At 38.5% G+C, this 107,400-nt stretch overlaps 4 protein-coding genes across 5 annotated transcripts; 2 read left to right on the forward strand and 2 right to left on the reverse strand.

Moving 5' to 3' along the window:
* The first annotated feature begins 8,968 nt into the window (after positions 1-8,968).
* Positions 8,969-22,935, forward strand: fhl2b (four and a half LIM domains 2b). Its single transcript, XM_079841501.1, has 7 exons — positions 8,969-9,094; positions 11,015-11,106; positions 14,350-14,523; positions 17,336-17,510; positions 21,033-21,202; positions 21,286-21,472; positions 22,236-22,935. The coding sequence occupies exons 3-7, from the start codon at positions 14,368-14,370 to the stop codon at positions 22,385-22,387; spliced, it is 840 nt and encodes a 279-aa protein (XP_079697627.1). The 5' UTR covers positions 8,969-9,094; positions 11,015-11,106; positions 14,350-14,367; the 3' UTR covers positions 22,388-22,935.
* A 609-nt stretch (positions 22,936-23,544) lies between these two features.
* Positions 23,545-51,243, forward strand: tgfbrap1 (transforming growth factor, beta receptor associated protein 1). The gene is made up of 12 exons (XM_079841500.1): positions 23,545-23,695; positions 24,565-25,266; positions 34,053-34,247; positions 37,564-37,718; positions 37,809-37,891; positions 40,010-40,351; positions 40,674-40,731; positions 42,504-42,647; positions 42,770-42,916; positions 44,798-44,957; positions 46,143-46,579; positions 49,256-51,243. The coding sequence occupies exons 2-12, from the start codon at positions 24,579-24,581 to the stop codon at positions 49,448-49,450; spliced, it is 2,604 nt and encodes an 867-aa protein (XP_079697626.1). The 5' UTR covers positions 23,545-23,695; positions 24,565-24,578; the 3' UTR covers positions 49,451-51,243.
* A 2,338-nt stretch (positions 51,244-53,581) lies between these two features.
* Positions 53,582-78,222, reverse strand: mrps9 (mitochondrial ribosomal protein S9). The gene is made up of 11 exons (XM_079840192.1): positions 78,104-78,222; positions 75,813-75,995; positions 66,188-66,250; positions 66,070-66,100; positions 65,891-65,970; positions 58,610-58,695; positions 58,357-58,432; positions 58,083-58,251; positions 55,013-55,121; positions 54,282-54,451; positions 53,582-53,957 (listed from the first exon to the last, which is right to left on the reverse strand). The coding sequence occupies exons 1-11, from the start codon at positions 78,200-78,202 to the stop codon at positions 53,866-53,868; spliced, it is 1,158 nt and encodes a 385-aa protein (XP_079696318.1). The 5' UTR covers positions 78,203-78,222; the 3' UTR covers positions 53,582-53,865.
* A 16,873-nt stretch (positions 78,223-95,095) lies between these two features.
* Positions 95,096-98,285, reverse strand: pou3f3b (POU class 3 homeobox 3b). Of its 2 annotated transcripts, none has more exons than XM_079840656.1 (2): positions 96,433-98,285; positions 95,096-96,128 (listed from the first exon to the last, which is right to left on the reverse strand). In XM_079840656.1, the coding sequence occupies exons 1-2, from the start codon at positions 97,651-97,653 to the stop codon at positions 96,015-96,017; spliced, it is 1,335 nt and encodes a 444-aa protein (XP_079696782.1). In that variant the 5' UTR covers positions 97,654-98,285; the 3' UTR covers positions 95,096-96,014. The 2 variants fall into 2 exon arrangements, with proteins under 2 accessions (XP_079696782.1, XP_079696783.1); XM_079840657.1 differs by having other exon boundaries at positions 96,442-98,283.
* Between the last annotated feature and the right edge of the window lie 9,115 nt (positions 98,286-107,400).

Consider the following 107,400-nt stretch of genomic DNA (forward strand, 5'->3'; position numbering starts at 1 on the left):
TTTTTTTTAGAGTGATACAGCTCCTGTACAGATGGATTGGTTGTGTTTAAATGTGCTCTACAAGTAAACATTGATTGATTGATTTTTTCATTCACAGTATCATAATTTGTTCCAGTTTTCTTTAGCATTTTCTATTCTAAAATTAAATACAAAACACGCTGGATCATCTTTTCTGTGGCAACAAGGAGAGACACATTTCCTCGAAAGACTTTTATTTACGCGAAAGCTTAATAAGTCACAGAGCTTGTGTGCACTGAACACAGAGGAGGTCTGTTTAAGGTGAAAAGAGTGAGAAGACCTTCTGCAAGGAGTAATTGTATAATAGGTGTCAGCAGGGATTTATTTGGGGATTAAGATCTGAGTGATCTTCAAAAGCTTGGTTAAAGATGCATTTAAATGTTATTAACAAAAGCAATGCTTGAGTATCTTAAAAAACCTAACAACACTTAAGGATAATATGCACAAGTAACAAACACAAGATGTCTTTGTATATCAACTTAGCAAACGACCTAGCAAGTCATGGGCACAAGATGGATCATTTAGGATCACTTAATTTGAATTCTGAATTTGTTGGTTAATTCTTCTCTGCCTTATACCCTGTGACCTTTAACACAACAACAAATTAGTTAAATCAGTTAAAATGAAAGTCTTTCGCCATTGACCTTGCATTCAAGGAAACCTATTTTTACATGTGCCTCATGTTGTTTTGACCTTTTTACTTTTTAGTAAAGAAGTCAGTTAAACTAATTTTCTGCCCTCTGTCATGTGCCCTTTTTAATAATTAAGCCTCAGGCTTAAGTTAACACAGTTGTTTAAGTAATCCATGATGTCTCATGTTTGTCAGTATGGAAGTCTGGTCCACCCCCCAAATAATTCAATATGAACACACAAGAACAGCAAGGAACTGTTTAATGTAATTAATGTAATTCATTAATGTAATTTTCTTAAGTTAACATCTTTGTGGTAAACACCCATATGGTATTTTAAATGAATGGGGACAGAACGTGCACTTTCAAATTACATCATGGGTAAGAAGATCTCAGGTCAGTGAATATTAAGCACACGCAGCTTAGCTGGAAGTTGCATGTACTGGTAGTCATTTATCTGAGCTCATATGTCAAACCAAGAGGTTAAAGATACAGTTGTGGTCATAATTATTGGCCCCCTTGGTAAATCTGATCAAAAATGGCTGTAAAAATATATCTGAATTGTTTATCCTTTTGATCTTTCATTAAAAAAATTTGCAAAAATCTAACATTTCATTGAAGTAAAACAATTGACAAAAGAAATCACATTATTTTATATTTTATTTTATATTTTAGGTTGAAAACTCCAGCATATTCAGTTGGCAGACGACTGGAACTTCAAAAGGGACCTGGTTCTATGGTCAGATGAAAAAAAAAAAAGAGGTATTTTTTGGCTGCAACCCCACCAGATGGGTTTGATGCAAACAGGGATAAAAAGTACCCCATATATGTTTAAATGGATCTTTAATCTGGTGGGCCAATTTTTTTTTCCGGAGGTCCTGGACTTCTTGTTCAGATACATGGCATTATGGATTCTAGCAAGTATCAAAAGATAAAAAATCTAAACCTGATGGCCTCTGCTAGAAATCTAATAATGGTCCGTGGTTGGATCTTCCATCAGGACAATGTTCCCAAACAAACATCTAAATCAACATAAAAATGTGTCACTGAGCACAACATGAAGCTTCTGCCATGACGTCCCAGTCCCCCTGACCTAAACCCTATAGAAAATGAGTGGGGGGAACTGAAGAGAAGAAGCACCAACATGGAGCTGGGAATCTGAAGGATCTGGAGAGATTCTGTAAGAAGGAATGGTCTCTGTTTAAGTCCTCATGAAATCAAAATTGATCTTATTTACTTTGTTAGCACACATTACAGGTCTTAGGGTGAACAATTAATGCAAGTTTATACACAGAAAAAAATTGTTTGTCGTGGTGGTAATCTTTAATCAAAATCTGAAAAGTAACTTCCGGCTTGGGTTTGAATATCCTTAACCACTCCCCTCCAACCGTTAGTCTGCTATGAGTGAGAGATGGAGAGGAGAAGCGCTCAAGTAAAACCCTGCAATATTCCGTTTCACTTGGAAATACGTCACAGCACTGAAATAAAATCAGTTGCAACTTCCGGTTCACTGGGATAATCTTGGGAAAAGCATGTTGAAAAACAGTATCGAAAAAAAAGGGGTGCTAATAATTATGTCCAACGTGTTTTTGGAGAAAAACATTTATTTCATAAAGAGATTTTCCCCACATTTAAATTTTTTTTACTTCAATGAAAGTGTGAAATTAAATGTGATTTTTAAAAAAAATAAAAGATCAATTAACAATGCAGATTTATTTTGTAGGCTTCTTTGTTCATATTTATCAAGGAAGCCAATAATTCTGACCACAACTGTATAGAATGCTGTATGAGAATATTTAGGCCTACACTCATGTTGTTCGGATTTATTTCACAAGGGTCTTCTTATGAGAGAGTCTTATTACAAACATTTTGATGCCAAGGACCCACAAACATCATGATCCTTGTGTGAGGGACCCCCTTCCTAAAATATACAGATAGATATTTTCATATATAAAGACTGAGAAAAACACAGCTGTTCTAAAATTAAATAATCGTCTTTTACATTGTCTGGAGCCAAAACCAAAAGAATAACGGTATCTAAAAAACCAAAGGCTTTAATATTTTACTTTGACAGCACTAAAAATATAATATTTTGTTCTCTTAAATTTCTGCAGACCTCCAAGCACTCTCCTCCCACAGGGCCCCCGTTTTAAAACTCTTCATGTAGATTTATACTCTATGACAATGAAATTACATAAATTAAGTAAAATTCATTAAACACATAATTTCATAAGAATGCGTCTGCCAGGAAAATAAATCGAAATATGAGATCATGGGGATTGAAAAGAGAAAAACTAGGGCTTGCATGGAAAAACACAGAGTTCCATTGATCTTTTTAATGAGTAACCATTGGTTGTTGGGTTGATATTAATTGGGTTGGTTCCAAAATAAATCCTACATCTCATAAAAATCATTATAATGAAGTTACATGGTAAATAGTCTACTCTGATATCTTTGCTATTTTAACTCCAAGAAACGGACGCAAAAAACAGCACTGAGCATGGAAAAATATGCATAAGCCTAAATTTGTTTCTTTCGAAAGTCTCATGATGCTATAAAGTTTCAGTAAAAAAAGGGAATGTCATGAGCAACTAAACCTCTCCTAACTTAATTTGCATTGACTCCAGACAGTGTTTGTGGTACTTTTCAGGACCCAGAGATCAATGGGGAAAAACTAGACTCTAATAATGTTATGCTGTGTACGTCAAATGTATCAAGGTCTTCTGTTAAGGAGTTGTAAGCTGGAATTTTGTACAGACACTGAGAGATTTAGATATTGTTGCTGGACACCAGTGGTCTCTATGGGGGTTCATTTCATGTGTCAGCGACCTTTTGCATGTACTGCCTCTGATGAACAGCATCGTTTTATGCTCCAAAATAAAAGATATTACAGTTGCCAAAGATCCAAACCTGAGTTGCCCCAACAACAGATGGTTCAGAACACATATTGCATGAGTTAAAAACATCAGCTATCATACATTTATCCATTAAAAGAGAATTTTCACAAAAACAGACATCAGCAAAATTGGATAAAATGATTTTCATGCCATAAAGGATTCAAATGGAAATGGACAAAGTTTGCACTGTTGGTACGCATTGGTGTTTGGCCATCTGAGTTGATTGCTTTCAGGTGGTTTTAGATGGCATTTTAGATGTTATTTCATTGTATGTTCCATAGTGACCTTCAAAAGCCTTAAAAAGGAACATCCTGTAAGATACATGTGATATTACTTAGCATAGAAGAGTGTAGTAAAGTACATACAGGTCAAAAAAAGGACAAAATATTTGGTGTGATCGCACTTTATGTGAATGTGTCTTTTTTACAGTGTAATTACACAATACTGAGTGATAATAATGTAGTGGTTTAAGGTTAGGGATTGGTTTAGTAATAGTCTACTATTATTACTATAGTAAATATATGTAATATGTAAAAATAACGTTATTGGTAACACCTTATTTTTATCGTGTCCTTGTTACACATGTCACATGTAGTTACTATATTAATAACTATAAAGCAAAAGTATATGCATAAATACATGTAACTAACCCCAAACCAAACTTAATCCTAACCCTATAGTAAGTACATTAATTAATATTACTCAGTACATAAATGTAATTACAGTGTAACGAGGACACTTTAAAATGTATTGTAAGGTGTCCTTGTTACAGTGTAATTATATATTATTAATAAAATTAATCACTGTAAACCCTAACGCTCAAAATATTTAATTGGTTAGAGTAGGAAAAACTTAAATTAAACAAATTAGTGAGTATTTGAAACTTTCTTTTTCTTTTGAGTTCACAGCACTGACATACACAATATTGCCAAAAGTATTGGGACACCCATACATTATATTGCCAAAAGTGTTGGAAAACCCCTCCAAATAAATGAATTCCGGTGTTCCAATCACTTCCATGGCCACATGTGTAAAAAATCAATACCTAGGCATGCAGACTGCTTCTACAAACATTTGTGAAAGAATGGGTCACTCTCATGAGCTCAGTGAATTCAAGCGTGGTACCGTGATAGGTTGCCACCTGTCCATTCGTGAAATTCCCTCACTGCTAAATATTCCCCTGTCAACTGTTAGTGGTAGGCTACTATAAGTGTAAGCAATTGGGAACAACAGCAACTCAGCCATGAAGTGATAGGCCAACCTTTCTACAGAGTCAATAGCTACAGACCTCCCAACTTCGTGTGGCCTTCAGATTAGCTCAAGAACAGTGTGTAGAGAGCTTCATGGAATGGATTTCCATGGCCGAGCAGCTGCATCCAAGCCTTTCATCAACAAGTGCAATGCAAAGCATCGGATGCAGTGGTGTGAAGCACGCCGCCACTGGACTCTAGAGCAGTGGAGACGTTTTCTCTGGAGTGACGTATCATGCTTCTCTGCCTGGCAATCCGATGGACGAGTCTGGGTTTGAAGATTGCCAGGAGAATGGTACTTGCCTAACTGCATTGTGCTAAGTGTAAAGTTTGGTGTTTTGGGGGGGGGGGAACTACGAGAACTACGCCGAGACCTAAAGCACGATCAATGTAGAATCCAACAGCTTAGACACGCGCGTCTTCCTCTGCTTGTAAACAAATCGCTTCTGGGTCAAGTGTCCGAACGCCGGATCTGCGTCATATTCTTGCGCATGCGTCGTGGAGGCACACACGGAAGACAAGAACAAGTTGGATAAAGGTGTTATTTTGATTTTTTTTTGTGCACAAAAACTATTGTCGTCGCATCGTAAAATTATTGTAGAATCACTGTGGTGAGATGGACTTTGTAACGACGTTTTAAGTGCCTTTTATGCGTCTTGGGAGTGTAAATGTACTGAATGCCAATGGAGGCCTATCTGAAGCCTTTCTCAGCCATCAGCTTTCAACAAAAATATCTTCATTTGTGTTCCGAATATGAACGGAGGTCTTACGGGTGTCGAACGACATGAGGGTGAGTAATTAATGACAGAATTTTCATTTTTGGGTGAACTAACCCTTTAATGCTTCAGCATACCAAGACATTTTGGACAATTTCATGCTCTCAACTTTGTGGGAACAGTTTAAGGAGTGTAACAGTTTACACTCTCCATTGACAAGCGTAAACTTCCTTGAAGGCGGGTACTCTGTTGAAGTTTAAAACTATTGGATCTGACCAGAGCCACTCTGGATCTGCCATAACCAATCACTAATGTTTGGTCGTGAAGTATGTCATCTCAAACTAGCACAACATCAACGTCATCATTCTCAGCCACTCCCTCTGTTTGCTGATTGGACCGGTTAAAATTTGACTGGAGAAAACCAGAGAATAAAAGTAGAAAGTAATCAGAAGTAGAACATTTTGGTAAAAAAAACTTACATTTACACACAAACTGACCAGCAAACGCAACTTTCGGACGCCATCTTTTTTTTCAGCTCAACTGTCACAGAATGGAAAGCATAGGATTGTGGGATATCAAAGTCAGCGAAGGATATAAATATGCTGCCTTCAAAAATCGATCAGATGAAGGTATCTAAGCTAACATTAGATTCGGACGTGCCTTGGTGCCTTCCTGCCTTGAAATGTGTCATCCGAAGGCAGCAAATATATATATATATATATGCTGCCTTCGATAAAGATACAAAAGCAGTGTTTACATTTAAGTCTACGTGGTAACGTTTGTACATGTAAACAGTAATTATGCTCTGTAATCTACTGCTATTCCTGCAGTTCCCGGATGTGAACTGTTGAATTTTCTGTCGAATTTGAACTACTGAATTTGTGGAAGCGAATATGTAAAGTGAAATAAAATGGACCGGAAATTGCCTGTCGAATATTAAGTGAAATCTGAGAGGTAGGGATTATTGAATTTTTAATCATGAAAATGTGTGTGAAATGTTGTATTGATGGTATTAACTATCAACACCATGATGTTCAAGAAGTTGGGTCTCCCTCTGGTCCGCAGTTGGAACAAGAAATGCTCGAACGGTTAGTGTATCACTGAAACTAATATCTCTCTGATTGCTGATATTAAGGCTATATTTGGCCTGTGTATCGTAAAGGCTTGTATTAACATTGTCTTGAGTTCAAGTTTAATAATGTAGGCTACTTTGGAGGACTTTAATTTTCTACTGCAAAACCACTTCTGTAGCCTATACAGATTGTTATGGAAAGGTATTTGCTTTTCTCTTCAGAATAACTCTCAGCTGCTTGTAATGTCAGTGGTGCTTTTTTTTTAAATGCAAGCATGGTTAATGCAATGTATATTTTCAAAAACATTTGGCATTATTTTACTTCCATAAGTGTGCATAATTTACAGTTATTAATAGGACACTGTGTTTGTCAGGGTTGTTGAAGGGAAAGGAGCGAGGACTCAATGATGCAGAGGAATGGTCTTTTTAATGATAATAATAAAACAAAAACTACCCCGAGGGGGGATGACTTGACTTGACTTGACTTGACTTGACTTGACTTGACTTGACTTGACTTGACTTGACTTGACTTGAGCAGGGAAACATGAGGTAAAGACGACGATTCCGCACTGGACTGCAAACACAAGGAGATTAAATAGGGAACAAACAAAAGAGGGTAACGAGGGAAGACAGGTGGGGCAAATTAACCAATAATCAGGAAACAAGGTGGGCGGGGTTAGACAATGGACACGAGCACATGGCACAAAGAAACACTTAACAAGACATGTGCTCACACAAAACATGACAACATGACGTAGCACGTAGCCAGTGAAAAACACCAACCACGTGCTACACAACATAAGACAAAACATAACATGAAAGCACACGGCCGATGAAAACATGAACTGTGTGCTACACAGACAGAAGAGCACACGCTCACGTGACAAGACAGAGCGCACGAGAACGAGCGAATGCTCATTCCGTGCGCTCGTGACAGAAAACAAACACGCGGAGCATGAATGTCCGAATCCCAACACAAAACTGAAACCCAAACTAGACCGAAGTGCTGGGATCCGAACACCACGCCCCGCACACAAAACACAAGGACAGAAGAGCACGCAGCTTGAGCATGCTCAAAGCTGCGCGCTCACACAAGACAAGACAAACAATACAGGAGTGTCAGGGCTCTGTCACAAACCAAGAGTAAACTAGACCGAAGTGACAGAACCCTGACAGTGTTACCCTTGTGTGCTGTAGGTTCGCTGCAAAAATGTTTGTACCATATAAGATTAATGTTCTCAGAAGAGCTCGTCTGGTTTTGGGAATCGGAAATAAACAATGAGCAAATACACACAGAGCATAGAGATGTGTTATGGACCAAACACTGCACTATAAAAGTACATCACATCCTGACATTAACACATCTTTTTTAGCTATGTACACTGTTGTTTGACCGGTCAGATCTGGCAGAGCTGGGTGATTTACAGCCAGTGTGATGGTCCAGGAGGATCACTGCTGACCTTATAGAGCATGAGCTGTACCTCTCATACTGTAATCTAGACAGTTGCTGGATTTATCCAAGGCCTTATCACTGGGCAGAGAGGCTGAGGTGTGTGGCACTGCCAGCCCTGCGTATGTGTGCTAATCAGCCTGGCCTGTGCACTTATGGTGGCATCAATAGTTCTGTCTTCACATTCTCGTGTTGTATTGATGGCATGAACTATCAACACCATGACGTTTAAGAAGTTGGGTTTCCCTCTGGTCCGCAGTTGGAACAATCAGCTAGAAATGCTTTAACGGTTAGTGTATCACTGAAACTAATATCTCTCTGATTGCTTTATGACATTAGGGCTATATTTGGCCAGTGTATCGTAAAGGCTTGTATTAACATTGTCTTGAGTTCAAGTTTAATAATGTCCTTTGGATGACTTTAATTTTCTACTGAAAAACCACTTCTGTATACAGATCTTTATCGAAAGGTATTTGGGATTCTCTTCAGAATAACTCTCAGCTACTTGTTCTATCAGTGGTGCTTTTTATTAGATAGAGATGGTATAACATCATTTTAGATTGTGTAATAATCATTAATCATGTCAGTTTTGTTGCACAGAAAGTGTACATGAAGGAAATGTGCCACATAAACAAATCATTATCATTAGCAATATAGAATGGTAATGGCTTTTGTGCAGCCTAATTATATCCCCTAGAAATAATAGTCACAGCCAGAAATAAATAATGCCTCCATTTGCAATCTGAGCATGAGAATTCAAGTGTTAATTGATGACCGGCAGAAGATTTAGGCTCTAGCCATAAGGAAATCTTAGTACCCATGGGAGTGACAGATGAGAGAGGGCAAAGTTTGGAGCAAACAGGTGTTGGGCCTCACCAACTCATTGTGAACCATCAGCCACAGTGACGAAAGCCCAGAGTTCCCTTCTATTCCTCCACTCTGTCACTAAGCAACTTTACAATATCGCACACAGGCCCCTGCTCTTGCTGTGGCCAGCGGGATGGAGACGAGCCAGGGTGGGGCAAGGAAAAGAACATGATGGAAAGCCAAAACCTACAAAAGGTAATCCAATATAGCATTCTGTGTGAATATTCTATAAGAAAAAATAGTATTCTTCTGCTCAAACAGTTTAGCAAAGTCAAGGTCATGGATTTGATTCCAGTATGCTTGACCTGAATGTAATAAAAATTGCTTTGGATAAAAGCATCTACCAAATGGATAGATTTAAAACAAATGACCTTTGTGGGTTGGATGGACTCATCTAGAAGCATGGGTAAAACTTTTTCTCAATTGTTTCTCATACTTTTAAGACTACCTAATCATCACCTTACGATAACCATAGAACATCTTTACGACCAATGACGGCACTTAAATTTGAGGGTTTTTACTTTTATATTTACATGTTTCACATGATTTCTGTCTCAGTGATGTAATAACCAGTCTGTGTAATGGTACTAGGTGCTAGGACAATTCAAATGCATCTGTGGTACATTTGCCATAGCTTAGAAATCTAGACGCACCCTAGTGGCAGCAAATGTAATTTGCAGCCAGGGCATCTAGCAACTCTCCGTTGGCTTGCGAGCTGGAAAAACCAAACTTTAGTCAGGCCAATCACGTCGTGTATAGAGTCGGTGGGCGGGCTTAACATAATGACGGCAGAGTTGCTGCGGTTCCGCGTGCTACTTGAAAACAAAGCTTTTCTTTGAGAAAAGAACAAAGAACGGCACTGAAGTCATTCTTAAAAAAGGAAGATGTGTTCAGAGTTTTGCCGACCAGATACGGCGAAAGTTTAATCTATCAACTAACTCCGCTTCACCTTCTTCGTTGCTCTGGTTGGTTGTAGCGCTATCCTATTGCGTGCAGAAGGATTTCGAAAGACAACCGTTTATCCCGCCCCCCGGATTGAGCCCTGCCAGTGTTCCCAGACCCAACATCTTGATGTGGGTCTGGCTTGTCAGGCTACCTTTGCCAGACAAATCTCCCTAAAGACTTAATAAAGGAGGTTGAAATTTTGGGCTGCAAAAATTGGCCTGTGCTTTCAAATGTCACTGCTGCACATTCATGTGACACTGCACAAGGTCTTTGTTCCTTCAAAATACTGTATGTGACGTCAAAGGTAAAACACACACACATATTTGAGTAGCACTAAATACTTACAACCCAAACTCAGACAGTAGAGAATAGAGAATAGCATTATTTCATTACTTGTGTGCAAATGTAATGCATTGCATGTGATGTAAAAGTGCAATTTGAAATGATGATTAATACAAATGTAAAATTCTACAAAATTGGTTCAATATTAGGTGAAAAAACATGTTTGTTTCATGTATGTTCACGTTGACCTTTGCAGTGTAAACACTACTGAAAAGACCAGCAATGCTGGTTATCAGCAGTTGTTGTATTCTGGATGGGAAACCAATGTGTTGGCATTTCCACAGGCTTTAGAACTTGCATCTTAACCAGCAAGACTTTCTTTATCATCCAGTATGGTATTTCGGGTGAAGCAGTTTGACAAAGGAAGTTTTGTTGAATATGAAGAAGCTAGTTGGTTGAAATAGTCTAATCTAGATGGTCTTTTTTTGCTTGAAAGACTACTTTTGTGATATATACACATCGCTCTTAAAGTCCACCCAAAAAGGAAAATTCTGCCATTAATTACTCACCGTCATGTCGTTCAAAACCTGCAAGACTTTCGTTCCTCTTTGGAACACAAAAAAAGGATATTACATAATTTGGACTAAACCGCTGTGTTAGTGGAGTAGCTGTCAATGGAGGGACAGAAAGTTCTCAGATTTCATCAAAAAGATCTTCATTTGTGTTCCGAAGATGAATGAAAGTCTTACAGGTTTGGAATGACATGAGTGTGAGTATGGTCAAGGACTCTGTGCATGCAGTTGATTTCATGGCTTAGTGGTGTCTATGTATTTATAGGTCCTGATAAAGTGTCCAACCCATTTCAATCACCCCATTGCCCTTCCACAGGGGGAGTAATCCAATAAAGAGGAGCACAGGAGTCGCTCCTCCATCTCTCTTTCAAGAAGCAAAGACGAACAGCACATCACGGCACAGGACAGGCAAGTTGGGCATCAAGTCTCTTCTCTTCTCTTCTCTTCTCTTCTCTTCTCTTCTGTTCTCTTCTCTTCTCTTATTAGCATCTAATAAACTGCAACTTTTCGATCCTCACTGAAACTTTAGATTTTTTTCCAGAAAACATCTGATGTTATCGTTATCAATCGATTTACTGTATTTCATAAATTCTTCAAATGCATAAATAGCTGTTTCGCATTCTCCCTTTTCTTTCTATTGTCTATCCTGTCTATTCTGAGCCATTTGAATTGTAATGTAAATTAATTTCTGACTATCCCCATACAGATGGTTTAGTTTCAGGCATGATAGTTTCAATGCTTCTGAGCCAAATACTTTTCACTAAACCATATTTTAAAAGCTCAAGGTGGTTTATTTATTCAATTAAAACACAGTACAGATGGAATATGTGCTTCAGACTAAGGATTTACAGTGGTAAAACTGACATGTATGTAATGAAATGTAAGAGCATTTGTGGACATGCCAAGATGAGTCGGTCTGTATTTTTAAATGGATTTGGTTTCAATAAATCTTCTGGGTTTGAGATTTATACCTGGAATAGAGCTGTAGTACTGGTATTAAATGTTTTGCTCTGTTTTTTTGGGTTTATTGTTGGTATGGGGATAAATAAATGTGTCAGGCATCTCCACAGACACCTGTCAGTCGTTCATCTTATGGCTGAAAGGTTCCACAAACATAGGCCCTCTTGTCTTTAATTAGCTGCACGTTTCACTGCATCCCTCATGGGTTAATCGTAAATGTGTGGGTTGGTTTGGGGCTTCATTGAGGTAATTCACATGACTCAAAAGATTCTCCAGCAAAGCTCCTCCTGTCTTGTTTAATCCCTGGGTACTGTATGTCCTTTTGAGACTGAGAGGACTGAGGGAGATATGTCTCTTTACTGATAAGGGACACACTGGGGACAGCTGGAACCACTGAGACTTCTCTTGATCTGATGCCCAGTGTTGGTACCAGCCTGCCAGGCTGAGGACAGATCAAAGAATCCATTCAGAAACAACAGTGTGATCTGACAAGTGTTCACAGTGCAGATTTAGCTGACTCCACTACCTCTCTATAGCAGACATACAGAACATAAAGGAATCTATGAAGTTATAATGAAGGTCACAAACACACAATGAGATAATGACCTCACTTTCGTGTGGCATAGTGGCTACAGCTCAGGGTTTATTTTGATGGTCCCCTTTAGACATTCTGTTGATATAAATAACGTTGCACCTACTTGTCATCTAACTCTAATTAGAGCATTAGGACCAGATTTACCAAACAAGGCAAATTAGCGTGGGAGCGCAATTCCAAAAAAACGCAAATGGGAGTGGAAAGTTCTGCGCGTGATCTATGAAGGCACGCAAATTAAATAACACAGACACAGCCGTTTCCATAATGACTAATGCAATTACATAATGACCCATTTCCATAATGACTAACGTAATCTACCATGAGCAGTGCAATGTAGCATCTTGCTTAAGACATGTTTTTTGGGGGCGTTAAATAATGCCGCAAATATCTGTAAATTGACTAGCGCAAATCTTAGTAAATCCCAGTGCATGATTCCATTTAAATACTCTCCTCCCATACATTTTGTGTCTGAAAGGGAAACTCCTACAAATGCGTATGCAATAAGGACAGTCGCAAAAATAACCTTGTCCACGCCTTTTCATTGCTAATTTTTCACTGCGTGTCTTTAGTGAACCCTTACAGTAGTTTTTTAATGCCAAAAGAGGGTTTGTGCTGGTGCAAGCTGTTAGTAAATCTGGCCCTTAGTTGAATATTAGTAGACTGTTAGGGACAGGGTTGGGGTTAGTAGAATAAGTGGTTAGGGTTTGTAGAATAAGTTGACAGTTGAATGTCTGTTGCAGGACCATCAAAGTAAAGTGTTAGCAGATATTAATCAGACAGTCTAATAATACACTACAAATACTTTTAACAAAAGTTAGTTGACATGTAGGTGCAACTACTTATAGTCAATAGAATGTCTAAAGGGGACTATCACAATGACATGTTACCCAGAAAGCTGCTGGCTTTGCAACAAATAAGACCAGAGCTACCACCCTTGCTTCTGAGCAAGACGATCTTAGGTTACTTTGGAAATATTTTCCATATAAAAGGTGTATTTTGCAACAATAACTCAACAACTCCATCAACCTCTACCTGCATTTTTGCAAAACCCATACAATTCACGGCAGATTCCAGCTGAGATAAACACTAGTTTCATTAATAACCTCAAAACACTTTTACTAGGACATGATTTGTAAACTAATACAATGTCATGTTTGCATTGCATAACCACATCTATTTATATGGCTTTCTGATGGTGCTCTGTAGCTCACCTGGTACAGTATTGCACTTGTAAAGCAGAGTGCTCAGGTACGAGTCCCATGAAATACGACTAGGATACTCGATTTAAGAGCTCAAAGACTTGTAGATGCAAGCTAAAATGACATGGTTGCTTCAGCAAATGCGTTTTGAACAAATGAACAAATCCTATAGGCTTGTATTGAAGGAGGGGTTGAGCCACATTTAGAGACCAGAATGTCAGAATGTGTGAGCTCTTTACACTAAAGCCACCTAAAATACCTTAGCAACCGCACAACAACACCCGAAATTATGAGCTGGTTCCAGATTTTCATTGTGTGGATTCTTTCAAGCTCTCATATCCGAGGATCCATTTGACCTATTCTATTCGTAGGTGATATTTTAAGGAAAATATGAACTTGGCAAACTAATCCTTTTTCTAACTTTTGTAAAAATGTAACCCAAATGCAAAGGTAATAACGGTTGAATACTGCATAGTTAAGCAACTTGTTGTGCACTTTACAAAGTTTACTGACTCAGACGAGCTTTACAGAGACTTTTGTTGTGTTAGAATGAGACTCTGAGAAAAGCCACAGGATTGGTGTGGAGCTCAGAACGGGTAAGCTTTGAGTGCACAGATGCTAGTCTGGACACAGTTCTGAGGGATAACGCAGGAATATTTGCAGGGCTTTTCTGAGGAAGACACAACAGCTGGGACTAATACATTGGCACGCCTTCCACTCTTGCTTTAGAAAGTTTGCGTCATATAGTTAGCCTTTATCTAGAAGAGGTTAAGCGCTGGTATTATATGCCTACTAGTTAAGTTTTAAGCCTAACATGTCTCCAAGCTATTATCTGAACAGCGTTTTCAGTGACCCCGTCAACCTGTCTGCTCCATTTGAAACATGTTTATCTTTTAGGAACTGTTTAAACCCAAGATGGCGGAGCGCTATGACTGCCACTACTGCAAGGAGTCTCTGTTTGGGAAGAAGTATGTTCTGCGTGATGACAATCCATACTGTGTGAAGTGCTACGAGAGCCTGTACTCCAACACCTGTGAGGAGTGCAAGAAACCCATTGGCTGCAACAGCAGAGTATGTTAATCTTCACAGTCTCTACTTTACTAAATGTTTTTACTAAAAGACACATTCCAAATCCCTGGTAAAGAAGTACACTTTAGCATTCTTTACTTATTGCGAAAATAATTATGCTTTGAAAGAATATATATTTAAGTGCGAACTGAATGTAATGTTTTCAGACACTTAATTTGCCTGTTAATTACAATTAAATGAAAATGTATTAGCTATAGTTTAAATTTATATTCAATGCAATTAGCTGAGTGTTTTTCACCCACCTAAGTAGAACTTAAACATCTTTAAATGTAATTTCATAATTACTTATATTGTCTAAAGTGTAAAGTGTACCATCAAAAGTATATTGCCAAGCATTTATGGTAAAATAAAAAAATATATATTTAATGTAGTTTCTATTGAAACTTGTATGTCATGTATTTAAATTTGTAATATGTTAAAGATAGCGCTAATATTGTACACACTGCAGGTAAATTTATTATCAAGTACTTTAAATGTGCTTTAGTTTTAGTTAATGATTTATTCATTTAAACTGTACTTTAAAGTAAAAACCTTTAATTTTACATTATTACAAAGTTCACTTTTTAAAAGTATACTTAAGTGTGTTAAGAAATAGTGAAAAAAGGGCTTTTATTTCATTAATATTTTATCATCTGCAAGTACAGTTTTTTTTAAAAGTAGGTACACGATTTTAAGTGCACTTCTTTTTTTAAGTGTGCTCCAACTTAAATAGCAGGAATTATTCAGAAATATGCAATTTTCTTACCATTAGAATGACAATTGTAGCGGATTGTGCACCATAGAGCTCAGTATCCAGATCGACATGGTCTTAGCGCTGACTATTTGAGCATTTTTATTTAGTGACACTGTACACAATGATTTTGAGCTCTGTGTGACCCTCTGTGTGATCACCAGGAGAGCGGTTAGGAATAGTATGAATGCCAGCTCATGCTTTGGACTAAACCCAGCAGGATATCAGTGCTGGGGAGTGAGTCCAAAACCGAACAAAGAGACCAGATGAGCTTTTGTGGAATTACCAGCTCTCATTCACCTTGGAGACAAAAACACAGACCTCTATTGCCATTTCAAAGATATTTTAAAACTTTTTATAACCTTTACAATCTAGAATATAAATACTGAAGATAAAGTACATGCCATTTCAATATAATTTATGTTTATGTAATCATTATCTAATAATAGTTACTTATAATATTAATTAATTGGTTAACATTAGTTAATTAGGATTATTATCATTTATTAGTACAGCTTCAAATATATATATTAATATATGTAGAAATTAACATTAATGAAGAATAAAGGGTGTAAAAGTAATATGGCAAGCATCACTTTTACCCTTGAACTCTGGGAACATATTAAGGGAACAGTTCACCAGTAAAAAAAAAGATAATTCTGTCATTTATACTCACCATCATGTTTATTCAAAGCCATATGACTTCAGATCATCTCCGGGACACAAATGGACGTATTTTTAATATCTCTTATTATTTTTGTCCATCATTTGAAAGTCCACACAACCCAAATTGTCACACTATAAAAAGTACAATGGACATTGTATATGTATTTATCAGTATTTATATGTGAATAAAAGCCTAAATGAAATCTGTTCATCTCAAAGCGACCGTGTCTCTTCATAAAACTTTGATTAAACCGCTCGATTCAAATGGATTACATGTCTTCACAGACAAGGCTTTTAACTGAAAGCAACTTGCACTGACGTGTCTTAAAATATGTCAGTGCCCTTGTTTTTCTCAAGATACACCAGTAATGTTTTTTATGGCACATTTATAAAAGCTACTTAAATGTAAATTGAACTAAGGCCTAATTATGGCTTAATCTAAGCCCTGTCTGTGAAACCAGGCCTATGTGGAAGCCTTATTGGTTTGGAACAACATGAGTATGACAAAAAATGTTTGGGTGGACTATTTCTTTAAACTCTATGCTACGGACTTATATAGATGAATCGTACATCAAGTCGTGCAGCTTGTTGAGAATAAGTTTGCGCTTGCATTTCAAAGCGATTGAACTGAATATACATCACAGATGATAAAACTGGTGAAAAGTCCCATCCACTTGCATTAAATTAGGGAGCTGAGCTTAAACGGGGTACTGCAACAGCATGGCACAGTGCTAAAAGCCACAGAACACTTTAACTACAGCATAGCAATGCCCGACAAACATGTTTCTTGTAAGAAAAGAAGAAAGAAAAATAAATAGGAATATATATATAGACGTGTGGTGCTCTTCTCTCTACAGGCTCCTGTGAGTTTCTGTCGTTAGTGTCACATTACATGGTCATTAGTCCTGATGAGGAGGTTGTCATCGCTTTTTAGGACAGGCCTGGGGTGGGGCCACATCTGTGTGGCATGTCCTTGGCCCATTTAGCCACCGCTCCCCCCTCTAGTAGCAGCCAATCAGCATGACCTCATAGCACCTTGGGCCAGCGATTTAACGAGCGCACACACTCTCTCTCTCCAAATTGGTGGATAATTAAAGCAGTGGTGTCATACACGCATCCTGAGGCGATGTGTGCTCACAGCCCAGGACAGACTCTCACACCAATTGGCAGATCACACTGCGATTGGTCGCAGACACCAGCACCTGCGGCTCTCATTGGAGAGTGACCCGCTGTGAAGCTGACATTGAGGAACCCTTTACCCTCCCTCTCTCGCTAATTAGCTGTTCAAAGGCTGAAAAAGACCACTGAGGCCAAGTACATTCTGCCTTAACCCCAAATTTAATGCATCTGAGACAATGGAGGTTCAAATCGTCCTTACCTGCATGCGTTTGTCCTCAGGATCTGTCTTATAAGGACCGTCACTGGCATGATGACTGCTTCCACTGCTTCAAATGTCACCGTTCTCTGGTGGACAAGCCATTCTCCACCAAGGACGAGGAATTACTGTGTACTGAGTGTTATTCAAATGAGTATTCCTCTAAATGTTATGAGTGCAAGAAGACAATCATGCCAGGTAAGTGAAACATTTGCTTGTCATGCTCCTCACACATGTTCTTAGTCCTTTAGAAACCTGGGGCCGTATTCACAAAACATTTTATCTTAGTACTAAGAGCTCGCCTAAATAGAAGCAAAAGTTCTTAGCTAAGAGTTTTCTCTTAAAACCTATTCACAAAGCTGCTGAGAGCAACTTTTACTAAGGAACAGAAAGAAGTCTTAAGCTAAGAGTAAGGGCGGGGTTGACCTTGTTGCTATGGATGATGTCATCACGCTTACTAACTATGCCCACAGTGATTGACTGATGGGCGAGGAGTCTCAGTCAGTGATATAAATATTGTAGAACGTATCATGTTGCCTTATTCGAATAAAGATTTTAAAATGAAAATGTTGCCATATTCAAATAGAGATTTATTTATTTTTTTTAAAGAATGTTGCCATATTCGAATAAAGATTTAAAAAAATGTTGCCATATTCAAATAAAGATTTTAAAAAGTAGGCTAAGTGTCACTTATATACACTCACCTAAAGGATTATTAGGAACACCTGTTCAATTTCTCATTAATTCAATTATCTAATCAACCAATCACATGGCAGTTGCTTCAATGCATTTAGGGGTGTGGTCCTGGTCAAGACAATCTCCTGAACTCCAAACTGAATGTCAGAATGGGAAAGAAAGGTGATTTAAGCAATTTTGAGCGTGGCATGGTTGTTGGTGCCAGACGGGCCAGTCTGAGTATTTCACAATCTGCTCAGTTACTGGGATTTTCACGCACAACCATTTCTAGGGTTTACAAAGAATGGTGTGAAAAGGGAAAAACATCCCGTATGCAGCAGTCCTCTGGGCGAAAATGGCTTGTTGATGCTAGAGGTCAGAGGAGAATGGTCCGACTGATTCAAGCTGATAGAAGGGCAACTTTGACTGAAATAACCACTTGTTACAACCGAGGTATGCAGCAAAGCATTTGTGAAGCCACAACAAGCACAACCTTGAGGCGGATGGGCTACAACAGCAGAAGACCCCACCGGATACCACTCATCTCCACTACAAATAGGAAAAAGAGGCTACAATTTGCACAAGTTCACCAAAATTGGACAGTTGAAGACTGGAAAAATGTTGCCTGGTCTGATGAGTCTCGATTTCTGTTGAGACATTCAGATGGTAGAGTCAGAATTTGGCGTAAACAGAATGAGAACATGGATCCATCATGCCTTGTTGCCACTGTGCAGGCTGGTGGTGGTGGTGTAATGGTGTGGGGGATGTTTTCTTGGCACACTTTAGGCTCCTTAGTGCCAATTGGGCATTGTTTAATGCTGACCATGTCCATCCCTTTATGACCACCATGTACCCATCCTCTGATGGCTACTTCCAGCAGGATAATGCACCATGTCACAAAGCTCGAATCATTTCAAATTGGTTTCTTGAACATGACAATGAGTTCACTGTACTAAAATGGCCCCCACAGTCACAAGATCTCAACCCAATAGAGCATTTTTGGGATGTGGTGGAACGGGAGCTTTGTGCCCTGGATGTGCATCACTCAAATCTCCATCAACTGCAAGATGCTGCTATCCTATCAATATGGGCCAACATTTCTAAAGAATGCTTTCAGCACCTTGTTGAATCAATGCCACGTAGAATTAAGGCCGTTCTGAAGGCAAAAGGGGGTCAAACACAGTATTAGTATTGTGTTCCTAATAATCCTTTAGGTGAGTGTATATCTTCAGCTAATTATCAGCCTTTCAAGTAACAAATGATGTTTTATAAACAAAGTTCAGGAGGAACTTAATCAGCTTGAGAGGATACAGTATACACAACCGAATCACCTACAGTAGTTACCTCGACAGTTTTCTGCATCCCTCCACCACCTCGACTCCCCAATCTCTTCCCAGCCGGGGATTCAGGATTGTAGGCCTACTCTTGGCTTGGGCTTGGAGACCCCGGGCAAATTTTACTCTTTTACTCTATCCGATCATTTGTAAGTGAACTCGTGAAACAAATGCCACAGGTAATCAGACATTATTATATTTTTATTTTTTATTAAATAAATAATATTTATTAATTTAGTAGACAGGAAGCGAAGTGGAAGAGAAAGGGGAGAAAGGTCCACAACAGTCATTTGGATTGTTTGTGATTTGGTCTTAGTGACTTGCGAGTCCTCTTGACTACTCCTAACATTTCACAGATTTAGGAGCTAGTTTTTTTTAATGTTATTTTTACGAGTTTCTCCTAAATCGGCAAGTTAGGAGCTACTTTAAGCCTTAAGATGTTTTGTGAATATGGCCCCTGATTAATATGTTAACAGTATCTTATGACATTATTAACCATAATTAACTATGAGACATATGAATAAAGGATAGTTGACCCAGAAATGAAAATGCTGTTGTTATCAATTACTCACTCTCATGTTTCGAAACACAAATGGAGATATTTTTAATGAAACATGAGGGATTTCTGTGCCTCCTTTGAAAGTCCATTCCACAAGATTTCAAAAAGTTTATAAAGATGTTGTAAAAGTAATCCAGGACATGATTGCTTTAGATTGCTTTTTATTCACATATAAACATTGATCATACACTGAGCACATCAAATATGGTGAACGGAAGCTCAACCATTGTGCTTGATGCTCGGAAACAATCCTCACTGGTTCTTGCGGAAGGTCAGATGTGTTTGCATGACACACACGAGCAAAACTTGTTGGACTTCTTTTACAATGTCTTTATCAACTTTTTTAATCCTTAAATGCATTAATGTTTCGCCAATCATTATCACACATTCGGGTCTTTGGCGACCCGGATCTATATCTAACACGGATGGATATTTACCTGTCGAGATAATATAAAACTCTTCTGATGTCAATTGTGTTTGAATGGCACACAAGAACAAAACTCGTTGGAATTGTTTTACAATCTCTCTATACATTTTTTTAAGTGTCACATTTTTGGTAGAATGGACTTTCAATGAATGGACAGACATCTCTTTATCATGTCTTCACTGTGTTTCGAAGATGAACGAAAGTCTTATGGGTTTGGAATGACATAAGGGAGATGGTGCGTTGCGTTCCAGTAAAGTCGGAAAGATTGTACTGTATTTACGATTTGAATGCACATGAACATCAACACAAAGTAGTATTTACGAGTGGGAAACTGGATTTTCTTTAAACCCTTGGTATCTGAATCGGGGGCCTGTCAGTGAGAAAACATTTTGAATGGATGCAGTGTCTGTATTAATTGTAAATTAGTTACAATTAATGATTTTCGTTGTTGTTTCATTTACAAGTTGCATGTACAAAATACCATAGTACTGCTCAATTTACAGCACCTTCATAAATGGAATAAAAACATAAAAAAGCAAAAACACACAGATGCACATTCTTTATCTATCATTTTGTAGATGTAGAGTTCCCAACTCAAATATGAACTTCTTCAACAGTACTTTTTGATGATTTTCAATTTTGGGTGAACTAACCGTTAATCCAATCAATCCAGCCAAGTCATGGATATTTGTTTGTCTGTCTGTATTTTTCTCAATGTCTCTCAGGCTCCAGGAAGATGGAGCATAAGGGGAACAGCTGGCATGAGACTTGCTTTACCTGCCAGCGCTGTCAGCAGCCCATTGGAACCAAGAGCTTCATTCCTAAAGACAACAGTAACTACTGTGTGCCCTGCTACGAGAAGCAATTTGCACTGCAGTGTGTGCACTGCAAGAAGGTAAGAACAGCTGGAATGCAACATTTGGCTTTGAATATATGAAAAGTATTAAATGATATCACACCTTTTTTGTTTCCTCTCAGCCAATCACCACTGGGGGCGTGACCTATCATGACCAGCCATGGCATAAGGACTGCTTCCTGTGTACTGGCTGTAAGCAGCAGCTGTCTGGCCAACGCTTCACCTCTCGTGATGACTTTCCCTATTGCCTCAACTGCTTTTGCAATCTGTATGCCAAGAAGTGTGCTGCCTGCACCACCCCTATTAGCGGTATGAGCAACTTTTAACTTTTGTCATGTACTGTATATCTGAATGAAACGGGAAATAAATAAAATTGTTGAAAGGGGCGGGGCTTAAGTGGGCTAAGGTCCAGCATGTCACCAGAGAGAACTTCCATTTCACTGGAATATTGAATCATGATTTGATTAAAACACACAAAAAACAAAACATGGATGAATATAGATAAGGTAATTCCATGCTGACTTTCATGTGCACAGAAAAAATAGCATATTAAAGGAATAGTTTACTCAAAAATGAAAATTCATTATTTTCCAGTTGTTTGAAATCCATAAGACTTTGTTTATTACACAAAACTAGAATTTTTTGAAGAATATCTTTGCTAGTTTTTCCCCCCCAGTAAAAGTGAATCAGTATTGAGACTATAAAGCTCAAATTGATTATTCTTAAAGAAGTTCATATGAAAAAATTGCCATATTACTGGTTTCTAAAGTCATACAATGGTAATTATGTGAGAAACAGACCAAAATTGATGCCTTATATTACTATTACAATACTTTTGGTGTAATTTTTGTAATTTTGGAGCATTTGACAATCCCTTTTAGTTGATTATATTATAAAAAACATCACCTTTAAACATCATACAGGTTTGAAACAACCTTTCTGACCTCAGGACCAATATGAGTCTCCCAGCAATCTTCTTGTTCACATTTAGGCAAATAATAGCCATATTTCCCATGACAATATTGCTAGTGATCAGGAGCTTTGTTATTGGTTACTAATGTATCCTTTGCAGGTCTTGGAGGAAGCAAATACATCTCCTTCGAAGAGAGACAGTGGCACAACGACTGCTTCAACTGCAAGAAGTGCTTGGTGTCTCTGGTGGGCCGTGGCTTCCTGACGGAGAGAGATGACATCCTGTGTCCTGAATGTGGCAAAGACATCTGATCACACAGCATAGCACTGCAATTCCTAACATTTTATTCTTTTATCAAAGTTAAATATCAATAAAAGCTTTTATCATAGCTAATATATTTGTCTAATAACAAATGTCTTTAGATAATTAACTTTAAGCCTGTGTGTGCCAAGGCCGGTTATATAGTATTGTGTCATGTTCTTGTGGTCAGGGTTTAAAATTTTGCCAACCAAAAGAAACAAATGCAGAGTGAAAATTGTTGAATGTTGAAAGACATAAAGCACACAAGTGTTATTGCCTATTTACCTTGTTTGTGACTAACATTTGATTTCATCAGTATTTGTAATTTTAGACTGTGTGACGAATTTGCTGTAGATCATAATAAACTTCTTTAAAAGGCATTCATGCAAGCCTCAGTACTGCTTACAAGAGATCACTATAATAAAAAATGACTGACTTTCAACACATTTACTCTAAATATGCCTCAGCTGTTCTTTCCTGTCTTTCAGTGAAACCTAAAACAGAACCCAAAGGTCTTATTCATCATGCATCTGTCTCTATAGCTTTTATTAAAAGCAATGTAAGTTTATTCAAATCTATTCTTACCAAGGGTTATATGGAAAAGATTTCATAGATCTCCAGTCTGGACACATAGCCTATGCCTACATGTGTAAAAGTGTAAAAAAAACATGGGCATGGTGTCACAATAAAGATAATGTTTTTAAATGACTGACTGACTTAATTAATTAATAAATAGCAGTAGCCTAATGCAAGAATCAAGAATATTGATGTCGTCAGATGTTGGACTAAACCTGTGGCTCCACCTTGTGGTATATCTATTCTATTTTCATCAGCTATGCAGAAACACACACCACTTAAAATATTGATATACTGTTAAGTTTGTAGTCCTAAAACCAGAAAAAGGACATATACATAATTTTGTTTTTCTTCTGAAAACCCATTAGAATTTCCAGAGGGAGCGTTTAATTCGAAAATGATGTCCTTTTTCTGGTTTTAAGACCACAAACCTAATCTATTGTAAACATCCAACATTCTAACCAGGTGACACAAATCAAGAATATTTTCTTATTTAACGACATTAGTGCAAAAGATAAATTGTAACCAGTTTCACTTTGATATTTAATTTTCGTAAACGCTTTCGAATAAAAAAAAAAAACACCCTCATCACGTGGCCGGATGTATTTCGGCGGTGAAACAGGAAGCGCTACAGCAGGGAGAGAGAGCGAGAGAAGGAGGTGGAGTGGGGCTCTTGAATGAAACTGGCAGGCCGTGAAAACGCTGCCATCCCTCAAATCAGGACCGCACTGGCCAAGGCTGGGGTACGATATGCGCTCGGCTTTCTTTCACATCACCTGTCGCGTCACCTGCGCTGACTGCATGCCGCAACACACAGACATACACCCGACCAAACACGTAGGCTGTTTTAAAACCTAGCGAGCTGTCTTCCAACACAGCTTTCATGCATAATAGGTGATAGGCACCTCACTAGGTTTTGAAACACACTCCCATGAGCACCAGTAATGAAAGCACTGTCTGTCGTTCATATAAATGCTCATTCTGGGCTGTTTGCGTGGATGTGAAGCAGGTGCTGGTGCTTGAAAGAGGAATCGAGTACGTTAACGTTAAGTGTTTGTGTTGATGCATCTTGTTATGATGGTTTTGCTAGCGTGGCCTTTGGCTGGTTGGACAGAAAGTTATCTTGTAAATAACTCTGATATTGAAAATTGTTTTAAAGGAAGCTAATAGGACAGGTCTGTAAGTACTAATGCTCCTGTGTGTGATAAACCACAGGTTAAAAGGCACCTGTTTTGTGCATGACTGTCAGGGCTGTGATTTATTGCTTTAGAATATTCTATTATGATGAATTATACCAATAAGTGGCATTAAGAAACCATTTTTGCATTTCGGTTTACATGGATGCACCCAAAGATGTATAAAGGAAACATTCTTTATATTGTTTGTCTACTTTTAAAATTCTTTGTATTATCATTATTCTAATGTCTTTATAATATGCTTCATAATAATATTGCTCTTATTTGTTGTCAGTGTAAGTTTAAACTATAATATTGTCTTTTTAATGTTCATGGTATTCTTTATATTATTATTTTAATATAATTTTCTTTATAATATTGCTCAAACTTGTTGCCAGTGTAAGCCTAAATTCTTTTTTTCTTTTCTCTCACCATAGATGTGGGTGGCACCATGAGCGTGAAAGCTTTTGAGCTGGTTCCCGCCGTGGAGCGGGAGCAGGTGATGGGCGAAAAAGTGCGGATAAACATCGAATGCATAGAGTGCTGTGGCAAACACCTGTACCTGGGCACCAATGACTGCTTCATCCATCACTTCATACTAGAGGAGCACACGACAGCCAAAGGTAAGCTGGCCTACAATGCCCAGAAGCTCCTCCACAAATACCTGGGCCTGAAGAAGCCAGTGGCCGAACTGAAGGCCGCCTCTGCTTTGGAGCGTCTAATCGTCCTCTGTGATTCAACCATCACTGTTGTGGACATGGTTACCCTGGAGCCTGTGCCCTTCGGGGGCACTAAGCTCAAAGGTGTGACTGCGTTTTGTATCAACGAGAATCCGGTGACAGGGGACGCGTTCTGTGTGGAAATGGCGGTGGTTTTGGCACGCAGGCGGGCTGTCCAGATCTGTACGGTCCATGAGGACAGAGTGCAAATGTTAAAGGAAGTCACCACACCAGAGCAGCCCTGTGCCCTGAGCCTGGACGGGTACAATATCTGTCTTGCCCTGTCCACACAGTATATGATTCTGAACTACAGCACAGGAGCCTCTCAGGACCTGTTCCCTTATGACTGTGAAGAAAGGAAACCCATTGTTAAGAGGATCGGCCGGGAGGAGTTTCTTCTGGCTGGCCCAGGCGGGCTTGGTGAGTTAAATGGCCAAACACAACACTGACCAGTGCATATGTTCCTTTTTTCCACCAATTTTATTCCGATTTTATTATAAGCTAGCATCAGCAAAAGCTTTTTTTTTTGGAGGATTTAAATAAGATCTCTGGCTGAATATATTTGAATTTATTTAATTTAGCTTTTACTGTATTTCTTTTGTTTACTGATTTTCTTTCTTTGCCGTCATCAGTTTAATGGTTCAGGAGATATTAATATAAATTATAAATGTATGTCTATTTAAATATAGATATTACTCTCATTCTATAATTTGTTTTTAGTGAAAATTGTATTAATTTTGCTACAGTGCAGTGATGGCGTATTTTGTAGAACAACCCAGAAGAACAAAACCCAGAAACATTTTTCCATTGGCTTTTGGATTTATGGCTGAAAATAAGCTCAGTGAAAAACAACAGTTTTTGATTCTTACACGTTTTGTTCATGATAATCTTCACAAATCAAGTAAAAAGCTAAATGTAGGTTATAAACAAAATTCACCATGTCACCGTAATTAATCTTCCCACAACTTTCTCAGTCTTTATTCCAAAAACATTCACCCTATTAGAGTAGTTTCCAAGAGTGCAATTACATTCTCATTGAGGCTGTAAAGGTGGACTAGTAATGATTGATAGTGTTAGGGAATGTGACTTTTTAAAGTAACGCGTTAATAGTATGTTACTTCCTAAAAAAGTAACAAATTGTTACTTTTTTCAGGGATGTGATTGTTTTTTTCTGCCCTGAAAAGTATGACCCACTTGTGTGTCGGGGGTGGGGTGGTTACTGGATGATGAATGAAAACGCGAAATGGCCTTAAAGGGTTAGTTCACCCAAAAATGAAAATTCTGTCATTAATTACTCACCCTCATGTCGTTGGACACCCGTAAGACCTCCGTTCATATTCGGAACACAAATGAAGATATTTTAGTTGAAAGCTGATGGCTGAGAAAGGCTTCACACAGGCCTCCATTGGCATTCAGTACATTGACACTTCCAAGATCCATGAAAGGCACTTAAAACGTCGTTACAAAGTCTATCTCACCACAGTGGCTCTACAATAATCATACAATGCGACGACAATAGTTTTTGTGCGCAAAAAAAAATCAAAAGAACACCTTTATCCAGCTTGTTATTGCCTTCCGCGTGTGTCTCCACGACGCATGCGCGAGAATATGACGTAGCGCCGGGGCTCGGGATTCCATGAAATGCACACTCTAACCCCATTTTGAGCACTACGCCGAGACCTAAAGCACGATCAATGTAGAATCCAACAGCTTAGACACGCGCGTCTTCCTCTGCTCGTAAACAAATCGCTTCTGAGTCATATGTCCGAACGCCGGATCTGCGTCATATTCTCGCGCATGCGTCGTGGAGGCATACACGGAAGTCGAGAACAAGTTGGATAAAGGTGTTATTTTGATTTTTTTTTGCGCACAAAAACTATTGTCGTCGCATTGTATGATTATTGTAGAGCCACTGTGGTGAGATAGACTTTGTAACGACGTTTTAAGTGCCTTTCATGGATCTTGGAAGTGTCAATGTACTGAATGCCAATGGAGGCCTGTGTGAAGCCTTTCTCAGCCATCAGCTTTCAACTAAAATATCTTCATTTGTGTTCCGAATATGAACGGAGGTCTTACGGGTGTCCAACGACATGAGGGTGAGTAATTAATGACAGAATTTTCATTTTTGGGTGAACTAACCCTTTAAACCATTACTAAATAAACTGCAAAATGTTTAGTTTTCTAATGCATTTATTTCATGCACGGATTGCTTCTTGACAGCGCTGCACAAGCTTGCGGCGCCATGGTTCGAGGTGCCAAATGTGAGTAAAAATCGGTGCACCGATGAAACGGTGTTACTCGCCAGTTGCCCGGTAACTTTTTTTTTTTTTAATGAATTTTGACAATACATGGTTGTGACATTGTGACATGGCTTAGTGCAATCCTCAGATGGCAACTGTTGTGATGTAATTATACAAATATATAGGCTGACGTGCCGTACGTTTCAGTGTAAAGAACACTGTGTTCATTTTCAGTTTAGATTCACAGTAAATGCTACTCTGCAAGTGCTGTGTGTTGGGAGTGCAACATGTGCCAACCATCTTCCCAAATTCGTAATGAGAATCGTTTGTAAATCAACAAAGAGAAGCGTTAAGGTTTCCCTGTGGTTTTCCGTTAAAATAAAGGCTCAATGGTTTAACTTTTGAAAGCAAAGAAATTAAGCAGGTCTCCAGACTAACTTTTTTCACTAGGAGCACAGTGGCCCCCAACTGAAATTTTTAGGGGCACAACCAGAAATCAACATGCTAACCAAATCTACTAATTTCCACTGTATTACTAATAGGGATCTGTATCGTTAAGGTTTTAATGGTATTACTACTCTTACCGATACTGCTTATCGATCCGGTACTTTAACAGTATTCTTACCGGTTCTTTTTATTATACTTTATTTATTTTTTTTATATATATAAAAAAAACATAATTAAGAACATAATTAACATGGCTTTATAATTTGAAAAGTTAAATATCTATAGCAAAAGAAACCGCAAAGTTTGAACAAAAATATAAAACATCTATGTGTAAATGGACCAGTGTGCAGGCATTCGGAAGGTCTGCTAACATTAATATTACAGTAAAGAACAAACCTTCAAAGAAATCTAATAAAGTAATGAAATGTAAAATAACACTGCATAGTTTTCACTGTATAAATTGATAGATTAATGCTTATAAAAGCTAAAGTTATTAATTCAAGAGATGTGAATATTTTCTATTTGCCTTTTGTTCGATTCGAATTAATGGCTCAATCGTCAGCAGGTTTATTAGACGCTGCCCCTTTAAGACCGATTGAATGTAGAACTAATAATATCATATTCTCCTATTTCTCCAAACTATTTACGCCCATTTAAGATATAAACTGTTAAAATAACTACTCTCCAATCCGGTCATTTTGACACCGGCTATTTGTTGTTTATTTGATGGTTTAGACGCGCCAGGGCCGGCCCAAGCCCTTATGGGGCCCTAAGCAGAATTTTATTTGGGGGCCCCTCTGTGCCTCCAATACGATTGACTATTGTCAATTCTTGATCATTCGCACACCCAGTATCAATGTTAGTATTTGTAGCTGTGTTGCTTACATCATGTCTGCATGTCATGTTTTTACCCTTACACAGTTTTCTTAATTGTAACAGTAGCAAACCCACAAGAGTGGTCAGGTGTTAATATTTAAAGCCTTATAGTTCACACTGGGATATGTGGCGACTTTTTTTTTTTTTTTAAGTAGCCTCTTATGCTGAATATGCTCACTTTTCCCCAGGATTCTTTTATGAATAGAAGGTTCAAAAGGACAGCATTTCTCTAAAATAGAAAGCTTTCTAAGAATCCTAAAAATATTGTAATCTAAAAACTGATAATCTTAAATGTGTCTTGAGCATCAAATCCTCATAAGAAAATTATTTGTGAAGGATCATGTGACACTGAAGACTGGAGTAATGATGATAAATTCAGCTTTGATCACAGGAATACATTACACTTTACTATATATTCACGAAGAAAACAGCTGTTTTACATTATAATAATATTTCACAATATTACTGTTTTTTGATCAAATAAATGCAGCCTTGATGAGCAGAAGAGACTTCTTTTAAAAACAAGAAATGTTGATTTATTTCAAACATTAAACAGAGCTTTTATTTTGGTGAAAATACAATTGTATTTTTTGCATTCCATTCGACTGTGTAGAAAGATCCTTTTTATTTTCTAAATAAAAACTTCCGAAATGTAGGCTACACAACTTATAATTCCAAGAGGACGATATAGCAGAAAAACATTTACTGAGAAACTGGAATCTATGCTTTAGCCTACTCCAAGAACTTCAGCACGTCAGACAAGATATTCGCACTAGGGTTGTAACGATTCGATATGCATCTCGAATTCTCGATACTGAACTCATGATACGATATGTATCCCAATATGTAGCCAAAATAAAGAGTGTTTTTTTTTTAAATGTTGTACATTTTTATTACTATTAAAATATTATTATTAGTGTATTGTTATCAGGACCCAACAAATATTTCCCCATTGCTTTATTATACATTATATTCCACATTATATATAGTTGTTTAATGTAATAATGTCACAGAAAACTTTTAATTTTTTCCCTCACGCATTAGGCTCTCCCCATGCTAGCTATGTCCCACCCATAGACCGCAAAAAAATATGGACGACGCGACTTCAGTGACTTCCGCTGACCAAAGTTGAAGCTTTCATAGGCCCGCTCACGGCGCTGACATCTTGGGACCGAGTCTGCGCAGTAGCGATCTCGGGACCGGAGTTGCGCAGTAGAGAACAGGAAGTAGAGGCGCGATTATCAAAAGCCCGCCCACACTCTCGCAGATGCAGAACAATTCATTATGTTGGTGTGAAATAAACAGTTATGGAAATGTAGAAATTAAAGCTAAAGCTCCAATCTCCTCCCAAAAATCCAGAAAAAAGTCCGTTAGTGCCTCAGTGACAAGTTCATTCAGAGAAGCCGTCAATCTCAGCTGTCAATCATGACGTCACACACCCCTCGTTTTTATAGCATCAAATAACTCACTAAAACTAAACTTATTTAAAAAACGAACACTTGAAATGAAATTATTGTAATAAAAACTGCCTAAAATGACAGAAACCATCTTTAGGAAACAATTATTTGAAGTGTAATTAAATTGTTTAGTGTGTCTCGCGCCCATTCTAATACATGGAGAGGCGGGGTTTAGGAGCTATACTGGGACCGGCCACCGGGGGGCGATCGAGGCGCGAAAGCTTCAATTTCTGACTGAAGCACTACAGGCTTGGTCCCACCTCTCCCGCTACTAATGCACTATACATATAGAATAACCCTTCTAAAATGCTTTGAATAATCATGCTAGTGAAACTAAATGTGATCTGGTGATTTAAACGCTTTCACTAAGGAGTGCCGCTTTAAATGGCGTTTCCGCTTTAGTAATGTTTGCACTCTCACGTTGAAGAGTGCCGTTCCGGCAGCGCGTGCACTTCAGATGATCAATGCAATCAGTCACAGTTCTCATCACAAGAAAGCGTGTCAAAATGACCACTCAAACTGTAAATGTTTAGCTCATCCAAGAATTTTAATTCTGCATTTACTCCCTCTCATGTTGTTTTCGCGCGATAAGCAATCATTTGAACGTCCCTGCTTACAGTGTTTAGGCCTACTACAGTCCGTGTTTACTAAATCCATCCATTCCATTCATAAAAAGGTTAACGGGTAAGTTAACTGACGAGTAGTATGTTTTAGCGCTGATTTTCTCGCACTTTGGACTTTCAACCCTGGCTAACAAGCGAATAGTGTCCGGCCGATGGCGCCGCGAGCTCGTGCAGTGCTGTCAGAATCAATCCGTGCATATATTAGAAGACTTAACATTTAGCAGTTTATTTAGTAATTGTTTAAGGCCATTTAGTGATTTCAATAATCATAAAAATAACATACAGCAAAAAGTCATTTAATGTGCTCTTGGGGGGCCCCTGGTGGCCAAGGGGGCCCTAAGCAGCTGCTTAGTTCGCTTATGCCTTGGGCCGGCTCTGAGACGCGCACACGAAGCCTAAAATATTAAGTGCAAGTCGGTCCATTTAGTTTAGGTTTAGGGAGAAATGACAGCGCAAGGCTGTGAAGGGAAGGATGTCGCGCTCGACGGAACACGGTTATAGGAATAGTTTTACCTCATACCATCTTTTTATAATTCTTGGAAGCCAAAATCGAAAATAAAATTAGATTAATATCACAGCACATCCCTAAAGTTTAAGCAGACTAAATTTTTGTTTAGTTCTTGGCCATCGTCACTCATTAAAGCTGACTGTGGTGTTGCGTTCGCTGTAGCTCCACGTGAGAGAGCTCACTCGCTTTCTCTCTCTTCTAGATTGCGAATAGCAAAAATGGATCACGGACAAATGGTTTAATATTATCTCATATAGAAACGGCTGGCAAAGATAGAATTTGCCAGACATAACGTCTATCAATTATAATTAGTAAGTGTATTTTCTTAATTTCTCCAGTACCGACAGCAGGCAAATTTACTGGTCGCACACTCTCAAATTTTAGTCGCAAAATGCGACCATTTAGTCGCACTCTGGAGCCCTGTTAAGACAACAATAAATGTTAGTATTGGATTGTCTCAGTCAGGTTTTACCTTCTTTTTTGTCTTTAGCTGATCACATGCCTGTTTTATGGAAAGCAATGCATTATGGTTTTTCACCTGGGGCCTATACTATGAAGCCGGTTTAGCTGGCTAGCCAGATATGTTTAAGCTTAGTTTGTGCCAATCCTGGGTTTAAGGTACCATTAAAGTGGTTTGGCTTTTAGCAGTGTTCATCTCCATAGTAACTTACGCTCCACGGCTAACCTGCTCCAGGGCAGGTTATGTTCTGGATAAGAGATCTCCAACTGAAATTGGACCAATCAGCTGTGAGCAAAGTGACACATATCTGATGCAATAAAGTCACTCCCCCTTTTTCTACTCCAAATTAAAGGTCACTACATGTGACCTTTAATTTTACTACACTACAAGCCAGAGGTTTAAGTCTTTAATAGCCATTTGCTATGCATAGCAAATGGCTATTAAAGACTTAAACCTCTGGCTTTTAACAATGCTTATTTATAATAATAATTTTGAATTATTTAAAAATAATTTATGTAGTTATTATACCCTTAATCAATTACACATGTATAATTTTAGTAAATCAATCATTAATATGCATTTTGTTAATATTAAAATAAATAGCCTATATAAAGGTCATACAAATAAGCTTTAAATTCAATAACTAAATCTATAAAAAAATACATGTGAGCATAAATGTTCAATTCTCTCTATGTCAACTAAACTAACTTCATAACTTTTACTTGCATTGACGTATAAGATTTTTCTTAAAGTTGTCCTCGACAGCTCTTTTCTTCTGTGTAAATTTGTTTAAATTCTTAATATTTTTCAATCATGTATATTCTGCAGAAGAGTGAAGTGAATCACACTGCTTCTCTCGTGAGAAGTGAATCTCAGTTTCACTGATCCACAGCATGTGATTGGCTGTTCACTGCTGATGTCACAGCTAAACTCCTAAACTCAGGATCAAAGCCTGAGTTGACAGAGAAAGTTGATGATCAGCATCATGGGACCAACAAAGCCTAAATAGATTGGTTTGGTTTTGTCAACTCGAAACTAATCCTGTAACCCTGAGTTTGTTAAACTACCATCATGGTACAGGCCCCTGGACTGGGCTTGCTTGTTTGTTTATTAATAACAAAAAAGTTGTATTTTTGGCAAATATAAAGGCCCTTTCACACCAAAAGTGAAGCTAGAAGCTAAGGGTAGGGTTAACCCTAACTGCAATTTTTTTTTAAAAAGATTAGTTATTGATTTTGTGTATTTTTATTGTTTTTTTTTGTTTTTTTGCGACCCATGCTATTTTTCTATTCTAATAAATAAGCTTATTATCACAGCTAAATTATACTTACAAGTTAAAGTTCACAATAAGCAACACAAGCAATAGCCCAAATAAATCAGGTTTCAGGTTTGTAGGTGTTCAGGCAAACATTAAATAATCAAATGTCAAGGGTCTGCCTCAAGTGGACAGTAGGCTACTGCTGCTCTAGAGGGGGCATTTTTGCTCAGCCAATGTAAGTCTATGGGAATTTCAATGCGAAAACTGTAACTGCTCAGTTTGAAAAAAAAAAATATGGCAACACACTTCAGAACAGGCCCAAGGTCTGTGGTGAGTTTGATGCTTGTAGCATCAAAGCTCTAGGAGGAGTAGCAGTCAGAACATTTAGTCTCAGAAGAATAATATTAAGTTTAAATAGCATTTCAGTATGTTGGCTTTCTCAAGCCATCATAATAATAAGCCTCAGGCTGAAGGAAATGCAAACTCATCCCTATACAGTAGAGGGCACAGCTCAAACAAACCTTTCAGCTCTGCTGCCGTTCTGAATTGCTGCATAATAGGATGCAGGAGAAGATAGTTTAACACTCTTTCTTCAGCAAAAAAAGTGATGTTCATTTAAAGTCATTTTTGCTCATTAGTATGGTTGAATTGGATGATCCAAGGTCAGCAGCGAAGACATTGGTCAATAAAGTGGGATTAAATACAATAAAGTATATATGTATTATTTAACATATTTAATTATTGCAGATTTAATTTCACTGTTTTTATTCATTTTGAGGAATACTGAATCTGTTTTTTTTTTTGTGCAAGTGAGAAGAGTAAATGCATGCATGCATTTAGTCTAGAACTACAGTAACCACAACCATTACACAGCGCACACAACACCTCTGCTCCTTACGATTACTCTCAACATGGGGACAGGAGTGGTGTCGATCAATAAATGGGAAATTAAAGTAACTTGGTTTGTAGGTGTTTGAAAAAGTAACTCAGATACTCAGATTTTTTTGTAAATTTTAAAGTAATGCATTACATTTACTCATTACTTGGGGGAAAAAGTCGTTTGATTACATAACTTGCGTTACTTGTAATGCGTTTAGAATTGATGGAACTCGTTTCCTGGTTTTGGTCTAAAAAAATGTCATCGCTGCAGCACTCTATAAGAAAAGAGATGCAAAGCAAAATGTTTTGGAGGAAATTTCTCCTTATATGACTTGTGCTTTTTATTATAAGTTTAGCCACACACCACCTGAGATATGAACCTGTCTTCTCTGCTATGACTGTAGTGATGGTGATCATTTGTGATGAGTCATGTATCTTTCTGTATCTTTATCTCTCAGGGATGTTTGCTAATGCAGAAGGCATATCTCAGCGTGCTCCGGTGAGCTGGTCAGAGAGCGTGATTGCGGCGGCTGTGTGTTTCCCGTATGTGGTCGCGCTGGATGAAAGCTTTGTGACTGTTCACAGCATGTTGGACCAGCAGCTCAAACAGACACTGTCATTCAGAGATGGACACCTTCTGCAGGATTTTGAAGGTAAGAGTGATATCCCATACATTTAGCATTATTTCACCCTTAGGGCCGGTTCACACAGACCATAAGGGCTAACAGTACAGTCCATTTAATATGTTGTACTGGTGGCGTTTAGATACAGTGTGTCTAAATGGCATTTATTCAGTCAACAAAACGTTGAAAATGTGTCTTTCCACTAATTTCCTGCATTCTAGAGTTAGAAAGATTTATTGACTATTAGATGGGACTTAAGCCCTATTCGCACTGGATAAGTATTATCTGGGGACCTCCTGTGATTTAGAAATGACTCCCCCACATCTGAATTTTGCGTGGCGCATTCGCACGGGATAAGCAAACCTGTGATTTTACTCGAATTTACTGACTTATCTCCCGGATATGATGTCAAGACTTGTAAATGTTTTTTCGTTATAGATATAGCTGTATGAAATTATACACAGTCGTATCGATATCATTTTGATTGTTTTATAGTAATAAAAATAATTTAGTTCAGTTAGAGAGCAGACGCTACAATTAAAAACTGAACTGAGCAATATAATAACAATATACGGCGGAAGATTCAGTTTCAAAGCTAAATATAAAAGCGCCCATTTAAGCGAGTTTGTCATTGTACTGTTCTGTTTTTGTGTTTTTCATTAAGAATAATATTAAACACACCATTCAAGCAATTTCCTCCCAAATTGGTGCTCATTCTAAAGTGAAAGTATAATCCGCGCGGCCGCACGGGAATTCATAACGGTGCACATTATAGGCTATGCAGCCTAGCTCCATTCTTCGTGAAAGATAAAGATAGAAATGCTCACAGGAAACAAAAACCTTGCAAAAATTAAATACGATCCGCCTAATCCTGGCCAAATCACAGAGATGCGGATTCGCACGGGACTAATATTATCACAGGACCTTGGTGTTTTTGCCGAAATATGGTAGGTAATTTGCGGGGGAATTTTTACTTTATAAATTACAGACATGGCCGATTCGCACGGGATGAAGATCACAGACATTCTCTGCAATTATTACAAATCACCAGAGGTCCCCACATAATACTAATCCCGTGCGAATAGGGCTTTAGGATCTTAAGACAGTACAGCATATTAATGGACTGTACTTCTTTTTCTCATAACCACATTTTCAGTTATGTAAAGTTAAATGTGGTGTATGTTCTATTTATAGCATCTATAGGCTGCATGATATATCGTTTTAGCATTGTGATTGCAATGTGTGCATCTGCGATAGTCACATCGCAGGATGTGCGATTGCAAGTATAGGGATTGTAGTTGGTCCTTGATCCGTACAGGCCAGCTGCACCCCGGTTTAGAAAAAACATGTTATTCACGGATTAATTGAAAAATTTAACCATCATAGAGTGAACGTTTATAATTTAAATCGAGTCAGACATCAAGTGCAAGAGGACTCCCATTTTCAATTCTGTCTTTCTTCTATTGTATTTATCTATGCTTGTAATTTGCTTATTATTTTCTATGCAGTTGCACTCCCCAACAATAGCAGCCCAATTATTCTAGAATGATTAATTCTTTTCAAATAGAGCTATTCAAATCATCTGGTAAAATTGGTTTTATATTGCAATATTAAGTATTTTATTTTAAAAACCTTCAATAAATTAAGTTTTTTTCCAAGCAGCCCTACTGTAGTCACATTTATAATTGAGAAAGTCATGCTCTGCAGTCTCTAAGGTGAAAACTACTCTTGTTTTCTTACATATAAAAAAAACAACCCCAAAAATTATGTTTTTGGAACGTGTTCCACTGCTGTTTTTACTCATTGAAAGCGATTCTTTTAAAATATTGTTACAAAAGTAACAAAACACTGACATTCAATATAACTATGGCTATAGATATTTTGTGTCGAGCAAGAAAAAGGACATTTGTGTAATTTTTAAATCCTTTGAAGTTTCTGATTTGTCGCCATCTCTGAAAGCCCAGTGCAGCGTTGATACGAGCTCTTTCACTTTCCTTTTTTGCTTGTAAACTCTTCTCTGAACGAGCTTTATTTGTTTTAGCAGTGGATGATTCCTCAGATAGTTGCCTTTTTGAATGGTCCATTGTGTTAATAATGTTGCTCATTAGTTATTGCCACAAGCTGTCAGAACTAACACACCTCTGACTTTGACCTTCTGTACTGAATCTTTAAGTATATTCTACAAAGCAAAATAATAATTCACACAAATTATACTGTTAAATTAATAAATGTAAATGTTAGCTTCAATAATAAAGCTACATTTATGATCCCTCATAATAATAATAATAATCGCTCATAATAATAATAATAATATATATTTTTTTGTATAGACATGTAAACTGAGCAGAACTATATATCTGTGCCGTGGCCTATTCTTCATTGAAATAAACATTCACCGAATATTGATTAGCTGATAAGCAAATCAGACTGTCATTCTCAATCTAAGTTGTCATCGGACTGAATCAGTCAGACCACTTGTTTCTACATGAATCAGCTCGCAAACTCACATGGGTGGATAACTTATTTTTGAAAGCAATAAATATGCAAATTTGTAAGGTTAGTAAAACTTAAATCAGTCCGACTGAATTGTTTATATGAGAACATATAAATCCACAACATAGTTTTCAAACTAAATCTTGTAAGAAACACGGTAAATAAGCAGATGAAAAATCACTGATTTAAGCGGTTATAAATGAAGATCTCCAGTGTCTTAGTTGGTATTCCTTTAGATTGCTAGTGCTGCAGTCTAGTGTTTACAAGTATTGATTTCTCAGAAGTGCTGAGGTAAATTTCCTTACAAAGAGGCAGGGAAATTTTCTCCTGTCAAGTCTTGCTAAAGCTTGATAGTGCTTGAATTGGGATGGCGAAAACCAGACACATTCACATTTAATAAAGCAAGCAGTGCAGAGAATGTAGTGAAGGCAATTTACTCAGGAGCACCTGATGTAATGTGTTATGACAAGCTCAGATCAGGTCAGTCACCAATACGTCCCGCGTCAAAAACTCATTATTGTGCAGATCACAAGCTTGATTTATTTTTCAGCTGTTTAATCATGTACAACCTTCAGTCTTCACACATTCTCATGTCTTATGAATGTGCTGTAGTTTATGCTATAACATTTATTTCCATGAAAGTGGCTTTATTTCCATGGATGTGAAATTGGTGTTTTATGTGAGCACGTTATCCATTTTACATCCATCAACATTACCCATTGCATTGCAACTCAATGGAGTTAAGCCTCAGCTACAGCGTTCAAGTAATGTGGTGCTCAAAGAACAGAACCGCCAATTCATGTTAACTTTATAAAAAGTCTCTAATTTCTTTATTTCTGCTGCCCTCTCTCAGGTAAGGTGGTGTTGGCCTCATCAAAAGCGGTGTATATTCTGGTGCCTCTCCCTCTGGAGTGTCAGATCCAAGACCTGTTGGCGAGCCATCGAGTCGAGGAGGCCCTGACCCTCACTGAAGCGGCACAGAGAAACATTCCCAAAGAAAAATATCAGGTACACCGAACTGCTATGACGGATATACAAGAGTATTTCTCTCAATTGGAGTAATGATTTTAATTGATTGATTCTCTTTTTTTGTTGTAGATATTGCACAAAAGAATTCTCCAACAAGCAGGATTCATCCAATTTGGCCAGCTTCAGTTTTTAGAAGCAAAAGAGCATTTTAGGTGAAGTGCATCCTTTTGTCATGTAATTAATACTGTTAATTGCTGCTCAGGCCCAGATGTTTCGGAGGATGACTGAATGGAGTTAATTAACTTCTTTGCTAATTGCTTCTTATCCCTCTGCGCACCTGACCCTAATCGCCATATGCTAATGGATGGAGAACAGAAACTTCTAATAGCTGACATAAATATCAGTGGATATGTACCCTATTGAATTCGGCATGTATTTTAAGCTGAAACATCTGTCTTACAGCAAAAACTATTAACCCCTTTGAATCAAAGATTGCTAGTACACCCATAATATTTCAGATGGCAAGGAGCATCTGGAATGATTTACTATGTAAAAACATGGCCTTTTATCTTTAAAACATGGAATGGAATTGAGCAAATGGACTGTTTCAACCAGTGTTATTTTATTGTTATTTATACTACGGGGCCGTTGAATGCTTGAATCTGATTGGCTGATGAACGTTCTGAGGTGTGCAATTATTTTCTGGGAAACGCACAGCGAACATAGTTCCAGGCAGCTCTCTTGACCACGTTACAGTTCCATATCACTTCGCATAGTTAACTGTAACAACGGAAATTACAGGACAAAAAACAACAACATGACAGACGATTAGAACGTTCATCAGCCAATCAGATTCAAGCTTTCAACGGTCCCGTAGTATAAAGTGTAGCAACTTAAAGGCTACACATGACATTATTTCACTAGCGAGGTAATAACAGCGCTGTTTAGAGACGCATAGAGGTAGCCTTATTAACACAAGCTCTCTCTCTCTCTCTCTCTCTCTCTCTCTCTCTCTCTCTCTCTCTCTCTCTGTCTCTGTCTCTGTCTCTGTCTCTGTCTCTGTCTCTGTCTCTCTCTGTCTCTGTCTCTCTCTCTCTCTGTCTGTGTTACTCTCTCTCTGTGTGTCTCTGTCGCTCTCGCTCTCTTTCTAATAACTTCATTAATAACTATTTATTAATATTTTGAACTAGTTATTTGTATTTTGGTCTTTTTTTCTTTTTTTTTCCTGTAGTCATTGTTATGGAAGCTTGTTTCCGCCACAGAAAAAAACTAATTTATAAGATAATTGTGACTTTTTAATCTTTAGATAATTAAAGGGATAGTTCACCCAAAAACAAAAATTGGATGTTTTTCTGCTTACCCCTAAGGCAACCAAGATGTAGGTGTCTTCGTTTCTTCAGTATAACACAAATGAAGATTTTTAACTCCAACCGTTGCTGTGTGTCACTCATATAATGCTTGTCAATGGAGACGAATTCTATTAGAGTAAAAAAAACATGGACAGACAACTTCAAATTAAACCCCGCGGCTCGTGACGACACATTGATGTCTTAAGACACGAAACGATCGGTTTCTGAGGGAAATCGAACGGTATTTATGCAAATATATCACCTCATATCAGACGAACGCTTTAGCTCTCCAGACTGCCATCACTTCCCGTAGGTGAGGTCAAAATAGCGGCCGGGTCATAGATATGTATATGTAGATTCCTCATTCGAGCGATCCACGCCATGATCCACGCAGGCACTAATGAGGTATCTATGTATATATCTATGACCCGGCCGCTATTTTGACCTCACCAACGGGAAGTGATGGCAGTCTGGAGAGCTAAAGCATTCATCTGATATGAGGTGATATATTTGCATAAATACCGTTCGGTTTCTCTCAGAACCCCCCCCCCCCCCCCCCCCATGCAATTTAGTTTATATCACCACTCGGAATTTTTTTTGCAGTTGCGCTTTTGTTTTTTTTCTTCTCTCGCAATTACGAGTTTATATCCCGCAATTGATTTCTTTTCTCAGAATTGTGAGTTATAAACTCCTTTGTATCTCACAATTATAAAGTTATAAATTCTGAGAAAAAAGTCACAATTATGACATTTTCTTCCAATTGCGAGTTTCTTAGAATCATGATTCTGAGAATTCTTATAACTCGTTATTGCACATTTATATTACGCAATTCTGACTTTTTTTTGTAAACTCGCAATTGCGAGGAAAAAGTCACGCTTACCTGTTTTATTCTGCAGCAAAATAAACTTTAATAAAATAAAAACCTTGTAATAATAATGATTATAATAATACAAATGTTGCTTTATCTGATACCCATCTCAGGAAGGGACAGCTGGACGTACGGGAGCTGATTTCTCTTTATCCGCTGCTCCTGCCTGCTTCTTCCTCTTTCACACGGTGCCATCCACCACTTCATGAATTTGCTGACCTGAATCACCTGACGCAGGGGGACCAGGAGAAGGTACACCGCTTCAAACGTTTTCTCATTAGCTACCTACACGAGGTGCGCAGCAGCGACAGCGCTAATGGTTTCCGTGAAGATGTAGATACGGCATTGCTGAAGCTGTACGCGGAGACCGGCCACGAGAGTCTTCTGGACATGCTAGCCTCCGATAATGCCTGTCTCCTGGCAGACAGCGCCCCCTGGCTGGAGAAGCATCACAAGTGGGTACTCGCTTTTGTATTTCTTTGAGTATACATTGCAGAAAATGTTTGACAGTTTATTTTTGTAAGAAAGAGCAATGATTTCGATGCCTTTGCTGAGCTTCACGTTTTGTAGTATTGTTGTTGTTGTCGTCTTGTAAACCGATGCATTAATCATTGATGCCCTCTGTCTTTTCATTCACTGCAGTTCTCATGGCATGATGAACATGAATTAAAGCACATGAATTAAAACTTTAATGAATGACAGTCAGTGTTTGAATAACTTGCTTCATTCGTTAAAGTGTGTGTAATTTGACTGTTTATGGTGTGTCTCTCTGTTCAGGTATTACGCTCTTGGGCTATTATATCACTACAATGGTCAGGATTCTGCTGCTTTACAGGTGGGTTCTGTTTGAACATTCTGATTGTGGCTAGGAAAAGTTTGCTGCCAATTTTAAAAGCAAATTCTGGATTAAAATAAATTTTAAGGTCTGCTGACATCATCTTTAGCATTCTGTTGGTTACTACAGAAAAATATTTTGATTCATCTCTGTTTTGGAGGCAGGGAAGAGGGGAATTGAGCCTCATTACATACTATTTATAATAATATTAACAATGACAAAGCCGATTTGGTGCTCAAGTAAGCACTTTTATCTTATGTATTTTAATTTCTTTTAATATCTATTATTATCAATGAAAATTGGTTGTGCTGCTAAATATTTTTGCGAAGACCATAGCTGCTTTTCCACCGTCGGGATGAATGGTTCTGAGAACGGGGAGTAACTGTTTTGGTTATATCTCCACTTGAGCCTGGTATGTCACGGCACGATTACAACCCGTTCTCGGCCCGGAATTCTCAGCAGAGTTGGCTAACTGTACTGATAGAATGCGTGTAGTGACGTCGCCACTCAGGATTGGTCACTTGTCTGTTGCCTTGCTACCAGTTTCTATTAACACAAGTTAATAGAAATATCTGATCTTCCTCCATGACGTGGTTGCTGTTTGCATCTCATACCTTCTGTAAACCTTTTTCATTACCAAGGCAATGACTGAAGCATTTGTATTACATTCTAAAAAGCTCCGTTATCAGCCCCAAAGTGGGAAATGAAACCGTACTGTCTGGGCTGGATCGGCACGGAATGGAACAGTTAAGCAATGAGAACGGTTTGGCCTGAAGGTGGAAAAGTGGCTGCATGATAAATTTCTTTCCAGTATTCTTTGATGAATAGGAAATTCAAGGATAGTTCACCCAACAATGAAAATTGTCGTCATTTACCGACCCTCAAGTTGTTCCAAACCTGTATGAATTTCTTTCTTCTACTGAACACAAAAGAAGATATTTTGAAGAATGTCAAACAGTTGATGGACCCCATTGACTTTCATAGTATTTTTTCCCATACTGTAGAAGTCAATGGGGGCCATCAACTGTACAGGTTTAGAACAACTTGAGGGTGATTAAATTAAGTTTAATTTTCGGTGAACTATCACTTTTAAAAGAACAGCATTTATTTGAAGTAGAAATCTATTGGAGCATTTCTTTTAATAAATAATTCATGCTTGCTGAATATATATATATATTTTATCTTACTGACCCAAAACCTTTGAATGGTAGTCTCCTTTATTTATGGTAGTGAATGTGTATGTAAATACAATTTAATAGTGGCAAATAAAATGAACACAGATTTGCAGAGTTAATGATCACTTCCATGATATATTTACTATATTTAATGTTGAAAATGCACTATGCATTTGATAAGGCTTTTGGAACTGACATTGTGCAGAATAAATTCTTCTGTTAATCAGCAAATCTGATGTAGATGTTGTCTGAGACTGAGCCACATATTGGCCAGTTAATCAGTTAGTCTACCTGGATTTTGTATCAGTCTATCCAAGTTAGACTGGTACATTGCTTCCCAGTAACAAATAACATTGCTTCCCAATCTTGTCTGTCTAAAATGTACAGTATATACAGTGTTTCAGTTTGTGTCATGACCAGTCAAAAAGTAGTTCAGTAGTAAATAGTTCCAAAGGAACATGGAAGGGTTGTGATGTGTGTGTATTTAACCTGGAATATTCATGTTAAGCAAGATGCAGTTCTTTTTAAGAACCTTACAATTGCATGTCCTCAGGTATTAAATGATTAAGAGCATTTTTTGGTCCTGTCCTGTTGTAGATGTGGGTTAAGATTGTCAATGGAGATCTCCAAGACTCAACACGACCAGATCTGTTTGAATATGTTGTGGATTTTCTTAGTTTCTGCTCCAACCTTGACCTTGTGTGGCGGCATGCAGACTGGGCACTACAGAAAGATCAAAAGGTGTGTACTTCATCCTCATTGTAATGAACTATTTTAGATGAGAGGGAGCACTATTGTTTACCTACAGAATATTCTAGAGGGTGTAGTTGACTAGCTGTCTCTATCTTTTGGATTACATACAGATTGGTGTCCAGATCTTCACCAAAAGGCCTACCTCAGAGGAGAAGATGGGGCAGTTAAACCCAAATGATGTGATTTCGTATTTGGAGAAGCACAGTCAGGCCCTTCTCCTCTACCTGGAACACCTGGTGCTAGAGAAGAGATTGCAGGTAAGAGCACCACTGCCAAAGTGTTATTGATCCTTTAGTCAAGTACTTTACCTATGCTAAAAGGTTGCCCAACTCTTTAAGGCTTTTCACACTTAGGTAGTTAACCCTGGGTCATTCTAAAGCTCAAAGTATACTTCACTTTTTACACATACGCAAGGGTCAGCGTACAGTGCGCATGACGTTAAATTTGTCATCAGAAGAGTATTCGCATACTGTACACGCACCACAAGAGTTTTGTAACCGTGTGTACTTTGTACGGCCAGGTCGCTCATGCGCATGCGTTGAACGCCTTTGTACGCATACGAGTCAAAAGTAGTATACTTTGCAAGGCTGTGCGTTCAACTGTGCGTACACGTAAAAAAACAAAGTATACTTTGGGCTTAAGCCCTGGGTAAACAGAGTCCTGGGTTATCTTCCTTTACGTTTCACATTGCTCATAATTTACCTGCGATTAACAATTAATCCCGGGTATTTATAAACTGATCTTTCACACTCTACATCCTAAAGCCTGAGTTAACGTCATCAGGGTTCCCACTCGTCCTGGAAAACCTGGAAAATTGATGACATATTTTCCAGTCCTGGAAAACACATGGAAAATTAGAGAAAATGTTAAATGTCCTGGAAAATCTTGTTGTCGTCTGGGAAAATTCTTTAAAAAAAAGTTATTTCTTTAGCCTAGTATAAAGAGTTTATCGCTGGCCCAAACAATTAGCACTAGTTACAGAAAGCACATTTTCAGGAATGCTGAGTTTGATACGTGTGAGTAGTATTTTGAATAATGATGTTTAGTCTTGTGTTGCCACTTGCAGCCGTTAGCTAATGCTATTAACTGCTCAAATGTATGCAGTGAATGTTAACTCGTAAGCTGCTACCTAATCACATCATTTTGAGATAGTCACATTTGTGTGTTATAAAGTCAGAATTGCAAGATATAGTCAGAATTGCGTGATATAAACTCAAAAGTCTTTTCTTCACAATTGACTTTTTTGCACAGTTGCGAGTTTATATCTTGCAAGTCTGACTTCTTTTCTCAGAATTGTGAGATCTAAACTGCAATTGCAAGTTATAAAGTCAAATTCTGAGGAAAAAAGAATTGCGACAATTTTCGCGTTTATATAACATATGTAAACTCGCAATTGCGAGAGTCAGAAAAACGAGATAAAGTCACAATTACCTTTTCTTTCTAGTCTGTGGTGTAAACAAGCTTCCATAGTCATAATGTATGATTAAGAGCTCATATTGAAAAATGCTGGATTGTTAAGTAATGGCAATAAACTGTACGGCTTTTAAAGACTTAGAAAGCAATATTTGGCATGATCCTTGTCTTTTATTCCCACCCGTAGTAAAATTGAAAATGTCCTGGAAAAGTGCTGGAAAATGGTTGCTGAAAAAGAGTGGGAACCCTGGTCATATTTATTTGCATTTTTGCGTCACTGATTGGATGAATGCTGCATACGTAATGTTTGCATAAACGCGTTGCGCATCCTCATATATTATATATCGCCGATTACAGTATCAAGTTTATCCTGAATGCACTTTTCAGACTATAAAGCTAAGAATGAGATGGTCTCTTCTTCACTTCAATCGATGCGTTTTCTGTCGTCATTTTACATTTTTCCTTTCAAATGCTGAAACTGCCATGTTTCTGTGACTGTCCAAAGCACATGAATATGTGGCACACACGATTGGTTGTCTGTTGCTAAGCATCTAGCGTACCATTCCAACACCAAATCCTTTTACACTGTACTTGTTTGGCACTGCAATGCATGGTAAACCCTACAAAAGCAGTTCTATCCGTGCTCCGGTGTTTAGAACGAAGATATCCTGGGGCTAAGCGCAGTATAAAAAGCCTTTTTGTGTGTTGTCTCTCTGTTATTATAGAAAGAGAAGTATCACACACATTTGGCCGTGCTGTATGCAGACAAAGTCCTGGGCCTGATATCACGACCATCAGCCAATGAGGAACAACTGTCTGCTGCCCGCAAGAAACTACAACGGTTACTAAAAGAGTCCAATCTCTTCAGAGTCCAGTTACTACTAGGTTTGTACCCAGTACCTGAATGCCTGTGCCTCTTCTCCAATAGACTCAAGACTATTGATCCTTTGATTGCAGTATGATTAATTGTCCACCTTGGGAAAAGGGCACAGACAGCAGAGGTAAGAGTTGAGCGGATGGGTGTTGATAAAACACCTATGCATAAAACACTAGTGGTCTTTGTTGGGTTTACAGATATGTCTAACAGCATTTGACTGTTAATAATAATAATGTCTTACTGTTCAGGTTTTGTGTTATGATGAAATTACCAATACATGCTTTGCAGTAAATGCTGCTAAACACAAACTCTCGCTTATTCTGTGCATTGAGAAAGCACTTTGTTTTTACATTTGTTTAATTTCAGACATTGTTATGGACAGAGGGTTACAGCATTTCACTAGATTTGTTATGAGAAGCATATTAAATCCATTGTCAATTATACACAGGAACTCTATTTTTACTGCAAGATAATGCATGAAAGTAAAGGATATTAAGACAAATATATTACTACTGTACTACTCTACTGTACTACTCTAACTTGCTGTGTACTTTATAGACAATACGGGGTAAAATAAGGTAACTAAATGGGTTGATGTAAGGTTTATGGGTAGGTTTAGTACCAGTTATTACCCAGTTATTGTAATTACTGTAATAAGTGCATTGTATATGTACATGGGGAACAGGACTGTAAAATAAAGTGCTACCATAATGTTCCTTGCCTTAATGTTTTATAATTAGGGCTATAATAATACTAATAATAAATCCACACTTATTGGGTTCCAAAAAATGGTGAATGTAAAATGGACACAATATTAACTGAATTGAACATGGAAAAAAAGATGTCCACTTATAAAACAAGTGCAATGTGAATGCAAAGCGAACTCATTATATACTGAAATATTTTTTTTGGTTACAAGTGTGAACACGCATATAGATTAACTATGTTTACTGGCAGCAGAGTGTGGACAGAAGGCATTGATAATTTTGTTTTTGCCCATCCTTTTTCAATGTGATTTAGTTTTTTTTATTCAGATTTTGTCTTTTACACACATTTTTGTCGTAGGCAGCCATAGGAGATTTATGAGATAACAGTATTTATCATTTCACAGTTCAAAATGAAATTGCAATATACAGTATATGTATGCATAGTGTTAAGTGCTAAAATATGGTTTCATCTGCTTGTTCTTGTAGGTAAAATTCAAGACTCTGAGCTGCTGCTACTAGAGCGATCTACACTACATGGGAAGTTAGAAGAACATGACAAGGCCTTGCACATTCTAGTGCACCAGCTCAAAGACTCGCCTGCGGCTGAAGAATACTGCTCTTGGGCCTCTGCATCTCAGGACCAGTCCTACCGTCAGAACCTTTTCCACCAACTCTTGAGCGTTTACTTGGACCCGGATTTACCGGGAGGGGCACAAACAATAGCTGCAGTTGACCTTCTTAACCGACATGCTGAAGATTTCGATGCAGTGCGTGTGTTAAAGCTCCTTCCAGAGGAGTGGTCTCTACCGTTACTCCGTCCTTTCCTGTGTGGGGCGTTGAGGGCTAGTGTGCATGCACGTTGCACTTCCCAGATTGCAGTGGGGCTGGCCCGGGCACAAAACCTCCAGCTTCAGCATGACAGGGTGAGTTCTCCTGAATGATGTTTTTATGTCAGAGCTGACTGTCTTGTGGACAGCGCTTCCACACGCTTCGGGCGACCCGAGTTCGAGTCCTGGCTCGGGGACCTTTCCTGATCCTGTCCCCCTCTCTCTACCACTTCAATTCTTATCAGTTAACCCATATGTGGGTTAAAAGGCCTACCTTGTCACCTCATAAATTTGTAAGATTTTTAACAAAACAAATCACTTTTATGATTTATTTCCATACAAAATGTGTTGTTCCATCAATGATGAGTAAAAACATGTATAGTTTTTCTGCAATCATACACTGAGTCATACATCTGTCTGTCTGGGCATAAAGTAAAACTAGATACAACTGAACTGTATAGATCAGAGGGAAAAAAAAGAAAGAATGAAATTCCTTGAAAAGAGAACCTAAATAGTAGTTTGACAATATTTTATTCTTATTTGTTATGGGAAAAAATAATAAAACTGCTTGACTGCTTATTAACATTTGGGAAAATATTTGTCTGAAAAATCAGTCATATGGTAAAGTCTAAAGCTAGGTTTGTAGGTATAAAATGACGTCATTGCGGTGTGGGTGGTCGTGCGCGTTGGGTGCGCAAGGACCCATTTCGCCTGGCGGTGTGCACGGCAGATTTTGTAACTCAGCATCCGAAGATGAACGACTTCGAGCTGAATCTGGTCGAGCACGAACTTCTCATCATACCAGCACCCAGTTTGCACGTCTAAATTAGTTGCTTACATTTAAAAAATGAGCATACAATAGCATGAAAAGCCTTTTTGAAGAACAAAGGTCCATGTTTAATACAAATGTACATGAAACTTGATGAAATGTTCAGTGAATTTAGAAAATATTTAAGATATCGTTAATTTAGTTGTATACATACATGTTCCCATATAGGCTAGCCTACATATATTTTGTTCTAATGTCACAAGAATAATGTCACGTGTTTATCTTTCTTCTTCTCGCCGATTCCTGATAGTTTAAATGACAATTACTTGAGTCGCCCCCTGTCGTTTCAAAGAATAGTACAACGGCGAGCGCGTCAAGTATAAACGCCTCGTCCAGTCAGCGGAGGCTCGCGCTGCGGAGCCAGGCGAAAGTATAAACGATGCAGGCCCACATGACTGGGTCAAAGTCAATAAGTTGCTTAATGTCAGATAATTTGACCTTTTTGTGACGAGGCAAAGTCCTCAAATGAATTAAATAATTCATGATATTTGTATAAAGTAATTATGTAATATATTTTTAAAACCTTTGCTCTGTGTACTCTATACTCTACCGTTCAAAAGTTTGGTGCCTTCAGTGTCACATGATCTTTATTAAATAATTCTAATATGCTGATTTGGTGGAAAAGAAACATTTCTTGCTATTATCAATGTTAAAAAACAGCTGCTTAATATTTTTGTGTTAACGGATTGTATTTGACTTAGTAAGACCACTCAATTCGTTCCAATGAATGCAAACGATCTGCGTTTGAAGGTCGCTGCGCGTTCAGTGTTTTCAGCTGGGTAGAAGGGATTATTTTCCAATTCATCTTTTATGACTCCATTTTATCATAATCTCAAATTTAGGTTAAAATGCCAATTGGTTGTTTGGTCATTTATATTTAATAATTAGTCACACATTTAATCATTCTGTTTAACCCTTTGTTGCAATTATACCGTTCTGTAATCTACTAGCGATAGTTAATAATTAAGTCAGAATAGATCAAAAATGTAACACTTTATTAACATTCAGGTAAATGTATAATGCCAATTGCATAATCAATTCAAAGATAATCCATACATAACATCAAATACTCTGTAGAAAAGAATAAGATATTGATACTTGACTTCTGAATGTTACATAATGCAGAGTGTCTAATAGACATTCTGCATTACAGCATCGAGCCCCAAACCTTTTGTCACACTTTCTTATATTGCTCAGACCAAGACAGAAATCTCTTTCAAATGGAAACGCATGATAACAATGGGAATTTACATTTAATCACTGTCCCATATGACCTGTATTGACGAGACCAAATGGCTCCAAAAGCCACACCCACCATTATGAGTAAAATATCTCTAAGCTCTAAAAACTCTTATCTTCTTGTATACTTCTCTGGTGATGAGATTTTTGTACCAGTCACACCGAGACATTTCAAATGATATCAAACGCATATAAAACTGTATAGTTAGAACTGATATTTAAATCAAATAGATTTTGGGTGTATTTAAGGTGATCTCAGCAAGAGAGGGAACTAGGATGAGGGGGAAATTCAGGTGAAAGGAAATTCATGTAAATTAGAGCCATTCTCAATTGATTCACTCAGTATGACGTTGTCTGCAAAAAGTGTCCTCTCCGTGTGTAATTGTCCTCCACCAGACATCTTGGCATTATGCAAGTTTTCCGGTCTTTCAACTCTTGAATGAATAGAAAGTTCAAAAGAACAGCATTTATTTTTAACAGTGTACACTGTACAGTAAATGTCTTTTAATGTCACTTTTGGTCAATTAAATGCCGACCCCAAACTTTTGAACACTAGATTTATTGTTTCATTTTGGTGTATAAATTTTTTGTTTTTCAAAACCAAATGAAACCAACATGAATGATCATGTTGTTGTTTTTTATATATACACTTGAACACTCTGCATGTCATTGACCCACTAACCGCTGCATTTTGTGTTGCACAGCTGAAGTATCGAGGCGGCCCAATATTAGTGTCTGAAAAGAAGGGATGCCAGCTGTGCCACAATACCTTCAGCGAGCCAGACTGCGCCTGCCTGCCTGGTGGAACGCCGGTCCACGTTCACTGTGTCGCCAAGAAAGCTCTGGACTTCCCAATAGAGCGCCAACATGAAAATGCCCACCGCAGCAACCACACATGAAGCTGATCAGTACTGTGGGGCAGGCGACAGATGCTGGCGTTGCACTTGTACCGCACACATGAGAAGGCTAAGTGCATAGGGCAACTGTTCAGAGCCCACGCGAGAGCACTTGGTGTGACCAGGACCTGCTTTCTCTGTGTGAGAGAGTCAGTCAACAAAGAAGTGTTTGGGCGTTTGAGATACTATTTATTCCATACACACAACACTGACAATGAATATGAACTTTTTATCAAACTAAAATCCCCCCCCCCAAAAAAAGACATTGTCTACTGGTTGATCTTTTTAGCATTGCCTTATGATTGGTCCAGTGGCTGTTTTTGAAATGTTTAGCTTTTAAATGGGTGGTATCCATGCTAACTATTATTTGCAAACTGTTTGAGGTCAAAATATTAGTGTCTTGATCAGACTTATCAAAAATGAGTTTATGCGATTGCGCCAGTCAATAGTTTTCAGTAAACAAACACCAAAGTTGCTTGCTCTGTTCTCAGAGAGTGACGGGTTATAGCCTTACGTGATTGCATCATGATTATCTTAATATAAGGGAGAAATGCTTAAAAGGAAAACAAATTATTTTCATAACATCATGAATATGGTTTGTGATCATCATAGCTCTTTTAAACCATTTAATAGTAATTTTCTGAGACAAAAAGGGAAGATTTTCCAGAATTTCCATGTCCATCCTTTGGCTTCAGTCTGATCTGAGTTACATGAGTGTTATGTACAATTATGGAATGATTAATTAGAAAAAGATTATTGCGTGTCTCTTTTTCACTCTTTCCCAAGGTTGGTTTGGCTTGATATTTCTCTTTGAAGTCAAGTTTAAGATACAAAGTGATATTTAGTCAAAAAATGGTAGCCATATCAAACAAACCAATGGACTCAGGCTTGTGCTCTGTTCGTGTACATGTTATAACTAAATGCTAAAGTTGCTTATTACATCCCAAATGTTTGTTTCTCATATGCATGTGGTGATGTGGATATGAGTCATCATGTCTTAATGCGAAGCTGTGATTTTAAAGATCAAAAAATATTTTAACGTCTGTTTTTTAGGGAAGCATGGTAGCAGGAATGGCTGCAGAGGGTTTTGCCTGAGAATAATCTGTAACCTTATATTTGAATAGTGTTTAAGTATTTAAAAAAAAATCTCTGAAAGTGAAAATGGTGGGATTTTAAAGTGAATGGGGGGGAAAAAAGCACAGAATAAACACTGCCTACTTAATAAATACTAAAAATGACCTCCGCTATAACCAGGGAACTGTAGGATGACTGGATGCCTTGAGATGCTTTTACAGAAATGGTTTAACATGTGAAACTGTTACATTTATTATAGTGGTCATTAGGATAATGGTAAATTATATCGAAAACAAAGTTGTCCCACATGTTAAATTATTAAACCATTACTATTGTACACAATATCCAGCACAAGTTCCACACTTGAAATGCCGGTGTTATTTGCGCTATTTGGCCTTTGCTTTGATTTGCTGATGCGTTTCTCCCAGAAAAGTTCCATTCATCATAAGTGCAGTCAAATCGTTCCTCACCATCAACTGTCTGAAGTGAGACTAAACTTTTTAGCTTGAGCAACTAAATGGAAATCCTCTACATTGCAACATCTCTTTATATCCACTTAAAGTATTTTATACATATAAATATACATGGATACTGGTGTGTACATACTGTATTAATAACTGTTTGTTGCTTTGTAAATCAATGCCAGTGTGGGTGGAATGTACAGAATGTAAAGACGTCCATTTTAATAAACAACTATGCCTACATGAATAGAGCACACTGTTTATGATGATGCACTTCATAAAGATTCTAATAGAAAGACAGAAGAGCCAAATGGCTGCCCTGCTCCATTTGAGTTCTTGTGCAGAAGCATAATATGACTGATTGATACTCTGATATATATATATATATATATATATATATATCAATATACTTCAGCCTGAATGCACACAGACTCGTGTCACTGTGGGGACCTAATTTGGGGTCCACATGAGGAACTAAACTTATATATCATACAGAAAGAATTAGTTTTTTTGAAAATGTAAAAATGCAGAAAGTTTTCTGTGATGGGTAGGGTTGGTGTAAGCTGATATAATCAGTTTGTACAGTTTAAAAACCTTTATGTCTATGGGGAGTCCCCACAAAAAAAAAAATTGTGAACCAGATGTGTGTGTGTGTGTGCGTGTATATATAAAGTCTACCTATATACACAGAGCAGGCATAACATTATGACCACTGACAGGTGAAGTCATCATCATGGCACCTGTTAGTGGGTGGGATATATTAGGCAGCAAGTCAACATTTTGTCCTCAAAGTTGATGTGTTAGAAGCAGACATTTGTCCTGCTTCTGACACGTCAGCTTTGAGAACAAAAGCATATGGATTTGAGAGAGTTTGACAAGGGCCAAATTGTGATGGCTAGACGACTGGGTCAGAGCATCTCCAAAGCTGCCGCTCTTGTGGGGTGTTCCTGGTCTGCAGTGGTCCAAGGAAGGAACAGTAGTGAACCAATGACAGGGTCATGGGCGGCCAAGGCTCATTGATGCACTTGGGGAGCGAAGGCTGGCCCCATGTGGTCCAATCAAACAGACGAGCTACTGCAGCTCAAATTGCTCAAGAGGTTCTAATAGAAAGGTTTCAGAATACACAGTGCATTGCAGTTTGTTGCTTATGGGGCTGCATAGCTGCAGATCAGTCAGGTTGCCAATTCTGATCCCTGTCCACTGCCGAAAGCTCCAAGAGTGGGCATGTGAGCATCAGAACTGGACCATGGAGCAATAGAAGAAGGTGGTCTGGTCTGATGAATCACGCTTTCTTTTACATCACGTGGATGGCCGGGTGCGTGTGCGTCCCTTACCTGGAGAACACATGGCACCAGGATGCACTATGGGAAGAACTCAAGCCGGCGGAGGCAGTGTGATGCTTTGGGCAATGTTCTGCTGGGGCATCTTGGGTCCTGCCATCCATGTGATGTTACTTTGACACGTACCACCCTACCTCAGCATTGTTGCAGACCATGTACAGCCTTTTGGCAGCAAAATGGGGACCAACGCAATATTTGGTCATAATGTTATGCCTGATCGGTGTATATAAACTCTCAGGGTCTTCTGCAGACTTATGGCGTGTAGTATTTATACATATACATATATTTCTATAATTATGTACATAATTATAGAAATATTGTACAAAATATTTTAGGCTGTATTGCAATAAACCAATAAAACAGTAGTTTATTTGAAATTATGCCTATGAGGGTTTTATATAATGACCAGCAATATTTAATTAATGTGCATATAGTTCAAATCCCTTTTCGTACTTCTATCATATACATGCTACCATTGAATTATTAGACAGTATGTCTTCAGCGGTGAGAGAGATTTATTACGTTTTAGACTACTCTACTGCTCCTAAATCCGATAGTGTAATGCAAGCGCACATTGTGATCATGGGACAGAAGAGAAAGTTGCCACTGTGTTCTCAGCTCGAAGTTGTTCTCGCAGCTAAAAAGCTGATAATTATTGCGATCTTGTCTGATGAGCAATTTTGATCTGAGTGCTCCTCCAACATCTAGCACTAATGTGGCGCGGAACCGGCTTCAGCTCGTTGGTGTTGGTGAGGAAACGAGAGGGAGCTAGGCGAGAAAGAGGATGAGTATGAAGTAGTAATTTCTCTGACCCGAGAGATCAGGGTTCTGCGCCGGTGGGGCAGAGAAGTAGCCAACTGAAGGGGAATCTAACGTGGTGTGAATTCCAATGTGGTTTACAGGAGCTCTTTAGGCCTATATCAAAAAGCCTCGTCTTCATAATCAGCTAAAGGGAAGTTCCTTTAAAGGGAAGTTAATTCGATAATTACTTAGGGGAACGTTATTGTCTCTCTTTCCCATGTGCAAAAACATACCAAAATACTAATATATATCGTTTAATTTTAAAAATAAATCTGAAAATAGCAACACGCAAAACTTCAACGACCCTGTCATGATTAATTTACCAAGGTGAATTCATTCCAAAAGCAGATTTTTGCTGCCCTCTTGTGGTAATTATAAACATTACAATCTAACTAATATCACTATGTAATGGCAACTGGGATATTTTTTTTAATAAATGACCTGGGAATATTCGCATATGAAGAAAAAAAATCTTTATTGAAATGTGTTCATATTAACACTTTCAATATAACATTAATATACACAATAAACAGAAAAGGACAATTCAATGTCGGCCACAGAAAGGTTTCCTTTCGGCTCACGGAAGACCAACAGCGATACATTTAGTCAATTTTAACAGATGAAAGCAGTAGGGCTGGTTTACGTCTGTGATCAGCAGGGTGTAGTTGTCCACGGAAAAACCCAATAATCCAGTGAAAGCGAGAAGGTGTTCTCTCTCAGGTTTCCAGTGCACCTTTCCTGTTCAGCGCTTTTTCCACGTGAACTTTCTCCGTGCTCCTTCCTGCCCAGGTTTCTTCCTCTCCTTGATCCTGGGATCAGCGGTTAGCAGGCCAGCTGTTTTGGGTAATGAGAGAAAACAGATGATGACAGTTTCCATCTACTTCAAGGCTACTAAAAGCATCTGTGACATGACTACCATAGAAAAGACTCCATCTTTACATCTATTGGAAATATGTAAAAAAAAAAAAAGAGAAAAAGGCCTTGCAGAGCAAGTGCAGTTTAATATACCTGTCAATGTCGTTAATATTAAACAAAATATTAACAAGAATAAACTGGAAAAAGCAATGTGGGTGTATTACTCATTACTAAAATTATTAAAATATATGTTTTGCCCATTTCTATGGTTCACTGTAATGTTATGGGTTTCTTGTCACACACCTTGCCTCATTTTTTCCACTTCTACCTCAGACACAAAGCTGAGCAGCGCCCGTGAGACGGCCAATCGTAGAGCGCCAGCCTGAGCAGAGTGACCACTGCCCTCCACACTGCCTTCGATGTCAAACCGACCCAGCATGCCCACAAAGTGCAGAGGAAACAACAGCTGCTCCCTGAGAGGAAGAAACACGTAAAAGAGATGTGTGAAATATGGGTCAAGTCGGAAATAAGAACATGTTTCTCTCCACTGGACTACTCAAGCTTTCAACATCTGTATGAATGACACTCCTGCAAATCCCCCATTGAGGACTGTATCATGATATTTAGACAAAGTGATAATCCTGCCACTGTAAGAACTATTGAGAGGACGCGATGCAAGCGTGTGCGCTCGCTCGCAGGACGGCCCACAGTGCTGACAGAGAGCAACACTCCCCTTCTGCTCCAATTAGGCCTGTGTGAAGCGGACGGAGTGATAAGGGCGGGCAGCCGGCCGCACGCTGACAGCGCCAAGTCTCCGGCTCACTCATCTGTGTAATTAACTTTTCGAACACATTAAAAAAACTGAACACACTCACCACGCACCCTGGACCACAAATGCTGGATTTGAACATTTTTGGTGCGAGTCTCATTTATGGCATACTAACTAGAGTAAAAACAAATACTCAAGCTCTTGATATGCTAAAAGGATCTTTCCATAAAGATGCGATGCAGAACTGAGGCATCCACGCACACACCTGTCTTGTAGTATGGGAAAGTAGCGGAGGCAGCTCTTGCCGTTGATTGTGACATTCCCAGAGCCGCTGTCTCTGAGGGTGATACTGGCTTTGGCAGACTTCCTTCTGCCTGTGGGAAGGAGAGAGAGAAAGGGAGAGAGACTAAGCTAGAGTGATGTGGGAATTAAGTAAGTGTGTACGGAAGAAACGGTGAGCGTTTTAGGCGAAAATTAATTGACAAGTGGAAACCTTGCAGAATAAAAATGCTTTACCTCTCAGATCTTACATGCAGGAACACGAGACTTAAAGGAATAGCTTACCCAAAAATGTAAATTCTGTCCTCATTTACTGTTAGCCTAGAAACCTAGCGGCAGAAAATGTATTTTGCCGCGAGTGTAGTCTAGCAACTCTCGGTAGACCTGAGAGCTGGAAAAACCAAACTCTGGTCAGGCCAATCACAGTGTGTGTAGAGTCGGTGGGCGGGCTTAACATAATGACGGCACGTCACGGAAGAGTTGCGGAGGTTCTGCGTGCTACTCGTAAACAAAGAAGCTGACGAAGAGCGGCCTTTTGAATCGGCTTTGGCGTGACTCTGGAAGACTTGGAGTTAAGCTTTTCTTTGAGAAAAGAACGGCACTGAAGTCATTCTTAAGAAAAGAAGATATGTTCCAAGTTTTGCCTACCGGATATGGCGAAAGCCTATCAACTAAACGTTAGCTCGGCTTCACCTTTTTCTTTGCTCTGGTTGGTTGTGGCGCTCATGGCGCTATCCAATTGGGTGCAGAGGGAATTTGAAAGGCAACGGTTTATCCCGCCCCTCGGATTGAGCCCTGTCAATAGTGAGTTTCCAGACCCAACATCTTGATGTGGGTCTGGCTTGTCAGGCTAATTTACTGCCCCTCAACAGATCAGAATTGGCCAGAAAACCAAATCTCATTTGAACCCCCAGGGTTATTATTATAACAATTTTATTATATATATATAAATAAAATAGTTATAATGTAATAGTTAAAATAAATAAAAAAATGTGTTGCTTGAAATAAAATAAATGTTAACTTTAATTAATTAAATAAAAGGTTTTCATATTGTATTTAACTTATTTCAGCTAGTTTCTTTTTTAATTTAGTTTAACTTGATTTACTAAAATAACAAACTGAAATTAAAAATTAATAAAACTATTTAAACATTAAAAAACTACTAAAATGACAAAAATGACCTAAAACTACTTTTTTTTTACTGTAGACATTGCGTAATTAATTAAATTGACTTTTAACTAATATTAAAAAAGAACAATAACAATATAACAAGTGGACAATATAAAAACAAAAACTAATTCAAAATAACCATATCGGTCTAGAAGATCGCAACTTTTCATTTTCCGTCGGTCTTACTACACGATGTAACTATACACATCACAGCCTGTAAATAGGAAAATGTTGGCACTGTTGTCACTTATTGAGCAGTAAGCTAGCTGGATCCATTTACCTCCAGTCTTTGTGCTAAGCTAGGCTAGCGGTGGGTCAGACAGAGTTATGGCACGCACGGAGATGAGAATGGTATGTATCGACTTATCTAACTCTGGGGGATACGGTGAATAAGCTTAAAGGGTTAGTTCACCCAAAAATGAAAATTCTGTCATTAATTACTTACCCTCATGTCGTTTGACACCCGTCAGACCTCCGTTCATTTTCGGAACACAAATGAAGATATTTTAGTTGAAATCCGATGGCTCAGAAAGGCCTCCATTGGCACAATGCACTTTACACTCTCAAGACCCATAAAAAGGTACTAAAGACGTCGTTACAAAGTCCATCTCACTACAGTGGTTCTACAATAACTTTATGAAGCGACGAGAATAGTTTTTGTGCGCGAAAAAAACCTAAATAATGACTTATATAGTGATGACCAATTTCAAAACACTGCATCATGAAGCTTCGAAGCGTTATGAATCAGTGAGTCGATTCAGCGGTTTGGATCGACAAAGTCACGTGATTTCAGCAGTTTGACACGCGATCTGAATCATGATTCGACTCGCTGATTCATAACGCTTCGAAGCTTCATGATGGCGTGTTTTGAAATCGGTCATCACTATATTCATCACTCTTGAGAGTGTACAGTGCATTGTGCCAATGGAGGCCTTTCTGAGCCATCGGATTTCAACTAAAATATCTTCATTTGTGTTCCAAAGATGAACGGAGGTCTTACGGGTGTCGAACGACATGAGGGTAAGTAATTAATGACAGAATTTTCATTTTTGGGTGAACTAACCCTTTAAGTCCCAAAAAGTCGTTGTGTTCCTTTAAAGGTGCATTGTGTAAATTTAAGCGGTATCTAGTGGTGAGGTTGTGAATTGCAACAGTCTAACGCTCACCCCTCCCTTTCGAAGCACATAGAAAAGCTACGGTGGCCGACATGACAAATGTCGTCGTCTGAGACAGCAGGGAGTAGCTAGCGCTCTGTAGAGAAGTTTGTCCGTTTAGGGCTACTGTAGAAACATGGCGGTGCAAAACAGCGATTTCACTGTAAGGGGACCCGTGGTGTATGTAGATAGAAATGGCTCATTCTAAGGTAATAAAAACATAATTTATACACCCCTGAAAACATAGTTATGTATATTATATTGCATTTCTGTCAATAGATCCACATAAATACTACACACTGCACCTTTAAATATTACTCTTGGACCCACTTTCAATCCACAATGTATTTTGGAACCCAGCCCACCACAATATTATAGCAACTGATTAATGTTTGTCTTGTGAGTAATATTATGCAATAGTAATATATTTTTGTCCTAAACTCTTTATGTTCACACATTTTTCGTGTGCCTCAATTTATTTGGAGAACTTGTATAATGCACTATTGCATCAGAGAGATAAAAAGGGCATTTTGATATTCTTATACTCTTATTTGAATGGCTATCATTGCTATTAAAAGTGCACAATATTACAAATACATCAGATTCGGAATTATTATCAGGCCTATACAGTTGATTACAGTAGACATCAGTAGAGTTGGAAAAAGGCTTTTATGGTTTTACTAATATCTGAACCATAACACTTAATCATCCTGTGTATTTGAGATGTCATACCATCAGCAGTGGTGAAAGCGACTCCCTGTGGGTCGTACTGTATTACAGGAATCTCCTGTTTACTGGACTGAACCTCCAGGTGCCTGCGGAACTTCAGCACGAACTCCTCCTCCAGAGAGCAGTAGGGCATAGACAACAACCTCTCCATCAGCTGGATCAACCGCATGTACTACACCAAATAAGAGAATTCACTTAGTTTGCCAACAGCACCCTCATGTGTTTTCATCCTGAATTACACACTTTATAGGATTCGGACAAATGTAACGGTTCTTACGTCTTGATCTGAAATGTTCTCTACCAGATGCTCCTCCATTTCCTCTTTTAACAGCCACCTGCTACCAGTCAGCAAACTGAGAGGAAACAAACACAGTTTAGCCATTAAAATCATAGTTTTGAGGAAAGTAAAAAAAAATATTCTAATCTAGTTGTACTGGCATTGTGTTACAAATACTGTTGGCTCATATGTTGACTCAAAAAACATCTGCTAAATGCAGAAATATAAATGTTTCTCTCGCAAAAGTTCTCACATTTGTTTGGTATCTGACGTAAATAGACCTTTATTTCTCATCTTGTCCTGATGTCTCTCTATGGCCAGAATCTTCTCATACAGATCCTAGAATGGCAAGAGAAATGGAAAGTGGTCAGTTTTAAAAGCATTTCTGTACAAGCAGAAATAACGCTTAAAACAAAGAAGAAGAAAGAATCCTCTGAGCATGGTCGCTGTTGACTAATAAGTCAATGAATACACCGAATGAAGGACGAGGTATTCTTCAAAGATATTCAGGAATCCCTCAAAAGAAAAGACTCAGTGAAGCAAAAGCAGGGATTTGAAAATCCCCCCGACACACACGCTCACACAGATACACACACACACACAGTCTCTATTATGAAGGCAGATCTCATCTCTCTCTCTTCGGCTCTGGCTGAATTTAATTGTGTGTGTGTGTGTGTGGAGGGAAAATTGAATTGGGGAGCACTTGGGCCGTAACCCCCCACACTTTCCCTCTCCTTTCTAACACACACACACACTTGCACGTCCTCCTGACAGGAGAATCTGCCATGCGGAGCAGGATGGCATCCTCGGGCACACTTGTCTAAATTGGCATCGCGCCCGTGAGCCTGGAGTGCCCGTCAGGCGTGGTGTTTCTGGAGCGGTGCGGAGCAGGGGTCTGACGCGGGGCCTGACGCTGGCATGCAGCTCACGTCGGCACCTTCCTCACGCCTGTGCGAGAATTCATTTCCCCCTCAATTATCCCACAGCTGTTTGTTTAATTCGGTCCTGATAGAGTGCGTATAATCCACCGCTACTCGCCAAAAAAGCAAACATCGGGCAAAAACCAATTTTCAGCACAAAAAAGGAGGAGTAATAGAAAAGAAAGGGGGGAGGAAGGAAAAAAGCGGGGGAATGCACGTTACACGTTCGTGATCACAGCGCCATAACGAATCCAGAGAAATTCAAATGCCTTTAGGAGGGGAGAGAGGCTCCTCGATCTCAGCTTTTAATGTGAACTTTCAATGTTGCCTTTTGGTTGGCCGGGGCTCCTTGTATTCAACAAATCATGGTTAAATTGTACAGACTCGCTCCTCCCAGAGCACGGCACACATGGGGCTTTTGTTGAAGGATAAGTCAAAAATACAGTATAATGAACAAGATCAAAGTTGAACGGCCTACAGTTAAAAGCAGGAAGTACTAACATCATGAGCCTGTGTTTTATGACCATGCTTGTGTTTTTTGTGAATAATTGTTGGTATAAATAGTATCAATGTGCCAGATGGACATCTTTGTCATTGCCAGTCAGTCCACTCTGCAGCCATCTTGGTAATGCACATGGGCAGCTAATGGGGAATTAAGTTAATTTTTTTATCAAATCAGGAATTCAATCTGACAACAGCGAAAAAAATTGCAATTCTTTAGCTTTCCTTTGAAGAATAAACAAACCATTCAAGAATAAACAAACATGCCTCTATGAAAAGGTGACAGGCTTTTTAAACTGTAAGGAAGGACTATAGTGTTCAAAAAGGGGGCTGTAGGCCCGGGACGCGTGTGAGGGATTTTCAGGCCAGTTGATAAACAAGAAAAACGTCAGATTCTAAATTTTCACTGCACTCAGAAAAAAAAAGGTACAGTCGAGGTGCAATTTTTTTCCTTGGGGAACAAAACATATAACTGTACCTTTAAAAAGGTACACAATTGGTCCTTATAGGGTACAAGTATACCATGGTTTCCTCTACTTAGGGGTACAAAAATGTACCCTTATTGCCACATTTACCTTAAAAAGGTACAATTTTGTACTTATTTTTAAAAGTGACAACATATTAAAGTTGATGTTTTACTGATATTTTAATGCCTTGCAAACTCAAAAACTTTTTTTTTTTTTTTTGTGATGCATTGAATACATTCAACATGATCTAGCTGACTAACAAACTTTTTTCTTATACCATATATTATATAAATGTCCTCTTATCATTCAAGCATTTTGGGTCTGTAAGATTTTTTTTTATGCTTTTGAAAAAGTCTCTTGCTCAAAAAGACAACTTATTTGACACCGTAAACAGTTTTATATAGAAATATTATTAAACATTAAATGACTTTTCGATTTTAATATATTTTAAAACATCATTTTCAGCAGCCTTTACTCCAGTGTTTAGTCACACAATCCTTCAGATATCATTTTAATATGCTGATTCGGTGCTTAAGTTAAATTTCTTATTACATTTGAAAACTGCTTAATATTGTTGTGGAACCCATGATTTATTTCCAGGATTATTTTATGAATAGAAAGTTATAAAAAACAGTCTTTACCAGGGCTGGGTTAAAAGAAAAATATTGATTTCTCGATTAATCAGTTCTCATTCTCTGAACTGATATTGATTCTTAAATCCCAAAAATATATATTTTATAGTCTATGCTGTTTTATGTTGATGAATAAACAAAACATTGTAGTATGCCTCCCAGCCAATAAATCGCAAAAAGCGTTGTTACTTTTAAAATGAAACAGTCTTAACTTTCAATTTTACTACAAAACTCAAACAATTAATACTGATAATCTATTCAGCTTTACTACTAGCTGCATCGTCGTCACATCTCCTACACCAACATCGTCACATGTAATCGCTCAATCAGTGTTTCAACCACGGAAAGAAGTCAATAAAACAGCGTGTAGGGTTACATTTACCTCAGAAAAACCATTCAATGTCCATAAACTTGTTAGTCAGCTAGAAAAAATAACTCTACAAAAGAATTTTTCTAAATATATGCACAACATTGTATAATCATTGTATTTTTACTTAACCCGTCCTTCAACGCTTAATATTTGAATAAATCCATTGTGACAGCCACCATTTACATGTTTATAGCCATTTTAAGAAATGAGAAGAAACATAAAGTTATTTTAATATTGTTATTATAAAATATTCTGTATGTGTAATTTAAATGCAAGTGGCCATACAAATCAGTTAATTTTAAGCTCCCTGTATTACAGCATTAGTTGAGATAATTTTTTATTTGAGAATATTTGCCATGTATTGTACACGATTACATACCCCAATTAATCGATATTGAATCGAATCAAATCAGAATTGATTCGAATCACAAGCTTGTGAATCAAAATCAAAATCGAATCATGAAATTTGTTTGTGTCAATAGTTAACCATAGTCTTTACTGTCACTATATCAATTTATTATATCCTTAGTATTAATAATAACAATAACAAAACTTGTATTAAATATCAAAATATAGCAAAAAAAAAATAAAAAATTCCCAGCCATTATTCTAAATAAGTAAAAATTCAAATGTATGAGGTTGGGGATAGAGAAAACCTTGGCAAACAAGTTAAAATCCCAGGCCAGCAGAACAGCACTGAGTAAAACTTCAGACCACCCCACCTATCAAAAATCTATCACCACCCAAAACTGTAAAAAAAAATTAAAACAGAGTGAGAGAGAGAGTCGTTTAAGAACTTTAAACATGACATTTTTAATTTGATGCAATAAAAAGGGGTCACACAATTAATGCGTTTTATTAAATGACCACTGCCATACTAGACTACTTGCTTACTTGAATCGAGTGCGCAAGTGGGTTGTTTTGAAAGCTGTAAAAATGTCCTGGGATATATTAGGTACAGAATATAGGTCTCCTTGGTAAATGTCTATATTTACCATCTGTGAATCTTAAGAGAGTTTAGATGTATTTGTGTTTTGCTTCCTTTTGCTCATGCTAGAAAAATATTGCTGTCTGCAGGAAGGAGAGTTGTACATTATTTTCTGCACACTGCAGGGTTTCTGAATGAGGAGCACCTCTGTGCGTTTCGAAGCTGGATGAGAGAGCCGGTGCACGCCGGCAGATTTGACATACCTATTTAAATTAGCAGCAGGGGTCCCAGCCACTGCAGGGCAAAGGGGAGGATGAGGGGCTTGGGCGCACCGAGGACAATGCCGCATTAGTCAACTCGCACACACACACACACAAACTCCTTACTGCTACTGAGAGACGTCTTAGCCCAAGGTCGAGTCCAGAGATGAATGGTAGAGAAGGGAAAAATAAGCTAAAACAAACAAACTTTGAAAAGGAATTAGCCGTGGTGACAAAGAGCCGGTTAACGCAGTCAGCTCTCTGGGGCTCTTCCCATCGCAGTAAAACCCCTGAGGCTGAGGTGCACACACACCTACACACAAAGAACAGCACGTCTGCACGTATACACACTCGCACGCACACCTAATATCACAAAGCCCTGGCGTGCCTAGTGAAGTGTGTGATGCTCCCTGTTGTAAATGGGATTTGAGAAGGAGAAAGAGCTCCGTCACACTCATCTTCCTAACTCTTATTCCTCTTTTTACAAATCCAAACCTGCCATTAGCATTTTCTTAATCATTCCAATCTCTGATTTATACTGGTTTGTTTTAACAACAACAACCATTCTATTTCATTTGATTTAACACACTAAGTGTAAAATGTCAAACAAAGCCTACCTCTGAGCAGAGGGGCTGTTTCCCCATCACCCCATCCAGGCCCTTTTAGGGGATCCCCTCTCTCTGTGTGCCCCTCCTTCTATCCCATCTCTCTGTGATGTGCTCCCCACCTAAACCCGGTCTGTGCCACTCCTTTCAGTCACAGACCAGACAAAGCAGAAAATCTCCCTAAACCATTTCAAGACACAACAATATTTAAATTTTGGCTGATACCAATAACTTTACTGGTGACCTTTTATTTTCAGAAATACCCAAACCAAAATTTAAGTTTTTTTAGCTAAATGTAAACTGTAAATAACGTTTAATTTAATTTAATAATCAATTAAAGGTGCATTAGTGATTTCTGAGAAACGCTGTTGACATTTGAAATAAACCCCCCCAAAAAACCAACCCTCCTTTCTTTGCTCAATTGAACACAGAACACAAGAGTGGATATCTCTCTCCCATAGCTGAAGTGAAACAAAATAATGCTTGACGGAAAAAAAAATAGTTGACAAACGAACGTTAAGGAAGAAAAAAAAAGGAACATACAATAGCTTACAGTACATAAGAGTATATAAAAGCAACCCTCTACAATGCGAGTAAATCACTCGCATATGCGAATAAATCACTCGCATATGCGAGTAAATCTTCACTCTTCACTTATTGGCTAATAAATGCTTAGATTTTACTCGCCTGTGTGTGTTAGAGGCTAAGAATAAGTTTTGCATAGATATATGTTCACTCGCTGAACACAGTTACGCTCTCTGTCAAGAGTCCAGCGTGAATACAGTGTGCCTGTATTTGACGTACCGTAAACTAGTGTGAAGGCGCACCAGCGCCGTTGCTTTGTCGAGAGCGAGGGGTTTCTCTCTCTCACACACACACACACACACGTGCACGCACTTCTCCGGTAGTGAAGGTTTCTCCGGTAGTGGGTGGGACTAATGCACAAGCGGCAATCTCATTGGCTGGTGCTCATCTATTACCTTCACAGCAAATCAGCATATTATAATGATTTCTGAAGGATCAACTGAAGACTGGAGTAATTCCCTTAGTTCCGCTTGAACTAAGGCGATCGGTCACACCACATTAAAGAGCGCCAAAAAGACATTTATTGTTTGAATTTTGTTATAAAACCATCAAACTTTGTTTCATATCAAAAGCAACAAAGCACAGCTTAATTGCAATTACTGGATGGGAGGCAAGCTACAAATAATGTTTAGAGAAGCTAAAAGCTAAATTCAAATTTTATAATGTACATGATGAAAAAATATTTCAATTTGCTAGCAATTTTACATTTAACAGTGTTATTAAATTGCTAATGTTTTTAAAGTGAGAGTAAAATTATGGCGAAATTAAGAAATGTAAAAATAGGGGAAATGAGCCTGCATTTCAATTAAGTATATTAAATATCAACCAATACCAAATTCTTTTATTGGTCAACAACAGATCTGGGACCAATGCTGATTATCTCTACAGCTATCATTCAAATTAGCCTGGCTCTGCCCTCCTACGCACTTATGCTCAATTTTAATTTTCCTTCAGTACTCCGTCGGGGATTGCGGTAATTTGTCTGGTTTTCTCCAGTCAAATTTTAACCGGTCCAATCAGCAAACAGAGGGAGTGGCTGAGAACGCTGACGTTGATGTTGTGCGCTACTTTGAGATGAGATGCGTCAGACCAAACGTTAGCGATTGGTTGTGGCAGATCCAGAGTGGCTCTGGGCAGATCCAATAGTTTTAAACTTCAACAGAGTACCCGCTTTGAAGGAAGGTTAGGGTTAAGGTTAGGGTTATGAGAATCCCTTCATGAGAATTTACCATTTCATTTGAGAAAACTGTCATATCATGAACACAGACAGTCAAAAGATCTTCACGGCAACCCGTCAAAATAAAGGTTCAGTTTAACGTGAATAAATTGACAATATATTAAGCTACTATTGTAGCCTACAGAAGATTTAGCTACGTCTCTATGTAGTAATAATAATAATAATAATAATAATAATAATAATGCCTAGACGGTTGCTTATTTTTTACTTGTTTTGTTGTAAAGAGATTATTTTCTGATTAATATATCATTTTTTATATTCCTAGACTTATTTGTTGCACATTTTAGTTTTACAATATAACTGTAAAAAGAAACTATCTTTTTTAGTTTGTGGTGTCAGATTTGTGGCTGCATTTGAAGTACTTTTTCGCTTAAGAAAAATAAATAATATTACTGTCAATTGCATGTAAGATAATAAAAATACTGTAATCAATACAGTAGTTCACCATGTATTTGTTCATGTTTTATTAAGGGATAAGTCTGAAGCACACCATAAAATAATTCTAGCAATTCATACAGGGCTAGTAGTATATACAAATACACACCCAGGTATCGGATCAGTACTCGGTATCGGTCGATACCCTGAGCCCAGGTATCGGGATCGTATCTAATCGGTATCTTGAAGGGAAAAAGGGTATTGGAACATCTCTACTTGTTGCAGACTGCAGTACACTAGATCGATATTAGGCATGGTAAAACTTGGTACTCGCGGTAAATCAAGAAAACGTCTAATAAAACACATAATGTATTAAAGCGTCTTTGGTGTTTCCATGGTTTCTACAAAATAAAACTTTGAAATTGAGGGTAACGGGGGTATGTCATTGATAGGCGACGCAGAGACACGGTTTGTGTCCTGGTTAAAATAGCTTATTTCTCTGGATTTAAACATTCTTGGAAACATTTGGGATAATGTAAGTACACCAGTGAACACATTTTTTTAACATTGTTCTAGTGGTTTTGGGATATTTTAATATCCAAAAATCTTACATATTGTGCATTTAACATACAGATATTAAGAGCATGAACTCACATGTAAGAGAGAATAGTAGGACTGTTTCCCTGTGTAGAACAGAAAGTGAAAAGGCCGTCCTTCAGCATCCCACTGAACAGCTAAAAGAGAGAACAGGGCATGAGTAATTCATTACCAAATATCAGCATGCTTATATTTGGTGTAAAAAAGCACAGAGTTAAAACACAGCTTTTCCTTACCTGTCTGTTTTGGGAATATTTGCTCTGGGTGCTAAAAAACAAAACAAAAGTCCATAAGGATCATACTGACTTTGTTATATATATTAAAAAAAGCCAAAACAGTTGGACTACATCTCACCTTCATTATAGGTCTTGCTCGCTTGTCAAAGAGTCCAGATGGAAAGAGATATGCAATGCTCCTCTAAACAAACAAACAAACAAACAAACATCAGACACCACATTTTTAATGGCAAATTTAGATAGATAGATTCTCACTATTAACTAGTTGTTTATTAGCATGCCTATTACTAGGATATTGGCTGTTTATTAGTACTTAATAAACACATTAATGCCTTATTCTGCATGACCCTATTGTACATCTCTTAATCCTACCCAATACATAAACTTAACAACTTCCCCACCAACTATTAATAAGCAGTAATTAGGAGTTTGAGGCAAACATCATTGTTAATGGTTATAGTGCTTTTCCACTGCATGGTATGACTCGGTTCGGCACAGCATGGCTCGGCTTGGCATTATATTTAGGCTTCAAAATTTTGATAATTTGGATTTTTGTCGAGGGAATCAGTATGATGCCAACTTCCCAGTTGGCCTACAAAATTATGTCATCAATGCAGCACTCTATTCTCTTCTTCAAATACTCTCATAAAGAACCAAATGATTCCAGTGATACCATCGAACGGGGCATAAAACTTTTATTTGCATAACATGAGACATTCAGAATGGCAACCATTGGGTCTTTGACCCTGTTTTCCGGGACAAAGAGACAGAAGAGATGAAAGAAAAAAGTAAGGTGATGGCAGATGCACTCCAAGAGAACAGATATCCATGTATTGGGCCATCAAAACCAGAGGGTGAGGGAAGCTGAGTGAAATAAAGCAACACAAAGAGAAGAACAGACAAACGGTGCAGGATGCAGTGACAGATGAAGGCAGCACCTGTTCATACCTTGAAAAGCAATATGGCCCAACTCCCTCAGGGAGGTTTAGCCTCGTCATAGTGTTCTAGAAACCTCTGCTGCCTACATTTCACACGAGCCCAATCTGGGAAAGCAAAGTTACTACTCGCACTCCCTGAAAACAGATTTATTTTAGACTTCTGACCACTCATGTGCCATGGAAAACGCAGCATCAAAAGCCAAAAAGTGTCTGACCTTCTCAAGTGACAAGGGCATACATGTTTATAGCGATCCTGCCATCCCATCGCTTTTGTAGCATAATTTTTCGCCCCTGTAGTTAGTCAAGGTTTCCTGCACCAAGGCGTAATTTAATTTTACATGACATTTGTGCCCTCTCGCTGACTCTTACATACTGCACATTTAAAGGAACCCCGTCCAAAAAAATCTGCTTGTCAGGAAGGGCCATTATGCAAAATACTGAATAGTGGTTTATATACAAGTGATCGTATGGCTCAAATATTTTTTTTTGCCCTGATCTATTCATTTATTAAAAAAATACACCACTGTTCGAAAGTCTGGGGTCAGTAATTATATATATATAGACTTTCATGGAAACGGTATTCCCTGGTGGCTGTGGCCTCTTTCAGCAGGATAATGCTCCCTGCCACAAAGCAAAAATGGTCCAGGGATGGTTTGAGAAGCACAACAACGTGTTTGAGGTGTTGACTTGGCCTCCAAATTCCCCTGATCTCAATCCATTCGAGCTTCTGTGGTATGTGCTGAACAAACAAAGTCCGATCCATGGAGGCCCCACTTCGCAACTTACATCTTGGTGCCAGATACCACGGTACACCTTTAGGGACCTTGACGGGTCAGGGCTGTTTTGGCAGCAAAGGGGGGACCAATACAATATTTGCCTGATCAGTGTGTGTGTGTGTGTGTGTGTGTGTGTGTGTGTGTGTGTGTGTGTGTGTGTGTGTGTGTGTGTGTGTGTGTGTGTGTGTGTGTGTGTGTGTGTGTGTGTGTGTGTGTGTGTGTGTGTGTGTGTGTGTGTGTGTGTGTGTGTGTGTGTGTGTGTAAAATATACACAGATAGACAGACAGACAGACAGATATATATATATATAATAGGCAAGCAGCTGGTGAGAAGGCAACAACTGTTGGCGCAATTATTAGAAAATGGAAGTAGTTTAAGATGATGGTCAATGTCCCTCGGTCTGGGGCACCATGCAATATCTCACCTCGTGGGGCATCAATGATCTTGAGGAAGGTGAGGGATCAGCCCAGAACTACATGGCAGGACCTGGTCAATGACCTGAAGAGAGCTGGGACCACAGTCTCAAAGAAAACCATTACTAACTACGCACTACGCCTTCATGGATTAAAATCCTGCCGCGCATGCAAGGTCCCCCTGCTCAAGTCAGCGCATGTCCAGGCACGTCTGAAGTTTGCCAATGACCATCTGGATGATCCAGAGGAGGAATGGGAGAAGGTCATGTGGTCTGATGAGACAAAAGAGCTTTTTGGTCTAAACTCCACTCGTTTGTTTGGAGGAAGAAGGATGAGTTCAACCCCAAGAACACCAACCCAACCGTGAAGCATGGAGGTGGAAACATCGTTCTATGGGGATGTTTTTTGCAAAGGGGACAGGACGACTGCACCGTATTGAGGGGAGGATGGATGGGGCCATGTATCGCGAGATCTTGGCCAACAACCTCCTTCCCTTAGTAAGAGCATTGAAGATGGGTGGTGGCTGGGTCTTCCAGCATGACAACGACCCGAAACACACAGCCAGGGCAACTGAGGAGTGGCTCCGTAAGAAGCATCTCAAGGTCCTGGAGTGGCCTAGCCAGTCTCCAGACCTGAACCCAATAGAAAATCTTTGGAGGGAGCTGAAAGTCCGTATTGCCCAGCGACAGCCCCGAAACCTGAAGGATCTGGAGAAGGTCTGTATGGAGGAGTGGGCCAAAATCCCTGCTTCAGTGTGTGCAAACCTAGTCAAGAACTACAGGAAACGTATGATCTCTGTAATATATATATATATATATATATATATATATACACACATAGAGACAGAGACAGAGATTTTGGGAAGTGAGTGAGTAATTGCTTTAGTTCCTCTGTTGTAAATTGCTTTGGATAAAAGTGTCTGCTAAATGCATAATACCACATGAAACCAACATGACATTTCTAAGAACTTTTTTTTAATTTATTTTTTAGATCCCCGGACTCCCTTATTTGTCATTGACCCACATGTTAAAGAAATAGTTCACCTAAAAATAATGTACTTTCTACAAACTAATGTTTGACATCAGTATTACCAGTATCATTTGTGGAACAAAAAATGATATATTTTGCAGAATGCCCAAACTGATATTATTCATACAATGGAAAACATACATACATTTCCAAAACTTCTGAAGCCTCCATGACACTTTGACACAAGTTGGAATTGTCAAAAACTCAGCAAATTTCTTCCCAATTTCAGTAGCATGGGCTCTGTGAACGTCAGAGCCCACCTGATGGGTGCAAACGCAATGTGTGTGCGACTACACGAAAGACAGCGGGAGAAAGCAGGTGAGGCTTGCAGTCTTTATTAATTACTTCCTCCTGGCAGCGCTTGCTGTGCAGCTGTTTCACACCTTCAGCGCATTCACGGGAACGTCATGTCGGCTGAAGCGCTTGGCAGACACACCGGTGCCAGCTCAGGCACAAACGCCCCATCCTGTACTTGCTCTGTGCCCTGCAGTCGCAGCCATTTTCCACCCCTTACCCACGATCAGCTGGCAGAGGGACGGTATGTGTCAGCTTCTTTTAGCCACACTTACTCTGAGGACTCAATTCATTAATGGTGACAGAGATTGGGGAATAATGCTAAGAATCGAGAAATTGGACCAAATTAGTGGGATAAATCAATTACGGCCATTTCTGTCTGGCACAGAATAAAATATTGGGACATAAATACTGTTTGGAAATGTATGCCAATTTCTGAGCGGGTCCCAGAAGTTCTATGTGACACCTGGAGAAAGTTGAGACTTTACTTTCAGCTTTAGGAGCATCACAATGATTGTATCAGTCAGTCTTCACATCTCTAGTTGTCTTATGTTCCAATACAAATTCAGATGCATGGTGTGTGCACGGTGTGCCAATTTGATATGACTGACCTCTAGTGTTGTCAAAAATATAGATTTTTTTCCATACGTATTGATACTGAATTATCTGAAATGGTCCCAATACTCATTTCCTGCAGTACCGATACACCGATACCTGCTATGCCTTCTCGGCCTCTCTTCTTTCTGACAGAGAATTGACAGTCCCGAGTCGGCCCAATTTTGACCAGTGTACAGGCTGTCCCCCATTGCCAAATCACACAACCTCATCACATAGGCTAGATCTATGAATATTATTATAGCACAATGGCAGCAACCCTACAGTGTGCACATACACTGACACACACACACACAAATACAGTCTCTATTTGTTTTGTTGAAAGGAATGGCTGTGCTGTTCTCTTCTATTTACGCACTCATTTTTTTATTTTCATAATTGTTTTCTATACGAAGCTATAGCAGCCACATTGAAAGCTCCAGTCTCTGCTTTTAGTTTGAAAGCTCATGCGATTGCCGCCGGCTCGCCGTGCAGGACAGTTGTGCCGTGTATCACCTGCTTTGACACAATAATCAGGGTAACCGACTTGAAACGTGCAATGCCTCATGACCTCCTGAGTGTCCGAATTTGCACAGTGTACGCCCACCTTTAGTCTTTAAAAAAATGTTGTGTGGTAAAGTGGGCCTTAGACTCAAAAAGGTTGACCACTGATCTAAAATATTAACTTCTATTTTATCATAGACAATCCAGACAGGTTAAAAATAATAGAATACGATCTTAAGAAATACTTTTATTTAGAAATTGCTCATGATGTAATTTACTTGTCAGAACTGAAAAGCTTGGGAGAATTTTACTTTATCAATCATTAGACAAAGTCTAAGTGTATACATTAGAAGACCTGGATATTGGGGCCACATTTTACAAAATAAATTGAGAACCCAAATTGCTTTGGAACACATGGCACACAGATTTATTCAAAAATGTCTTTAGTGTTAACCTAGCTCTTCATTGTCTTAAATTTTATGTTGCTGTATTTTAAAATGACAATACTAACACCTGTCAAAATACACTCACCTAAAGGATTATTAGGAACACCATACTAATACTGTGTTTGACCCCCTTTCGCCTTAAGAACTGCCTTAATTCTACGTGGCATTGATTCAACAAGGTGCTGAAAGCATTCTTTAGAAATGTTGGCCCATATTGATAAGATAGTATCTTGCAGTTGATGGAGATTTGTGGGATGCACATCCAGAGCACAAAGCTCCCGTTCCACCACATCCCAAAGATGCTCTATTGGGTTGAGATCTGGTGACTGTGGGGGCCATTTTAGTACAGTGAACTCATTGTCATGTTCAAGAAATCAATTTGATATGATTTGAGCTTTGTGACATGGTGCATTATCCTGCTGGAAGTAGCCATCAGAGGATGGGTACATGCCATGGTGGTCATAAAGGGATGGACATGGTCAGAAACAATGCTCAGGTAGGCCGTGGCATTTAAACTATGCCCAATTGGCACTAAGGGGCCTAAAGTGTGCCAAGAAAACATCCCCCACACCATTACATCACCACCACCAGCCTGCACAGTGGTAACAAGGCATGATGGATCCATGTTCTCATTCTGTTTACGCCAAATTCTGACTCTACCATCTGAATTTCTCAACAGAAATCGAGACTCATCAGACCAGGCAACATTTTTGGAAAATCCCAGTAACTGAGCAGATTGTAAAATACTCAGACAGGCCCGTCTGGCACCAGCAACCATGCCACGCTCAAAATTGCTTAAATCACCTTTCTTTCCCATTCTGACATTCAGTTTGGAGTTCAGGAGATTGTCTTGACCAGGACCACACCCCTAAATGTATTGAAGCAACTTCCATGTGATTGGTTGATTAGATAATTGCATTAATGAGAAATTGAACAGGTGTTCCTAGTAATCCTTTAGGTGAGTGTATGTACACTATTTTTTAGGGGTGCTCCGATTGATCGGCAACCGATCTCGATCGGTCGATAATCGCTTTGGGATGATTGATCGGCGGTCTCCAAAAAGGCCGATCTCATGAACCGATCGCATGCTGTCGACACATAAAACCCGCACCTGCCGTGAGAGCTAGGGCATGATATGTAGCGACACCGTCTCATTCTCTTTCCAGCGCGGGTAAAATAATTATAATGCTGAAGGTGAGGTACAATTCATATTTCTATATTAAATAACTTACGCAGTCATTTGAAAACTTTCTGTGGGACGTAAGTTCACAAACAGCGCGCGTGAATCACCGCGTGCGCGCGCTCTCTCTCTCCCTTTCAAAATGCTCAAATGGCTTCACATCAGCGCATCGCATGTGCACTAAAATCGAGCTGCACAGTTGACACAGGATTTGCCACTTTGCACAATCGAGGCAGTGTCGCATTGTCACTAAAGTTTATCATTTGCATTTATTTTTAAGTCTTGCCAGTGTTCAAACCGCTCAGCACTCACGTGCACGGTCTGGAGAGACACACACACACAGGCCATCTCACAAAAAGCTTGCGAGTACAAATTGCGCTGAAATGGTCAGATACACACAAATGTATGTACTAAATTACCGTCTTGACGAGTATGCACGTAAACCCCGTCGTGACTCGTGAGTGAACGTTTGTGCAACTGCATGTATCCGTGTTCGCTCTTAAAGTGACAGCTGTCGAATAAACTGCTGCTGTCTCTGAGTTTCTCTTTGTCTTGTGTTGTTTGATGAACCTTTATGACACTCACTGCTCTTGAATGACTAACTTTTGCAACATTAAGTGTAAGGATTAATCTAATTTAATTTATTCAGGGAAGACCAATATTAATTTACATTTGATTTCTTATTAAATGTCTTTAGTATTTCTTACCTCAATACTAATGTTAGACCTACCTGAAAAATTGTTTTTAAAAACAAAAATGCACTGCATGATCAAATATTTAGGTGAGATAATTATATACATTTATTATATACATTTATTTGGGAAAGATGGCCTACAGTAGCCTTAACTTATCTCATTTTCTAAAATAAACACTTGGTGGTTCTTCAAGATCTTGACTCAGTTAATTTAGAGTTAGTTTAATTTCTACAAATGGTGCAAACTCTGCAAGATTATAGATAAAAGATTGCCATTCCCCTGCCATTCTGTGATCGGCAATCGGCAGATCATGATCTTGGTGATCGGTAATCGGTGATGGGCCCCAAAAATGCTGATCGGAGCATCTCTACTATTTTTATACATTTTATCATTCCAACTAATCTCTAATCGGTAAAACGGAGAAAGAGCATTTGAAATATCCTCTGAATCAGGGTTCCTACACATTTTCCATTTCCAAATTACATACTTTTCCAAGAAACATTTCAACGATTTTTAACATGAATGGTTCATTTAGCATTATTTTTGGTATATGGTACAATATCGGAATATTTCACGTTATTTTAAAGTGCCCAAGATAACAATGCTGTCCTATATAGAGAACTGGATTGCTCATGATGTCATAAAAAGTGAAGCTGCTGAGCTGCCATATTGGGATTCCCTAGTAAGCGCATACGTTCTATTGAATCAATAGGATATTATATGATTTTACTGAGAAAACATTGCCTAAGGAGACACCATTTTATATCTGAAGTCTCTCTGTACATTCTTACAAAACAAACATCCTAAGCACGTAAATGGTTATTTGTTTAAAGTCAGGAATTTCCCCTGCTTATTAAAAAGTTATGTTCATATTAATTACAGTAGTGAACACCAGCTCAGCGGGCGGGCGAGACACTTCAGCTTATGTATTACAAATGTCAAAGCGCATATTCTGAAATCGGAATAAAAATGTATGCCTTGTAACCTGAAATCGCCTTGTACTTATGCATTTGTGTATTTATGTTGTGTTGTATTGTTTTTATTCATACAGTAGGCTAACTGCAAATGTTTCAACAATGATTTCGTTATCAGCATGCATTTCGAATTTATGATTTAAATGATGATTAAATTAATAATTCAACAACATGGCATACATCACACTTTACTCATATGGAAACTGTAAAAGCCATACATTTGCGCTGTCTTTACGAGTAAGAAATAGATGTTGCTCAACCAGGAAATAAAATACAACCATCATAACTTATTTAGAAAAGATAACGCTGACTGCTTTTTTTCCCCGAAATGATGCATGGCAAACTTCGAATTTCAATACAATATAGTGCAATATAGTAACAGGCTTGTATTAACATTTAGCTATTTGAATCAATTTCTGCAGCTAAACACATATACATGTTAATGTTTAATAATATTTCCTCCATAATTACATACATAATGAATTATATTTTGTGTTAGTTCAGTAACGTTACCTGGGTCGGCAGTGTGCCGCAGACACACCCACATTAACGATTTCAATATATGACTTATCCTCTCCGAAAAGACCATAAACATTACAGATAACATCTGAACTAACTATTAATTTATATACATATATCGTAAAACGAATCCTGTGAGACTGATACGCTGCAAATCGTGTGATTTTAGGTCAGTGGTTTGGCTGTACGTCAAAGATGCCCTCTGTCAGTAAGGAATAGTAAGATGGCCGCTCGAACACTTCTGGTGGCAGTTTGGAACGCAATGAGCAATATAGATCAGTGGTATTACCATATATCGGCAAATTTAGTATGAACCCTGTATATTGCACACTATCTTCACCCCTTTTATAAGATTCCGAACAAATGACACACATTGGTTTAACAGCTGAAGCAGAAGGTATAAGAAATGAATAGACCGTCCACTCTTTGAGTTTTGTCACTGCCTTAAGCTGCGGTCACACTAGACTTTGAGCATGCAAAATTTATTTGCACATTGAAATGGTCGTGATATGACGTCACTCTCTGAAGCATCTTTTTTATAAACATGAATTCAACATATAACAAATAGTACTACACTCAAAAAACCCAAAAAACAATCTACTCAACTTTACTGCAAAAATATTGTTCTTTTAATTCAGCCAAGAAGTCACGCCGTGATATATCAATCTTCTATTGGTCACACGTCTTCACGTGATGCGAATTCGCAGCTCAGAGTTCACCAAGCTTGAACTTTGGAGCGCAGGGGAATGCGAAACTTTCCGAATGAGCTAGCGTTTCCACTCTGACGCATTCGCATGCGTTTGAATGGAAGTCAATGGAGCGAAAAGTGCAGTGTGACCGCCCCTTTAGTTATTTTTTTATTTTATAAGCCATCGACGATCAGATGTACTGCTGTATCAATGCTGTTATTTACATAAATATATTTTATTTGTGGAAGATGAAATACAATATGGAAGATTCACACTGCTGTATCAGGCAATGCAGCAACTGGATGGCAATATTTCAGAGGGTGTTCCCTCTCAAAAATAATGTGGACATGTTCTCAGAATCTTACAAAGTACTTGTGTAACTCTATCTGAATGTACGTTTTTAAACCAGAAGAACAGCACTGAACTAGAAAAAACACCAAAATATTGTGCAATGTTATTGTTCAATATATAATACTATGTAAAAATTATTTATATTACTTAAATCATTTTGGTGGTGGCTTCATCGGTCAAAAAATATATCGAAATGAATGTAAACTTAACTTCTAATTTTAAATTTCAAATTTTACAATGAATTGTGTCGTCTACATCACACATACAGTGCATACAAAAGAACAGAATGAGACTGAACATGGATATAGAATAGAATAGAATAGTGTGGTGAGGTAACTCACATCAATATCCTCCTGTGTAAATGTCTCTGGGTCCTCCCCCATCATATTGGCCAAGTGACGTTTACCAACTTCAAACTCCTCCACCTGTTTATTGATGAACTCCTGTGTGAATTTCTGTGGGCCTGCTGCTGCCAGGTTCTTCTTCCACAAAGAGGATGACACACAAATCTGCCTGACCAGCAGCTGGAATTAAGAAAGAAAAGAACACATTTCAGTCAATTCTGTTGTTAAAGTCAGCATGAAACCGAAGTTGCGATAGTCTTTTCTTCCCTATTGTGACACATCACCGAGTGTAGTCTCAGCCTCAGACATCACACTAGGGTTGGGTATCAAAACCCGAGCCAGAGACAGACTCGTCACATATCACAACTATTCAGTGTTTTCAACCACATAATATTTATTTTAGGTTTCAGACATTTAAATGCACATAATTACTAGCAAAAAACACACACTGATGTCTATAGCGGCAATGACAATCCTTTCAGACAGTTATAATTTGACTACATGTTTTATTCATATTGGATGCACATTATATAGTTAACAATATAGTTTACTCTATTCTTCTCCCAGTTCAGCAGCGGTCACCTACTTTGATGTATTTCGTGAGACGAGGATGAATTTATGTGATGTAAATCCGACAGATCCGATTCTCTGAGGTCCAAACTAACATGGAGGCGCCCATCGCCCATTATAGATCAACTAACACACATCCACTTACACATATCAGAATATCAGATAGTTCATGGCAAAGTTAACAAGTTTGTGAATATTTTGAATAAAAAAGAAAAAACTAAATAAAACCAATACAGCTGAGCTGTCATAGCACTATTGCGGCTGCTGTGTCATGTGAGAAGCATGACGCGTCGCCATGGAAACAATAAGGCGATTTTTAAGTTTCTAAAATATTTAGCCAGAGAATATGGTCGTATTTCAAAATAAAGCTGAACCTTGAAGCTGGTTTGTAGCATATACCAAGAATACCCTGTTATTAGTACTGTAACTGTTATTTAATGTTAAATTAGGCCTATTGTAGGTGGGTTAGGTAGCTTAGGTTTTACTGTGAATTTGTTAAATGAATTGTGTTTTGTATCTATTTATATTTACATATTTAAGTATACTTTAAACTTTTAATAAAGTGTTAAATTTAAAGACTTTTTTATTATTTTTTTCCAATAAAAAGCCATTCTTTAATGTCATCCACTGTTGTTTTGTGGCTTTTATTTTTGTTTTTTAAGTTTTGGTTCATGCACCGGTACCGTTTTAAAAGTATCGGTTTGGCACCGATATCGTAAAAAACCAAAACGATACCCAACCCTACATCACACCACGTTGGCTGAACGGCTGATGCATATGGCACACAAAATTGCAAACACTTCAGGAGTTTCAAAGTAGTCATCTGTTGAATTCTACAGTATGTCCAAGAGATGTGTGTCACGTTCTTTAACGGTCCGCTGGAAATAAACCCTCGGGTACGCCAAACCCCTCATGGAAGAAGAAAGCTGTCGTACTTACAAATGTGACAATGAGCACTTATCAGGATCAACTAAACACTGGATTTTAAAAGTATGTGAAGTTTGAGACATAGACTCTTTAAATATATCCAAGAGTTTTACACGCTGTTCTGTAATTGTAGGGACATCGTTTTACAATTTCACTCCCCCAAACATGACATTGAACAAAATAAACTGTATTTGGTTAATTGCTTTAGGCTATTTGTCAATCAGACAGTCGTCCTTGTCCAATGAAATAAGCTGCTATGGAGTCCAGACCTTCTCAGACTAATCTAAACAGCTCCTTCAACAAGAAAAAAATACAGTGCGGGACTTGATTTTGTCCATTTTGTCCGTTGATTTCATGGTGACTTTAAGAACCACGTTCATATGAAAAGACGAAACATCGATATTAAGTGTAACGTTAGAGGAAATATTCTAACATTCTAAATGTATAAATTGTATTATAATCTTGTTTTAATTACTGAACTAAATTGCATCTGGATTATCTATTAGCTGGCTTGGGCAGTGGACATGTCATGCCATGATGTTGTTTTAAAACAAAAACAAAAAATATATTTCAAATAGTTCAGGTTATTAACTCAACACCTATGCACTGCAACGAAAGAACTGTTCGCTCCATCCTGCCAATCTGCACGTTTTATATACAGACTCGACTATTACTATTCAGCCACAAGGACATAACGTTACTGCTCTCCACAGCATCATTACCAAGAAACTAACTAGTCGCGACTCGCAAAAACAGCCCTGTGCCGGAACAAACATAAGAATGCACTTCACCTGAGGAGCTGTCTTTGATCGGGACACCAATAAACTCTTCCCGCAGCTCCCATACTTCCATAAAATCGACCTCACGCCTCTGCAACTGGAGGCAGCCATGTTTGCTCGCAGACTCGCGCTTAGACAGGAAGTGACGACTACATCATCACATCCTGGAAGCAAGCGTAGTCGTTCATCACCCACAAAAATACCTTTGCCACATTATGGTACCTTTTTTTTAGCATATATTTATCCACGGCAATTAAATAAATTCTCAGATAGGCTACTCTAAATCTATCTATCTATCTATCTATCTATCTATCTATCTATCTATCTATCTATCTATCTATCTATCTATCTATCTATCTATCTATCTATCTATCTATCTATCTATCTATCTATCTATCTATCTATCTATCTATCTATCTATCTATCTATCTATCTATCATCATCTAGTCTGTCTGTCTGTCTGTCTGTCTGTCTATCATTGGAAAAAAAGATTAAGTTAGAAAGTTAGATTTTAGAATACAATTTTTTAGAATGTTTCAGAAACTTCAACAGTTAAAAGATTTATAGAAACTCTATGGAAAGAGAGTGGGTGTTATAGCCTATGTAACCTATGTCTGTATTTTTTGGATGCAGTTATAATTAGTGCTGTCAAATCAAGTAATCAAGATGAATCGCATCTAACATACAAGTTTTTGTTTAAACAGCCTAGACTAAAAAAAATATTGTTGGTTTAACTTAAAAAAATAAGTTACCTGGTTGCCTTAAAAATGTGTTTAATAAATAGAAACTCAAAAAATTATGTTATCTGAATCACATCAAGTTGATTTGACAAAAGATAAAAAGTTGTGATAACAAATCATGTAAATATTTTTACAGTGTATATATTTCCCCCCTCCCTTTTGTAGCACTTTTAGACTTTCTTTAAAATGTAAAGTGCTTTTTAAAGAAAATGTATATATATATATATATATATATATATATATATATATATATATATATATATATATATATATATATATATATATATATATATATATATATATATATATATATATATATATATATATGCAGTGTGTCTGTGTGTGTGTGTGTGTGTGTGTGTGTGTGTGTGTGTGTGTGTGTGTGTGTGTGTGTGTGTGTGTGTGTGTGTGTGTGTGTGTGTGTGTGTGTGTGTGTGTGTGTGTGTGTGTGTGTGTGTGTGTGTGTGTGTGTGTGTGTGTGTGTGTGTGTGTGTGTGTGTGTGTGTGTGTGTGTGTGTGTGTGTGTGTGTGTGTGTGTGTGCATGTATGTCAGTAAACAGTAAACACATCTACTTAATTTGACATTGCAACTGCTAAAACGAAATATTATAAAACATTCCACCACCTATAATTGAGATTAAACACATTAACTCCAAAAAATGATTAATTCATTATTTAATTAAATATTGGTCGCCAATTTGCTTGCTTGCTGTCTCTTGGACACTGGTCTGTTCATGAAATTGAATTCTAAAGATATTCAGAGTTGGTATTGGGATTGAATTGATGCCCTTAAATGCCATGTAAAATATCCTCATAGCTCTTCTTGGCCTGATTATTTAAAAATAACAGGGACAGTCTATATATGTGATTGGAAAAAAAAATTGTGTATGGTGGCTGTAGTCCCACATTTAAACAGAACAGAACAGAATTGGCCTGTCACAATCAAGGCTGAAGGGTGTTAATAAAGTCCAGCATCTTTGGTGGTGCTATTGTGATGAGCCAGCTAAAATGAATGAGCTTATTACATTCAGTACAACTTAATGAAACTGCACCTACATCTGTCAAAGTATTTTCGGCATTAGCCTACTTTTAAACTGTTGAAATGCATATGTTGAGTATTAATATCTGGATATACATCTGCCAAGTAGAATTTGTAATGTGACCTAAAATGTCAGCCTTTGACAAATCTTCTCCATGGCCTCATGGGTTGATAAAATCTGTCAGAGGTTCACTTCAGAATCAGAATACTAACAGAACTAGAAGTGAAGTGATGGCCAATTATGATAACCCATACTCGGAATTTGTCCTCTGCCTTTACCATGGGGATTAGATTCCTCAGTAATTTCCTGCCGGTTTTGAGAATCGAATCTGCAACCATCGGGTAAGCAGTCTGACTCTCTAACCATTAAGCTACAACTGCCCCTAGTAGGTCATCCGGGTATTTTTCACATACTGTTTTATGAAATCTGCACATCTCATTTGACATACTACTTTTCGCATATGTTGTCTGGAAGTATAGGCATATTCGAGGTCAGAGCGCCTTTAATGAATAATAATAATAATAATAAAAAAAATGTCCTTTATAATATTCTATGTGTGAACAAATCAGATGGAGAGGGCAGAGCCACAGGCCAATTTATTCCAGGGGTTATATGTATGTGTGCACTGTTTCTAATGGATGCCATGTTTTCACTCATGATAGAGTTGGAGTGAGTGTTTTTGAACATTAATCAAAGTGAAGGGACACACGCTTCTGGTTTGTGCCAGTCAATGCTCTGGCGAGCTAATGTGGCGCAATGATGAACAACGTTTGCGCTCAGGTTTAGCCACAAGCGTTCACAAAGAAAAATAGACTCGACCCCTGGTCTCCAATTCACCATGGGGGTTAGTGAGCATCACATTAATCACATGCTAGCTCTGGCCTAACTCAGCTAACTCAGGGCTAACACTCCTGCTGGAGGTGTTTCTGTGAGCCACCCTCGCAAATATGAAAAATGTCAAATGTCACAAAGGTCTACAGCTTAAGAATGAAGAATTCTATTAAATTGAAGTTTTTAAGATGTAAACACTTTTAACATTCTCTGTTTAGAGACTTGTTTTTCACATCATAATCACATGTCAAATCAATTACAAGAAGCGTCAAAATGTTAATTTCATTAAATTAAAGGAATATTCCACATTCATCAGCTACAACTCGGCTCAATTGATTACCTAGAAAAAATCCGGGTTACAGTGAGGCACTTTCCATGCAAGCAATTTTGCGTTTAAAAGACGTCTAATAGCCGTCCAAACAAAGCAAAATTTGGGTCAATAGTCTTGTAATCACTGTTGACTTTGCTTACAATTACAGGAATATCATACATCTCGCAAGTTATTTTGGCAAAAACGACATGTAACCAAATTCAAGGTTATTTTGGCTAGAAGTGTCACATGCTGGTCTGTTTGTGCTGTCATCCTGTTTCCGTGTCACATGTTTCTTTGTTCATGTTCCCGCCACTCCTGTGTTTCCTTGGTTGGTTTAGTTCTGTTCAGCTGTGTAGTTAATTAGTCTCATTAGTCCTCTGTTTGCCATGTATAAATGCCCTGAGTTTCAGTCTGTTCTTGGTCTTGCGTTTATGTTATTGAAATGCGGTAAAGGTATTGTGGTTCGTTCAGTTTTTCTCCAACTTATCGCCTAGTTTGATTCTTCAATTAAAAGACTGTTTGTTTATCTCTTGAGTCGTGCGGTTTATAACAGCCATACCAACTGTGACAAGAAGTGGGTTACTCATAGCCGGACTATATCGTGTCCATAGTTCGGTGAAATGACGGCTATTGCTTGTTAGGTTACAGTGGCATTGAATGAGGACAATATGTAAACATTAAAATACTTACTGTTTCAATAGTATAGTTACAAAATGTAAACAATAATAACAAGTGTGGAAAAATTGTTTACTAACCTTTTCTGTGTAAAGTTACATCCACTTACAACCTCATCGCCATGGCAACATAAGACAACATGACACAAAACAACTTTACAGCTCCAATAATACTCAATCTTTAAAGGGATAGTTCACCCAAAAATTTTAATTAGTCCATGATTTACTCACCCTCAAGTCATCCTAGATGTATATGACATTCTTCTTTCAGACGAATAAAATCGGAGTTATATTAAAAAAGTCCTGGCTACTCCAAGCTTTATAATGGCAGTAATTGTTGCTCTGTTTTCGAAGTCCATAAATGCATCTGTCCATCAAATAACATGCTCCACACGGCTCCGGGGGTTAATAAAGGCCTTCTGAAGCGAATCGATGCGTTTGCGTAAGAAAAATATCCATATTTAAAACTTTATAAAGTAAAGTTTCGACCGATCGGCTTCAGTGGAAAAAGTGTTGAAAGGATCTCTCGCGGTTCAAAATGCTTAAGCTATGTCTGACGAGCATAACTGGTAGTGTAAGCATTTTAAAACTGCAGAGGCACTTTCAACACTTTTTCCATAAATTGAATATGGAAGGCGGATCGGATCGGCCAACACTTTAATTTATGTCTGAAAGAAGAATGTCATACAACAAGGATGGCTTGAGGATGTGTAATGGGCTAATTGTAATTTTTGGCTGAACTAACCCTTTAACAGAAGATTTCATGTATATCAAAAACTGTCCCGATTGAATTCTAAGTGTGGAAGCATCTCTCTGTAACCTTGATTGTTTTATTTATTTTTTTGCATATTTTTTTGTTGTAACTAAAATTGTCACAAATGCTATCGATTGAGCTTAGCTTGTATTGAACATGCAATATGTCATAATTATTATTGCAAGACCAACAAAGTGTGACTGCTTTATTGTCCTCAACTGTACAGCATGACTTCAGCATTCTCCCATGAAGATAGTTTTGTTGTCTTTTAAAAAGTTTAATAAATGTCCTCCTCCTTTCCTGGAATTTCGGAAAATGGCTGTAGTCCAGAAAGGAAGTTCCTTGAAGGAGCTGTGTGGTTTTAGAGAACGAAAAAGGAATATCAAATTCCACCGGCTGAAACATGGAAAGAGTTTTACACTGCAGGGAAAATAGGTTAGTAGTGGCAGGGCATGAGAGGGCGAAGAAAAGGGGAAAAGAGAGAGAGAGAGAGATGGGCCTGGATTCTTTAAGCTTTAGTGGTAAGATGTAGGCTTATGCAGTCATAATTTCCACCATGCTTTTCCTAATATCCTTACTGGCTCGTGATGGGATAAGCACATCTCACAGTGTGTGTCGTTTTCACCTTAAAGCTTTCACACTGCTTACAGCGTCCATTGTGGCTGACACAATCAGCCATAGGGGCAGTCTTCTTAAAACTGCTTTTCCTGTGGTATTTTGCACGCTGTATCGCTCATTCCATTCACGAGGGATTTATATGAAAACATCTTAGTGGTTCCAAACAGCACATGCTTTCTGTTAAGACTTGGTCTAATGATTTTGTTTACTCGGGGCCAGTGCCAAAATAAATGGCAACTGTCCAGAGATTTTTGAAATAGGCTTTATTTTAAAAAAAAGAAGGAAATATTGCGACAAACACTACAAATGTGTTCTAGCGAGTTTGCATTGTGTGATGCAAAGTGGCTATTTCAATAGCAATGAATATACAATAGCAAGGCTATTATTTAACCGTCTATAGCATGAAAGTAACTTTTTCACTCATACTCATAATTGCTTATAACCGCAATTCAGGAAGGCGCAACACAGGCTGACATTACAATAATGAATCAAAAATGAATAGTTTGTCGATGCAGTGAGCACAATTGATCGATACTAAGGCACAACAGCTGGAGGGGAGTGAGGGTGGTGAAAGAGTGAAAGAAAAACAACAGATTTCTCTTTTCCCCCTTGAAAACACTCTTGCGTTCGGGTGCAAATGTGTGAGTATCTGTGTGTGTGTCTTTGTCATGGGTGCCAGTGCTCCTTTCATGCCCCGGGGCCATGCAACCCGCCCTTATGCCCCTACCCTTCATGAACTAGCACCTGCACTGATTGGCTGCTTATCTGTAGGGAGAAAGAAGAGGTAGAGAGGCAGTGATTGGAAAAGGCAGCCGGAGGATACGAGTGGGGCCCAAATGGTGTCCTCTCCTCAGAGACACAGACAGAATCCAGGGGAGCCGTAATCCACACAGAACACGCACGGCCCAGGGACGCAGACGGAGCGGTACGATGCACACACATGTAGCGCACACACAATCAACTAAGCCTAAATAATAAGTATGCAGAAGCGAGTGCAAGGCACGAAAGCGTAACCCTGGCAGAGCCTGCTAGAAAATCACTGTTTTATTTACATTGTTTTTCCAGAACAGGCTTATTTAGGAAATGGACTTTTAATGAAACAGTCCTTCAAGCGAGGCCTTTCTAATGTCGAATTCTCCGGTATTGTTATAATGTAATGCTCCCGAGGCATCTGTGGAGAATGCTTGTCCAGATTTCATATCTGCCCTCCGACAGCCACGGAAATCATCCGACTGATTATCAAAGAGCCGTGTGTTGAGTGGCCTTTAATTGATAGCAAAAGCTCTGTAATAAATAGAGACGTTTTGCTGAGGAGCGGAGAGAAGCTGAACTGCCAGTGATTACCTGCTGGAATCAGGCCTCATCAATATCAGCCTAATTACAAAGCACTTCTGGCAGTGCGTGAAACAAATCGACCGCCGCGGCAGATTGGGCCGTGGCCACGGACGTCCACAGATATTAGGGCTTTTAGCGATGGGCCTGTGGGGGGCTACCTGAGTATTGCTCCCCACACACTGCTGATAAGAAAGAATGGGGCGATTTAGATCAGTGAAGTGCTTTGCCTCTGCCAGCTCTGCTAATGCCTCCTTTGCAGGCTTATGTGGTCATGGGGCTACAGCCAGAACTCACACCGTTTTTCTCGGTGTATTTCTATCTCATCCATCTCATGTCGTACACATCTCTTCATCGACACACTATTTGTTACAAGGGCGGTTATGATAGATCAGAAAACGGATCTGTCAGCTTTGCGTTATGTGTGTAGGCAGTATCCCGTGTGAGCCTCTCTCACTCTCAGATGGAACCACTTTGTAGGCCCATTCAAACCCCCCCAACACACCAATGGAGCGGCCGTATTGAGTTTCCAGGCCGAGACAAGTTGAAGGGTTCCTTCCCTGCTTCCCATGGATGAAAAGACCAGTGTCTTTTCCCCCCTCCCTCGACTCATGTCGGCCTTTTTTTCCCCAGGTAAGCGTCTGAGGTGGGGTCCCGGTGGCGAGTGCAGGAAGGAAACCATTACTACACACTGCGGAGAAAAGGGGCCGTGGGATGCAGCTGCCCGTCACATGGGAGGAAGAGGTTCAAGACCCCAGACAGGACGGGAGTAATATGACCCTCTGGAGTAGCTGAGACTGACCTTAGAAAAACTTCCTACCGCTTCATCTCATGAACATTTCCTGTTAATGGACTTGCCCTGCAAGGGGCACCCCCTCGTTCTGCTACCTTTAACGAATACATTCCCAGCATAATATCCCTCTTTGAACCAACGTCTTAATTTTGGAGGTTTGTTCATAAGGTTTGCACTCCGTGTTTTAATCGCTAATGCGCAGCAGCTTTGGTGTACACAATTATAAACACTTTAAACAACAAAGTTGATTCCAGCGATGATATCGGTGGAAAGTCTCGACGCTACCAATCAGACATAAAGAGTTGCTCTAAATGAGACAGGGATAATAAGGACCGGGAGTCTTGAGACATCTCCCTCCGCTGATGAGAGGACACTGGCTCTCCGGCTACCGCTGGGCTCCCCAACATCTGCACAGGCAATTTAAACCCACTGTAGACTGCAAAGGTTAAACCACTAAAATCTAATATTTGCCTGGAGGGGGTCATGGCACTGCAATTACTAGGTACAATCGGCAGAGCTAATCAGCTCGCCTGGCTTGCAGGGGGCCGGGGTGGGCGAACGGGCCCATGATCAGAGTCTCTGTCCTCTCGCTGTTCTGTTTACTTATTAAACTCCATCTTGTGTTCAAGGAGCCGCGAGGCTGCCCTCAGCCCTCTGCACAGGGGGCAAATTTAGCTCCCAACACTCTCAGATATCGCCACACTTCACAAGAATTCACGTTAATCAGTAGTTTTGTTCTTTGGTCTGTGAGAGAAACGGGATAAATCTGGCAGTTATTAACATATATAATGCTCTCCACATAAGACACAATCTGCTGATGATGTAAACCTGACCTGAAAATGAGTTCCGAGATGTTTTTGTTTGAGAATTGTGTCGCTGTATATATATTCTTTGATATAGTGATAAAACCTCTGTACAAAACCAAATATAGGATTAGAGCATAATGCATTATGATTGTCTAGTCTACACCCCTTTTGAATGAGGCTTGGGGAACAATTACGGGTAATTAAATATGTGCCAGTACAGAAAAAAAAAAGATAATTATGTCCTTTGTGTATTACACCAATTAATTACTATTATTTCTGAGAGTAAAGCCTTTAATGACTTGAGAATGTGCACGAACAATGCTTGCGAGTGCACTACAGATGTCTAACCAAGTTTTTCTCCCTTTTCTTCTGTTCGTCTTCATGCGTTTCTGGCAGGTCACCTTTGATGTTTAAGGTTAATCACTCTCGTATCAAACCCTCGGTGAGTGAGTTTACACTGTCCGCCAGCCCAATGTTGAGTGGATTAGTTGAATCTCTGCCGTCTGGGGGTGGTGAATGAGTGACCAGGTGTTAACTCTCCCACACCTGGAGTTGTCCTAATGAGGGCTGCTGTAGAGCACCTTTGAGCCTTTTATCCTCATCTCCCCTTCTCAAAAGAGTTACAGAAGCCATTTAGGGTATGGACAACTTTATTTCTCAACAAGACTGTTTTGTTTCAAAGTAGTCAATTATAGTGTCTCTATGTACCATACCGCGTAGAAACCCCACTGAACCTGCTGCACATGCATGCAACCAAACTTTCACTTGCTCTCTCACACTTACTTTTCTTATCTGGAAAAGATTTTCCAGTGCTCCATTACTGATCTGTGTTTAAGCAAAAGAGCTGTGGCATCCGTTTACAGTGATCTATCTATTGGCTTCAGGCACTAATACCTAACCTAGGATATGTGGGTCCAATTATTAGTAATCTATTAAACCCTGAAACCTATAAATGGTTACACTGCAACCCTCTGAGCTAAAGACGGCTCAGATCCTCTATGCTCTAAATCCCTACCTGGTTAATGAGACATTGAACCCAACAGGCCCTCTTCCAGCTCCTCTGCCCCCCTTCCCGGGGCCTCTGAGGATCCTGTAATTCCATCTTCCTTCTTGTCCAAGAGCTGCAAATACATTGCTTAATCAATGGATGTATATAGGAAAGCACGTGTCTATCCAAACCGAGGGATGGTCCCTGGATGCGATGCTGCTCGCATGCGTGTGTTTTGGGACAGTGGGTGTCATGTGGGCTGCTGTCCCACCTGGTCTAAGCACTATTGACAAATCCATCAAGGAGGTGATGCATCAGCTCCCTACAAGCCCGCTCCAAGCAACCAAAGCTCTGACATGCTGTCACCTTGGTAACTGCTGCTGAAGTGAATGGCCTGCTGGGATAGCTGACCTCGGTTGGCGGACCGCCATGGCGCAAAGGCAGGCGTGTGGCTGGAGATGTCACCAGACCCCTAAGGACCATTGATCTCCCAAACATCACCACCATCCATCCTTATTCAGGCTAAATTTATTCCTCTCAAACAAGAGTGTGGCAACTTAACATTTGTGATCAGACGGCATGTGGAAGCCATGGATTTGAGTGATTAATGGAATTCCAATTATCCTCTGTCTGGGAGGGGGATGCAAAGCACTGAGATCCTCAAAACCAGAGCGACAAATACAAAGTTACAGTGTGTAATTGAGAAGCACTTTACCACTAAAAACGACAATTAACCATAAACACCATCCCCCGGTTTCACAGACAATGCTTAAGCACTGTAAACCCTAACGCTCAGAATAATGAACTGGTTTGAGTAGAGCCAACCTCAAATTAAACTGAAATTTTTCTTTTGAGTTCACATAACAGACACATTTTAAGTAATCTGAATTGTTTAAATTTTTTAAGTTTTTGAACTTGTTACTTTTAATTTTGACAAACTTACAATTAACTGAAACGGGGCTGGGATGTCTATGTCCTAGCATGCTTTGCCATGACACTCAAAAGGGAGAGTAAATGTTCAAATTAAGTGTTATATAATGTTTTTTGTGCAAGATTAATGTTAAGGTGGAGATTTAGTAGTTCTTTGTATCCGTATATATATATATATATATATATATATATATATATATATATATATATATATATATATATATATATATATATATATATATATATATATATATATATATATATATATATATATATATATATATATATATATATACAGATATACAGTATGTTCTATATTGCTGTACTCATGCTAATGCTATTAAAGCATTGTGTTACCAATTAGGAAGGTAGCATTTATTGAATTGGCTAGTTAAAGCTAGCCACGTTTCCAAATATTTAAATTGATCAATTTAATCAAATAATTTCATGTAACCGGCTGCCACAATTCTTTTGAGTTTTACCAATTTATTCGGGTTTACAGTGTAGTCCCAGATTAAAATGTATGTTTGTGCTGTTTTAACTGAAAGCAATTTGCACTAACGTATCTTAAAATATGTAAATGCCATTGTTTTGTCTCAAGATGCACACCAATAATGTTTTTTTTTTTCTAAGGCACGTTTACAAAAGCTACTTAAATTCCCTAATTGAACTAAGGCCTAATCCTGGCTTAATCTAAGCCCTGTCTGTAAACCGGGTCTATAATTTATACATTCTAATATTGTTAATATTCCTCTGTATTTTAGCCAGGACAATCTGGTCGTGGTGTGGGGATGAAGGCACCTTAGAAAAACTTACAAGCAAATAATATACTAATAACAAACCAAAAATACATTGACAACATTTTTTACACACATCCTACAAACAATCAATCAATCACATGGTCATACAAATTGCTATAATTGAAAAATTACATAATCAAAATTTGGGAATATTTCTTGGAATATTCTTGTAGTTATTCTGAAGTGGATATTTGTCAGTATTAAACATTTATTGATAATTAAAATACATTATAAATAACATCCACAAAATCGATCAAAGATTGCTCCCCAAAAAATGTACATTTCATTTTAATTTGATTTTGTTTGTATAGGCCTATATCTCACAGATATTTTGTAGGCTTTATGAAATATTTGAATAGATACATTTTGTATAGGATACTTTTGTGTGAACGAAGTTAGACAGCGTTGATCAAATCTCATGTGTTAACATTTTATGTAGGCCTAGTCAGTAAGTGCTACTGCGAAGTATCGTTTTCATTTATTCATTCATGGCTTTGCAAAAATCAAAACGCATTAACACAATTTGTTCTGTGTTTTTAATGAAGCAAGCGAAGAGTTTGCACACAAGTGGCCGGAGGCTTTCGTCAATTTATTAACGTTATTTATTAATTTATTATATAGCTGTAATTTTGGGAGACATTAAGAACAATTGAAAGGCTATAACGCCCTATAATGCTTCGATTAACCAGCCATGATCAGTTGGATTTTCGATAGGTTGTCACTCAGTAAAACGTAAAGAACCCTACAGTAACTTGACTTTGGATGAGACTGTTAACTTTGGATAAGATAACAAATTGTTTAGTGGCAACTTTATGTAAAGTCTCTCGCTCTCAAGAATTGAACTTGAAAATCTTTTGGGGGGAAAAACTATGCCTAATATGAAAGTCTATCAGTTAGGCCTATCTGTCTTATCAGCCTAATCGTAAACAAACCTAGCCTATATTCATCCTTTCCAATTCATCTGTAAAAGAGAAAACTCCAAGCCGGGTTCTTTTTGTAAGTAACTGTGATATAAAGCCTCTGTACGAAACAGCAGATGGCGCTGTTGGGCCGTGGAAGAGTTCCACCCAGCTGCGCAATAGATTGTATGTGTTGTTGAGCTCACAAGGATGCAGCGACTTAGGGAAAAAAAAGACCAACAATGTTTTTTTTTATTTTTTTTTAATAAATGCAAAAACCGATATTTCCTTCATGTTTGATAGTAGTCAGCCCACAAAATTATTTTCCCAACATCAGAGATATTTCCTTGACCAGTATAAGAATATGAAGGCCTACAACAAAAAACGTCTTGAGTTTTGTATAGCCTAATCAATTAATCGGCTATATACTTTATGGCACTTTAAAATAAATACATAATGTTTTCTACTAAATATACTACTACTAATGAATTTATTAATGAATTTTAATAATAGTTTATATGAAGAAAAAAACAACAACTATATGTTGAGTCCACGATTAGAGGACACCACTGTTAATTTACTGTCACGACAGTCTTTTTTTAAATAGTCGAGTATAAAACAAACGCTTAGGCTACAGAAGCTCAATCTGGCCAATGGTTAGCCTAATTCAATGAAATGTCAGTAGACTAGACTATATTAGAGCTTACAAAGCAACAAAGTACTTTTATCAATGTAGATTAATGTAATCTACATATGCCTGCATTGTATTTGTAAATAAATAAATAACCATGGTAAATATTATTATATTGTTATTAGGCTATTATTATTAAATGTGCTTTATTGTTACTAAATATTCTGTATTATAAACCTGTTAGATGTCTCCAAACAGTCTATGAACTGCTTAAAGGTTCTTTTAAGTAATTCAAATACACTCAACCCTAGTTCAGTGGCCCTTTCCCTCACCTGTCCGTCTTCTTGTCTGTCCCTCAAAGCACAGAGCCTTGAACTTCTCATTCTATAGAAAGGAAACCCCACACGTCACGTCACTCTGTATACATATTTCATTAAGCTCTATTCTCGCGCTCAAGAGCGGCGGAGGGCACTCGCTGCCCAGCGCGCACTGCATCCCGCTTGGGCATATGATCCGGAGCGATCAGTTTCACCAGTGGTCCGAATGGTCCAATCTTACTACGAATTTTGAATGCTGAACAATAAAGCCTATACTTATTTATGTACGTATAGTTGTGTTGGCTTATCGAACTATAGCCTATACATTCCTTTACGGTATAGCACTCAGCACGTTAGACACTCATTAGACACCACCAGGGACCCAAGTGACAGCAGCTAAGTCTCCACAATTCTCTGTCTAAACAGACTGGGATCTCAATGAGACGCCATACAAGTAATGCAAATCGTATACAGCAAGGGAATAGGGCCTACTGCTAATATTAAATTGATCTAATTCACAGAATAACGCCAATAGAATATAAAACGCATGGATAATAAAATAATGAAGTGTTAATAAAAATACATTATAATAAAGACGACATGCGTGGCCTAGTGTGGCTTGAGCATTGCGTAAATGTGTCTGGATATTGTTTCACATGACTTCAGGAGGCATGTGATGGAAATGTAATCTCTGGTTTGCAGAGTGGAGTAGCACCTGCGCCCGCTGAACATGAACGGCGTTTACAGTGCGTCTCCAGAGGGAGAGAGTGACTGGGAGTGGCTGGTCCTCCACACAGCACAACTGGGGACTTCCACAGAGTTCTGAGGGCCTTTACTTATGACACACCGCGGCTGCTGAAGAGTTAGTCTGCGTACTGCATTACTGCATGAACGGTGGCTGAGTTTGAGCCTGTGTGCTCTGGATCCTGTTTACCATTTTAAATAGGCTACTTATGCGTTTTAATTCGGATATAGTTCAAGCAAATACAGAATAACCTAGCTGGCTTATTATTATTATTATTATTATTATTATTATTATTATTATTATTATTATTATTTATTATTATCATCATCATCGTCGTTAATATTTGTTTCTGCTTTAATATTTACACACACCATTTCCGTGTGTAAGGAGTATGCAAAATTGATATATGTAAATTACAACAATAAGAAATACATTACTACGCAGAATCTGTGAAAGATCACTTGCGCGTTCTTAACTTTTCCTCGTTCAAAGTTAAGTGACCGGCTATTTTGAGAAGCATTTCATTATTTTTTTAAACCACTAATAATAGTTCAAATAAAATAATTTAAATAATTCTATACATCCAGGAGCAAAAACATTTCACAGGGAAAGACTAATTTTGTAATTTGATACAATTCGTAAATAAAGGCAAATGACTAATTTAAGGATTTGGATTAGAACAATACAGACATTTAAAACATACAACAATATCTGCTGCTTATTACCAGCATAATGACAATAGAACATGGATTAACAAAGGCGGTCTGTAGGACGTCTCCCCACTGAGAAATGTCCCATGTAAGAGCATTATGCATGTGCACAGCACGAGGGGTTAAGAGACCAAAAGAAACATGAAAACAACAATAACAAAAAATGTATTAAAAAGATGTGAAACTCGAATAGTCTAGCATGTTCGTCTAAAGATACATTGTAAACGTCAAATGCGGAAATCTCATCGATTACATGAACATTAACTTTTTGAACACTGATCAAAATAAGTGTTTGTCTTCGTTTGTTCAGTTGGCCACGTTGCTCATTCTAAATAAAATATCCTGTTGGTTTGGATATTCTGTGTGATGTTTAAATTTGAATGTAGATACTGTCAAAAATTACTTAAAATTTGTATTTAGAAAAGCATATAAAATATTTATTTTATGATAGTTGCCTACACTGTAAACAGAATTCCCTGTGCAATGCCATCCACTCTTATTATTATTATTACTATTATTTGTTTATAGGCCTTTTTTTCCTCACTGATGTAGTTGTTTTCGATGTGAGTTCTGAAAAAGTTCATGGCGTTAGATTATGGTATAGTCGAGGTAGGCTATATTCTTAATTTCTCAATACTTTTTTAAGTCAAGTTAAATCATGGAGCTTATTAAAAGTTATGGGCTATATACTGTTACAAATATAGAAATATAGCCTATTAGTGATACTTGGAATTCAGGTTATTTGACAGTGACAAATTGTAGTTTCTCTATAAAGGTTTGGCAAGAAAACACAAATGCAATGACATAAATGTTATTTGGGCTAAAATATGGTGTTAGAAAAGATATCAAATGTGGTTGCACGTGCACGAGCACTAATCGATTATTTCGTGAAGGACACATTATTGCTACAAAATTAAAAGGTAGCCTAACAAAAATTTGAGCTGCTTTCAAAATAATTTTTCGGACTGATAAACGGTTCGGACTGAATTTTGTTTTTAATGTTCATAGCAGTTCTTTGCTATCAGCAGTGGTTAGATCTGAGCACGTGGGTTCAAAGTCATGTGACAGTAGACTATATGGAGTTTAGTGCAGTTTATGTCATTTGCTTGCTGAACATATTCCAGGCCTCCCTGTATAGGCCTACTACAGAAAGCTCTATTGTTTCTTAAAATGTATAGAGATTTATATTTTAGTAAATTAAAATACTAGGCTATATTAAAGATTTATACCATGCAGCTCACTTAAAAGAAAAACAGTGACATTGGACATCAAAAATGCTGTTGAAGACAGACCCCAAAGATTTTTTAGACATATTACTCTAAATCTGTTTAATAAACAATACTCGATATGCAAATATTTACACACCAATCATACACATGAGCTGATTTTTCCTCACATTTCCCCCTCAAAATTTTCTACATTTTAATTATGAATTAAATTCGGTCTATTTTTCAATGACAGCATTTATTTGACTCGGGTCATATAAAATCAGTCTGAATGTCAGACTAGCACCCTTATTATTAGGGACAAAGAGAAGAGATGCATACTTCTATAACATTGATTGAATTTAGTTGCTAAGCAACTAGTGTATGGGAATTCATCCGCGAAATTTAAATCTTGGAGAGAGAGAGGGAATTGCGCGTTTTGCTGAATAGTCATCCTAAGAAAAAGTTAAAGCGATCACACTGTCGTTTTCGCCCGCTTACGAAACACTTCGGTCCGTTTTATTTATGAGGCCTAGCTCAGGATAATTTCATCTCCAATATTTGGCATACGTGAATAATGTTAGGTAGGCTAAAGTCAGTTTATGGCAGGTTTATACAGAGTAAAGTTACGGCATGAATTATATACACAGGCCTGTATTTGTGAGTCTGGGGGGCATAGCCTATAATATGTTGTGAAATCAGGTAGGCCTTCTGGTTTATTTGAACAAGCAAAACAGAGAATCTGTAAACTGGTGTTTGCGACACTCGGGAAATAATAATAATATTAATAGCCTAATAAAATTCCATATGTAGGTCATCACACAATGCAAATAGCAAGCGCGAAATATAGCAAGCGCGAAATTGACAAACAAAAATTAATTGCTGAGAACTTTATAAAAATTAACGTTTAAGCTACAATTCAGCAATTGAACACATCGAATGATCGAATGCTAAAAATACAATCACAAAGAAATGCATATGCAAGTCTGTAAACACTTGTTTTAGTTTACAGGGGGATACGGGGACAATGTAATATTGGAATATTTATTTAGCAATATAGGTCTAAGATAGATAGATAGATGATAGATAGATAGATAGATAGATAGATAGATAGATAGATAGATAGATAGATAGATAGATAGATAGATAGATAGATAGATAGATAGATAGATAGATAGATAGATAGATAGATAGATAGATAGATAGATAGATAGATAGATAGATAGATAGATAGATAGATAGATAGATAGATAGATAGATAGATAGATGCAAAAAAAGCAGACCATATAACTCTGAATAAAAATGTGTCCAAAAACACGATGTTGATAAGCACACTTCACAAAAGCGCGTGACACTGTAAACACTCCACCTCCACAAGCGATCAACTTTTTCTGTGCTTTCTCTCGTGAGATTTACTGAACGTTGCTCTATTACTTGTCACAGAAACACATTTCATCCTGCTAACAAAATGGTTGTAGCCTACACTGAAGTAATTTACAGCGGTGACACTTTTGCTGGCTTGTCTAGGAGGAATGAGGAATGCTAAAAGTTCTAGAAATGCTGAACTGCCGTAAATGCTTCCCATCGAGGCCTAAACGATTGCTACGCTACACTGACCTGTTTCTATTTATTTATTTAAAAATACATTGTGTGAAATATTTATAGGACAGTTGTATTTGCAGCAAGCATCTCTACTTTGTTGCCATACAAATAAAAAGGTTTTGTTTTGTTATTTCTATTCTGCATGTCACAACATAAGGCCATTAATATATTCATCAGTCATCATTTTAAAATGCATTTGGCTAAATATTGCTCTGAGAGAGCATCCTAAAAAAAATTACACAGCTACGGTTTTAGGCACAACACACAATCTTGTTTCATTCTAACAAATTTATTGTTCTCGATCATCTCTTACGGAATCACTACTGAAATTAAATTACAATCAAATCATCACATCAAAATATACCCTTATTACCTACTGTCAAAGTCAGCTCGTGTAGATTTGTGCTCTTTTAAAAATGAGAATACAAAATTAAACAAAACAAATAAGGTCAACAACGAAAACAGGGAAAACATTTTACACAAGTCTGGGGGAAATAAATAACTGTTTGGAATAGTTCGTATGTATCCCGAATAAAATATTAAAACAAAGCATTTGAATGAAAAATATTAAGTAAATAATTCCGATCAGCATCTGATCTAATGAATCTATATTGCCGGATTTACATAGTCTTGTTTATTAAAACCTACCAAAGAATACTGCTTGGAAATGGCAGCACATGAAAACATCCACAGCACCAGCTCTGGCCCACTTGGCAACGGATGTTCGCACAGAAGATTCTCAAAGAGGTGCAGCTGCGGAATAATCAGTCTTTTCAAAAGTCATCTTTGATTTAATTTTGTCCTCAAAAATCCACGTAAGATTCAGTTCTTTACATAAAAAACAAAACAAAAACAATTTCAAAAAGATGTGATCTTGGAGATCAGAAACTGAGGGCAGTCTTTTGTTGTTTTTGTCAGGATTGGAAGGCCAGAAAAAAAATTCCATTCCATATTTTTGGATAATAACAAAACCATGCAGTCTTCTCTGCCAAGTTGGATGGAAGCTTCGTGGATGCCACTGTTCTTCGCATTGTTTCAGTTGAATTTCATCCCTTTGTTTGAGGTTTAATGTCCCATAACAACATACACAATTGCCTGCGTCTTTTGCCTCTCAAACAAGACATTGGTGTAACAGGGTAGGGGGGGGCAAAGATTTTGATGTTCATTTCTAATTTCTCATATTTTTCAGTTGAAGTTAATGCGCCAAAATTACCTGGTGGAACGAACTTGTAGTTGTCACCCTCTGGTCGCCCGGTTCGCTCGGCCCAGTTAAACTTGCATCTTTTAAGTAATCTACTAAAAAATGTCCCTGAAAGAAAGAGCAGACACAACCTTTTAGGTAAAGACATTGAAGGGCCTGGAAGAAGATTATCGGGCGGTTTAGGGTTGGGAAGGAAGAGGGGTGATTTTTTCTTGTGAAAAAAATATATAACACATCTGCAGTCTCAATATTCCCTCACAATCACAGTATCAAAATGCTTTGCTATCTTCATGATAGTCTGTGTTTTATCAGATTAGTCATATATAAAATATTTTTAGTCTTGTATGCTGTTCTATGTCTCACTGAACATTCGTTTGCAGTCCATGGAGGGGGGCGGTGTATCTGCACTCACATTGCCGACCTGAGAATATACATCCTCCGGCGTCTGCGGCACTCCTGGGGGCGTCATCCTTTTCTCCTTCTGTCTCCGATTGCAAAACCAAACTCTCACCACCTCTTTCTCCAGCTGCAGGTTGTCCGCTAGACTGGTTATCTCTTGGGCCGAAGGCTTGGGACATTTCAAGAAGTGGCTCTCCAACGCACCTTTGACGCTCACTTCGATGGAGGTGCGCTTCTTGCGCTTCCTGCCCTGAGCCGCTATCTTGTCGATGCTGGTGGGACTGCCTGTGGAAGAGTCTGCTTCCTCCAGCCATTTGTTAAGCAGCGGCTTCAGCTTGCACATGTTCTTAAAGCTGAGCTGGAGAGCTTCGAAGCGACAGATTGTGGTCTGCGAGAAGACGTTCCCGTAGAGAGTGCCCAACGCCAAGCCCACGTCCGCTTGCGTGAAGCCCAGTTTGATCCGGCGTTGTTTGAACTGCTTGGCAAAGTGCTCTAAGTCATCCGACGTCGGCGTGTCCTCGTCGGAGTGCGGGTCGTGGCTGTTCACTCCGTGGTGTGCTTGCTGGTGATGCTGATGCTGGTGGTGATGGTGGTGGTGGTGGCTGTTGTGATCGAGCTCCGGGGTGTCGCCACGCACCAGACCCGGGTGTACTAGGCTTTGGCTGCCCGGCGGACTGAGCATGCCGTTGACCGTGAAGCCGCCAGGCTGCGAGTATATGAGGGACTGCTGCTGCTGTTGGCTCCCAGTTAGAGACGGGATGTGGGCAGAGGTTGTGCTACCCCAGGCACCCGCGTGAGTCTGGTGGGGACCTAAATGTGGGGGCCTGTGATGCAGCGCAGTCCCAGAGTGCAAATCGTCTCTCCCCGAGTTATTTTTCACGTCCTGCTGCTGTTGCGGGCTGCCTGTCATTCCAACGGGACTAGACGACCACGGCGATCCGGCTTCAGCTGCGGCAACTGCGGCAGCTGCAGCCGCCGCTGCAGCGTGAGGCAAGGACGTCACCCACTGGTGCGCGTGGCTCAGCATATGTCCCCCGTTGCTCGCTGCCATTGCGCCCTGCATAAAATCACTTTGTACCATTTTAACCGTTGGGTCTCCTCTGTACCCACCGGACACTGAGGTTACCGCAGCACTGCCCTGCTGCATCCCACCCCCGGAGTCCGAGTGCACGATCGAGCCGGACGATAATATACTACTGCTGGGTAGATAAGGGTTGGAAGCCGCTGTGGCCATTCCGCTAACCTTATGAATATGTTTGCCGATCACCCCCTCCCTTTTGCAGAAACTTTTTTAATGCAGGCAAATTATATCTCATGAATTATTCAAACTTTAAAAGTCTGGCTTGTGTTTTGGCAAACACCATCAACAAAAAGCAAAGAGAAAGATACTGTAGGCGAGAAGACGAAATCCGTCTCTTGAATATTTTGTGCATTCATATATTTCGAACATATGGATGATTAAAACGATAAATTCCAGTTTTATGTCAGCGTTGAAACCCCATCGGAAGTCAAACAGTCCGTCAGTCTATATTTTCTGTTTAAAAACAAAGAAGAAGAAAAAAAGAAAGATTAAAAATTCTTTCAAAAACTTTGTCCCGCAAGAAAGTTCTGGCGCTTGGAGAAGTTGTAATATGCCCTTAAAAATAATAAGTCCAAACGTATGTTCCGTTACCGAGTGGAAAAATATTAAACGTGGTTCTTCTTCAATTCTTTTGTTATTTAGCCGCAGCGTTTTCACTTGCTCCGTTCCTTTATTTCTTTTCTTTTGCAGATTCTTTTATGGTGCTGTAAAGTCTGTCTCTTTGTTCTGTTTTGATGTGTTTAAACCTGCCAAACCGCTCCAGTTGAAGTACAATCCAGTATTACAGTGCAAAGCAGTGTTGCATGCCTTCTTTCTCATTCGCTTGTTCTCTCTCCTCTCCCTCGCTCACTCTCCCTCCCTCTCTTTCTCTCTCTCTCTGACAGTTAGCTCCGTCCCTCCCTCAGAGCTCGAGGACACACGAGTGTTTACCCTGCGCTGCGTTCATCGTCCACGTCTTTTCCCCAAATGCAAGGAAGTCGGGTGTACGGCTCTCGTTGATTGGATAGTACTGGCAAGATTGACAGGTCTAGAGAACTCGCTTCGGGCACTTAGACCCCCCTTCCGGCTATTCCAATTGGTTGCTTTTGAATTTAAATAAATAAATCAAGATAAATGACTGAAAACTCGAAAGAATGCGGGAATATATTCACAAATCCTCATTTAAGTACAATTTCCCATAGTTTTGGTGAATTATTTGGGTGAATTATTTACAAGACAGTGCGACTGTATTCCTCAGAGCAAAAAAACTAAACAAAACAGTTCTACACCAAGCCGTATGGTGAATTTAGAAAAGAGTGATATGGACAGTGACCTCTTTTTATTAAAATTTTGATATTTTATCAAATGCACTGATATCGCACTGGCTGCATGGGATCTCAGTTTGCAAATATTTCACTCTTATTGACAAAATGAGTCCTAAAATGTCGTTTCTCTTCCAGCTTGTCCGTTACAATTTGTGAACTCAACCAAGCAAGATAATATAAATATATCGACGTAATTAACCTAACTGCATCACATTGACTACTACTACATTTTCTGAAACCTCGGCCTCTCAAGAGTTAACGAGATGACTATGCGATGCTTCCAAGCGGAAACAGAGAGTGCAAGGCAGCTAAACACAAGAAAGGCATGGGGAGAAAAGTGGCAACCAAAACGAATGCAAACTGAGCAGTCCTTTGGGGATTTGCAAGAAATGTCTTCTAATTTAACTACCACGATAGGCCAAATACAACATTCCTTTTTTAAATCTCGCGCTGAATTGCTCAGAGACATACCAACAGACCCCTACAACATATGGATTCACCCAGAGGTATAAATAAAAGTGCAAGTCCAAAGAAAATTTAGTGATTGGCACACGGTCCCCCCAGCTTCAATAAACAAGAGAGGTGTGACATTTGGTGGGATCTCCTTGTTTATGAAATACAAGCATTAGGCTAGTAGGTGCATTAAAAGTCACATGCAAACCAAAGGAACCATTTTACAACAAAAACACCCCAAAAAGGTAGCTATTGTGACAGAAACGCTCATCTTATTTCATGGAGTATTGGTGTACTGGGTAGAATAACACTGAATCAGGTTATGTAGAAAACCCAAGAGAGGACTACGCACTCCCCTTCCCAGAAGATTTCATTTGGATCAGACTCAAAAACCGAGAACCTCGTGGATTTGTTTACATTGAATGGCAAAGTAGGGCCACCGCCACGGGGCTGTCTATTCATTAATTTCCAGCAGATTTTGGTCTAAATTACTGCTATGCGTTTCATACTGCTCGCTTTCAAAGGACGTCTCGTGCGGCCATAAGAAACGTGATAGCCAGAATAAGGAAAGGGATTCACTCACTCTAAGGAGTCAAAGCAATTTAAAAATGTTCAAGCCTTCAACTTTTGAAGTTTAATGTTTTTTTTATCTGAGAAGTAGGCTGTTTATTATTTATTTGTTTATGTAACAAGGTCCCCGTGTTCCCTGCTGGGGAGATCATTTGTTTTCTGTGCAAGTAGAGAGGGAAAAATCCCCAAGTATAACAAGAGACGAACAGTTAGTGCTGATTTTCATTTGCATAAATTTTCATATATTTTAGTGAAAATAATAGCGGTGCAGAGGAGAGCTCCGCTCAGTTGAGTCAGAGGGAAGAAAATCTTAGGAAGGACCAAAACGGAGGGAGAGAGCCGGTCAATGATGAAGGAACAATGCTGTATTTGAGACATTTTTCCGGTTATCATGGAATCTTACGGTAAGTGAAAATAAATCAGTATTCGGCGAGATTATAAAACTGTATTACAAGGCATAGCCTACTATACCTGAACAATTTCTATCTATATAGGCTACTGATACCTACCTTATATATATATATATATATATATATATATATATATATATATATATATATATATATATATATATATATATATATATATATATATATATATATATATATATATATATATATATATATATATATATATATATATATATATATATGCATGTGTCTGTGTGGTTGCGAAGCCCTTTTTTTCCGTGTAAAAATCAATAAGACTGTTTAGCTTTATAAATAGCGAGCAGACGGTTAAGCTGCTGTTTTGTAGTGAATGTCCAGTGGAGAATGTGCAATCAATCAAATTCAAACAGGAGACCCTCGGTGGAATTCTCGGTGGAGTCGCGTACAAGTGGATATCAGGTCGTTTACATAAATCGATCTTTTACTTCTGTGCCAAAGTTTGTTGCAACTTGGTCTGCAGCACTGCCTTATTTTGGAGCGCGCGATGTATGCGCGAGACTGTGTGTGTGTGTGTGTGTGTGTGAGAATGACGGCAAGGATTTGAGTTGTTACCGAACGACTGTGAGAGACAACACAGCACACGAGGGGCAACTGAGCAGAAACTAGTCTAGCTGATCAGGACCAATGGCAATGAAAACATGCAAGCGATCGGCGCAAGGTATGATTACTAAATTAAACGAGACTGTAGCAGTTTAAATGGTAAACATTTGAAGTGTAATTAAGATTAAGATTGAACTATAATTAAATTGTAAAAGATTTAAGATTAATATATCAAAATTTAAGCTATAGTTTTATCTATGCAAACAAAACGAATACATCTCCCCGTGATATTTCTTGTGTTAACTTTGTGTGCCCTCCCGGTCGAAGATGCCATCTCTCTCGCAGCCCCACTAAGACCGTTTGTTTCATTCATGGGCAAAGCATTTCTGAAGCCTTCCTCTCGGTTGCTATGGTGAGTGGAATAAAAGAGGGAACACTGGTCGCATTAAGCTATATGTTTGTGCACTGGAGTCGAGATGAAAGAGCCACAGTCAAGCCAAGAACATCTACCATTGCGCCAAACACACATCTCAAATTCGTATATGTCTATAGAAATACAAGCGCCTACAAAAGATGTATACATAACGTAACTGGAATCAGCACAACCATAAAGATTAGATCCCACACTTACACGCTTGACAGTGACGTATGGGGGGATTTTGTCACCAGCAGGTGTCGCGCTTAGTCAGTATGGTAAAAGCGCTAATGGTGAGTAATTGGGCTTTTGTCCTTGATTATTGATTTATTCTTATTTTTTTGAGGAGAAGCATAGGGTACCGATATCGTAAACTGATACCTGTTGAAATCATAATGAGAAAAACAATGTACAATTAATTTATTCACAAAACATTAATTCACATTATTGTCATTGCTCAAAGAAACAATGCCTAGACCCAACGATACATGCTTTCAAAAAACAAAACAAACGATTTTCACCCTACTTTGTAGACTAAGCCATTCCAATTCTGACATATAGGCCTAGCGTAAACGGTTGCAGTTTTTTTTAGTTTAATAAAAGGTTTCGTTAAAGGAAGTTTCAAAATAAAACGCATATAGGCTACAACATTTTAAACATATCCTTTGGAATTATATTTGGCAGACGTTAATGTTGTTGTGTAAATAACGACAGTATTTAAATAGCCTACATTCAAAAACTTGTTATCATTAACACATTTTTTTATTAAGCAAAAATGTGTTCAACATAAATAAAACAATAATTATGTAGGCTAGCCTAACTGAAAAATCATTATAAAAAGTGCGCGCATGTTTGATCATCAAGTTAAAAATATTTTAATAATTCCGGGATTTTAACATCACGAACAGAAGAAGAAAAAGAAAAAACAAACACTGGATATAATTGAATTGAATACAATTAATGAGAATTGTGAATATTAAAAGAGGAATTATTTCAAAGAACAAAAATAATATTGATTTTATTAAAATGAAATGAAATATCTACTCATTTCGAATATATGTTACAGACACATTCTGCTTGTCATTCATTAGAGAAACAAACCTTCAAAGCGCTAAGCTCATGTCTGACAGCGTGAAATTGTAGGCCAGAGCTCTGGCGTCCTCCCAAAAAAAGAGAATGCGATGTGCCTTATTTTCTCTTAATTCCGGAAGATAAAATGTCATAACTGAATGGTACATGTGTATGCATTGTTATTACTAAATAAGAAATAAACATTATGGACTAATTATATGTATTATTTTATAATTATGTTTATACATTTATCATTTATAAATACATTTATTTTTTAAATAATTCCTTTTTTTATTTTTTTTATTTTTTTTATTTGTTTAACTGCTACCATAAAAAGTATCACTTTCGTCATCGAAAGGAAAAGAATGGATTGGGCACATGTCACTAGAAGTAATCCTTCAATACAGACAGTTTTGGGTTTCCAGTTGCCACATTTTAATATACAGCTTGAAATGGCAATTCATTTGAAAACAATCTATTGTTATTGGGAAGAAAGATGATAATCGAAATAACACAGTAGGCCTATTACATTTGGAGGCTATATTTGCCTTTTTTTCCTCCCCTCAAAATTTACAAAACTACATAGGATCAATTTAAAATAATAGTCGGTCAGAGAGGAAGAGTAATCGACTGGCCGATGTTATTTCATAATTTGTGACTAGGAATGACATTATTTTATATCCTTGTTCTATACGTGGAAGCCCATAGAGTGCGTCACGTCGTTCCGCCTTGTTTATTCCACTGGTCCCTTGTGCATCATTTCCCGTAGCACCGGCCCAGGAGGCGCGCTGCTCATGACCGAAATAGCGAAAATGTTTCAGAGCTCTATGTCTTACACGAAGATTATCCGAGCTTCATTATTCGTAAACATTCCAGCCAGCCCCTTATTGATTGGTCTCTCTCCCATTGAAAATCAATGCAAATGTCATAATGTGCTTTAAATGATATGTGGATGCAACATTATATACATGTAGTATAAATATTGGGTGCACACACACACACACACACACACACACACACACACACACACACACACACACACACACACACACACACACACACACACACACACACACACACACACACACACACACACACACACACACACACACACACACACACACACACACACACACACACACACACACACACACACGTAAATAAACTCAAATCAGTAAAACACAAAATAATCACTCGAAAATACATAAATCACACCAGACATGTTATCCCCTTAGAAATCAGTCAGAACCCCAGCCTTAAGTCCATCCATCTCAAGATATGTGTGATGTGACACGCAGCTGTCTGTTCCGTGATGTGGATGCTAGTCTTCTCTCTCTCTCTCTGTGTGTGTAACTGACAGTTCCCTCTTAACTGTCCCATGTGGACTAACAATATCTCTTGGACATCCTATATCAGACACTACAGTGATTACTGCTGCAGGTCACAGCAATAATCTAACTCCTACTGTCCTATTACACTTTCATGAAACACTTTATTACATATACATGCTATAGGATTATCTGATAGTCCATCGTAATTATGCATCAACATATTAAACTGATGAAAAAGTTGCACAAGCTCTGTGATGTGCCCTCTACCATTTAAAATGTATCCATTGTGTGCGGACTGAAGTGGTGCCCTGCGTGTTTTTGTTTGTCAAACAGCACCGTTCCCTGAGGAGTGCGGTTTGTGGTACCTCCCTGCTCAGGATTACATTAATCAAAGCATTTATTTCCCCAGAGATGCACAACACAAATCACCCAAAATCCCAATCAAATTGAATAACAGAGGAACCACGCATTGGAAGTGACCTCTCCGCTTTTTCTGTTGCTCGTTTTGTGAGAAAACAGGTCTCCTGATATTTCAGCTTCAATCACAAAAGCAAAAGTGTGTGTCTTTGTGATACAGGAGAGGAGAAGAGTTTCAATAGTCAAGGGTGTTATGTTGGCTGTGAGAAACACATGGAAATCTTATGCCATTGGCCAGACACAGCGATGAAACATAGATGTTTGGTTTCAGCAGAGTATATCTACGGATTTAAGGATTTGCTGTTGGTTGCAGTCAGAAAGTGATGTCTGTTAGGTTAGACAAACCCGCTGGTTGAGAGCTGTCTCACCCCTTAGAATTAAAAAAGAATATAATATGCAGATGATGTTTTTTGTACTACATTCGACTGAGTGCAAAACTGTCAACACGATAAATCCCCGGCAAAGCCGTGTGGCTCAATAAATATTGCTTGCATGCGAGGCCTATTACAGGTATTGCAAATAAAATAATACAGCTGTAATTTTCCTCATACGTTGTTTTAATGTAACTGGCATGCTGCGTTTGAGATTCATGGTGAAAATGGGAAGAAAATGTGAGGCTGTTTATAGCAGTGCAGCACGTCGAAACACAAATTCAGCTCTGCTGCTTTCAGCTCGATCAGGGATAAATGATGGAGTCTGTCCTGGAGTGGGTTACCAGACGGGAACGCTAAGAGGTGATGGATACAGGAGCATTTTGCTGTAAATACTTTTGTTTTTGACGTATACAAGTCATAGTATATAGGTATAGTTAAGCATAGTTTTAAAAGGCTAAGAGGCGGTATAAAAAGCACCTTTGTGTCTTTATTTCGAGCTGTAAAATTGAAAGAAATCTGTGGCTCAAGTCAATGACTGACAAATGACAGTGTAAACGTGTTAGCAACTATATAAAATCTTCTGTTTTTGTATGTGTGGGCACACTTGGTTGTCGGAAAATCATCTCTGTGTGTGTCATCTTAATTACATTCCCACCCACAGCAGGAAAAATGGGTTTACATACATCTGTATCCTTATTTTGACATCCTATATGTTCTCCCAAACCTCTGGGCTTTTCCTCACTCTCTGTCTCAACCATTTCTATCTCTCTTTGTCTCCTCCTCTAATTCTCTCCCTCTTGGTCCACTCACGCATACAGCCCGCAGGGTCAAAAAAAGCAACGTTCACAAGCCTGCTAGAAGTGGCCTGACCTTCTGCCAAACTGCCTACCACACATTACTCATTACTCAGGCCAGGCACACGGACAGCCCCACAGCTAAAATGCTGCCCTTAAACTCAGGCAACATGCAATGTATCATTCTAAACTCCTCCAGTTTGCTCTCACTCACTTTTATTAAAATGTGCTTGCTAAGGGTGCACAGCACTGCTTAGAGGCTGAATAATGGCTAAGCTAAGGAAACATATGTGTCTCATGTGTAAGGTGGAAAGGTCAATGAGTCTAATTTCTGGTATGTATGGTAATGCCTATACGGTGCACTCGCAGTGGGCGATAGAGCTGGATATTTCTATCTAAACCTCATGTTAAACATGCAAACGAGCCTCCTATAGCATATGCAGAAGAAAGTATGAAGTAATATAATTTATTATATGCAACAGTAAACCTACATGTTTGTTAACAATTACATATATTATTGGAGTGTTTGCATACACTATCTATCTATCTATCTGTAAATATGTATCTTGTAAATAATAATTTGCAGCTCTGATTTGATTTTTGATTCATGCCAAGTTCAAATTTGCAAAAAAAAAAAAAAAGAATGTGCATTTATTGCATGGACAGATCTATCTATCTATCTATCTATCTATCTATCTATCTATCTATCTATCTATCTATCTATCTATCTATCTATCTATCTATCTATCTATCTATCTATCTATCTATCTATCTATCTATCTATCTATCTATCTATCTATCTATCTATCTATCTATCTATCTATCTATCTATCTATCTATCTATCTATCTATATATCTATCTATCTATCTATCTATCTATCTATCTATCTATCTATCTATCTATCTATCTATCTATCTATCTATCTATCTATCTATCTATCTATCTATCTATCTATCTATCTATCTATCTATCTATCTATCTATCTATCTATCTATCTATCTATCTGTCTGTCTGTCTGTCTGTCTGTCTGTCTGTCTGTCTGTCTGTCTGTCTGTCTGTCTGTCTGTCTGTCTGTCTGTCTGTCTGTCTGTCTGTCTGTCTGTCTATCTATCTATCTATCTATCTATCTATCTATCTATCTATCTATCTATCTATCTATCTATCTATCTATCTATCTCAATTCAAGGATCAGTCACTGCCCTCAATAAAAAAGGCGAAAGCTAGTGATCAAATATCAACACAGCGAACATGGTGAGCATCTGGACACCTGGACAACAACAACAACAAAAAAGACGCCTGGAGACAAAATGTGTATTGCGTGCCATAGAAAGAATGTTCAAGATGCAGTTCTAACTGATTCTAATGTTATGTTGTTTCTCTTGCAGAAGAGGAGCTTCAACTCTCCAACCTTCCCTCCCTTCTCCAGGGAGAGGGGCCCTTTTCCACATTGGACCCAGACTTATTCTGCTGCAGAGGGACAGAGTGGCCATGCTGTGAGCACACACACACACTCACACACACACACACACATAGATCTCACTGCTTCCGTTTTCAGCATACACTGCTGCTGGAGCTGCTAGCCTGCCGGCTATTTTTCTTTGAGAGACTATAAAAATATGCAAATGCTGTTGTTAAAGAGAACAGTCGAGTTTTTTTCCCCTCTGCTTGCACCCCTTCTGAGTCTGCAGAGCAAAAGGCGGAAGGATTTCACTTTTGTCCCTCACTTTGTTTATAGAAAGACAGAAAGAATTAAAGGAGTGCGACAGTGACAGACACAGCATAAACATGTTTGAAATGACCACGTAGATAGGCAGAATGCATATGATAAAAAAAACAATCCTGCTTTACTCATGCCAGTTATATGTAGCCGCAGAGAGAATACATTTAAAATGCTCTCCTTCATTCTCCCTACCTCTCATCATGGCGGACAGGCCTTAAACACAGAGCATCAACCGCTTTAAGAGTGCAGAAAAAAGTACAGGGTGAATTTGTAAACCCCTCACGGTGCCGCGAACACTTTTTGAAGTGATTATGAAGACAGTTCAGATCAAAGGCTTTGACAACTCTGAGTGCCCGCCAAGACTGAGCCCCTGTAATCGCACAGAGCCCTCCGTACAACACAGCTCACACCCCTCAAGCACCCGGCAGAACGCAACGCCACACTCACGCATAAACAGATTA

Source organism: Gobio gobio (assembly GCF_949357685.1).
Source record: "Gobio gobio genome assembly, chromosome: 17".
NCBI classification, from domain to species: Eukaryota; Metazoa; Chordata; class Actinopteri; order Cypriniformes; family Gobionidae; genus Gobio; species Gobio gobio.

Bases quoted from the DNA above. Each gene is read 5' to 3' on its own strand.
- fhl2b (XM_079841501.1), top strand. From the start codon at position 14,368: ATGGCGGAGCGCTATGACTGCCACTACTGCAAGGAGTCTCTGTTTGGG. The intron at 21,203-21,285 runs GTAAGAACAGCT...GTTTCCTCTCAG, and splicing joins AGTGTGTGCACTGCAAGAAG to CCAATCACCACTGGGGGCGT. The intron at 21,473-22,235 runs GTATGAGCAACT...TATCCTTTGCAG, and splicing joins CTGCACCACCCCTATTAGCG to GTCTTGGAGGAAGCAAATAC.
- tgfbrap1 (XM_079841500.1), top strand. From the start codon at position 24,579: ATGAGCGTGAAAGCTTTTGAGCTGGTTCCCGCCGTGGAGCGGGAGCAG. The intron at 34,248-37,563 runs GTAAGAGTGATA...GCCCTCTCTCAG, and splicing joins CCTTCTGCAGGATTTTGAAG to GTAAGGTGGTGTTGGCCTCA. The intron at 40,352-40,673 runs GTGGGTACTCGC...CTCTCTGTTCAG, and splicing joins TGGCTGGAGAAGCATCACAA to GTATTACGCTCTTGGGCTAT.
- mrps9 (XM_079840192.1), bottom strand. From the start codon at position 78,202: ATGGCTGCCTCCAGTTGCAGAGGCGTGAGGTCGATTTTATGGAAGTAT. The intron at 66,101-66,187 runs GTGAGATGTAGT...TTTGTTTTTTAG, and splicing joins GAGCAAGACCTATAATGAAG to CACCCAGAGCAAATATTCCC. The intron at 53,958-54,281 runs GTGTGTGACAAG...TACCCAAAACAG, and splicing joins AGTGGAAAAAATGAGGCAAG to CTGGCCTGCTAACCGCTGAT.
- pou3f3b (XM_079840656.1), bottom strand. From the start codon at position 97,653: ATGGCCACAGCGGCTTCCAACCCTTATCTACCCAGCAGTAGTATATTA. The intron at 96,129-96,432 runs GTGAGTGCAGAT...TCTTTCTTTCAG, and splicing joins TATATTCTCAGGTCGGCAAT to GGACATTTTTTAGTAGATTA.